The 144,179-nt window shown below is 42.8% G+C and overlaps 4 protein-coding genes and 1 long non-coding RNA gene across 5 annotated transcripts; 2 read left to right on the plus strand and 3 right to left on the minus strand.

The window, feature by feature from the left end:
* Nucleotides 1-22,436: 22,436 nt before the first annotated feature.
* On the minus strand, nt 22,437-28,495 carry ccr6b (chemokine (C-C motif) receptor 6b). Its single transcript, XM_083632675.1, has 2 exons — nt 28,240-28,495; nt 22,437-24,281 (listed from the first exon to the last, which is right to left on the minus strand). The coding sequence occupies exon 2, from the start codon at nt 24,271-24,273 to the stop codon at nt 23,164-23,166; it is 1,110 nt and encodes a 369-aa protein (XP_083488801.1). The 5' UTR covers nt 24,274-24,281; nt 28,240-28,495; the 3' UTR covers nt 22,437-23,163.
* Nucleotides 26,241-81,844, plus strand: crybg1a (crystallin beta-gamma domain containing 1a; the record flags this gene model as incomplete). Its single annotated transcript, XM_083633010.1, has 25 exons — nt 26,241-26,355; nt 26,510-26,583; nt 33,548-33,882; nt 53,448-53,586; nt 58,854-60,220; nt 62,457-63,616; nt 64,174-68,747; nt 69,637-69,675; nt 69,784-69,902; nt 70,259-70,436; nt 70,680-70,819; nt 71,419-71,545; nt 71,752-71,787; nt 73,313-73,461; nt 73,931-74,057; nt 74,233-74,378; nt 75,994-76,120; nt 76,829-76,858; nt 76,965-77,077; nt 77,658-77,790; nt 78,009-78,148; nt 78,627-78,750; nt 78,927-79,085; nt 79,582-79,744; nt 80,262-81,844. The coding sequence occupies 25 exons, from the start codon at nt 26,241-26,243 to the stop codon at nt 80,348-80,350; spliced, it is 9,903 nt and encodes a 3,300-aa protein (XP_083489136.1). The 3' UTR covers nt 80,351-81,844.
* A 1,207-nt stretch (nt 81,845-83,051) lies between these two features.
* rtn4ip1 (reticulon 4 interacting protein 1) lies at nt 83,052-98,615 on the minus strand. The gene is made up of 9 exons (XM_083632526.1): nt 98,050-98,615; nt 96,141-96,292; nt 94,542-94,610; nt 93,899-94,023; nt 93,427-93,475; nt 92,569-92,705; nt 91,684-91,867; nt 84,888-84,980; nt 83,052-83,373 (listed from the first exon to the last, which is right to left on the minus strand). Exons 1-9 carry the CDS (start codon nt 98,333-98,335, stop codon nt 83,245-83,247), a joined length of 1,224 nt encoding a protein of 407 aa, XP_083488652.1. The 5' UTR covers nt 98,336-98,615; the 3' UTR covers nt 83,052-83,244.
* Nucleotides 98,616-98,757: 142 nt separating this feature from the next.
* qrsl1 (glutaminyl-tRNA amidotransferase subunit QRSL1) lies at nt 98,758-111,957 on the plus strand. Its single transcript, XM_083633566.1, has 11 exons — nt 98,758-98,861; nt 99,182-99,341; nt 99,431-99,529; nt 99,625-99,721; nt 103,731-103,892; nt 104,219-104,394; nt 107,590-107,702; nt 109,173-109,365; nt 109,656-109,773; nt 110,222-110,427; nt 110,849-111,957. Exons 1-11 carry the CDS (start codon nt 98,838-98,840, stop codon nt 111,061-111,063), a joined length of 1,563 nt encoding a protein of 520 aa, XP_083489692.1. The 5' UTR covers nt 98,758-98,837; the 3' UTR covers nt 111,064-111,957.
* Nucleotides 111,958-140,558: 28,601 nt separating this feature from the next.
* Nucleotides 140,559-142,164, minus strand: LOC310772848. Its single transcript, XR_014552521.1, has 2 exons — nt 142,031-142,164; nt 140,559-141,395 (listed from the first exon to the last, which is right to left on the minus strand). It is a non-coding gene; the product is annotated as an uncharacterized lncRNA (long non-coding RNA).
* Nucleotides 142,165-144,179: the final 2,015 nt, after the last annotated feature.

Genomic DNA, 144,179 nt, shown 5'->3' on the forward strand with positions numbered 1-144,179 from the left:
CATCGAATTTCCTCCGTTCTGAAAAGTTTTTTCTTTTCCTTTTCTTTGGCCAAATTTTAACGGGCTAAAGTACAGACTGTCTCTGGAGCATTCAAAGATTGTGGAAGAGATAGACTGGCTTGAGAGACTAGTGTCCTCCAGGTAGAGGTGACCTCCAGCCAGGCCTGAGAGTCTGTCCTGGCTCATGGAGGTTGACTTTGGTGCTTAAGGACAGGGGGAGGGGAGTTACATTGCACCATGCAATGTCAATCTCTGTGGTTTTTTGTACCTGCCGAGATTTGAATCCCCCTGTTTTTAAAGGGATAGTTCACATTTTTAAAGTCTAGCCCTATTTGCTACTTACCAATGATGATGCTGATTGGTAGAGTTATTTCTCAACACAATCCATGCTGTTCCTCATAGTAGCTCTGGAAAGTTGAGCAAAAACAAATGCAAGGTCAGTGGGGTCACGCTGCTGTATGTACAAGCTGACTGAAGCTCACTAAAATCTCATCCACAGTCACACAAAGTACATTTCAGTGAGCTTCAGTCAGCTTGTACAAACAGGAGCGTGACCCCATTGACCTTGCATTCGTTTTTGCCCAACTTTCCAGAGCTACTATGAGGAACAGCATGGATTGTGCTGAACAGAGTGATTTAAAGAGAGAGGTGCCAACAGAAGTCCAAAATGCTTGATCGTCACGTGACTCACATAGCTATAGTGTGTGCAGGGGAATAGTTCCAGTAAGTACATTTGAATGCATAATGCTGATAATATACAATTTGATTCTTTAAAGTAAATGTCTTACCTTTTCCAAGTACATCACAAATGGTTAATTCTGCTGCAACTCTACAGCGCTGCTAAATCCATTGGTGTGAATGGAGGTGACGCAATTCTTATATCTCTATGTTTATGGTGCTGAGAAAGAACTAGCAATCAACATCATCATTGGTAAGTAGATAATAAGGCTAGACTTTACAAATGTATTAAGTCAAAACAGACCAAAATATAGTGGGGATGCAATTCTCGCTGGGGATGTAGAATTCGGCATAACAATGGAACATCCAGGCCCGTGTCAGAAAATGAAACATACATGGAGGTTTTGATGATGGATGTGTTTTCTTACTGTTGGCTGACAGGAAACATCTTTTCTTTTTTGCTTAGTTGAGAAGGAAGGCCAGCAATGCATAATAACTCGGAAAATCGGGTAGCAACATTGTCTGAGTTCCGACCCAATTGTTGGAGGGTTTTCATGTGAAATTTCCAAGATTTGTTTTTCCGATATCCAATAGCACATGAATGCACAAGCTCCTTTCCATATTTAGTTTTCCATCCAAAAACGTGTTGCAACAGGACACCAAGAAATGACGAGTTATCAAAGTTCTAAGTGAGGAAGAGCCAGTCTATATTTTTGGCACATAAAGCTCATTCTTCTCTCTCCGTAAACTCTTCTGTTCATAGCCTATGACTCCCTGAAGGCCCATTACTCTGAATACAAGCACATTTTTGCTATATACATATAGTGTACATTTTGACACAGGGTCTCTTTTATACTCGCATACTGCTCTCATTGTTATATACATTGCTTATATGTTTTTTAAATCATTTTTAAAGAATTTTTCACCTTTTTCAGCTGATACTGCTATTGTGCACTGTGAATGCTGGAATCTATACTGCTTTTTCTTTCTTTTTTGCACAGATCTTCGTCCAGAATTTGCAGAAGAAATTACATTAGGCTATTGCAAAAGTAACTGAGAAGCTGGAACACGTGACTCCCTCTTGCCTGATTGCTGTCATGCAGTCCAAAAAGGACTGAGCACCTATTGTGCGCTTGTGACGGGGCTGGACTAGATGTGAAAGGCATATCTGAAAGCTTGTTTCACCTCTTGTAGCTCTCTAATCAAGAGTGCTTGAGAGAGCAGTCAATCACCATTGGTGCAAATTAAAATATGATTGCACGTTGCAGTCCTTTGTGAGACCTGAGAGAAAAGCAAGTAGAAACTAGTTCACACAGAACTACCGGTAGTGACATGACTACAGCGCAGCAGCTGTTATCCATTGATGACTGAGTTGCCATCTCTGCAGTTGGTTGGTTAGCTTATGAAAAATGTAACATTCTTTATAGAAGATGTAAAACTGCCTTTCCATCACCTCTGACTCAGTCATTCATGACTTATTTTTAGTTCCAATAGCCTATGTAAAGTGGCGCACACTGAAATTAACAGAACATTTCGGCACATTTAAGATTTCAAGATTCACTTTAATAGCCACAGTAATAGATTACAAACAAGGAATTTGACTAAGGGCAAGTATGCAGCGCAGCGGTCACAGCAATACAAAGCAATAGGAAGCAATACAGAAAAACATTCACAAAGTATAAAGTGCAAAATATAAACATTTAAAGTGACATATGGTGCGGGGAGAGGTAGGATAATGTCTGTCAGGGGGTGACCCCGTCCCATTACTTTAGCTCCAAACAACATTTAAAAAAGTGGTGTGAATTGTTTTTTTTAAGTCACTTGTTCCCACGGCGCTGGGCCAGCAGGCCCAGGGGTCATGGCAAAGGCAGGATACAGTCACTCAGTCACTCATGGGAGGTGACTCAGGAGTGGCTAGGGGGATGTGGGTGGTGGTGGGGGGGGTAAGGATGGGGAGAAGGCTAGTGTATACAATAGGATAGGAAGGTGGTAGAGAGTTGGAATTCGATGGGTGGGTAAGGGGAGTGGCTAGGGGGATGTGGGTGGTGGTGGTAGTGGGGGGGGGGGGGAATGACGGGGAGAAGGTTAGGGAAAATGGGCTGTATACAGTAGAATAGGAAGGTGGTAGAGAGTTGGGGTTTGATGGGTGGGTAAGGGGAGTGGCTAGGGGGATGTGGGTGGTGGGAGGGGGCGAGGAAAAAGGGGCCATAGTTAGGGATAGGAAGGTGGTAGAGAGTCAGGATTCGAGAGGTGGGTAGGGGGAATGGCTAGGGGGATGTGGGTGGGGGGAGGAGGGGCAAGGACGGGGGTGGGGGGTCTAGGGAAAAGGGGCCGTAGCTAGGGACAGCAAGGTGTTAGAGAGTCAGGATTTGAGGGGTGGTTAGGGTGGAGTGTCCACCTTGCCATAAAGCTTGTCATAGTTTTCTTGTTAAAAAAATATTAATTAGAAATCTTGAAATATCAAAGGTTAAATCTTAAATGCAAATATTAAAGCTACAGTAGGCATTACAGGTCTGACAAAAAAACACACCAATCAGCCTTACATCTCAATCTTAAATCTTAAATCTAAATCTAAATCTAAATCTAAATGTTAAATCTAAATGTTAAAGGAGAATTCCTGTTTTTTTGTACAACCTGGACTTGACAGTATCTAAAGCAGCTCGATATTGGGGGAAATATCTTTCCACTGCAGAAGAAAAACATGACATGACTTGTCAACTCAGTCTTAAAATTGAATGTGTCATGGATACCTGAAAATACAGGCGCTTCCACACACTCCTCAGTCAAGTCCCAACGCTCAAAATCCACTGAGAGGAGAGGATAATGTTTATTAATCTCACTTCAAAAAGGACGACACTCTGGACACTCATAGGCCATTTGTGGCACTGTAATGGCAAAATTAAAGCCATGCGTATTATGCGAAGTATGCCCCATGATTGTGTTATGGTCTTTATGAGTAGAAACATTCAATTTTATTTTATTCATTAGTCCTATGTAAAGGCATTTATGCTTGAAGTAAAAGTGGAATGAGCTGTTGTCACTTTAGTTTAGTCTATCAGTTCTTGTACACATGAGAGATATTCAAACTCAAACCCATATTATGTCTGCTCTGAAGCCAAACAGTGTATATTCTGTCCTCCTCTCGGTGGTTGGCCTTGATAGCCTTCCCAGTTTGTTCCAGGCTGCGATATAACAGAGGTGACAATGGGGTCAGGAGATTAGCAGCAGAGCGGGTACTGTTAGATGGATTGAGAATCTGTGAGTGTGTGTGAGAGAGAGAGGGGTCGAACTTCCGCCCTGGGGCTTGTTAAGGCGCCTTGGACGGTCGCACTGTGCCAAAACTAGAAAAACACATCTCCAGGATATGACATCACTGCCAGGGTCCAGTGGATGGACGGTGAGGCGGTGCCTGCGAAAGGCAACCAATTACACTCCACTCCTGGTTTCACAGGTCATTGCTCGTTAGCCCCATTCCCAATTATAGCATTAAGTGTTCTATTAAGTGCTCTAATCTTCCAGTGTAGCGCAGATGCTCAGTCCACACTAGCTCTCTTCCCCTTCACTTTCCCACAGGGAAATCTGAACCACTCACACATTGAACAGGATACAACAAAACTTGCCTTTGTCAAAGCCCTCACATTTCTCATCCTCACCATGCTATCTCATCCTCACCATGCTATCCACTTAAATGATGTCAAACATACCTGAAAAGTAGCAAACAAATCGCTCCATCAAGGAACAGGGGCTGGCCCAGCCACAAACAGGCAGTGGACATGTTAAAGTGTAAATGTCCTGTTGGCGGGGAAAACATTCTCCTCTAACGTTCTGGGATGTTTTCCTCATCAGGACAAAGGCTGGGAGCCGGGCCAAGTCACACAATTAACCCATGCAGTTGTTCTGCAGCATCTGGTGCAGTTATGTAGGCCAATGTTACAAGGAGATGCCGATTAACATAAGGAGAGGGGAGTAAGATCAGCCAATTTTTACTTATGTTGTCCTCAAGGCAAGGAACAATCAGTCAGAAACACAATGAAAACATCTAGCCTTGATTTAGGGTGTCTCCTATCAATTGAAGTTAGAAGAATGCATTCATAACAAAGGGCCCTGAAAATACGACTTCTAAAAAAAGTGTTCCTGTGGCTTAACTTGCCCCGGGTTAGGGGTAAATTGGGCTTATGGTTTTTTACTTCCTTTACCTCATTTCATATGCACCTCTGCAGAGTTGACCTGTCAATATTTCTGTCTTTTGCAACTGATTCATTTTACACCCTTGACATCAATGACTGCTCTCTCCATCTCTTCAAGGGGTGTTGAGCCACAGTTGGTTTTTCTCTTGTAGGCTTCTGGCATGATGGATTTTCTTACATTTTTAACATACTGTAGCCTATGATAGACTAAAAAGTTGTGTAACACTACATTGAAATAAAAAAAAAATACTTCAGAGACTTAGCCTTTTTTTGTGACCAAGTTTTTATTTTGTTTCTTGACAGTGAATTAAATCATACGCACAAACCCGCCTGCATCATATTCATATGTCCATACATTTAAACACATTGATGTGGGTAGTGATGATATCCAAAACAGAAAGAAGAAACCTAAACTATAGAGGGAATGCACGTGACGTCACGGACGCGACAGTCAGTGCGGGTACGCCCACTCAGCTGCAGTTGAGTGTCAAAACGTCTAAACAAGCCAGGCGGCGCCGCCGGGTCACGGTGTTTAGCGTTCAGCTTCCGCGAGAAAACAACGAAAATGGGAAAGTGCTGTTGTGCCATTGACTGTAAAAATAGATTCAACAAGGCGTCGGAGGTATCTTTTTACAGGCTGCCGAAAGCTAATGAAACGGTCCCGGTCTTCTCTGCAGCTATCCAGGGTTTCAATGAGGGCTCATTCATTCTCTGGCTGTGTTTTACCTGCACAGATATACGCTAACGTTACATGAGTGTCAGTGTTCACTATGAACAAAGCTAGCGTGTGTTAATGACAGCGTATGCTATATTTTTCTTAATAAAAGTTGTAATAAAATAAATATTTACCTCTCCACATACAACCAGAATATCCATTGCTGTCCTCGTTAATTTAATGTCGCCAACAAATCCAGCCTTGAAGTACGACCACGCGTCCAGGCTCTTGTATGCTTTCATGCTTTGGTTTGTGTATTTCCCCGGCGTCGATATTAAGTAGGCTACATATAAATGTCAGGAAACCCTATTCCTGGCCACATGTCTACGTCCATGGACCACTGGTTCTTTGGCAAGCTGTAAGGGTCACATTCGAGTCCAACTGCCTTTAATTTAAGCAGATAATCGTTTATATTAGCCGTGGTTTCGCTACTACCCCTGGCGGAAGCCACGTTTGTTTTGGAAATTTGACACTCAGTGCTGCTCAGTCCGGCTGAGGGGGCGTGTTTGGGAGGGGGCGTGGCGTCGGTGCATTCCCTCTATTATCCCACCCTCCCCTCCCATCCCTACCCCTCCCACTGGATGGGAGAGACTCAACTTAATTTCAGTGCCCTATGGTTGAACCACTGGCTCAATTTACCCCACAGCATTTGGCTCACTTTGCCCTATACAGTAGCTGTCATTTTGGAGAGAGATAAAAAAGTCCCTATATCATAGCAATGGGTTGTTTTCAGGTGATGTCATGTCAAGATGGCGACCGGGGTGAGACCATTGACCATTGGCTTGTTTACAAACCATGATCATACTGTGCGGGCAACCAGCAGCAGGCTACGTCATAGGAAAGTACTAGCAACATTTGACAAGTTGCTGGAAAAGCAGCTTCTCTTCATTCTATATGGATCATCCTATATGTTTTGTAATATTCTGATACCTGCAGTGTAGTGTGGCATCCAACCCTCTTGCATACTCGCTTTTCTCCATTCTCCTGCCCCCCAGCGATGTCATTGGCGTCATCGGAATCACGTAGTTGCAAACAACCTATTCATGCTATTCTTTAGCTAAATTATTCGCATGGTTTTATACATGCATGATGCATATTTTTTAGACATAGATAAATTTGTTTTGACATAACAGTCATTATAGCTGACAGGCTGACATATAAAATATATCAAAAACTTTTTTTATGTTAATAAATATTTGTCACTTCTCCCATGTGCTTCTCTATCACAGCCAGATAGAAATTATGGGTGCTTCCTGAATTTATGGTCACATGACAACAAATGCGCATGGTTGCCTAGACTTACCGACTGGTTCATCTTACCCCACTCTCCCCTACACCATAAACACACGCACGCATGCACACACGCACGCACGCACGCACGCACGCACGCACGCACGCACGCACGCACGCACGCACACACACACACACACACACACACACACACACACACACACACACACACACACACATTGTCAGGAGAACCTCCACACTCTTGTTCAGCAGTAAAACTTCAGAGGGGCTAGGAAAGCTGCAGCAAGACGGTACAGCATGTGTATACAGTAAAAGCCTCCAAGGCCCAGTGTCCTCTGACAGTGTTGGATGAAAGCCTCTTATAGGCCCAGTGTCCTCTGCTCTGACAGTGATGGATGAAAGCCTCCTATAGGCCCAGTGTCCTCTGCTCTGACAGTGATGGATGAAAGCCTCCTATAGGCCCAGTGTCCTCTGCTCTGACAGTGATGGATGAAAGCCTCCTATAGGCCCAGTGTCCTCTGCTCTGACAGTGATGAATGAAAGCCTCCTATGCCCAGTGTCCTCTGCTCTGACAGTGATGGATGAAAGCCTCCTATAGGCCCAGTGTCCTCTGCTCTGACAGTGATGAATGAAAGCCTCCTATAGGCCCAGTGTCCTCTGCTCTGACAGTGATGAATGAAAGCCTCCTATAGGCCCAGTGTCCTCTGCTCTGACAGTGATGGATGAAAGCCTCCTATAGGCCCAGTGTCCTCTGCTCTGACAGTGATGGATCAAAGCCTCCTATAGGCCCAGTGTCCTCTGCTCTGACAGTGATGAATGAAAGCCTCCTATAGGCCCAGTGTCCTCTGCTCTGACAGTGATGAATGAAAGCCTCCTATAGGCCCAGTGTCCTCTGCTCTGACAGTGATGAATGAAAGCCTCCTATAGGCCCAGTGTCCTCTGCTCTGACAGTGATGAATGAAAGCCTCCTATAGGCCCAGTGTCCTCTGCTCTGACAGTGATGGATCAAAGCCTCCTATAGGCCCAGTGTCCTCTGCTCTGACAGTGATGGATCAAAGCCTCCTATAGGCCCAGTGTCCTCTGCTCTGACAGTGATGGATCAGTGTGCTCTGACAGTGATGGATCAAAGCCTCTGAGGCCCAGTGTCCTCTGCTCTGACAGTGATGGATCTTGGGAGATTGACTTACATCTGGGACACATGGAAGCATTCCATAATCAAATACCAGCTGTTTAGTCAGTTGGGGGGGGGGGGGATCCTCGTGGAAGGCGCCAATGAGTAAATCTATCCTCAAAGAAGGCATATTTTTGCGACCTCACATAGTCACTGCGGCGCCAAAGATGGCACCCAGTGCTACCTTGTTTTAGCATGTACCTAATGTGGAGCTGAAGGAGCGCTATCAGGAATGAGCCTGGGGCTAAAAGATCGCTAAATCATCACAGTCAAATGTTCTTTTACAAGGTGTCGTTTTGCTGAAGATAAATGGATGGTCATATATCAACCGATGCGTAATGTGTGAAGGTCACTGGTCCAAATCACTGGACCAGCTGGGCCTGTCCGGGAGAGGAAAGTGAATGAATAACATTCTCTCCTCCCACCGTATCCACCATCGAGGTGAACCTGAGCACTGAACTTAAACTTTAACATTGCCCCCTATTTCTATATGATATTTCAAATATGCTCTTAATAAATCTTTAACAGGATTATCATCATAGGTGACTTTGCATTTAGATAATGCTCAGCTCTAATGGATTTAACATTCTATGGATTTCAGTCAGATTCCACTCATAAACATGCACTTGATCTTGATCTTGATCTAATCTTCACTTGGGGAGTCTTTGGATTATGTTGTTTCAGATCATTATTGTGCCATTATTAAGCTTCTTTTAACTGTTATGGCACGCAGGGTTCTTTTTAAATTTGCATAGTTTTTGTTTCAGGCTAAAGGCAACCATTGGCTCTGTGGCTCCTCTAATTAAAAAAAAAAAAAAGATCACAAATAAACCCAGAGCCTTCTGCATAGGCGGCACCAAGGGTGTGCTTGCTGGGGCTGAAGCACCAGTAGCAAATACAATAGCACCCCCATTAGCCCCAGTAAGAAATTACAACAAAATTTGACATATATATATATATATATATATATATATACATACATACATACATACATATCTATATCTATATCCTTCTCTGTTCTTTTAGTTGTACCTAAATCCACGACAGAGTTATATGGAGGCTTGCAGTTTCTATGGCCCCAGGCTCTGCACACACACAGTCTCTCTCTATATCTGAGGATAGCAGAAGCCATAGACATCTTTAAACATAAGCTCAAAACCAATCTTTTTATTGTTTTGCTTTTTCATAGGAACTGTTATTTTGTTCTTCCATGGCCTTTTTTAGTCTTTGTCTTTTTATAGGCGACATTTGAATGCTATTTATGCTCTTGGCTGGTTCTGTCTCTAATGTGTAGTTGATTGCACTGCATTTGATTGTTGCTGGAAAGGAAATGGCAGGCTCAGCAGTCTGCTGGTGATAAACAGAGGTTAAACCATGGTTAGTAGGTTGAATGTGCAGAGAGGTGAAAGCTGGTTGCACACTCAAAAGTAAAGGTGTCCTTTTTGCTACTCTTTTTTTTGCCTTGTGAAATGTATACCATGTAGAATATTTAAAAGAAAGAACATGTGGAATATGTAAAGGATGTGAATGGAATATGAAAGAAATACGGTGACAGTTAATCTAGACTAGAGGTCTTGCTAATTAAGTGCTTATCTTTGCTCATTTATCTGTGTTGTGACAGCGACTGACCTTTGGTGCGCTCAATATCTATTTTAATTTTTTATTTTTCTAATTTGCCCTTTCCTTATTTTTTCATCAACTTGTGTTTTATGACATTGTGCACAATACATTTGTTTTTCTTCAAAGACAATTGCAGCCACAAGATAGATACCGGTATGTCAGTGAGTGGATAACCAACAGCAATACATTGACGTCTTGTATTACAGAATAATATTCTGTAAAACACCTCCTGGATCTAGCTCTGGCTGGGTCATTACAGGTTACATATTATGTAGCCTGTAAATGACCCAGCCAGAGCTAGAGCCACAGGGTGATACAGTATCTGATGTCATTGGATATTATGAAAAACCTTGTAACTTGTGGAGATAAAATCCCTCTGGATTTACGAGCAGCATCGATCAACCAGTTAAAGTAGAAGGTGAGTTACTCCATCCTTCTTTCTTTTAAATATATCTGGCTGTAAAACATGTGACACATATGTTACAAAAAGTTGAACAAGTGATTTGTGGGTATTCCAGAGGTTCTCTAAGATATTCCAGATAAACTGTTTGAATCTGGTTCTTGTCTTTTGCTCTCTCACTCCTACTGTAGGCTATATAGACTATGTGATGTGATCTGGCAGAAATGCCTTACAAATGACACAAAAGTGATTTGTATTTGAATCCAGCTATGTCTCCATCCCACTGCAATTTTGTAATGTTGATGCAGATGGGAATTGAACATGACAAAATAGAAATATGGATTGATTGATTGATTGATTGATTGATGTGCAGTGTCTAAAATTACAAACTTGAGAGTGAGGAGAGCTTGCGTTGCTGTACTGTACATGCAGCAGAGTCCTTTTCAACAGATTCCTCATACTCCCTCCCCACATTATCCAAGTTCCATTATTTCCTATCTTTTTCAGCCCACCCCATTGTTGCAACCTTTACCGTCTCTATGGCTATTTCACCCACTGTTATGGAGGTGATGCAGGGCCAAGAGGCTCTGGTGGTTCAACTGGCCCTAATGGGAGAATGATGTATTCACTTGTCAATCTGCAAGTAAGCTCTTGACCAGTGGTCCAAAACCTTGGGGGTCACGACCACAAGTGGGGTCGTCTGGAATTATATATGTCTGTGTGTGTGTGTGTGTGTGTGCGCGTGCGTGTGTGAGTTCTGTGTTTAGGTCAGGTTTCTGAGAATAAAGTCAGAATTCTTAAAACAAAGTAACAAAGTTAGAAACGCCAGCAAAAATTCTGCATTCTGATTTTAATGTCAGGATTCTGAGATTGAGAATTGAATTCTGAGATTAACGTCAGAATTCTCAGATTAAAGTCAGAATTCTGTATAAAAAAAGTCAGCAATCTGATTTTAATGTCATTATTCTGAGATTAAAGTCAGAATTCTCAGATTAAAGTCAGAATTCTGTGGAAAAACGTCAGCATAGTGACATAATTGATGTCACTGATGATATTACCGATGTACCGAAATATGAATGTCTGGGGTCCGTAGATTTTTGCTATGTCAAAGTGGGGTCACAAGAAAAAAAGGTTGGGAACCCCTGCGACCAGCTGCTGTTAGAGAATGTTAGTCTACACTGGGCTGACTGCAATGTCACCCAAATAGTAAAAATTAGTAACTAGCAGTTGGTCGATACTTTTTTACATAAATTAAGCGGGAATGGAGAGTATAGTTACCCTGGTAAACCAGCCCATCACGTGAACTTACATTTCATTTGGTTCTGCAAGATGGTCTGGCCCCAAGCTTTCTCCCGTGTATCGCAGTGGGCGGGTGTACTTGCCTTGACAGACAACTCCTTCAGCCAATCAGCGTTGGACCCAGTCAAACCCAAATCCACTCGGGAGAATGGTAAAAACATATTTTCCGCCGAGAAACTCCGCGGTTGCGGCGATACTCCTGTACTTGTTTAATTGTTGTTATTGAGTCTTCTGCAATAACTGCACTTTATGGCTGTTTAGACAAACGCTGACATTACTCCTCGAGGTGGACAGGCATGAGGCGGCCATTACTGTTTTGTTAGTGCACTGCTAGTGGCGTTCCTGATTGGCCTAACCTCGCGTCACCAGGCTCTTCTCGGCGAGAAAGAGCCTGGCTCCCGCCCACAATTGATTTTGTGGGCGGTTCCGGCCTAGAGCCCGCCCTAGACCGGATGGCAGCGTTTCTAGCTCGTCAACTTTCACGTTAACTTGACAATTTGACCCAAGTATCAGAACGGCAAACAACAAAACAAAAGATGGAAGTACCGAAGTTCTTTTAGAAACATTGCGGATTCACAATCTCACATATTTTAAGCCAATACAGAAGCTTTGCATCAGACAATTAATCGAGGGAAGAGACATCAAGCTAACAGCAACACAGATGTTTTTTGGCGCACTGCCTTCCGGTGTTCATTCTGGTTCCGTGGTTTACGCCCCATGACAAAAAGCGGGGTGGAAGGTGCCCAGACTAGATTGGCCAACTTGCGCTGTCAGTCACAGGGCACTGAGCTGATTGGCTCATCCACTTTGCAGCTTCTGCTTAACACCCTCCCAGGCCTTGGGGCCAGACCATCACGCAGAACCAAATGTAATGTGAGTTCAAGTGATGGGCTGGTTTACCAGGCTAGAGTATAGTGTCCAAGTAAAATAATAATAATAATAAAATAACAAAGCTTACTGAGGACATCTAGTGGTAGGAAAAGGAGCAATAGTGATGTTAGGATTCATCATTTGTATGGAGTGGAGAATAGTCTCTTCTCTCTCCCTCTCTCTGTCTCTTTTTCTTTATTCCCCATGTCGATGATCAAAGCTGTTGTATTCCAGGGCTCTGGGCAGTCGTGAACCACAATGGAGCACCATTGATGATTTTCGTACTATGGTTGATGTCAACTTGTTTGGCTGTATCAGGAACTCTATAGACCCTTCTCACGGGGGCCATTTTGTGTCGAAAAGGCAGGGTAAACACAGGTGCAAGCAAAACACAAACGAGTGTTTCAAACTTCCATGATTGGAATTTCATATCAACAAAGAAGAACTCACGCAAAAATCTTAAGGGTCAGGCTGACCCTTAAGATTTTTGCTTAAATGAGGTCTAAATTCTGATTGCTGTACAAAGTCAGTACCCATTTGTTGTCTATGGAGCATCAGAAATTCATACAGTAGGTTTTCTCAAGTTCATAGACATTGACTGAAACTCTCCTAGGGCACAGAAATAACAGTATGAATTGTATTCTATTTTAAAGAAAGTTTAATTTGAATCAGGTAGTATGAACTGTCCTATTTAAGCCATGAACACTGTAAACCCAAATCCATTTCCCTATAGACACCGTTTTCTTACAAAGACATTTCTTCCTTTGCATACATTGAAAAGTAAAAATGTGGAAATTCCCTGAACATCGACTTCTATACGAGTTATTTAAATAGCATTGTTCTATGAAAACTGCCTATGACGGAAAGCCATGCTGTTTCAAATAAATGGCACTGCTTTTCCTGTACAGTACATCACACAAGACTTCACATGTTTTGTCAGGCTAAATCTCTATACAAAGGTGACTGAAGTAGAGCAGATGCTGCAATATACCGGATACTCAAAAAAGAGCCGTCTGTGTAAAAGCCCTTACATCCTTCATATTCCCTATAGTGATTCACTGTGTTGTGCATATCATACATTACAACATTCAGCAGTTTTAAGCAATTAATGTGCAAACGTTTGATGTGAATACCTACAAACTGCTGGAGGCTGCCGAGCTGAATTGAAATTGAGATGAGAGTTGATTATTGGTATGTTAGACAAACAAGTCTGAGTCTCATGTCTGTAGACACAGGTCTGTTTCACTTTCACAAGGTGAACACTTGACAACACTTGAATGTATTGAAAATGTATTTCTTGATAATTTAGGGGAACAGGGAGTCTCTCTCAAGTGATGTATTCCCCAGACTGACTGAACCCCTTGGTGTGGGCCCCATATGAATGCATGTGCAGAAATAATGACATGTGAATGCCTTTTCAAATTGAATGGTAGGTAACAGTGACATTTAGTGGAGACTATGTAAAATTCGGTATAGAAGCTTTCAAGGGTGGAGTGAAAGCGTCAATTCCTGGATTGTACGGTTTTGTTGGTGATTATAAAATTATAAGGGGTTACTACATTTTCAGTTCCAGACAAGTAGTGACAAATCAGCAACCTCATACATCATCTCTGCAACTCAATCTAATGTACGCAATACCACTGAAGGAACAAAGGCCAGAGGGGATTTATCTTCAAAGGCAGGATGTCTGGTACATTTATAGAGACATGACTGTATTCTCCAGGTTTAAAAGACAGCAGTAGGCTACACTGCTTGGTGTTTTAACTCGACCCGTGTCTTGGTCTGTCACCTGTTTTGAGGTGACAGACTGGCAGGCACTCTGTGACCCACATGGCGAGGATATTGATGGGATCACAGAGTGCATTACTGACTACATTAACTTCTGTGTGGATTGCAACATACCCACAAAGGAAATAAAATGTTACCCTAACAACAAGCTGTGGGTAACTAAAGACATAAAGGCCATCCTGAACGCCAAGAAAAGAAAGAAGAAAAGGTGGAGGGGGGGGGGGGGGGGGGCGGGTTGATCGGGCCAATGAATTGAATCTGTTCTTCAATAGATTTGATGCAGCTGGCCCGGGGGCCCCCTCCCCCGACTCTCCTGACTGCAGCATACAAACAGCAGCCCCCACCACACGGCTCTCCCCCCCCTCCCTCTGGCTCTGGCTGATGGCCCTCCAGATGTATCACCTTCCCCTCCCCCTCATCCCCCAGGCTATATGTCACAGGGCAGAGAACTCCCTATTGTTTTGATTTATTTATTTTGGTTTATTTCTATTAGATGTGTCCTTTATTATTACTTTAGATGTGGCATTTATATTACATACTTTTTAATACATTTTGCTTTAATTATTTTGCATGTTTCAATTTGGTTTGGTTTGGATTTGGATTTGGAGTGTATGTGTTTTTGGGAGTTTCTGCCTGGACTGCTGATTGTGCAAACTACAGACACCTGGGGCAGGGGAATGGACACGGGGGAGCCAATGGGCGAGCAGAGCGGGGCAGCATTTCCCCCTTATTAGGAAGATGCAAAGGACTGGAGGGGAGAGCGAGCCACAGCAGACAGAGCCAGCCAGCAGCCGACCGAGGCAGCCACGTCCCCGCCAACAGCCGACCGAGATAGCCACGTCCCGCCACTGTGACCCAGGACCCCGGCCGAGGAGGAGCAAGCAGCCGACACACTATAACCCAGGCCTGATTGCCATTTCTGGACGAGGCTGGAGCCTGGTCCAGGGCAGTGTGAGTAGCTCACGATTGTTATAGTGATTGTCGGTCTAGTCGGGAGTTCCTGAAATAGAACAACAGTTACGTCACTTTGCAAGCACAGTGTTGTAGAAAATTGAAGTTCCATTGGCATTTCCTAATCAATAAGCTATAAGCTATAATTGCATACACATAATTAATGCTATGAGTTATTAGTAATAAGACATCTCACAAATGCATATTTGCATATGCAGAGACACATAACTAGTTTATCAAGGAGGATATTTCTCCCCTTTGCTCTAGCCTTCAGAAACTCAGCATGACAATGACCATGAGATGGGGACGCTTGCTGATAACAGTCTCCCAGTTGGACTGAGCTGACGCACACTCCAAACTATTCACACATTCCTCTCCCCTCCTCTCTCTGTTTCTCTCTGCCTTCCTTGCCTACAGTATAAAGCGTGTGTCAAACTGTGACATCGCTACTGAATATTTGGACTCTGTACATTGATCAGATGGTACATTGAGATTCAGTCTCTCCTATAATGCAGTTTATAGGAGAATGTTATGGCTTTAAATATACTCTTATAAGACAACTTTCTGGCTCCTGGCTTCATTCATTTGGTTTATATTAAGCTGTTATATACTGTATATTATATTGCGGATGAGGAATGGTGAAATTCTATTCTCTATCAGTTGGCGTCACAAACAGGATATCTACGAGAGCGGGTAAGTCTGAATTAATTTCATAATTCATTACTGAGCTGTCGTCTGATATTTAAAAGAATCTGAAATATTTGCATGTTGTGGGTTTATCAAAAGGCTTTTGTGATATGGATCTATAAATACTGTAGGTCCAGCAACGGTCCAAGGAAGCACGACCAAGTTGATGCTTTTGAACAAATTGGTCTTTTCCAGCAACAGGTCCAACGAAGCAGGACTTAGTTGAGGCTTTTAAGAGGACATAACAAGTCCAGCAACAGGTCCAAACGCGGGACCAAGTTGATGCTTTTGTAAGACAAGCAATATGGTTGATATGTTTTTTGAGATTCCCACAATGTGTAACAAACAAAATGTAACAAGCAACCAAAAAGAAGCAGCTATTTCATTGTAAAACAAAACAATTTCTTAAGAAGCCTATTTTAAAGGAGCAAAATTGAATAGGAAGTTTGCAATTAGTGTATTTTAGCCGTATACCCAAAATACAGAATCAATATGTCCCTTGAACAAATTGATCTGTCACCAAGTTTGTAAATTCCAGGAATACCCCAAACACGGACGGAACTGGTCAGCAGGAGAACAACCCCCTCTGTCACCAAGATACCCCACATCGAAAAAAAGGTAAGGTGTTGAAAATTACTTTACACACACACAGACAACGGATCAAAAAGCAAGCCGGATCACAAGTAAGATAAAGAAAACAGTAGCTCTCTCTCTCTCTTAATACAGGATTGTAACACCCTTAGTGCATAGATAATGCAAGACTGAAATATAAAGTGTTTTGAATGTGAATCAATGAGACATTAATATGAATGGGACATTCACAGTAAAATAGTGAAATCAGTGCTTTGCTTAGGCCAGTGGAGTGTTTTTACGAGAGAGAGAGACACGCAACAGAATTGATAAGACAGCGGCTCTGCAACGAGACATGTGTAACCAAAACAAAAAGTGTTTTACATTGACAGGTGTCCTCAGTACAACATGTGATTATAAATGAATCCCTTGAATAGAGATGTTGGTGATAAGTATTCATTTATTGGAAAAATGTTTTATATTAATAATGAATAAGGAATGTAATGGGACCAAAGTCAACTTGTACCCTACAGTATTATTTCCCCCTTACAATGTTTCGGAACATAGCAGGCTGAAAGAATTTGTTTATGTTTCCTTGGAACAGTCAGTCTTCCAACAAGGTTAAGCATCGGCAAAACATTAGCCAAACGAAAACTATTTGGAATGCGACTCCAACCTAGTCTATGGCAACACCTACAGGCATTATTGTGTCAACACACCCTGAAAAAGATTGTGTGTGATGAAGGGTGAATATTCCTGTATGATGTGATCTGAACCTGCAGTGTCTCCCCCAAACAGAAAAATACACATTTATTACCACCATTGGGTGGAGGAAATATTATTATTAAAGTGTGCATACCAACATTTTTTACTTTTTGGTATGATCTACACATAGCAAAATTTACACTTAGCTATGGTGAGATGTTTCAAATGTATCTAGATAAGACAATAGCCTCTGAGGACAGACTACACTGGAGTTTGCGTTTAGAGTATTGTTATTTTGCCTGTCTGGGGAGTCGGGACTGACCAACCCCAAAGCTAGCTCTTAAAGCAGTTTTTTTGGGAACTCATCCAACCCACTCAAGCCAAGTCCACGAATATCTGTAAACTTGGAAGGCAGCCTCCAGGAGCCATCTTGTTTATGAGGTTATTGCAAACAATTATAAAGTAAACAATTGGCTATTTACTCACAGAGTATCCCAAACATTATCTGCCGTACTTATTGAACTAATAACTGGTAATGAAATTATTTTGTCTAAAATACAGACACACAGAGTCAAATAATATTTATAGTTACAGGTTGAATCCGTCACAGAGTAACCTTCACATGAGAACAAGTTAATGTTTATAAATACGGATCTAAGACAGGCCAAACAGCCAGTGTGCCTTAAGTTCAAGAGAAGGTCTACTTGACCTAATTTAGTAAACTAGTAGTTTTGTAGAGGTAACGAAAATTCTTTCTATTTTAAATTTTAAATTAAATTAAGTGTTTTAGAGAGAAACCACTGCGATGGAGTTGGGCTGTTAAATAGTTTTAAACAACAACAATTACAACAACAACACCAGGAACAAGTAAATAAATAAGGCTATAATATTGTTCCTGTTGTGAATACTTTGAAAATATTTTACTTAAAATGAATCCTTTTACAGGAAGGGTTTGAATAAGGTGAAACTGGAAAATTATGTATACATACATAAAAAAAAAAAAAAAAAATTGAAGTTTTTTTACAAAGGTGAAAAGATTTAAGTGTGACTTGGAAACAAGCCAAGTACAGTACAGTGTTCAATGCATCATATATATAATGACATTAATTAGACTGTTTGCATTGAACCATATAGAGTTAACATTAGCTGGCCCGCTCCTATTATAGCCGCAGTGGTGACGTAATATTTGTTATAGTATCACTAAGATTTTTTTCTCTTCCAACAGGCATGGAGATGCTGCAAAATGCTGGAAATGCTGTGATACACTACGATCGAGCTGATATTCTGCGCTGCAATGCACTGCATAATGATCAAAACATTCTGTGTTTTTAAAAATGTTTTCTATGTTTCAAACCCCCCCAGCCCGGCCCACATTAAGTACAGATACAACTTAGCATTTGAATAGTGAACTTAAATTTTGTTATTATTTTGTTATAGTTGATAAACATAACAATTGGGTGGATTGTTGTAGAAAATTGAAGTTCCATTGGCATTTCCTAATCAATAAGCTATAAGCTATAATTGCATACACATAATTAATGCTATGAGTTATTAGTAATAAGACATCTCACAAATGCATATTTGCATATGCAGAGACACATAACTAGTTTATCAAGGAGGATATTTCTCCCCTTTGCTCTAGCCTTCAGAAACTCAGCATGACAATGACCATGAGACGGGGACGCTTGCTGATAACAGTCTCCCAGTTGGACTGAGCTGACGCACACTCCAAACTATTCACACATTCCTCTCCCCTCCTCTCTCTGTTTCTCTCTGCCTTCCTTGCCTACAGTATAAAGCGTGTGTCAAACTGTGACATCGCTACTGAATATTTGGACTCTGTACATTGATCAGATGGTACATTGAGATTCAGTCTCTCCTATAATGCAGTTTATAGGAGAATGTTATGGCTTTAAATATACTCTTATAAGACAACTTTCTGGCTCCTGGCTTCATTCATTTGGTTTATATTAAGCTGTTATATATATTATATTGCGGATGAGGAATGGTGAAATTCTATTCTCTATCACACAGTATTATAGCGCTACTGCTGTAGGACCGCGACAACACGTACTCGCCAGCCTTTTGTCTTATAGACGCCACCTCCGAGGGAGTGGACGGCGGAGCCGAGACAGGACGGAGCCAGAGCGCTGTGTGAAGGACTGCCTGAACGTTGGTGCGGCGCTGTTGGGCGGCTGGCTGGGACCATCGAACACACGGGACTCTATCGGGACTTTTTAGTTGTACATTTTTATCTGTTTTTATTCCCTGTATTTTAGTTGGCTTTTGAAGCCCTTAACCCCATTTTTACCCCTCGTTTGAAATGCCCCGGTTTTAATATATATTGTAGAAAATAAAAGGCATTTGTTTTGGGTACAGCTGTTTCCGTCTCTGTCCTTGGGTCTAGTTACACTGCTCTCCCTTGTATATAAAGAACCTACCTGGTACATTTGGGTCCACCTTTTATAGAGTTCCTAGGCTCTATCCAAACAAACCTAGGTGGCGTTGTCAGGCAAGCACCACTAAGGATATACCCCGTCACCCAGAGACGAGGCTACACCCCCCCCCCCCCCAAAGGGCTTCAGAGCTGATGATGCCAGCCCCCCCACCCCCCACCCACGCTGACCATCACAGCGGACCAGGTGAGGAATCAGCTTATGAGGCTACACACTAGGAAAGCAGCTGGCCCGGATGGCGTCAGCCCCATGGTGCTCAAAGCCTGTGCCCCCCAGCTGTGTGATGTGCTACAGCTGATCTTCAACAAGAGCCTGAGTCTCCAAAGGGTCCCCGTGATGTGGAAATTGTCCTGTATCATTCCTGTACCTAAAAAGCCAAGACCCAGTGGCTCCAACGACTACAGGCCGGTAGCGTTGACGTCCCACATCATGAAGACCCTGGAGAAACTCGTCCTGGAGCAGCTCAGGCCTATGGTCAAACCATCCCTTGACCCCCTCCAGTTCGCCTACCAGCCCCGACTGGGAGTGGAGGACGCTGTCATCTACCTGACCAACTGCGCCTATGCCCACCTTGACAACCCAGCCAGCACTGTGAGAGTCATGTTCTTCGACTTCTCCAGTGCTTTCAACACCATCAGGCCGGCTCTACTGGGTGAGAAGCTGACGGCGATGCGGGTGGATGCCCCCCTGGTGGCCTGGATTGTGGACTACCTGTCTGGCAGACCACAGTATGTGCGCCTGCAGAACTGTGTGTCAGATAGAGTGGTCAGCAATACGGGAGCACCACAGGGGATGGTCTTCTCTCCCTTCTTCTTCACCATCTACACCACGGACTTCACCTACCAGACAGAGTCTTGCCACCTTCAGAAGTTCTCTGACGACTCTGCGATAGTGGGATGTATCAAAGATGGCGACGACGATGAGTATCGGGATGTGGTGGCCAACTTTGTCACATGGTGTGAGCAGAACCACCTGCAGCTCAGCGTGTCAATGACAAAGGAGCTGGTGGTGGACCTGAGGAGGGTCAAGGCTCCGGTGACCCCTGTTTCAATCCACGGGGTCAGTGTCGACATAGTGGAGGATTACAAGTACCTTGGAGTGTACATTGACAATAAACTAGACTGGGCTAATAACTCTGATGCACTCTACAAGAAGGGGCAAAGCCGTCTCTACTTTCTGAGATGGCTGAGGTCCTTCAACGTCTGCCGGACCATGCTGAGGATGTTCTATGAGTCGGTAGTGGCTAGTGCCTTCCTGTATGCTAGATTCAAGATTCAAGATTCAAGATTCAATACTTTATTGCCATGTCAACAGAGTTGATTGGAATTTGTTTCAGTGCAGCTCTAAAGAACAGACATAAAAACAGACATAACAAATCACAGATTCAGACACAAAAGCTATTGTGTGCTGGGGCAGCAGGCTCAAGGCAGCGAATGCCAACAGACTCAACAAACTGATCCGTAAGGCCAGGGACATTGTGGGGCTGGATCTGGGCTCTCTGACTGCGGTGTCAGAGAAGAGAACGTTGTCCAGGGCCTGGACTCCAGGCTATGCTCCATCATGAGCAATGACTCGCACCCACTCCACGGCGTGCTAGTCAAACACAGGAGTACGTTCAGTGAGAGACTGATTCCACCTAGATACAATACGGAGAGGCACAGGAAATCATTCCTGCCTGTGGCCATTGGCCTATTTAATGCCTCTCTTAAAAGAGCACCTCGGAGACGCTCAGTCTCCCTGAGACTGAGCCAGCCGATAGGTTAACTGTGCCTGGCTGAGCCACGTGTAACGTATAGGGCAAGCCGACTTAATATAAGTCCAGTGTGCAATAATGATAATGTATAGTACTTACTCTTCTATCGCATTTACTACTGTTATTCTATGCTATGTTGTGTTCTTATTCTGCTTATTTTGCTTAATATCGCATTTACTACTGTTTATTTTATGCTATGTGTGTTCTGTGAGCGAGCTACTGTAACTTGTCCCAATTTCCCCCCGGGGATCATTAAAGTCTTTCTGATTCTGATTCTGATTCTTATTCTGATATTCTTTCAGTTGAAGGTACCTGCTTGGCCACAATAACCTGGACTAACAAGTACTGGGCCTATTACCTTGTTTTGTAATTTGAATAACAACCGCATTTAGACCAAAAAAATCTAATTTGAGGGGATCATCAGCTTTAAGCTAACGCTCATCTTCGATAATGCTATGGCCACATCTGTTTTTCCCAAGGCGCTGGCGGCAGGCCAGGCCGGGGGGTCAGAAGATGCCACCAAAGAAAGGACACTCAGTAAGTTACTCACTCACTCACTCACTCACTCACTCACCCATGGACGTTTTAGTGAAGGGGTTGGGTCTATGGAATAGGGGCCGTAGGGATAGGTAGGTCGTAGAGTCAGTACGAGGGGTGGGTAGAGGGAGGGGCCAGGTGGATGTGGGCGGTAGGAGGTCCGGAAAGGGGACTAGGGCAGAGTGATTTAAAGAGACAGTGGCGACAACGAAAGTCCAAAATGCTTGATAGTCACATGACTGTAGCTAACAGTATAGTGTGTGGGGGAATACTTTCAGGAAGTACGTTTGAATGCATAAAATAAAGCTGATAATATACAATTTGATTCTTTAAACGTCTTTCAAAGTACATTACAAACGGTCCATTCTGCTGCAGCTACAGCATGCCTTAATCCAGAACCTTACTTCCGGGAACTATTGTGAGGTAAAAAAAAAAAGAAAGAAAAAAATAATGAAAAAAAATGTCCATTGGAGTGAATGGAGTTTACACAACTCTTATATCTCTCTGGCTCTGGGCTAGGGTGGAGGTTTTCAAAGAGGCTCAGTTAATGGAAGTGAAGGGTAGGATTAGGAACATTTAGGAACATTTTCCATGTTGAAAACAATTAGCCATGTTGTTGAAGTAGCCCCAAAACATTACCTAAAGTGCTATAAGGCTGAATGGCCACACCACTGGGCTTCAAGGTATTTGCACTTGTTAAAGAAAACACACACACACACACACACACACACACACACACACACACACACACACACTAGAAATCACAATCAATGTTTATTTCGACAGAATTCACATAACATACTTGTAAGAATAATACAAACTGAAAGAGAAAATACAAAACATGGATGAAAACATGTCCTCGTGGTTGGAAAAAGGAAAGCGTAAGAAAACAACCTATATTCCTATAGCCATTTCTTTGTTTTTCAATGAAGATAGACAGCTTTTAGAAACAAAGCAGGCTGCCCCGACCCAGCACAACACATGGAGCAATACAACTTAGAAGCAAACGATCCTTCAATAGCCTTGTCAATATGCAGCCTGCTGTTTTTTCCTCTTTTTTTATATTGACACAGTATCATGCTTCCTCATGTTTCTCCGAAGCGAGAAATGATACCTATTGCTAGATATTGACATTGTCCTACATTTGTGTAGAGAAACCAACTAATTTCTTCATGCCAAATCATTTGCCATAAACAGTCAGTCAACCGAGAAGAGAAAAGGTATCTGGCTTGTTTTTGTTTGTTTGTTTGTTTGTTTGTTTGTTTGTTGTATTTATTATTTCGTTTTTATTTTTTTGTTTTGTGTGTGTAACTCCTTAAATTTTAGTCTGAGTACATTTAAAATTATCTGCTTTTTACTTTTACTTAGGTACCATTAGGTAGCTAACAAGTAGCAAATCTTGAATAGGACATATTGGTACTTTTTCCTACCCTTGATTATTTGGGCATGGGAAAGAACAAAATTAGAGGTTAGTGAGTCACCAGCATTGCCCATCTATCCTCTTTGAGGGATTTGTAAAAGTGTGTCAGGCACTGAATGAGGACATGTTGTTGCTGGAACCATCCACAGGGCTGAGGGCTGAGATGTAAACCTCAGACGTCCTGCGTGACAAGCGACCAGAGTAGATGTACTTTTTGCTCAGGCACCACAGGTCCAGAAAAATTTGCTTGAAGTGATTCCTGAACTTCACCCCGATGAAGGCGTAGAGAATGGGGTTGAGGCAGCAATGGAGGTAAGCAACGGTCTTGGTAATGGCCAGAACTTGGAGTTTCATCTTCTCTGCCTCACAGCCCCTCTCCTTAAACAGGGAAAGAGTGCGTTTCAGCAGAGCCACATTGTAGGGCAGGTGGCAAACGATGAAGACCACGACCACCGCCAAGACCACACGGACCGCCTTGTGCCGCTGGCTGCTCTGCGTTCTCAGCAAGGTGCAGATGATGCTGGAGTAGCAGAACACCATCACGGCAAGAGGAAGGAGGAAGCCCATGGCCACTTGAAGGCTGGGTACCAGCACCTTCATTAGCTTCGCTGTCTCCTCGTGACTGAAAGACATCTGACACTTCACAGTCACAGTCTGGTTCTCCAGGTTATTGTCCTCAAAGCGTTCAGCGTAGATGACCGTAGGGAGGGATAAAGCCGCCGCCAACACCCAGATAGCCGAGCAGATAAGGCGGCTGTAGATCAAGGTGTTGGAGCGCGTGCCAAAGGAGCGTCTGGCCTGGACTATGGCGATGTAGCGGTCACCGCTGATGCAGGCTAGCAGGAGCATGCCACAGTAGAGGTTGATGCTGTAGGCCCCTTGGAGCATCTTGCAAGCCACAATGCCCATGGCCCAGTTGTGCTGCTCATTGTATATGATGAGCGGCAGGGCCACCACAAAGAGCAGGTCTGCCAGAGCCACGTTGAAGAGATAGACGTCTGTCATCGTCTTGGTTCTCTTATAGAATATGTAGGTGACAATCACAAGCACGTTACCGATCAGGCCAAAAGTGCAGATGATGGAGTGGATGTAAGTTTGCGTGATGATTTCCATAGGCTCAGGGTCAAAGTTGCAAGGTTCTGCCACCTCATCTGGTTCCATTGATGAGCTATAATAGTCTGAGTCGTAGTCTGACTCTGGAATCGGCGTAGTCATGTTCAAATCTGGAGGAGAAAAAGACGACCCTTAACACAGAATAGTAGACATTTGCAATGATCAACAGTCCCGCGGAAACTGGAATAATGTCAAACAATTTCAAAGGGAGTTGGTACAAAGAAATGCATTTTTATAGGTCGTGACACAAAAACTAAACCGTTTGATCTTATCACCAAAACATGCATTCTGCATGGACTGGCTGCCACGCAGGTTTTCACTACTTTTTGTCTGCAAAGCAAAAAGGCTCTATAAGTTCCTTTGGTTGTGACTGACCCACTTTCAGTCCTATTAGACAAGTGAAGGCAGGCATAGGTGGGATGTCGGTGGTTTTGCTTTGTTTGTTTGATCCCTGGAGCTGATAAGATACTTGGGAAACAAGTAGCCTATTTTGTGACACGGTCACAAAATGACCAAGATAAAAAGAGATTTAAAAAATAATAATCTCATGCATATTGATATGTTTCTCTGCCTGAAAATTTTGGGGAAAAATACATTTCTGATTTCTGATTCATGAATATGGCTACATTAGCATGCGAGGAACGTGCTGCATGTGTCGACCAACGTTTGATTGATTTCAGGACTAAATAACATTTTATTGTTTTGGCAACACAAGATTTTGATATCTCTTGTGTGTTTGAGGTAGTTTCACTTCTCATCATTCAGTAATGAAGGATGCAGGAAGAGCTCTATAACATCACACCCTTCACTGAGGGAAGTATTAGGTTTTGTACATATAATGTAGAGAAAATACTTAAGTGGATGTGGGGCACAAACTATGCTGTGATAAAAACACATTTAGAGAAGTACAGTAATTGTGTGGTGGCCTGCAGAAACCCTTCACAGGTCGCTGCTGCACATTGTTGGTAATGAGCCAAAGAAGGATGAAAATGATCTTGGCAGGTATTTTGAGATTTTGAGTGATTTGGTTACTTTCATATCCATAGTACATCATGGTGAATAATTATTTTCATAAAACAAAAGGGAAATTATTTTTATGGTTTTGGTGGAATGCCACTGTAGAAAATACAACGTTGTGGAATATTTAAAGCCATTTTTCTCATGTTTTACTTTTAGACACATAACAGATTCAAATACTCTTTATAACTTTTGAGCTATCTCAGTCATTCAAAAAAGGTTATACATGTATATAGGGGAGTTTCTAATCCATAGAAATATCAAAAAATGAAAACGTCAAATTCCCACCATGTGAAGAGTTTTTGCAGGCCACCAACAATTGTTCAGATATTGTAGCACTGTCAATGCTGTGTTCCCGCTGAGTCTTGGTGACTCTGTTGTCTGTTTTTGTTTGAAAAAGGTCGGTGACCGAAACGTCGCAGAATAAATTCCTATTTGCAATTTTGGATGGTGTGCGGGACTGCCTTCTTTACGACTCTGTTGTCTGTGAAACTAGTCAATCCACTCAGAATGCTACAAAAAAAGTTTACAGTTGTTGTTATTATTATTATTATTAGCCTTTTGTTGTTGTTGTTGTTGTTGTTGTTGTTGTTGTTGTTGTTTTATTTTTTGTGGGTAAGGGTCTGAATACATCATCACAATATTTCATCATGTTACATACCGTAATTGTTTTTTGTTCAAGAAATCAGTTCAAGCAGGTTCATCCGAGATGCAGCTGATTTGATTTCACCTTATATACTCATATAATCAATCTGTCTATTAGAGAAGGTCATGTCCCCCATGATTTCAAACAAGCCAGGGTAATCCCCCTTCATAAAAAAGGAAGTAAACTAGAACCAGGAAATTATCGCCCAGTCTCAATTCTCTCTTCCATATCTAAGTTAATGGAAAGAGTCATTTTTGAACAAATTGACAGTTACCTTGCATCTCGGGAGCTCCTGTTTAAATTTCAGTCTGGATTCAGAAAATCACATTCAACTGACACCTGTTTGCTTTTTCTAACCGATCACATCAGAAAGGAAGTAGACTCTGGTAAATACTGTGGTATGGTCATGCTGGACCTTCAAAAAGCTTTTGACACCGTTAACCATGATGTTCTACTGTGTAAGCTCGGGGCCCTGGGCTTCAACAGCACTTCCCTCAACTGGGTTAGGTCCTACCTGGAGGGTAGGGAGCAGGTGGTGGACATAAATGGAACGCTGTCCTGTCCCCTCCCCCTGACGTGTGGGGTCCCCCAGGGAAGTATTTTAGGGCCTTTATTCTTTTTAATTTATATACGATATGCAATCGGCCTGTGATTGCAACCTGTTCCTTTTCGCAGACGACTCCGCCCTCCTGTTCTCTCACAAGGACAGGGGGGAGATCGAAAGGAAATTGAGCAGTGAGCTTCACAGTGTTAGTGTGTGGCTCTCGGACAACAAATTATCACTTCATCTGGGGAAAACGGAGTCTATTTTATTTGGGTCAAATTTTAATTTAAAAAAGTCCCCCGGGTTTAAAATTATGGTGGGTGACGTAGCTGTTAACACCAAGGAGGAGATTACGTACCTTGGCTGCATTTTAGATAACAAACTCTCTGGAGAGAGCATGGCCTCAAAAGTAATTTCCAAAGTAAATCAAAAAACCAAATTCTTAGCCAGAATTTCATCCTTCATAGACAAGAGCGCCCTTGAAACCTTGGCAAATGCTCTGATTCAATGTCATTTTGACTATGCTTGCTCCTCCTGGTTCACGGCAATCACCATAAAACTTAAAAACAGGCTTCAGACCTCTCAGAATAAATTAATACGGTTTATTCTGAAACTGCATCCCAGAGACCATCTCCTCCCCTCTCACTTCCTTAGCCTTAGGTGGCTCAGAGTGGAGGAGAGGGTTTCCCAGATCAAACTGTGCATGGTTTTCAGGATTTTTAAATGGGAGGCTCCTCGCTACCTCTCTGACTACCGTACTTCTGTAAAGTCAGTGATGTACATGGCTACTCCACAAGAGGAAGCACCTCCAACATTGTTCCCCCCAAATTTAAATCTTTAAAGGGTAAATGTACCTTCTCTTACTCAGCAGCTATTTTATGGAACAAACTCCCTGAGTGTATAAAGACCCTTAATTCCAGGTTCTCTTTTAAGCTTGCCTTGAAAAAATGGCTGGTTGGCTCCCAAATGGGTTCCTAACCTTTTATTTTCTTTTGTCTCTTGTATGCTCGCAGTTTTTAAACCCCAGGTAGGTCTTTGATTTATTATATGAGCTGGTCTCTTTTTTTATTTATTGATTGGTGCATTTTTTGTTGTTATTTAAATAACCATTCAGTCAATGACTAATCAGTCATTGAGTGTATGGTTGTGTTGTAAAATGTTTTCATTGTTTGTGTTTGTTGCCCGCGCACACACACGCTCATAACTGCACACATATTCACTCCACTTGTCCCATACAAAGGACCACAATGGAAACAAGCCCTTGGGCTTTATTGTGTTTTATTCCTTTTGATCAATTTTTTGTTGTATTGTCTTGCACAATTCTGCTCTTATTGAATCAATAAAGTTATCAATCAATCAATCAAATTCTGACCCTGTTTGAGTAGCTCATCCCCAAGTACCTATACAGTCACATACGTTTGTCATCACAGGTAAGACAGTGTTACGGTAAATGTAGAAAAAGGGGAAACGTTTCAAGTTTTTCCACATTTACAATAACAGCAGCATCCACACCAACACAAACATATACACCTGCACCCCTCTCTCTCTCTCTCTCTCTCTCTCTCTCACACACACACACACACACACACACACACACACACACACACACACACACACACACACACACACACACACACACACACACACACACACACACACACGGATGGATGTTATATACCAGACAACTGATCCATCAGGATGCCACAATTGTACAAATTGATTATACTGTGCACTCTGTGTCAAAACAACATGATCATTCATCACCAGACTAGACAAATGCATTTATAAACAGTGGTTTTGCAAGGTTTACCACATTCTACCAAATTATTTCTAGAGGCATCAAAATACATTGTGCACTTACCAATGAGTAATCCAGCACAGAATTCCGAAATTGAACTGCTTACGAAGGACTTTATGTTCAGAGCATACCTTCAGAATGACATGCGTCACTCAAATAATGGTTTCTTTATCCCCTGTGGTCATCTGACAAAGTCTTACAAAGTCTTACAAGTAAAAAAGGAACTGCCAAATATTAGTATATCGGCCAGGTGCTCAGTTGCTGCCAAGCTGCTGTACTGAATGTACACTGGGACAACTACTGAAAACACACACACACACACACACACACACACACACACACATACACTTTCACAGGCTCTGCTGCTGTCTAGTACGCTGTGTAAATGCTGCTTCCTCCTCCATATCTCTGCATCTACTGCCCACCTGTTTACAGAACAACCTTGATGGTGATGTATGATGTTTCAGTGGGACATTCCCTGATTTACCTATTCAAATAACATCATAGCCTTCTTTTGTTATACTTTTTCACCCGTATACTGCGGTTGCTGTTACCACAGTGCCAGTGGATACCATCTTTTTTTCTTTCATGAATTTGTTTTGAACCATGTTTGAACTAGAAAAACATGATTCATTGAGTTTGCAATGAAATGATGAAGTCGCTTGTTATCAAGTCAAGTTTATTTGGATAGCCTTTAATCACAGTTACAATCTCAAAGGCTTTCAAAATGTCTGTTTTGTCGGCATTGAAGAGCAAGAAAATACAACTGAGAAAATACAACCCCCACAAGCCCCCCATGGCGCCGGGCCTGGTGTGAAAGGGTGAGTGAGGAATTCATTGTAAAGGAGTTGAGTAGTCGATAGACTAGAAAAGCCCTATAAATATTCCACAGTCCCTTTACCATACAGTAGGTGGAGAACAACAGTGGGCACAGAACAGAACCTTGTATACCATTGTCCACATTACATATTCTGAGGTCTTATGGTTCTAAAAGACACAATGTGTACTTTCTTGTAGGTAGGACCTAAACCACAAAAGCACCAATCCAGGATTGGTGCTTTTGTGGTTTGGCAATCCTCGAATACCAATATAGTTTTCATAACAATTTAAGGGTATATTATGGTTGAACGTATTGCTCAAAATCAATAGCTAGCAGGAGATCATTGACCACTTTTGTGAAGTTTGATTAATTACTGAAAGATTGCTTGGACCACATTTGCTAGTTGCAATCTCCTCAAGATTACATCACAGAAAGGTTATTCAAGATTCAAGATTCAAGATTCAAGATTTTTATTGTCACTCCGTAGCACAAGTATCACGTGTGAAATTCTTGTGCTGTAGGCTCCGTTACAACATAGTGCAAAAAATAAAAGATATATAAATAAAAAACAAGAAGCAACAAGCAATAGAGCAGTAAGACACGCCACAGACAGTGGCGTATTCACTGCCCATAGTGCAAATGGCATGAACATACTTTAAACATAATAACATTCTGTTAGGTGCAAATAGCGTATACCTAATTAAACATACTATTGAACATTAGTCATACATAATGGTAGCATCTACAGTGCGGTACAGTACGGCTACTACACTATTTGTATATGTTAAGGAGTCTCGTGGCCTGTGAGAAGAAACTGTCCCTCAAGCGATTTGTGCGTGCTCTTGGGACCCTGTTTCTCCTCCCTGAGGGTAGCAGGGAGAACAGACTGTTGTGGGGGTGGTTTGTGTCTTTGATGATCTTCAGGGACCTCCTGAGGCACCGCTGGTTGTACAGATCTTGCAGTTCTGGCAGCTCACATCCTGTTACGTGCTGGGCCGCGCGCCTCACCCTTCTTAGCGCCCTGCGGTCCATGGTGGTGGAGTTCCCGTACCAGGTGGTGAAGCAGCCAGTCAGCAGGCTTTCAATGGTGCCTCTGTAGAAGTCCCTGAAGATTTTTGGCCTTAGCCCGAATTTCTTCAGGTGCCTGAGTCCGTGTAGTCGCTGTTGGGCCTTTTTGACAACAGTGGCGGTGTGGTTGGCCTATGTCAGGTCCTGGTGGATATTGACTCCCAGGTACTTGAAGCTGTCCACCCTTTCCACCACTGTGCCGTTGATGGTGATTGGGGGGTGTGCGCCGCCCCCCCCCCCCCCCCTTCTGTAGTCTACAATGACCTCCTTTGTCTTGGAGACGTTCAGAGAGAGGTGGTTGTCCTGGCACCATTGTTCCAGGGCCTCCACCTCCTTTCTGCAGGCTGTCTCGTCGCTCCTGAGCCCTTTTCCCACATGCGCTTTGTACCGCAAAATGACCGGTACGTGGTCTAATGCCTGCATGTGAGAAAGGCGCCGTGCCGGTATAAGCGCGACCCCGTCGTCCCCGACATTTCACCAGTTTCGACCCAGTCAGAAGACCGGTATGCTCTTAAGGAGACGCAAGTGGAAACGGTTCCAGTCATTTTCCGCGACAGCGGTCCTTCAATCATGGGCGAGGAGTAGCCTACACACGTTGCTTAATGTTCCAGCGGGCATAATCTAATCATTCGCGCACATTAAAGCAAACTGGCGAAATGATCTTGTGATAGCCTAATAAGAGCAGTATGTCAGCTTGCTGATTTCCGAAGGCAACCCCGGACACATCAAACAAAGCCAGTCTGTAAAAAGTGCTTCAACGCAACGCAGGTGAACGGATAAACATCGAACCAGCAACTATTTGTTCTCTCAGACACGGATCCCAACTTCTTCAAAGTGCATCAACTAATCATTAAGTAGTATTAAGAAGTATTTTGCTTACGTTGCCGACAGCGAAGGCAAGCCCGGACACATCAAATGAAGCCAGTCTGTAAAAAGTGCTTCAACGCGATGCAGGTGAACAGATAAACAAGCAAACTTATTTCACCATTCAGAGTTTTGCCGACACGTCACTCCCCCACTCGCTCTGCAGTGCCGCCCCCCCCCCCCCCCCCCCCCACATACAGGCAATTTCGCTGATAGATTCCCACATGCGCGAGCCGAAGTGTGAAGGGAAATGTCCGATATTGACTTACAGGTAATTTTCCGGTACGCATGTGGGAAAAGGGCTCTGGAGATCCGCCCCACGACCGCTGTGTCGTCTGGAAACTTCACGATGGTGTTCGAAGTTTGAGTCGCCACGCAGTCGTGGGTGTAGAGGTCATACCAGAAGGGGCTGGAGACGCACCCCTGTGGCGCTCCTATGCTGATGGTCAGTGGGGAGGAGGTGAGGTTGCCCACTTTCACCACCTGGCGGCGGTCTGTTAGAAAGTCCAGGATCCAGTCACACATCGCTTTGCTTAGTCCCAGATCCTTGAGTTGCAGCCACAGTGAGCAGTTAACTCAATATTTTGTTCATCAAAATATATCAATAATTTATTTTCATTGATAATAAGGCATACCTCAACAAACCACTCACTGTCAGTTATACATTGGAGAATCTCGACCATGGAACATTTTCTTTCGCATTGCCAATGAATTGACATTTCTCAAAAAAATTCAAATATAGGCTATAGGCTTATGACCTATCTGATGAAAGTTTGATCTCCCCCCCACACACACAAGCCCATTCCCCCCTCCCTCCCTCCCTCCCTCTCTCGCTGTCCCGCTTTCTCTCTCTCTCTGTCTCTGTCTCCCGCCCCAATTTTGTTCTTGTATACATTAAATTTTAAAGTTTTTTGTGATCAACTTTTTATCTAATTTCTCTATAGACCGGGGTTCAGACATTTTACAGTACAGTGACTTTTTATTTCACATTATCTTAAAGAGAAACACTATTTGATTTCGTTTTTGTTGTAAAGAAAGATGAAAGAAAGAAGCATCATAATTTAAAATCATCAGAACTGGGGAATCAGACAAAGGTGTATTCATTTTAACCTTTGTTGGGTTTTTTATTTAGTTTGTTGATCTACTGTAAAACAATCTGCTATTTCTCTCTGTTCTTTCATTATTATTGTCATAATAGACTAATTTATTTTTGTATATTCCCTGTGGCAGTGGTTAATGTGGCCTCAACATTTTTCACCAACAACCCAAGAAAAGCAATGAAAATGTGACTTCTGCTGTCTTACAGTAATACTGCTGAAGAGTTTCTAATTGTTATCATGATTGCAAGTCAACAGTAGTTCAGACTGTCTTTCCTCAAATGACCAGCAGATGGAGCAATTACTCCAGTAGCCTAGATGCAGCAATGGAGACTCCATTTGGACATGTCAACTTGATAGTTGTGGACTTTGAGACTGAAAGACAGCGTAAGCACACCAACACCAACATATAGATCTACTGTAGCTAAGTTGTGTTTGTTTTTTGTTTTTCAAATCATCATTAGCAGGGATGTGGTGGTGGTTAAACTCTCAATCAGCTTAGACACCTGATTAGTTGACAACACTTTACACAACTTATTGGACATAAATAAATCTTAATATACATCTTATGTCTCAAATGGGACAAAAGCTGTATTAAATGGGAATCTACTATAAGGTGTATAAGTCCTTTAATTACAAGAGTCCTTACTGCAAGCAGAGCAGCACAGGGTGTAGGAACAGAAACGTTTAGTAAAAAAAAAAACAATGGAACATAATCCTCAACATAGCATAGTAACTAATTGCCATTAGGCATTTATGTCTTGTTACCTTTAACTTACAGACAAGCAGACAGATACACACACACACACACACACACACACACACACACACACACACACACACACACACACACACACACACACACACACACACACACACACACACACACACACACACACACACACACACACAGGAGAATGTACACAATACAGTGTGCTGAGTGCTGACAGGTGGAGGCAGCTGAGGTCTGTAGGTCCCATGTGAGGCTGAAAATGGAAGATGTTTTTGTAAAACAGCATTATATTAAAATAGGCATTATATTAATAGCCATATAGGCCTATGTGGTAAAAGAATAATCTCAGAATAACCACAATAACACACAATAATAGTTTGTTTTATTATTATTAATAATAATAATAATAATAATAATAATAATAATAATAATAATAATCCCCAAAAAAGTAAAATAATCTTTTCACATGTGACCCTAATCCTCATCCGTATTCTGTAGCATTTACTACTATCATACAGATTCCACCTTGACTGCATTTTTTGTTTCATTTTATCTCATTATTTTGAAGGTTAAAGACCGGAAGTTGAGTTGTTTACACTAGCTAGCTTGACACTGGTGCACCTTGTTGCCTCACCTGGTGGAGCAAGTCAGCGAAGACTAGCTGCAACCCGCTCTGCAGGTTATCCGTGTCACCGTGTGAATCACTCCCACAGCAGCTTATAAGTAGGACGACTTTCCTCATGGTGTCATTTCCCTATTTCTTTAAGAATTGTTTGTTTTTACCATTAGGCCACCATGAGCAAGTCCAGCACGCTGAAAGTCAAAAACCTCTTTAAAGTCAAGTCCCCGGACAAGGAGAACAAGCCGAAGCGGTCACAGAGAGATGGGGCAGCGAGCAGCCCCACTGACAAGACGGCCACCTTACCGGCGAGCCTCGGTGCCCTCGGCCCAGCCCAGGAGCACGCCGCATTGCCCGGGGATGCTTTGCCATCTTCCCCGAAAGAGAAGAAAGGGAAGCGGCTGCTGTCCTCCTTCAGGCTGAAAAGGAAGAAGTCCAAGCGCAAAGATGGAGCCCCGCTGGACTTCCACGAGACGGGTGAACTGGACAGCTTCAACAGCCTCAGGTAAGATGCTATATTTAGCCTAAAAGTGCAACATGTTTTTGTTTTTTGTTTTTTTGAGTGTTTGGGCTCAGGCCAGTGTCTTACATGTTTATTAACCCACAGAGCTTACCGTTCCAACATAAAAACAACGTCAATGGCTACACAAACACACTAAAAGTCCATATAAGATTATTGAAAAAACAGTATTGTTATTTTTGTTCAAATAGACAGATAGATAACTTAGATAGATATGGAGATAGATAGATAGATAGATAGATAGATAGATAGATAGATAGATAGATAGATAGATAGATAGATAGATAACTGTTATTAGATTATACGACTGATTGAGGTTTGTTGATTAGCCTACATGTTTATATTGGAGATAGGGTGACACCAGTGTAAAGAGTGCAACCTCTGATCAAAACATCCTTATACATTCCCTCATATTTGTAGTGATACAGTAGTGAGGCTATTCCTCATTTTGCTCAGGACCCTCTGGACCATCCCCAACGACCCCCCATGGTCCCCGAACCCCACTTTGGGAATTAATGTAGACTATTCTTCACAAGCTGATGACTGGAGGAAAGCACTGAAGACTGATAGACTGTATTGAGTGCTGTGATTGAGCAAACAGCACTGGTGGAGTGACTGTTTCCCCTCTGGCACTTTGTGAAAACCTGTGTTCTTGCTGAGCTAGTTTAGTCATGCTGCCGTACAGACAGACAGACAGACAGACAGACAGACAGACAGACAGACAGACAGAGACATGATAATGTGTTACATGCATGAATCAGGAGGCAGTTTGTAGAGGAAGGCGTGGAATAGGACTGTTCTCACTGTTCATATAGGCTACTGTCGATCGGATTCAGGATTTAGAGCGTGAGAGATTGTTATTTGTTATTTTTACAGTTGAGATATTGGTTTTGGATACTATCCATATCTTATATGCAAATTCAAATTGACAGTTTGAACCCTAGGCCATCTGGGAAAATGTGATGGGAATGGGAAATGAATGAGAAATGCTATCTGCACTCTGAACAGCACCTGTTGAGGTGCCTTGAACGAGATTCCCTCCACCCCACACACACCGCTCGCTCATCCCGCTCAGTGGCCAAGAGGACAAGACTGTGCTTGTGCTGGGCAGCTCCATAGGTGTGAATGTAAACTGAAGCCATGTGAATTAATGTAGCTGAAAAAGGATATGAATGGGAAACCAACCTTCCCAGGATAAATTAAATGTAAAAAAAACAAAAACAAAACTAACCTCCAGTGGTCACAATGACGACTGAGAAATCTTTAGTTCTTTGAACTGGTTGAACTGACAGATGCTTTTAGTTTAGTGTCATGACCAGTCCCCAACACAGCCCCTCTCTTTTTGAGGCCGATGCAGAAATTGCATTCTCTCAAATGGCCAGTGGGGGGCGCAGCTTGTGTAGCACTCCCGGGAACATCCATTCAACTCTATGGGAAACGAGCCAACTTCTCTCTCGGTCTATGTCTTAAATAAACACTTTACAAATGAGTTTATGGTCTGAAAAAACAATTTAAAGTATTTTTCATGCTCTAATGCGCTCCGTTTTCCAAATTATAGCCCCATTTCGAGGAAAATTGACGACAAACATCGGATAAGAACAGTAATACTTCCGACCGGTAGAGGCAGCAATGTGCCGCAAGGCATCAGATAGCAAGTAATAGTTGAGCAAATTATCAGAAATATAGCGTTACTTTATGATATTTTAATAATGTTAGTAGACACACGTAACGATATAGTACATATATACATCTAACGTCCATAACATGGCGGACCATTTAACGTTATCTATACCATTAGATAAAGCCTTAAGCCTTCTCTGTATTCAGACCATTCAGACCATTGGATTCAGCCCAGAAACCGGAGTACGTTATAACGTTATAAATATAGTCACGTTATAAACAACTAACCAACGCTGGGGGTCCGTATGGAAACAGTGTTACTCGAAATGGTTAAAAGTTAAATAAATTTGGTCATTCAGTGCCGTTTTACTGCAATGTAAAGTAAGTAGCGTTAGCCGCTACTATTAGCCAAAGTAGCTGACTACCCATAATGCATTACGGCGATAACAGAGACAGGGCAAATTCGGAAACTCCCCCGGCAGCCGCATTAATTCATTCAACCAATCAAACGAAATCAAACAATATCCGGAAGTGAGCTTCATTTTGCTGTGTCAAAGTCAATGAGCTCCGTTGGTCCATTATATATATGTCAATGGTCATGACCCATGCATATATGCATTTACAGTCATACCATTTTGTTTTCCAACACTGTGTTAGGTTAGAATGAACTGCCTCTACAGCATGACTCGGTGGTTCTCGACGTGGGGTGCGGAAACCAACAGGAGGGTTCCTGGGGTCCCCAGCAAATGGATGAATTGTTAAACTTCACCAAATACAGTGGACTCCTCTTATAGTGATCACCTTGGGACGGGTTAAATTGATCACTATAAGCGGATGATCATTATAACAGATTTCTTTATTTTTCTTTATTTTTCATGTAGATTACCATCTAATTAGACTCAGCCCTCAGTCTTAATCCGTTTCACTCCTGTAAGACTGAGAATATTACTATTTAAATCTTTGCATAACGTTAGGTGGCGCTGTTGGAAGCCTTGCATCGGAGAACCAATCATGAGTGTTGTGGGCGGGCCTGCTTTCTGGGGGCAGTTCTCATGCAGAACCGGTGTCTCGCAAAACATCGTCGCATTTGCGGAGAAACATATTAATCACTTAGAAACAAACATAACCTGTTAATAGGACGTGTTTCATCCGGCCCCGGCGGCTAGAGGTCTTTCCCCCAGCGATAAACCAGACTCCCGAGTCTAACGTTACAGAGCCTGCTGCTGATGACTTCACAGTAGCAAGCGAACCACTTCCGGGTAGGAAAAATTATTGTAAAATAAACCACAGCTATAAATTTTGTTTGGAGCATATCAGCTTCATGCTCTGTGTTAGGACTATGATAAATGGCATTGCTGCTACCAAATAAAATTCTAATAATAAATGTAGGCGTGTCTGCTGCCGGCGGTTCTCGCCGGGCTCGGCGACACAGTTTCTGACAGTGAAATTCCCAGACGTTTGGTGGCGCAGCTCACCAAACGTCTGGGAGCCGAGACTACCATCTAATTAACAATTGTACAGTATATGTATTGCATGCATTATAGTACATATAAAGTAAATGAATGTTATTGACTTTAAAAATCCATACAGTAATCCATACAGTAAATTAGGCCTCCAGGCCTCCGCCGCCATCTCTCCACAGACAGAGATGCTGCGATCTCTCCATACAGACAGACATGCCCCGAGTATTGCTGCTGTATCTCATTGGCTCATTTTTGGCAGTTTGTAAATAAAATAATAATAAAATTACTGTAGTTTTAAACATTTTTTCCATTATTTTCAGGTGGGACAAGGCCCAAAATGATCACTGTAAGCAGAGTATTGATCACTATAAGCGAATTAATTAAACAGCATAGGAATGATTCGGGACCAAGCTTTTTGATCAATATAACTATAACTATAACTATAACCGTGATCACTATAAGCGGGTTCCACTGTATTTCATTTATGAGTTAACACAATTAGAGAATGTAGAAGAATGTAGAATGTAGTTTCACAGTTATCCCTACAATACACATAGTCATGGAATTCTGGATGAAATCATATCTAAAAATAAACACATTCTCAGATTTGGGTCCTAGATCTCATCAAATGGGGGCTGTAATGTGGACTAAATTACGGGTATGAAAAAGGTTATGAAAATGGTTTATGCTATGATGATGTAACGTTAATGTGTTATGTTAGCGTAACCTATATTGACACTTGACAGATCACATGCCTTGGTGACATGAGCAAAGCAAGCCTTACATAACATTTGACTGCCCAGAATGATGAAAAACCTGCCGTGCAGGTCAGAGCAGACACATTTCGTAGTTCGGTCCAAATAGACTAGACTAATCAACTTAACAAATTTGTGTCTGATCGCTGACGCTGACCTACATCTGTCACAGCAGAGAGACCTGTGACACTACACACTTCTCTAAAAACATAATGATAACGTTAGACACACACACACAGGCCGTCCCCACAGGCCGTCTGTGTAAATAAGAATTTGTTCTTAATGACTTGCCTGTCTAAATAAAGGTTAAATAAAATAAAATAAACACACACACACGCACGCACGCACGCACGCACACACACACACACACACACACACACACACACACACACACACACACACACACTCAAGCACGCTCATTATCATAGATATGCACATCAGGCAGATGTTCTCACTTACTTTCTCACTGCCTTATTCACTCACTCGCTCGCTCATTCACACAATCAGCAAACTGCATCATCACCAACACAAGGAGGAGGAGGGGGAGAGAAGAAGATACCAGTGCCACTGCTGAGATTAGTTTGTCAGACGTCAGGCCTGAAACAGATTACCATATGTTTAGTAAACATATATTATTTACCTAAATTACTTTCTGTATACATTTGTTTCAACATTTGTGAGGTGTCCCATCTCCCACTGAAGGTCTATCATGTCTGATTGACCAAGTAAAGGGAAGAAGTCATCTGAGTCACATGCGACTGATGTACCTTGAAGCCTTTGATTTGCTGGTATCTCATAATCCAATGACTGCGTTTACATGGACTTGAGTATCCCGGTTACTTGTTTGCGGATGTAAACATCATATCCCGGTTTCAGAAACCTGGATAAGCCCTTATCCCGGTTTTGAGAAAGCCGGTTATGCTAGCTGGAGTACTCCGAAAGAACCCGGGATACTGCTACATGTATACACCTTATCCTGCTTTCTGACCGCAGCAGACTACCTGCGCAGGCGCGGCTTCAGCCAGCCACAAGTCTCACTTCTGGAGCGATGAGGAAATGGAGTTTTGGCGAGTTTTGTCTTTCGGTGATGAAAGAATTAAATGCTTGGCAGCTTAGATAGGAGAAAGCATCGAAATGCTGCCCTATTCAAGTCTGTAGTATACAGACTACAGGACGAAGGTGTTGTGACTCAAATGAAAGCAAAAGCCGCGCGCTGCGCACAAACGGGGACAGACCACCATGAAGACGGAATCCAAGGGAATCCCACGTCTTGGCCCAAAAAAGGTGAACGACGTCACGTCACACGCACCCAATATAAGCAAAAAAATAATAAAATAATAATAATAATAATGACCCCGGTTTGTATTGTAACGATCACAGGCGCCTGCGCAAATAGCATGCAGTGATCAGTAACCGGGATACTAGTACTGATCATGTATACAGGGATATGAGTAACCTGTTTTCTCTCTCTTCCATGTAAACGCCATATCCCGAATATGATCAAAACCAGGATAAGCCTCATAACCGGGATACTCAAGTCCATGTAAACGCAGTCATATTAGTAGTACTCTATTAAGATTTGTTTATCACATTTCCTTGATTTCATGCCCCTGCCAAAATTTAAATGATTCACTCATTTGAATATCGATTTTGTGTGAATGAGCCAAAGCAAGTTTGGGATTGATTGTGGTTGGATAGTTGAGGTGTGTCGAGGTTATTAGAAGGCTGCACTGTTATTTTGGCTAAGGTTAGTTACGTAGTTATTTTTAATAACACATAAACCTGCCAAGCTTGTTTAGGGGATTAATAAAATAGACAAAACAAGAATGCATGCTCAACAGCAGAAAGATCTGTCTATGGAAGCATAACTTATTTTGTTTACACAGGAAGTGAGTGACGTTAGCCAGGCAGCTCAAGTTTGTGTGCTGTTGATTTGTAATGGACTTCACTAATGATGAAAATATGGATTTTGTTTTAAGAAGCTTTGGGCCATATCTTACGGCCAAGTGCAAGGGCAAATCTTTGCTAGTTTCTAGCACTTAAAATCTCAATGTTTTCTTTTAATTACCACTGCGTTGCTGAAACATGTCCTTTGATGTACTGATCCAGTGGTCATTAAAAGAAAAAGGGGAGATTTTGTGTGCAAAGCTTTGCACTTGCACTTAGCCGTAGGATATGGCCCATTGACCGCCTACGACTACTTACTACTTAGTACTTAGCAGCACATTGTATGCTAAAGTGTTATCATGTGCACTGGTCAGAGATATCTAGTGGAGACAGAACAGAGAGGGGCCGTCCATCTCCTTAGATATTGAGTAAGTAGACCAATATGGCTCAAGCTCGTACTGTAGGCTCAGCCTACAATAGAAAAACAGTGCCACTCTTAAAGGGATACACCACTTTTTTTTAAGTTTAGCTCATTTGCCACATCCCCCCCACATAATCAAGATACACCATGCATTACCGGCACTGTCCGCTCAGTTTACAGTGAGCTACAGTCGTGAAGTTAGTAATTATCGCCATAGAATGGAGGCTAATGGTACAACTGTTAAAAATCTGCCAAAACACACATCTCACTGCACCAAAATACGGGTACTCGCCACACGATGAAATATTAATCCAAAATGCACATAATTGGTCTTTTTGGAAGGAAAAACTTACTCCCCCCCCACCCATTTTCTCCCCAATTAAGCTATTATTAAGCTAAGCTATCCTGGTCGTTGCTCCACCCCCTCTGCCGATCTGGGGAGGTTGTAGATGAGCACATGCTTCCTCCGTTACATGTGCACTCGCCAGCTGCTTCTTTTCACCCTGACAGTGAGGAGTTTCACCGGCAGGACGCAGTGAATGGGAGGATCACGCAATTCCCCACCCCCTGAACAGGTGCCCCGACCGCCCAGAGGAGGCGCTAGTGCAGCGACCAGGACACATACCCTTAATCTGGCTTCCCACTCGCAGACACGGCCAGTTAGTGCCTGTATGGACACCCGACCAAGCTGGAGGCAACACGGGGCTCGAACCTGCGACCCTCGTGTTGGTAAGCAGGGAATCTACTGCTGCACTCCCCGGACGCCCACTTAACTTCATACTTATTTCTATTTCAATTTTTGACCAAATGTCAGTTTGTAAGCGATGTTGTCCAGCAATGTGTTGATGCTCTTTGAGATTTAATGTGTTCTTGGCCTTTGGACGTTTTTATCGATGCATTTCAAGAAAAGCTTATAAGATTCTGAATGAATACTTCAAGCCATAAACCCCTGTGTCTGGTCTAAAAGACCCGCTGAGTCAGTTTACACAGGGAGAAGCAAACATCCACACCTGGACCGCTGTAATGGTATCTGTGTTATCATAACACAGATACTCTACCTACACACTGCATATCTTATCATTAAGTGAAAAGGCGAATTTGCAAGATCACTGTCTCAGGTATGATTGCTTTCTGTCTTTACACATTGGCAGAAGGCCTGCGACTTGCAGGAATTTGAGCAATATGCTACTTGGAAACCTGCATACAGACATACAGAGGGAGGGAGTAGGGAAACTAGGACAGCCTGTTCAAATTCACTGATAGCAAGAAAAAGTATCCACTTAGATCAAAGGTTCACTGTGTGAGTTTGTGTGTGAGGACAGGACACATGCTTGGGCCTAGCTGCAGAACATGGCTGTTTTGTTGGGTTCCCCTGTGTTTCATTTTGTTTGCATACTGTTTGAATCATTTTGTTTTGAGATTGATTAGTTAGATCTAGATAGGATCATTCTCTGTAAAGTCATTTGAGACAGGCATAGTGATGAAGTGCTACACTGTAAATATACTTGACCTGACTTGACTGCAGCAATGTTAAATCTGTAACTGTTTTCATTTCATGTGACATTTTTGAACCAAAGTAGCATGTAAGCTATAACAAACGGAGCGGTAACTAAGTTTAGGCACTGCTCCAAAGAAAGATAGCTTTTTTTCCTCCACACTCAGCCCTAACTGACAGATAGTCACACCCTTCAGCTCTTGTGATATCCAGACGATCCCTAAGGTGAGGGTGTGGAGGCCAAAATGAAAACAAATGTGGTCTCCCTTTACGACGCACCGAATTAAGGATTCTTAGTGCAATAACTGATACCTGGGTTTAATTCTGACTGATTAACACGTGCTTATGAATATGATGTTTGTGACTCATTTCCTTGTGGTACAATAGGTGTGTACTAATATCCATGTTTCACAAGCATGGGTAACGCCTTGGTTGCAGACTATCTACCATACATAATTTTCCAAGGGAGATTTCTTTCTTTTTTGTTTTTGATGAGGTTTAATCCATGTGTGACCAGCCAAGTTTAAAGACTACTATGCTTACTGTATGCTCATGCAACTTTAATAGTTCTAACTTTCTTATATTTTTCATTATATTTCTTTACACACTTTACACACTATGACAATATGACAGCACAATACATCCTCACACAAACCAAAGAAAAGGAACAAAAATATAAATAGAATAACTAAAAATATACAAACAAGCAAATAGAACTACAGTTTTAACTTTTTTTTCTCAGTAGCCTACAATTAGGCCTGGTTATTTTATTACGTATGCATACTATGCAAATTGATTTATTCTGGGTTGATTTTGTTTAAGTTGCTAATATCAACCAGCAAATTCATAGAGATTCCTTTCCAGGGTGTATATGCATATGAGGACGTCCGGTACATGACGTTAATGGGAAACATTTCAAGTGGAAATTGTTATTGAGGGTGTGTTCACTACCACGCATCTTTGGAGTGGTTTCTTTGAACTTTGAGGGTTTACTCTTTTGGAAGGTGAGAACAATGACATTCAACCTCGGGTGATAAGATAAGATAAGGTAAGGTAAGATAAGATAAGATAAGATAAGATAAGATAAGGTAAGGTAAGGTAAGATAAGATAAGATAAGGTAAGATAAGATAAGGTAAGATCAGATAAGATAAGGTAAGATACGATAAGATAAGATAAGATAAGATAAGATAAGATAAGGTAAGGTAAGGTAAGATCAGATAAGGTAAGGTAAGATAAGGTAAGATAAGATAAGGTAAGGTAAGATACGATAAGATAAGGTAAGATAAGATAAGGTAAGGTAAGATAAGGTACGATACGGTAAGGTAAGGTAAGGTAAGGTAAGGTAAGGTATAGTCTCGTTTTCCACACGTTTGGTGAGCGGCGCCAACAGCGCCACCTAACCACCAAACGTCTGGGAATTTACTGTTCCAAATCTGGTTCAGAGCCCGGCGAGAACGGCCGGCAGCAGACACGCCTACATTTATTATTAGAATTTTATTTGGTAGCGGCAATGCAATGTTTCATAGTTCCAATATAGAGCAAGACGTAAACAAAAGATGTTTACGCAGATTTTCAGGAGGCTGATCCGTAGCGTTTGTGGATTTCTCCCTCACGAGAGAGCCAGGCTGGGGTGCTAAAACCCATCCCATACCGGATGCCGTCTCTCCGACCGTCAACTGTCTCTCCAGCTTGTCACCAAACTATACTTGGTTGTCACCTAGTCTATTCCCAAGTGTCACTGGCCAGGGGGAGCCAGGAGTTTCGGTTCAAGTATACATACTACTGCATGCGCTGGGACGCGTCATCAGTGATGTTAACTGGGGTCGTGGGGTGTTTCGGGTCTGTCAACATCATACACCCTCGCCCAGTAGACCCAGCCGAGGCCGATTACGACCCCGACCCACGTCCCAGAAGCAGCCGCTCACGGATCAGCCTTCCTGTAGATACAGTACATACACACAGAGAAGTGACATGGTGTGGATTATAGGCGTAGAAGGGATGCTGCTGCTGTTCCTTCCTAGACCAAACCTGTACAAATTGTACATGGACACACACTAAATGTTACATGAATAATACATATTTATTCGTTTGCTGTTCGTCAAGTTGCAACACATCTCCTTTCCCAAAAAGAAATCTTTGGCCATGCTCCAGCTCATCTCCCTACCTGTTTCCTGCTCTCAATGAGTCATTCTGTAGGAATGCACTTAACTAGCAAAGCTTTGACAAGCTAGCGCTTTGGTGCAGATCAACAGATGATTCACTGTTCAGGCTATGGCAACCAAAACAGCAACATTGGCCAAGTCTGTAAGCTTTAGGCAACAGGCAATTCCCCACCTATTTCTGGGACACATGTATTGTCTTTCTAAATTGGGCAATGATAACAGGGGGAAATAAGGGCCGACTGTCTGCTTTTTTTACCAACCTGTGTAGAGCAGATTTTTGGTGTAAACAAGGCATGTGCTGTCGGCAGGATTGGGAGAGAAAACAAAAAGCTGACGCTCACTTGTAGCATGTCGCTCCAGGGAATAGGTTGTGATTTGTGAAGAGCGCAGGTTTGAACTGTGGAGGAGAACTTGTTCTGAAGCCTGCATGCTCATCAGAAATGCTGTGGGGACGGATGCAGTCGCTTCTTCCCACAGGGAGCGGGGGAGCTGAGTAGTAGGGTGTACCATACCACCGGCGGGGATGCTGTAACAACATGAGGTTTGATTATTCAAACAATACAAACACAAATCATTGGTGCAGTGTCTTGCATCTGTGGTTCTGTACATCCAAAAGATGATTGTTTTTCTGTTGTGATTTATTACCACATATACAACCATTTATTACCAATACTTAACCAACATACCAAACAAAGCGTCTATGGCCCAGTGATTGACGGCTGCACTAAAACACAATCTTATAGGTCTCCTCCCTCCTGCTTGTTTCCAGTTCTGACAGATCTGGCTTTCAGGCCATATGATTTAGCTTCACTGCATGACCTAACACGGCCCGATGCCTTCAAGGCCTCTGCTACAGTAGCTTTTCAATAACATGATATGAGTTTGGTGTTTACAGTAGGATAACGTTCACAGTGACTTAGATAATGAAACTCCAAAAGATAGGTGTCAATTCATCTTACTGGGTTGGGTGGGGGGGCGTCTGGGAAAATGTTTTGACTTCCGCAACCAAAGACGCCATTTTGGGATTAAACTGGTTTGTTATCGAAAAAGATGGCAACTTTGACTATCTGGCAGTTCTTTGGACCCAAGACAACTTTCTGCATTTGTGAAAGAGTTGCTTTAATGTGTGAATAGTACTACTCACAACACAGATACAGGATTGTATTTATTGCGTAATATACCGGTAGTTCTTATATCTAACAGCTGCGACAGCGCAGCTGTGACAGAGTTGGCTGGCATTGTTTTTACATGTGTGTGTGGGTGTGTGTGGGTGTGTGTGGGTGTGCCCCTGGCCCACATTAGTTTTAAGTTGCGGCTGCTGTGATCGCATCGCAAGATCACCTCTAGTTTGTACTGTATTGAGTAAAACCATGTCAATTAGGCTACTGTTACTACATTAAGATAAAACTTGTAAACCTTAATTTTGAAGAGAGTATGCAAAATAAATCTGTCCTTTCATTGTCCCGTACGAAATTGCTTATACATTCACTCATATTTCAAATACACTCAATCCGCAATCACTGACTGATCCAAGGGTGGAATGACATCACTGCTGGCAGGGGGGAAACATGTTAACTATTTGCTTGTTAGACATTGCTTGCATGCTGCTATTTGGTGAACTGGAACAAATTAATGTTACCTGAACAGTTGGACCAGTCTTTTAAAAGTGTTCAGTCCACTGACCTAGCTGGATTCCAATAATAATCAGTATTTTGACATGTGGCTCCTGTATGTGTAACTGTATGTAGACACTACAGTGTGGCCTGCCAGCCTCTATTCCCATTTGGTGAGATTCTGCTACTACTTCTACAACCCTGCCCTGAGTCAACAACAACTCCTACTACAGTACTACTACAGTGTATATTGTCGCTTCTCACAAGCGTATTGGTTATGTTTTACTACCATCCAGGCGAAGCTGATGTCTTCATATCTTACTTTCAGTGTTTGCCCTATATGCTTTCAGCAGCGGTGGCCCCCCACTGCTGAAATATGCCCTCCGCTGCAGAATTACACTGTAAAAAAAACCTATATGAATATTATAGGATTACTATAGGAATACTGTAGATCCCTATTGTCAAATACAATTGTATTGACATTATTTCCTACTAGACAGGACAGGACTAGGCAGGGCGCGCTTTGAAAGCAAAATACACTTTTTGTGCTTCATCCCCGATAATACAACTCCATGCTAGTGGAAACACTGGTTTGGTGTGTGGGTCTGTGGGCTGGTACTGATGAAGGCTAGATTACCCATCATAAATTATGACCTTGCATAAGCAATTGACATTTTAACTTGGGAATGAGCGAAAGAGTGGTAGTTGAGTTTTGTTCAGTATGTACAGTATGTGTGTGCATGTGTGCAAGCATGCACTTTTTGTGCATGTAGACTTGTTACCTGCCATGACAGCATTCGTTGGCTGGTATTGTTTTCACCATGTGAGTCTGTGTGTGTCTGTGCTGTGGACAGATTTTACAAACTTGATAGGGTCAAAACCGTGCAAGATACAGTGACGAAACTTTACAGGTGTGCAGGTGACATCAAAATAAAGGCCAAGTTCAAAAATTGCCCGAGCAAGGGGGTCAGCCCCCCCACCCACCACGGGCGCACGCACGCACGCACGCACACACACACACACACACACACACACACACCCACACACACACACACTTTACGCCCCTGGCCCACATCAGTTTTAATGTAAGTCACGGGTGTCACAGCTGTGATCCCATCACAAGTCTCTGGTTGGTTTTTCATTTGTTGGTTTAGTGATTGTTGCATGGCTGTATCCTGCTGGCTCCAGAACGCGCTGAGTTTGTTTGATTTAGTTATTATTGCATCATGAGCTGTATCCTGCTGGCTCCATAACGCTCTGAGTTAGTTTGATCTATTGTTTGACCAAGTCTTTCAAGCCATGCATGTTTGGTGGTTTTGATATCTGTATGCCTTTACTCTGTGGAAAAGGGGATTTCCACAACTAGCTAGTACATCACTCTGTCTGCAGCTGTTGAATAATGTTATCATGCATGTGCATGTGCAGGTGTGTCTATGTATATGTGTGTGTACTTGTGTTCGCATGTTGTATGCATGTCATGCATGTCCAATCTCTTCATGTACGCCATCGTTGTTTTCATGGTGAATACATGTTGGTGTGTTACGGCCAGGCGTGTTACGGCCAGGCGTGCACCATTGCACACGGTCTGAGAGTGGAGACCGCAGGGTGTTACAGTAACTCCAGCATAAAACAGCTCACAGGCTCTCAAACACAGGCATTACACTCAAGGTGAGGGTAGGGCAGCATACACAGAAGAAGCAAAGCAAACATGACTTAGCGTTTGTCCTGAAATGCACATCTTATTGCATGTGTGTGTGTGCAGATATCAAACACATATTTGCACACAACACACACAAGCAACACACACGCCTGTTTTCTCACACAAGCTGATGTGCAGAGAAACGTTGCATGGGTGCACACACACACACACACACACACACACACACACACACACACACACACACACACACACACACACAAACACACCCCAAGAATTTTGAAAAGGAGTGGTACAGTCCAATTGGGACTATGCAAACACTGTGGGCTGACTCAAGTTTTTCCCTGTTAAAGAAAGCTCTCATTGTCAAAGGATTTTGCTGAGTATTAGTATGTCATTATTATTGCAACACACTGAGTGCAGAAGCCAGCTTTGGGAAGAAATATGCTCTGCTCTTCATTGTGCTCTTCAAACTTCTCCACTCGCTTTGCAATTCTATTAGAAAATGGTTAATACAGATGGCAAGAATGAATAATGCATTTTGCATTTGTAAGAAATTACTATGTTTGCACACACTCTGTAGACTTGTTTTAGATATGCAGAAGAACACGTAGGAAAACATGTCAATCTTCTCTCATCCTGTCACCATATTGCATTCCATTTCCTGCACAAATCCATCTTGTCCATCTTGACAGTGGCATTAACATGAGACAAAGAAATGGATGGACAGAGGAGTGAGAGGGGGAGAGGGAAGATACATGTTGCTATTGATTTTCTCCTTCCAAAGTCAACATGTCAGGATTATGAGCTGCCATCAGCTAACATCAACCCTTGTACTTGTGGTGGTTGTGGTGACATCATAGCTGCCTCTCTACCCCAGGGTGATTGCAACAATGGCACTCTGTATCGCACTCCATCAATTCCAGCATCAGGCAAGTTGGAGCACATACGCTCGCTTGGCTCTATAGAGCATTTCACTGGAATTCTGTTGCTAGGAGACACTTTGGACTCTAGTTTCTTTTCTTACAGCTATTGTAGTAGCAAACACTCCAACAGGAAATAAGTTAGGGTCCATTTAGAATGTTTCTGTTGTCAAGTTGAAATGGTCTATAAGTGCAGTTCTTTATGTCGTTTGGGAGTCGTTTTTGAAAAGATTCAATATTATCCACAGTTGAAACATGGCAGAAAATGCATTGAAGCATTCACAAACATGATGGGGTTTTTTCCACCCCATCCATCGTATATTGAGTTATTAATGGCCAGATGTATTTCCACATGCAAGCTCTGAGCTGTGGTCCAAGTGGAAGTGTAGTGGCTGCATCCTACTGGTTGATCCAGCCCCACCCAGCATCTGGCAAACATTCGGCCCCACAGTAGTTTTTCCAGGCACTCCCAAATGCCCAGTGGCTTTTACAAAGAACAGCCTGCTTTGGATCTGTCGTGTGTAGCTACAGCCCATTTATGCACCATCATTATTAGCATTTCACATCATTGCATTGCTTCGTTTTATTAGTGCATTTGAGTACAGTTGGCTCATGTTAGTCTTCAGCACTGCTGTTTTTGGCAAGAACATGGGCCCAACCTTTTTTTTTACTTACGCAACATCGATATACTTTTTCCTAATATATTGTGACGGCCATAGACAGCAAGTCTCTACTTAGGCCGCAATGTGCCTCAGCTTATTGACTGACTGGCAGTTTTCCTTGACCCTGGAGTTAGCTTGCCCAGGCTGGAGTTAGCTTGCCCAGGCTGGAGTTAGCCCAGCAAAGCCAGTCACATTCTGCTGCTCCCAGTGCTCTGATGGTGTGCTGCACTCAAATCCAGTGCCCTTCTAAACTGTGCTCCCCGACTTTTCCTTATATTAAAACAATCTTCCATCAACAGCCACCAGTGAGTCATAATGCCCCTCTTAACACCCAACAGCGGATGAGATCAGTTGTTGAATCCCATCCATCCCTTGTTCCAGGTTCTGCAGTAGCTCCAGGTTTCCCTAGCTGCCTGATGAAATCTATTTGTTTTGTTTATCTCTGTGTTCCTGCGCAGTGAGTGATGTCTCTATATTAATATCCTACAGTGACTTGGCAGTTGGCACCGACATGTTGCCAAGCTGTGGCAACATGGCTGAGGCGCTGAAGTGGATTTAGCTCATGGAGGTTTTGATGGGGCGTTGTGTGTGCCGCTAAACTAATTTCAGGTTACTGTAACTAAGTCAACCAATGAGATTATTTATGTTTGCAGAGCAGCTCTCTGCCTCTGAGAAACACTTGCCTAGCTCCTCTCTGCATGAGGAGGCGTATGTTATGCTGCTGTGTTGCCATTCAGAGTGACAGGAGCCAGGTGTATGTTATGCTGCTGTGTTGCCATTCAAAGTGACAGGAGCCAGGTGTATGTTATGCTGCTGTGTTGCCATAGAGAGGCAAGGTGACCGCCTACTTCCTGCTAGTCTCAGTGCCAGCCGCAGATGATATCTACTCCGTCGCTGGAAGCTTGATGACGTCGACACTCGACGGTGGGTCTGACCACGTGAGACTAACTTCCTGCTTCAGTACTGTACCAGATATTTTCATCCGCCATTTATTTTCCCATAGACATTTCGTAAAATGCTTATAAAAATTGTTTTACTTGTTCAAACCAAACGGTTCAGATATATTTAGAAACAGGAGAGACCACATAACATTTCACTCAGACCAAAATGTAATTTGTTTCCCGATGTTTTTTTGTTTTTTTTAGTTTTGGTCCGAGTGAAATGTTCTATGGTCTCTCCCGATTCTAAATATAGTTGAACCGTTTGGTTTGAGGAAGTAAAAAAAAAAGTATAAGCATTTTACGAAATGTCTATGGGAAAAGAAATGGCGGATACAAATCTCTGGTACAGTGCTGAAGCAGGAAGTAGGCAGTCACTTAGCCTCTCTATTCAGAGTGACAGAAGACCTCCTCTCTGCATGAGGTGTATGTTCTGCTGCTGACAGAGGAGCCAAATGAATCAACGTGCTCCTGTCATTAATGTTGGTGGGGAGCTGCTTAAAGGGCCCCTCCAGTCAGCTTTCCTACCTGTGTAACCCATGGTATTCTATGAAGACATTCTAATATATATTTGTATAGTCGGACGTCATCTGATTTGCGCCAAAGAACTTACATTGATAAGAACCCAAGGCTAATTGTTTGTTCCACTGTAACATCATGGCTGCAGCGGTGTTGGCAAAAAAGCAGAACAGCTTTGTCTCTTGCCTTCAATATGTTCTTTGTCTGCGCTACAACAGAAGTGACTGGAAACAGTATGGCCGCCCTGTACCTCCGTAAAAACGTTGTGTTGAAGATATTGCTATAGCTTGTTTGCAACCACGTGACTCCGATGACGCCGATGACTTACGCTGGAGGGTAGCTCTCCAGAGCTACTATGGAGAATGAAGGAAAGCGAGTATGCAAGAGTGTTTGATGCCACTCCACGCTGCAGGTATCAACAGAAGATTGCAAAAACATATAGGATATGATGAGAGGTGGAAATGGGGGGGGACACCAGGGAACGGAGTTCCCAGAGTAAACGTTGAGAGGGACGGCGAGAACGAGAGGGGGAACAGCATTCCTCCTCAGGTTCCCCTTAAAAAATATCTTGCAATGCAGTGGAGAGCAGAGCAGTGGGCAGCATGGAATGAGCAGAGAATGTGTATAATATATTTGGAAGCTGAATAAGCAGTATCAATGTCAATGTGTCATCAAGTCTGTTATGAATAAAATCAAGGGGAAATAATGAGTAGATCTCAAGATTTTGAATTAAATCGGACAGACAATCCGTCTCTCGTTGTGAAACAATTTCTCCCAACTGGCATGTGTTGGATGGTAAAGAGTAACATTATGATGATCATCAATTAGACCGCTTCATGTCTGCATCTTTGGAACATGGTAAAAACTAAATTGTTTTGTGCATTTCATCATTCACTGCGCGCCGCGCGTATGCGCCCATGTGCACGATGAACATGCAGGCGCAGGGAGGGAGAGAGAGAGAGAGACCGATTGAGCGAGTGAAGAAAAAGTAATGTTTTGCTATCAACCACAATGATTAATGCACTAATGTACCCGTACCTGAGGATCGGAGGAAAACAACCACAACATGATTATCAGGCACTTGCCCCGTGAAGATTTTACTTGCATTTTGCACCGCCCACCCACATGGCATGGCACGTGTGTTAAAGGGCACGTGCAACATATCCTGTATATATTTAAAAAAAATACCGTTTAACTGATAGTATTATTAATCGGTTAATGGTTATCAGTTGACATCCAGCAATATCAGGCTATTTTGGCACAATTGTTGAGTGTTTATGGGATCAAATAACAATCATGATCCCATAGGCATCCAGGAATTGAGCAAGGGGGTGCCTTTTTCCAAGCTTTTTATGGGGGGAGGCCCACAGTCTCAGACTTTGAAAACCCCTGCCATAGACCTTATCAATAGTTTTATATCACTGTTTCCCCCCCATTTATGTGCATGCATGTTTGTTTTATTTTTTAGTTAACTTTAACTCTGAATTTGTATTATTTACAATTTGCCAAGCTTTACAAAGCAAAGCATAGGCTGCTCCACAAGGCCAGGTCCAAGGTAGACAGAAGGCAGGTGGAGGGAAATACATTTTCTAGAGAACAAATTATAAGAAAACAGAATGTGCTAATAGATAAAAGTGTACCAATCAACAAATCATATTTTATTTATCAATCTTTATTACAGTAGTTAATTTGTATCATGTTTAATTAGTTCTTCTTAAGAGTAAGATCAGAATGATAAGCCTGTTTTAGCAAACAGCAACCTAAACACGGGGGAAGAATCATAATATTAGGTCAGGCGTGGTTTATCCCCTTACACAAGGAATGTCAATATTGTAGAACATGTGATAGGATTCTAGACAGACACTGTTTGCAAGCCCAGCATAACTCTGGGGAATGGGCACACTTCCTAATCAACACCATCCAAGGACAGTCCCATATATCCAACTCTGACTTCATCCCATGTGTTGTTGGAGGATCCTTATCACAGCTATACTCTCTTCTACACCCACTCTTTACTGTATTCTTAGTATAACAGAATAATTCAACATGTAGTAAGTCTCTCTTTTATCCCCTGTGTCTGTTCTTACCAAACACCTGGTCCTACTAGTACAGTAGCTTGTACACGCTTCATAAACATATCAGTCATTTGTCTAGGTCAATACAATAGTCAATCATTAACAATGCAGCCTGACTTCAAAGTCTAGAAACACTCTAAGGAGACCAAATTACGCATAACAATAATTATTTTTGTGACTCATTACAGAACTCTGCCTAGTGCCTACTCAGTCAGCAATGCATCACTGGAAAAGTGATCTACCACTGCCATCTTGTGGGTAAAACACAGTACTGCAAAGTCTCATGTCTTGGTTTAGTGATTGGGGTTAGGGGGCCAAATGGGGCCAATGTATTGCCAGAATGCGACAAAACTAAAACAAATTAAGTAACTTTCCTCATTGCAATTTATACTCTGTGTTGATGATTTCCAGTGGACTTGGTGCCCAAAATGCCCTTTTGCCTACCCGACCCATCCCACAATGCAACATGCATGCAGAGTTGTTGCACTGACGAAAGTGAGTGCTGAAACCTGGCTGGTTATGTTGCATAATATGCATTATCACAATGCCGATATCAAATGGAGAGGATGCCATGTTTCTGGACTAGATCCCTTTGTTGTGAATATACACACTGAACCTGCGGCTGTGTGTCATGTGACTTCACTCACTACAGTACAACATTCCACAAAATTTAATGTAGTGCACAATTAGTTAGTTGTTGGTAGAAAGCTGTCTGCCATTCTGCTATAGGTTGGGTGTGTGATTTAATGGTTGGAGTCAGCTGAATAACTTTTGGCTGCAGTGAGGGAAAGAAAGAAAAAACGTCCCTCCCGGAAATAGATGGGCCTCCTGATGTCGCACACGTGTCCCAGAATGCTCGCTGGCACTCTAACTGAGCGGCACGTAGGCGTTACTCATGGTTTTGCTGCTGCGGGGGTGAATGCTCTCTGACCAGCATTTTCTCCCTCCCCTGGTTGTTTTTAACCCACTGAAAACAAAGAGTGGAACAGTGTTAATGCACCTAAGAACAGCTAGAGATGTCGGTGCACCTAGGAACAATAACACCACACCCAGCCTCACACTGGAGCAGGACACGTTTGGGTTTTGAGGCTTTAATTTCTATTTTGCTTATGAGAACATGACAGAACGATGTCAGTTTCATGTACTTACTTTGTTAGTTAGTTAACTAAATAAAAAAAAAAGTATTTTCCAAGAGATGTCCTTAAAGGTTTTGGTGCAGGTTTATTTGTTATGAGCAGTTTGGATATTGCATAACATAATAATAACATAACATTGAGATGGGAAACAAAGGCTGATGACATAACCACCCCCCTTCCCCTTCTCTTCTCCCTCTTTCTGTTTCCTGCCTCTCTCCACCAGGAGCTATGACCAGATGAGTGTGTCCACGGAGTGCAGTTTACAGACACAGTCGGAATGGGACATTCATGACTCCGACTCTGTGAGCAGCTTGGACATGGCTCAGCCAAACAGCCCCACCTCGCCCTCAAAATCACTCAAGGTCAGTCTTCTTCACACACAAAAGTGTGTTTTTGGTTTTTGCATTAGCGTTGGGAAGGTTTCACTCAAAATGTGAGCTGTTATCGATTACTACCTGCTTACTGTATCATTGCAGTAGTAGTAGTGTAGTTTCACAATCTATATGCAGTTGAACAATTGATTGCAATTTACATACTTGTGAATTGAATAGTGTTGTTGTTATTGCCAACAAACATCACAGATTGTTTTAATTAATTTTAAATGCCTTGTTAGGCTATATATTTTTAAAATGTCTGCGTATAATTGTGGTTGTTTTTTATGGTAACTAGAAAGGTTTCCAGCATCTACTTCTTTTAATCAGATTGCTGATTGCTTGAAATAGCTTTTAAGGATGATTATTAGTTTTTATTATTATTTTTTAATCGAAATCAAGCAATGAATTAATACAAAGTCCATCTGAAAGGTGTCCTCTCCATGGTTAATAGCAAAAATAAAAGGGACAATTAATACATTTAATCAGTTAGTGGTACCTTCTAATCTTGTGGCTCTTATTTTCTCCCCAATTGTACTTGGCCAATTTTTCCCTCTGCTGCACCCTCTGCCGATCTGGGGAGAGCCGTAGACTAGCACCATGCTTCCTACAACACATGCGCAGTTGCCAGCCGCTTCTTTTCACCTGACAGTGGGGAACTTCACCGGCAGGTTGTAGCATGTGGGATGATCATGCTATTCCCACCAGTTCCCTTCTGCCCCGAACAGGCAATAATGGTAAATGGTAAATGGCCTGCATTTATATAACGCTTTTATCCAAAGCGCTTTACAATCAGTAGATAGTCTACATTCACCCATTCATACACCAATGGCGGCAGGCTGCCACGCAGGGTGCCTACACACCATCGGGAGCAAGGAGGGTTAAGTGTCTTGCCCAAGGACACAACGACAGCAGCTGGGAGGGAGCGGGGATCGAACCGCCAACCCTTGCGTCATTGGCCGACCCGCTCTACCTCCTGAGCTAAAGCCGCCCCAATACATGTGAACTTTATGTCTCCCCCACGCCTAAAGATTTTCAAATCCTTGAAGATGATAAAAATCTTGAGAGTCCACACACCTCACGACAGAGATAACCGATTTTTTAACATTTCAATCTTTGAACGCACACACAATCGCTACCGTTCAGACACAACCCCACACACTTGACGATTACGCTGAAGATTGTCACCTCGGAGGACTTGGGATCTCGCAGAAACTTGAGTGATTAAACGTGACTTCAGAGCAGAGAATTGTGGCCTATTACTGCCCCGCTGCCCCCCGAATCACATGCCGAAAATATGGACTCGTTAAAAGTGCGTCAGAATGCATGGGCAACTTCGCAGTGAGACTTGTGCGTTATGGAGTGGAGAAAAGTGTTAAATGTGCAGAGATGTCGTGTTGTGGAGTGTGTATGGAGAGCCATGTGCGTGTTTTTGGTGCCAATTCTGTTCCTTTCTGCTACTTTATGCACCCTATCTCTCTCTGCAGCCTGCAGACTTTTGCAGCACTACTGTGGAGCACACGTCATGCCCAGCCCAATGTTGCTATTTTACCATTTTCTGTGAGACTGTGGTCGTCATGCCCCATTTCTCCCCACTCCCCCCGCCCGCTCCGGTTGGTGACGCTTCCCCATCAGCTTGCTCTCATTGGCTCTCTGCTCAAGATTCCATCGCCTGTCGAGTTGTGAATATCAAACATGTTTGATATGCCCGATTCACAATCAGGAAGAGCCCGACACGTCAACAGCAGTCTTTGAACCCCACACACACAAAGGATAATTTGGGCAGATTGTCGGTCCCGACGAGGCTCAAATCGGGAGCACCCCCGAGATAGTCAGGAGGGGGGAATCTTGGCCACAATCGGGCAAATTCTTGTCAGGGAGGCAGTTAAAGCATTCACCGCCCGCCTTCCAATGATCGCATTAACAGAATATTTTCTGTCTTTTACAGATTATTTTTTTACAATGACAGAAAAATCTGAAGGCTGTCTGTCATTTTAACACAGGTAATAATAGATTATGACAGAAGTTTTATGACCCTGTCTGTCAAAATGCACAGACAAGAAGAAAGTCGCACTCTCTGCCCCTTTCACATTTCACATGAGTTGAGAAGAGCAGCCTTGTTTTTAGCTTGACCACCATGTATTTTGAATTTGTCCAATGGGGTTGGACAGGGTTTTATATGAGCTCACGGATGGTAGAATTGTCTCAACCCATGTGATGCTTCAATAGAAGTGGAAACATGGAAGTCACCAAAATAGGAAGTATGAGGTTTCCACATGACAACAGTAATGCGTTGTATTTAGTATTTAATGCTCTTTCCTAGTTAGCAATGAGAGAACCACTAGACTCTACCTGTACTAGTAGTAAAACTTTGGAAACTTTGGGTGCTGTCACTGGGTGCTACACCTACTTTCCAGATCATTCTATGTGGAGCTGCACACCTGTGAACCATTTCAAGCTGTTCTCTCTCATTTCTGCCTGTAGGGGACAGTGGTGAGTGCACATTGATACAGACTAAACTGTAATACATAAATAACAGATTTCAGGACTGAGATTCAGTGGTCTTCCCCTTTAAGATAAGATGACACACATATCATGTGGATGATTTAATGAGGGTAATTATCCTATGGGATCTAATTGTCCCTAGGCTGTTTTCCATAGTCCCAAACTCGTCAAACCGGCTCTGCTTGGTATTAGTGTCGGAGTTGGAAATAACAATCACCTTTCATATTTGTTATGAAAAATTATGAAATTTCAGGAATCAGGCACATCATAGTTAGAGTGTATACCAATGAGTTCAACTTTTATCTTTCATAATGAGAGACTGAGAGATGAAAAAGCATAGCCCCTTTTTGTTTACTCATTCTGAAAGCTCCAGTTCCCCACAGCACACTATTTGATTATAATTAACATGATTTTGTGTACGAGTTTGTGCTCTTGTCGGCACGGTGGCTCAGTGGTTAGCGCTGCTGCCTCACAGCAAGATGGTCCCAGCTTCGATCCCCAGGCCGTCCCAGGTCCTTTCTGTGTGGAGTTTGCATGTTCTCCCCGTTCTCCCGTTCACCCCTAATAACATCTAGGCTTGTGGACCCCATGAAGAATAGCTGCTGCTAATGGTGATCCTAATAAACTTAAATTTGTGTGTGAGACTTCGTCCTGTGATCTTTGTTATCATCTGAGGCTGACAGATAAGGAAGTGGACCTTAATGCACACAGATATGGTACTGTATCTCCACCTACCTGACAATGTCACCTGTTGGTAGTACTAAGGAAATGCTTAGTAGTGGATAGCTTGTGCTAGTAGCTTCATGATCACAAGTACGGTAGCTAGTCGTTCCAGGTTGTAACATCTACTGGACACAAGAAATATAGTTTATGCTTTCATGTCTGTCATTTTATCACTGTCGGATTGTGGCTGAATCAAAACATCTCGGAGGTATGACACTTTTGACGATAGATCAACATATAAACAACAGTGGATCAAGCCTGTTTTTACCCGTTTCTGCTGTGTTCATTGAGTAGGGTTCTTGCATTTCTGTCTGTTTAGAAATGAACTGGAAAACCCAACCACACGCTGTGTCTTTACCTGTTGTTTGCTCAGTGAAATTATGTGGCTGTTGGAAAACAAATGACAAAGGAATGTGTTGAAACAGGATTTTGTGGTGAAAGAATGGGCTGTTTGCAAAGTGTTTTGTGTAGGGAAGCTGACATACTTGTGTTTTACTGGCAGAATACCTGGGAATCGCGCTTCCTTCAGCGATTGTGGATAAAGATAAACCCGATTGAACGCATTGGTCAAACAGTACTGATCTTACTCTTATAGTAATGTATCATGGCAATACCTTTGGCTCCTTTTATTGTATTGTTCAAACATGAATGATTCGTTTATTGCTCTTATCTGACAAAAGCTGTATCACTCCTACCTAGGGGCACTGTAGATAATAAAAGCCTATTTATTTGCTCAGGTTTAGTGTGAGGAAGGGTGGGGTTTTCTCTGTGGCAGGTCGATCCACGCCCTCACTATGTCTCTGGATGGTGAATTCATGTGGGTTGGTTGCCATGCGAAGGCTCTTTCACAATATTTTTTTCCAGCTGTGATGCAAATGGGAGTCATGCCCTCCAGTTAGACACTTTGTTCAGAAGCCGGGCCACTTAACACTAGACACACACACACACACACAAGCCGGGCCACTAGACACACACACATACACACACAAGTAGATGCAGACGACGCTGCCTGTCTGTTTGTGAGAGGATTGACTGTTCGTTTGTTCGCAAGTAGAGTAGGACACCAGTGTTTCACGCTTTCAATGTTAAGAGCAGTTTTCGCAATCCTCTAGTTTAAAGGTCAATCTACAAAGCGTAAACATCCACTTCTTTCACTTACTATTTTTTGCGGTCTATGATCAATTGGATGTAGCTCTCCAAAGGAATTCAACAAGTCAAAATGGTATGTACTTGTGTTTTTATAGTTCTTCTGTGACTACAGACACGCACGGTTTGTTAGGTGTGTTACGTGCAGCCATGTTTTCCTTTTATTCTTTCTGTCAAGTCAAGTGTATTGTTTTCCTATTGGGTGACTGCTTCCCTGCTGTCTGGGATGTTGAGTTTAAAGTTTCCAGTCCCATTCCAAACTGCGGTTAAATTTGACTGGTTAATACTGTAGATTATTATTATTAACTTGTTTGACCGTACAAGCAGAAAGACAAGTATTTTCAAACTACTGTTTAACATTGTACACCGCTCCAACATTTAGTAATACTATACTGTGTATACAGTGTTTATTCGTTTGCCACCTGGACCCCTGGACCAAGTCTTTCCTGTTGGCCTTCATTTCCGTCTGCTGATGTGAATACCTGTGGTATGACTCTTGAGCTGGGCATCACTGAAACATTATGAGCCTGTCTGATTCTCAAGGAAACTGCCTATATAGGTGGCATTTCTAGGTAGGAAGTTGTAATTAGGCTCTCTGAAACCAGTTTGACTTTCTTGACATGCATAGATATCTTTTAAATTGACAAAATGTACATGTGGACCTCATGGCACAATTCAAACAGGATCAGAAAAAGTATCGTCTCTCGCCGCTCACCACCATTCATATTTTTTCAGACCCTGGTACGCTGAGAGAGGCTGGAAGTGACGTCCACTTTAGCTTTCTATTGCACCAGATGTTTGGTCTATGTTTGACTTGACTGCCAAAAGCAGTGCCATCTACTCTCCACACCTGAATATTTATCTTTCTGTCTGTCCTCTTTCAGAGCTCGGATGAGAAGAAAGGAATGTTTGATCGTATCAGCAGCTTCTTCAATAGCAAGAGAAAGAGGAGCCAGAGCAGGCTGTCAGACGCTTCCAACAATGGAAGTTCCCCGGCCTCCCCACTGTCTCCGCGTTCTCCCCAAGCCCAAGAGGAAGACCGGCTGAAGACTCCAACTCCTTCCCGAAAAGACAGCGAGGCAACCAGGCCGGAGGTGCCCAAGCATGGTATCAGCCCCACTCCCAGTGGCACAAGCCTGTTGACAGATGAAGGAGTGCTTCCGTTCGACAATGACAGCAGCGGCCGAAGCAGCGTGAGGGAGGTGCAGGTGTGTAGGGTGAGCACAGCCAGTGGTGAGAGGAATTCTGGGAATGTGACTCCCACCCCTTCTGACGTGGCAGTTTCCGCATATCCGGATGCTGAATCGGAACCCGGCTTAACAGAATCGGTGGTGGTGGAGGTAAGCAAGAGGCTGAAGGTCCATCTGGAAGAGACCATGAAGAACACAGAGGGGTCGAGTGGGGGCGTTACAGTGGACCCCACCACCGTGCGCTCATTGGAAATCCAATATGTTATATCCAAGACATCCGAGGCCCCCAAGTCACCTAACCTAACCTCCATAAGCTTTGAGTCCAAAAAGACCTCTCTAAAAAGTGGAGGGACGTTGGGAGTAACTTTAGACACCAGTTCTCGTTCGTCCACCTCAGATCGCATCAAGCTTCCACCGGACGCTGAAGACTCTCTAGACATGGAGAGGAGAAACCAAGGAGCTCAGAGATCCACCAGTGGCCCATCTGGGGAAACCGCACCCACAGCAGGGAGCCCCTCACCTGAGAGAGCCGAAGCACCCAGGAGCGCTTCTCCTGTCCAGCTCCACAAAGCCATATGGGTGGAAACACACCTGGGAGAGGAGGAGGAGAGGGAGGGGGATAATCACAGGGATGTAATGAAAGGGAGGGAGGAGGGCTTCAGAGCGGACTCGCCTCCCGTGCTGGCCATACCCGTCACAGTGATTCCCGTGGAGGACTCGTTTACTCAGGGCGCTCCAGACAGCCCCTCTACCCCCTCACAGACTTTGGCGTCCAGTGGCCAGGAGCCAGAGTCGGCCGTTTCCTTGACACCCGCCTCAGGGGAGTTCCAAACAAACTGGAGCCAGCCGGAGCAGCCTGACACAGACTCAAATAAGAGTCGTGTTCAGGACAGCCAAGAAATTCGTGTAACACGCAAGACTGTGAAACTGCCTTCGAAGCACAGCATTTCTGCCCAGAAGCCAAGTTCGGACGTGAGCGAGCAAGCGGAGAGAAATCCGGAGAGAGAAGAGTTCAGCACAGATTTGACTTCAAAGGGTGCTGAAACAACGGAGGTGAAATTGTGAGTATCTGTCTTTTTAAATTTTCTGTGGTTATTGTGTAACAGCCACTTTGATCCCAAGAGAAAGACAGACAGAGAGAGAGAGAGAGAGAGAGAGAGAGAGAGAGGCCTGGATGCAACCTGAGCTCTGAGTTCCCATTCCCCATTGTATCAGAGGAGAACAATACAGGCTGAAACTGCTTGGAGTCACTGAAATATTCATAGCACATTCAATTATACAGCACCAATGACAAAAGTATGCACCGTAGGTTACACTTAGTAAAATTCCTTCATGGTCAATCATTTCATTAGCACATAATACAGTAGATCATAAATCAATCAAGTCATACCGTAACTTTGTAACTGCCGTGATTATTTTTCTTTCAATTTCAACTCAAATCAAGGTCACCCTTGCTGTGTTTACATGGTGTCTTTTCATAGCCTGAATGAGTTAGTCATTACAGAAATGGACAGGTGACTGCTGCCTGCACACCTTGTTTGACTTTAGGACAGGCAGCGTTATTTGTATACATAGCACATACAGTATCATACACTAGGGCAGTGGTTCCCAACCTTTTCCAACTCAGGGCCCACTTTTATGTCTCAAAAATGTTCGCGGCCCACCTCCGACCCCATAAATACAAAGGCCATATAATGCGTTCTCAGAGCACTTTTTTATTGAAAATTGAACATAAAGGACTGAACTGAATACAGGAGAAACATGTTGGAAGCTCCACAGTCACTAACACAGCACCTGTAACATGTTGCAACACCTTCAGTATTACAGTTTTCAAGGAGCTGTCCACACACACACACACATACACACACACGCGCACACACACACACACACACACACACACACACACACACACACACACACACACACACACACACACACCAATCATTCAAGGAGCTGTCCATCAGCACCACACAGATGTCAGAAATGACAAGCAAGGGGCTGTCTGTAACAGGCTAATTAACAAATGATTAATAAATAACGGTATCCTTCAACAATGGAAAAATGCATTCTCATAACAATTTGACATCCAATATCAGATCCAAACAAAATCCAAATATCAGAAGAAAGCCCATTAAATCGATAGGGTTACAAATAAACACAAACCCAATATAAAGATGATGTAAAGATGAAACTTCAATTCAAGCAAAAGCAATAACATCAAAGAAACAAAAATCATACTTTTTCAAGTATGATTTTTCAAAATCTTTCAAAAAAAATTGATTTTTTTTTTTTTTTTTTTTTTTTTTCAAAAATCATACTTTTTTGGAAATGATTTGGCGGCCCACTTGCAATACCTTCGCGGCCCACCAGGGGGCCGCGGCCCACAGGTTGGGAATCACTGCACTAGGGCAATTCACTCTGCTTTACAGAGTCCTAAAAATAGAGTAAAGGCAAAAGATTTACAATTAAAATTTGCAAACATACAAGAGATACAAAAGATAAAAGTCTTAAAAAGTAAACTAGTGCAGTTCAAATCAATAAATAGGAATATCTTCAGAACGTTTGAAACATGAAAGTGTATGAGTAAGTAATGTTTCTCTACACTGTAGAGTGTACAGTGACTGTAGTATGCTGTACTGCAGTCTATTAAAATAGCTAAGATAACTGCAGGCCATGTATATACCTGTAAAATGCCAAGAATCTCTTTGGACAGTAGGCTTGAGTTATAGCTCCATAACTACTGCAGGGTATTGCTTTTGCATAGCTGACGTTTTTGGCTGAGGACAGAGTTTAACTGTAAATGGCTGTAAACACTTTGCGATCTCAGGAAAGTAATGAAGGCATAAAGAAGAATTTGTTCCCATTTGAATTTTATTTGGTAATAGCTACAACAGCTTGACTTTTCATGGTAACAGTTAGCCACTTTTAAAATTGAAACTCTGTCTTTGTGAGCTGTATTTCAAGGTTTTTAGATTACAAATGGAGCCAATTACTTCTGGGCTGATGGCTAAAAACGGTACGTAGGGGTTTTACAATGCATTAAAAACCACTGGCCTTATCCTTCAGACTTTCACGTAAGTGTGAATGTGAAAGATTTACTTGCCTAGATGTTTTTGTTGCGACAGGTGATGGTTATTTTAAACATTTACTTCAGGTATGCCATACTGAAATGTGGTTACACTAAAGATCTTTCTGGTAACGTTTGCAATAACTGAATGATTGTAATGCCATTAAAGTTAATTATTATTTATCTGTCCCCATCCCACTCTCACTTTCTCTCTCTCTCTCTCTCCTCAGACCACCAAGCCTCGAAAACATCAATGCAGTGGCCAACGAAGCCAAACATGGGCCTATCACAACAACAGATGATATTACAGACTCTGACACAAACACTTGTGTGCCTTTAGCTAAGCGAATTTCACCAAAGACCGACCCAGAGGCCTCCGACCTCCATGACACATCTGCAACCTCAGACATGCACAGACCAAAGCCACAGGCTGGGGGGTCAGGGATGAGGACCCAAGGGGCTAACCAGGTTACACCTCCTAAACGAGGGGTTAAAGCAGTAGCAGAGATTAGGCTAACCACAGCAAGTACAGCAAAGAGCCTGTCTTCAACAGTTGGGAGCAAGGCCAAAAATGTCACCGCGAAGGCAAAGGGTTCCATAGAGAGCACGAAAGTGGGGGCTTCCGGTGATTTCCAATCACAAAAGGAAGATAAGGATGAAAAAACAATTTCTGTCTTACCCACGTTAAAAGACCAGGCCACTCCAAGTAGCACCAGCGGTCCTTCAGTCACAACCAGCTCTAAGTCTAGAATCCCCAAAAAATCAACATCTGGTTCGGACGTGAAATCACCAGTGACACCAGATAAACCCTCAGTGGCTGATGTCGCTGGGTCAATGGTCAGTTCCAAACCACAGAGACCCGCTAAACCTAAAGACATGTTACTGAAATATGCAGCTGTTACAACCAAAGTTGGCAAGCAATCTAGTTTTGAGGAAGGTAAAGGTGAAAAAGTTCCATCAGGGGAAATTTCCCCCACAAAAGCACCATCCAGGACAATAACGAAGCTCACCAAAGAAAAGTCTGTTGAGGACTCTGTGAAACTTGTAAATGGACTGGAGAAAAGCCATGAGGAGAGGAGCATTAATGTGACTCCACCAACTGACAGGGACAACGCGGACGTGAAGAAACGGGGACAGGCACATGTGGAGAGCAATGTGTCCGTGACACCAAAGAGCAAGCTACCCATTTCATCTCCTACAAGGAAGAAGAATGATGAAATACCTCAAATAAGTGGCACCGATGATAAAAAGATTACAGTCGGTGAGACAGAACCAGGTATCAGCAGTATGACTTCCATGACAGCCAGTCCAGATCTGCAGGAAATTACAAGTCCAGAGGAGAGCCTTGCTGGTGAGATTCAACCTCTCGACCTGGAAAGTCCTGAAAAGGGTAAGACAGCACAGTTATGTGTGCTAAAGAATCCATCAGAAAACCGATAATATGTTATTTATGTGATCCTGTTCAGTCTTAATTACTGATGGGGTTGTTTTCAGTCCCTAGACTCTCTTGACAATGTCATGAGAAAACTCATCGGGCTCCTTTGTTGACAGTGAATTAAACAACTTGAAATAACAACTACTGTACATAGAGTCAGTTTACATTGTGAGAAATGTGTCTTCATTTTGTCGTTACACACACACACACACACACACACACACACACACACACACACACACACACACACACACACTCACACACACACACACACACACACACACACACACACACACACACACACACACACACACACACACACACACACACACACACACACACACACACACACACACACACACACACACACACACACACACACACACACACTTATTTTCCTATGGTCTCCAGCAACAAATGTTTTGTTGTAGTAATTGAATGGTCAAAGATAATAGGAATAACTTCCAGCTTATGTGTTGTCATTTTATTTTGTTTTGTTTTGTTACCAACAGGAAGTAAGCTACCTACAATCATGCCCAAACATCTCTACAAAAGGAGCATTAGCCAGGAGGAGTGCGACACACCCGCCTCCTGTCCCTCTCCACCCACCAAGCGAGAGAAAGCTGGCTCGCTGAGACTTAGAAAACAGAGTGACACCCTATCTGCCACCAGTAAACAGAGTGACACCCTATCTGCCACCAGTAAACAAAGCACAAAAAGTCCTTTGAGGGATACAAGTGACTCGTCCTCTTCTATGAGCAAGCTCCCTATGCGGCATCAGAAAACCCCTATCAAATTTAATTCCAGAAAACTTCAAGATTCCCCGACCAGGAATTCCACAACCACATCCATATCTAAACAATCTCTGCTGGAGGCCTCCAAAACAGAGACAGCTGTCAAAGTGTCTGAAAATACTGTGGCGGTAGACACTGAGCCACAAGACCCTGTGAAGGATAAGACCACTAGTGATAGATCTATCACCTTGTTTGGTTCTAAGTCTGTTCATAGCGATATATTACTGGTCAGCTCAGCAGTGGAAGAAAAACAAATTACGAAAATAGATGACCAGTCCAGTAGCTGTGAAATCAAGACAGACAAACTGCCAGCGATAGAGACAAGTGAATTAGTGAAGAATGTAACCAGTCCTACTGCTGAAGACATTTCCAAAATTCAAACAATACAAGGTGATGAGGCAGTTATTATAACAAACTCTCAGGTGAAAGCTACACCAGTAACGGTGCCTCGCAGTCAAGTTGTAAAAACTATTGGAGCTGAATTACCAGTCACTGAAGCAAGTGTTGCTGAGACAAATAGTCAAGGAAGAGGGCATCAGACCAACGTTCAGACAATATCTGAGTCTCCACCTGACAATGCACCTCACGTTGAAAGTGACATCACTACACAGGAACCACAAACAATATTACAGCCAGAATATTCTCAAGTCAAAGTAAATGACAAACCCATTTCAGAAATAAGCCAGCCAATAAGTAACATAAACCTGGATTCAATCCAGGAGAAAAGCCTTTCAGAGCCAAACCGTATTGTGTTAGCCCGGGGCATTATACCTTCTCATCAGGATTTAATGGGTACGGCTAAACCTGTGGTGACTGACAACATTCACTGTGACGTCAAGACCCACTCTAATCAGAGAAGTGTTGTGCCCAGTAATGCCTCCCTGAAAGCAGCAGATGAGGTCATATCAAAACAAGACGAGATTAGCCAAAGTAATCTGCCTGCCGAATTACAGGAATTAAGAGAACAGGATACTGATGGGAAAACTTCAGCTACAGTCACACCACCCACTGTGGTGTCAGTTGATGCTAACCTGGCAAAGGCAGAACAGCCAACTTTAACTGATCTAGCGGAAAAGACGAATGGATTATCTGAGGTTGGAACCATGGATACAGTTCTTCAAAATGGTAGTTTGTCAGTGAAAACCAGTGAGGAACAGAGGGAAGGCAAAGAGGAAATTGACAGGAAAACAGAACAGGCCTCGGATATGCAAACAGAGACTGTGATTGTTCAGAAATCTGCTGAGAACGTTGAGAAACAGCTGGACAAAGAGCCTCTTTTGGTCAGACAGAATTTGGCAGAAGAACTTAAGAAACTGGAGACAGGCACAACACAAGATGAAAAGCTGATTGAAGCAGCAGTGGAAAGCACTGACTCAAAGACTAGTTGCGAAGAGGAGCTCAAGTCCATAATCATCAAAGATGAAGTAGAGAAAGACATAACAAAACGAGAGAAACCTTCAGCAGAGGCAAAGCACCTTCAGCCTGATTCAGAACAGGAACCAAAGAAAGTAGGCACACAAGCTCCAGAAGAGAAGCGGAGAGAGGCAGCGCAAGCAGAAATATTACGTGTAATGCCTGAACATGCAGTCTCTGTGGTCGATACCAAAAAGGAACCTACGATCTTTGCAGAGATTGGACATAAAGACACAAAGCAAGAGGATCAGCAGATGAAGACATCAATGAACACTAGAGAGGAACCCAAACAAACTCTCACAAAAGATGAGAAGGTGAATGACAGTGTGGCAAAACAAGAGGACAAATACAATGGCCTTTTAAAGGAGAGCCTCATTTCACAGATAGAGTCAACTCAAGAAGCAAAAGCTGGACACACTAAAGCTCAGAATGATGAAGGTGCCAAAGAAGAGACTGAGACAAAGCAGTCATCGATAACGAGTTTGGTGAATGTGACTACAATGGAGAAAAGTGACTTTGAAGTTCCCACCAAAAAGTCTGTAAGTATTAAACATCAAGATGAGAAAGAAGTTACGAAGGCAGAGTCAACAGATTCCAAAAGTCCAAATACTAACTTGGTACAGGAACCAGAGACCATAGGCACAAAAGCACCAGAACAGAAGACGAGAGAGAAAGAACAAGCAGAAAAATTGGGTGTAGTCCCTGATGCAGTCACTGTAGTGGATACAAAAAAGGAATATAAGATCTTTTTGAAAGAATATGCAGAGAGTGGAGATAAAGAGACAAAGCAAGCAGAACAGCAGATAAATACATCAACTGACAATGCAATTAGCACCAAAAACGAGCCCAAGTCTATAATTAGTAAAGACGAAAATGAGAAGGAGGTTACAAAGCCAGAAAAAAACACTGATCAATCAACACAATCCAAAAGTCCAAATTCTACCTTGGTACAGGAACCAGAGACCGTACGCACAAAAGCTCCAGAAGAGAAGAGGAGCGAGAAAGAACAAGCAGAAAATGTTAGCGTACTCCTTGATGCAGTCACTGTAGTGGATACAAAAAAGGAATATAAGATCTTTTTGAAAGAATATGTAGAGAGTGGAGATAAAGAGACAAAGCAAGCGGATCAGCAGATAAATACATCAACTGACAAAAATGAGCTTAAGTCTGTAATTACTAAAGAGCAAAATGAGAAGGAGGTCACAAAGCCAGAGAAAAACACTGATCAATCAACACAAACCAAAAGTCCAAATTCTAACTCAGAACCAGAGACAGTAGGCACAAAAGCTCTGGAGGAGCATGGAAAATACACCAAATTATCTGAAAAATCAAGTGTTGACACACCTGAAAATGCAGTGACTATGATTGATGTGAAGAAGGAACATAAGATCCTCATCAAAGAAGAAGAGACAAAGCAAGAAGATCAGCAGATCAAGGCATCAGAGATAGACACCAAACAGGCATCAAAATCAATTGTTATAAAAGATGCAATGAGGAAGGAAAAAGGTTCAGAACAAGAGAGCGTATTTCACAAGACAGACTCAAAACAAAAGCCAAAAGTCATTAGTCAGAAGAGGAACGAAGATAGTGGAGAAGAGAGGAAAACAAATGAGTCATCAGCAGGGACTGTTGCTACAAAAAGAGGCTCAAAAGAAGAACCGCAGTCTCCAAGAGAAAAGAATATCCTGATCCTCAGCGATGTACCAAAGCCTTCAAAGACGGCACCCAATGTCGGGTTGTCTCTTCCTGCTTCAGTGAAACCATCTACTCCACCTCAGACTCTCCCGCTGAAGAGCGAATCTCCATCTAGCTGGTTAGACGTGGAACATGGTCCGAAACATCCTCAGAAGAAGGAGCACAAAAGAAGACCAAGTGCCACAGCCAGTGAGGATGAAACCCTTGAGTCTGATGATGACTTTGACAATTTCGTCAATAGCATTAAAGAGGGTGGCATTCCTTTCTCACTCCCTCCAAAGAAGCACGGTCATCTGAAAACCCCGTCCCCACCTTTTGCCTTGCCCGCCATCAAGGAGGACCGTTTTGAGAAAACATTTAACCCAGAAGAATTCCTGTTTGGTTTGAGGAAAAATGAGAGTGTTTTTAGGGAGCCTTCACCAGCTATGATGTTAAAACAACAGGCTGCTGAGAGGGAAGGAAAGAGCTTAGCAAAACGTGCAGGTACAGAAAAAGGTTTCCCTTCCAAAGTCAAAGAGGAGGCAAAAATTGAAGCTGGAAAGGAAGAAGTACAAAACAACACAGAAGAGCCTGGGAAGCTCACATCACGGCTAGGAAGGATGTCAATCCTCTCTAGCCTAATGAATTCGCCTAGGTCCTCCAGGAAGGCCAAAGAGGAAACAGCCACTAGGTCCTCCAGGAAGGCCAAAGAGGAAACAGCCCCACTTGGCATGCTTCCATCCAGTCAACAACAAGACCTCCCTTCCCTTGGGAAAGAGGGAATTGTTCATCGACCTCTGCCTGGCTTAGGGACAGAGGCGGGTGTGAACATTATGGATCCAGGCCCACTTGTGGGTGTGAGTGCAGCTAGTGGCTCAGCGAGTGACAGCCCCTCCTCTCCTCCTCCCCTTCCCTCGTTCTCAGAGATAAAGCTGCCGGATCACTTCGAAAAATATCTCAAGAAGGACAAAGGTGCATCTGAAGCGTCCCAGGGTCCCACACAGACTAGCAGCCCTAAGCTGAATCCCACACAGACGACCAGCTCTAAGCTGAATTCTAAGGGAGGCACTGCTATGGACCAGGCTCTGACTGCACGACTCCCTCAAATTGAGATGGGCACGAAGGTGGGCCCTGCTGGACTACCTCCCTCCAGTATCTGTATCCAGCAGATCTCTGGGAATGGACTTCCTACTTCTAAACCTAAGGTAGGTGTTTGAATGTTTTAAAGAAAGCCTCCAGTATTTTATTTCATTGTGTGCTTTGAGTGTAATTTTACCATAACAATCAACTATATAAATGATAGAGAAATGAATGCCCTAAGCCACAGTGATTGGAGCCCCTCCCTGCCACAAGGGCCTCTCATATTACCTCACCACAGTGTTCACTGTTGAAAAAAGAGAAAGAATTGCTGAATGGGCTGGGTTTGACCTCCAAGGACTTTTGAACAAGGAGAGGCATTGCAGAATTCTACACCCTTTTCAAAGTGCTGATAGCTCATTGTTATTTCCATGGGGATTTGTCTCTTACTTGAACAGAAGTGTTTTTTTCCTGCGTGATGTTGTTGGAACAAAGCCAGGAATCATTTTCAAGTGAGGACAGGTGACAGGAGAATGTCGTCAGCCTAGAAAACGTACAGAAATTCCTGTCAGAATGAGCTCATCTGTTCTGTTACATGTCAGGATTAGAATCAACATGCAACAGGTCTATGCAATGGGCATACTGTATCCCCCTAACAGGCGCCCAGACCAAACAGAGGAGGCGCTAGTGCAGCAACCAGGACGCATACCCCTTAATCCGGCTTCCCATCCGCAGACACGGCCAATTGTGCCTGTATGGACCCCCGACCAAGCCGAAGGGAACACGGGGGTTCGAACCTGCGACCCTCATGTTGGTAGGCAGGGAATCTACAGCTGCACTGTATTTGTGTTTAGATAAGCACAAGGAAGATGCAGTAATACTTCCTCCACAGCAAGCAGTGTGTTCATTCATTGCTCTCAAGCTAACAAACAAGTTAATCATTCTACAGGTCTGAAACCTTTCAGATTAATTTGCCCCACAAAATTAAGATAATTGAAATGTTACATTTCCTCACAGATACCGGAAGTAAGAGGGTTCCACAAGAGGCCTGGAAAGGTATGGTTAAATGGTTAAATGATTTTTACGCCCGATTGCAGAAATGTGATCACAATAATAAAATGTTGCTGCCACATATTGTACTGACATATCTACTTCCTGGTTCAGATATTCATACATGAGCATGCTCAGTTTGGAGGGGAGGCCTTTGAGGTACACCATGATGTAGAGGATGCCACCACGATGAAGCTGTCACCTGTCATCTCAGTCAGAGTCAACAGAGGATGGTAAGGGTCTGCTTGCCAGTCTGGTGTTGATTTTTGAATTTTTTTCTCATAAACATTTAAAGCCTAGTTTTTTAGGTATGTATGATTGAGTGAGTGGGGGAAAGGGAGACATTTTTCAAAGAGCTCTGTTTTGGTGTTTGATTTTGGTTTTAACATGCACCTCAATGTTATTGATAGGTTGAAACATTTAATCAAATAAATAACATCAAACCAACACTCTGCTGTATAGCCCTACCTCATTCATATACGTTTGCTGTCCTAGGCTGTGTTTGATGTGCATATTTTGCTACCATAATTCAATTCAAATAATTATAAATAGATTGTGTGATGTAATGCTGTTTCCCTCTTTTCAATAGCTGGGTCATATATGAAAAGCCTGGGTTCCAGGGGCGTACCATTGCTCTGGAGGAGGGTCCTACACAGCAGTTAGTGAATATGTGGGCAGAGGAGGGAACCCCCACTACACTCGACCAGATGGGTCAGGCCATTCCAACAGCACCCATGGTCATAGGGTCGCTTCGATTGGCAGTTAGGGTGAGTCATTTATTAATTAATTTCTTCAATATTATTGATCTATAGTTCCATCATATTACATCCATATTGTTATTGTTCTGTCCTGTCCTGTAATTATTTTCTCAATCGATTTCAATCCACCTACATTTCCACAAAAGTCTTCCGTCCATGTACTGTAGGTCTTGGTGTATGTCTTGGTTTCACGTTATTCCTACAAAGAACTATAAATCCTCATACAACGAATGTTGATTCTGTGATTTCTAGGACTACAGTGTACCTTGTATTGACCTGTTTGCTGAGGTGAATGGGCTGGGAAGGCGGTCATCTTACTGCAACGATACCCTAGAGATTGGCTCCTATGCAATCCCACAGACCACTGGCTCAATCAAGGTCTGCTCTGGAGTGTAAGTTCTGCTACCAAATGTTCTTTTATGTCACTCATTTCAAGTGTGCAAAGTAGTATTTTGCATATTGCCACTTTTGCTGACAATGCACACAGCACCACAGCAGTGCACAGTGCCAGAGATGCAAACAGTATGGAAAGTGTACGTGCAGGGTCTGTGTGCAGCATCTGTTTGTCTATGGAGGAATGCAGGCTGCATGTTAGAGCTTGCGTTATTATTACCATAATGTTAACTGCTGCTGATTATTGATGGTTAGTACTTAGATTGTTACGATTGGCTCATGGTGTAAAGAGCGAAAGTAATTAGTGCCTTCATTTTATTTTATAATAAGATAGCGATAGCTTTTGTATTCCCAAGCTGATGTGAATAGATAATTCATTGAATGGTCATTACTCCCTCTGGTGCTCTAACCATAATTTATAGTTTTGAAAATGAGTGTTGAGGACAACCCCTCTCTCTCTCTCACACACACACACACACACACACACACACACACACACACACACACACACACACACACACACACACACACACACTCACTCACTCACTCACTCACTCACTCACTCACTCACCCTTCCCCCCCCCCTCTCTATCTCCAGCTGGCTGGTGTACAGTGATCCTGGGTTTGGGGGGTTCGTAGCTGTGTTGGAGGTGGGGGAGTATCCCTGTCCACAGGCCTGGGGTTTCCCTGAGCCCTACATTGGGTCTCTCAGAGCCCTGCGAATGGTACAGTGCATACATAATAATAAGCGTCTATTAATAAGCATAATAAGCGTCTGACCTACTTGAAGAATATTAGCAATCAACTATCAAATCAAATTTAGGACATATGTTTTTATGGTAGTGATACATAGGCTTAAACTGAATTGTCTTGGCTGTCTCTCTCTCTCTCTCTCTCTCTCTCTCGCTCTCTTTCTCTCTCTTCATAACAGGGACCAATAAAGGTGGAGCACCCCAATGAAGTTAAGGTAAGTGTTGAATTACAATACCATCTATGTATATCTGTTGTTAATACAAAACACACACATCCAAGGTTAAATATGGATGCTCTTACTCGATTCTACAATAAAAAATACCAGTCTTATAACGTTTCAACACAAATTCCTGTATGTCACATTTATCAAGATGCAGGATTTGATATAAAAAAAACTTGTAGAAATCTGGCTCAGGCGTCAGATGGGAAGACGGCAACATGAGAGAGGAAATGTCATATTAAGGGTATCACAGATGTTTTATTGAATTTGGCCGACAACGCCTTCTGAAGCCTCAACCCCTATGACAGGAGCGGGACGAAGACATATTTATCTGTGATGAATTGATGCTGTTGATGGATGGGCTCTAATTCCCACAGGGTTGTGAAACATTGTTAATGCATGTGTATTGGCTGGCTGGTGGGAAACTGTACAGGCCCTGGGCAGAGAACTGTCACATGGCACAGGCCCTGGGCAGAGAACTGTCACATGGCACCAGCAGGTGCTCTGTCTCCATGTTGAAATGAGTACTCAGAATTTGGAATTTGGAGTCAGTTTACTTTATCAGTAGAAATTCAGAGATTTAAAGTGGCGCCTTCAGTGAATATTATTATTATTATTATTTTTTAATGTTCTCAGGTTTTAACAGTTTGGTTTTATTTTGTATTTATGGATATAAGAATAGTAACAAAAAAGATGACGTGACAAATGGTAAAATGGCACAATCAATAAAGCCAGATGAAATAAAGAGCCAAAATCAAAATGCAGTCACAGAGAAAATGTATTCACACCAAAAGGAAAAACAACATCAAATAAGCAGACTCATTGGTCAATCTTATATTAAAAGTGTTACATGTGACATTTTAACATTAATATTAATCACTGTATTTTTTGTTGAAAAAACTAAAAATACAGTGATGCGCTATGAGGCGCGCTGATTACCAAACTACAGTATGTAAATTAACGTGAGATTGAAAGACGGGGTAGGGCCCGACAAGCTCCTTGCTTCCCCCTATCCCCTTTTCGGGCACTTGGACACTAAAGTCTGCAGTAGCAGATCTGAATGTTTAGAAGGACTTGGTGTCTTACAAACTTGCACTTTACCGACCAAAGGGATTGTATTCTCCTTGTTTGTTCTGCTTGTTACATGTCAGTCACCAAAAATAAAAACGAACTGAACTGAACTGAACTGAACTGAACTGAATATATCATTACCATGTTAACACACACACACTGCATTTACATTGTGTATGCTTTACAGCACAAAGGGAGATTGCTTTATGGCACAAAAGAGGAAGAGGGCGCTGTTTTTCCAGTTAGAAATATTTCCAACCGTCGTCTCCTGTACGCTGTCTGCTCACAGCCTACAGTCAGTCTGTACTGTTAGACGTGTGTTGAAGCCCATTGACTGACAGGTGTGAGATGAGTTTCATTGGGATCTGGGGAATGGATGACTTCCTACCTGGAAACAAGCATGGTCCAAAACACACATTCTCAAGAGACTCCTTCCTCTCTCATTCAGGCTTTAGTTTTTGAGAAGCCCAACTTTGACGGCGAGTGCATGGAGGTGGAGGGTGATGTGTACAGCTTGAGAGAGGAGGAAGAAACCCAGGGGGATGTTGGGAAGAATACATTGTCTACAGTTGGCTCTCTCAAGATACTTGGTGGCCTGTAAGTATCTCTGATTTAATGGAAATAATCACTAGCCACCTGTCAATTTCAGATGGGAATGATGCATTTGTCTCCACTACCAGCAGGCAAATATATATATATATTTTTTTTACAGCTTCTGTTGTCAAATTAGCTACTAGAATAGTGACATTTTGGAATGCACCACCCACTGTGACAATTGGATGTTATTGGATGCAGTTACTTCCTCATCCTGCTGATTATGGTTCAAGAAAATTGCCAAATCGATGCTAGACTAACAGCAATCAAGCAATTGTACAGCAATCATTATGAAGTCTGAATTGCTCATATGTGTAAGAAATTTGTAATGCCTTGCAACTAGCTAGTAAATGGTTATGTTTTTCTATTGATAGTGAATTAAATAAAGAGAGAAATTTTGCCATGCCAGTGGAATTTCATCTACTCTACAGTGTTTTTTCATATACTGTATCTGTGTATTTTGTCCTTGTAGCTGGGTGGGCTATGAGGAGGAGGACTTTGAGGGCCAGCAGTACGTCCTGGAGGAGGGCGAGTATCCTCACTGCAGTGACTGGAGTGGCTACTGGGACGGACTCCGGTCACTTCGTCCCATACGCACAGTAAGTATCATCAAATGTTTTCCTTGGATTGTCTGTTGATGCTGTTTATATCTCTGCTCATGCTAACTACCCAGTTCTGTACATTAATCTATTTGAAAAAGTCAGTTTCCAATTCATGTTTTTACAAGAAGTGTGATTTCAATTCACTTTTTGGCTGTGTCATTATGCTCCCCAGGACTTCCTGACCCCCAGTGTGAAGCTGTTCAGTGAGCAGGACTTCGGGGAGCGGGGTGTCAACGTCGACCTGCTGGGTCCCGTTCTCAACATGGAAGACACTGGCTTCGGTGCCAAGACCCAGTCTGTCAGTGTCCTGGGTGGAGTGTAAGTCATACCTATCTGGCTTCTGTTATTATAACCAAGTAGAAATCTTGCGTGCTGCTCGCGCTCGATTGAGGCTTGCTAGCTGCCCTGCAGCTCGCCCGTTACGTGGGCTTGCATACGCTATGTGGTCTCACCCACAGCTCGGCTGCTGCGTGGCCTCACCTGCTCTATTGGCATGCGCAGCGCACAATTGCTCAACTTCGCATCACTGATAACATCACAATTGCTCGAGTGACCATCACTGATCACATCATGGAGTGCTCGAGTGACATCACTCAGCATACAATTGCTCAACTTCGCATGTCATAGACATTGTGACATTGGGCCTCTTGTGACAATTGCTCGAGTGACCATCACTGATGACATCATCCAATGTGGAACAAAAATTGAAACAGAGACCCAGAGCCCACTTCTTCCCTTTTATATAGATGATGATGATAACCCACATCATGACCAACACTAAATATGACCATGTGTTTAGGGTTGCAGAGTAGATCATTGGCAATTGAGGAGTTTTTAGTTTCTTATTGGGAAGGTGGAGGATTTGGAGGCATTTGTTTTCCACGTCTGTGCTCAGAGGAAATAGCTGTCAGTCAGCATGTGCTGTGCTTCCCTTAATAATTTTTTGGGGCGTGTGCTTCTCATCACACCTTGTAGACATGACTAAGTGTTTCTTTGAAGCCTCGTAGACATGTGCACAGGCACACACACCCAGCCCCAGAGCACACAAATGTGACAAGTCTTTTGGCTGTTACCTAAGTATAGAAAAAAACAACATCCCTCTCTGGAGGCCTAGGATTCTTATCGATGCGTTCAAAGTTAATCCTTAACTACTGTTACTGTCAAATGTATACATTAAATGCCTTTGAGATGTTTCAGCAAAGAAAGGTGAGGCGACTATAGAACACAGAATACACACAGTAAGCAGTAAATCCAGTTTTGAAAACCCACAACTGACAATCCTCTCCCCATATAGTTTGTGAGAATGTTGCCTTCAGGTATGCTATTACATCAGCTCTAAAGCCCTGTGAATATTTGCCCATTGTTCATATCTTTGGAAAGTTTAAATATGTTTAAAACCATTTTTCTAAGTCAGTGGATCCTCCAAAATAAAGCCTTCGTACTAATTACACATGGCAGAGCATAAGGTTTTGTCTATCAGCCAACTGCACGTTTAAGCTACGCAGCAAGTTTGTTCAACCTTTATCCTAGCCGGGGTAAACCCAGCCTTCAACGTGATGTCACAGGCTATGTAGCACATAGAGGTCACGTGGAGGCTGGGTTTACCCAGGCTACCTTTATCCCACCTTTGCATAATACTCTGATGTTTACTCTACATCTACTCACCTGCTAAATTGCTTTACTGCATTTCAGAGGTACAGACTTCCTGTTTGGTTAGCGATAGGATAGAGTTAGAGCCAGTGATTTGGTGCGAGAAGAACCAGCGGCTACACACAACGATATGGCACATATTCTGATCATGAAGTTATAGTATAACCTTTATCTTTTGTTATTTTATGTAAAACAAATCTGGTTTCCGATAAATTCCGATAAATAAATCTGTCACCGTCAGTTTCCCAGTTTGCGTGGCAACATGTGGTTTGTGTGTTGGCAGGTGGGTGGCGTTTGAGAAACCCGGGTTCAGCGGAGAGCTGTACGTCCTGGAGAAAGGCCTGTACGCAAGCCCAGAGGACTGGGGAGCCCACAACCTCAAGATCTCATCCATACAGCCTGTCGTCTACGTAAGGAATTCTCAAGATCAGTAGGAACAGCTAATGATAGGATTCAGCCAACACAAGTTTTTCAAGGACAAGGCCAAAGTAGTACATTTCTTCAACTTTCACAATTTTCATGCCCCCAAAAAAATCCAAGTACTGTATTCAGTGTTTGTCAAAGAATTTGGAAATCTGTATACCATTATAATAATGATAATACACATTCATACATACACAATGTTGGATTCAAATAAATTCAGGTTAAAGGTGCAGTGTGTCGTTTTTGGTGGCATCTAGTGGTGAGGTTGCAGATTGCAACCAACTGAATACAATTATATAGAATCCAACATGGCAGCCTCTGTGGAGGGAGAGACCCATTCCTATATAGATATAAAGGGCTAATTGTAAGGTAAGCAAAACACAACAAATCTTATTTTCATGGGATTATACTCTTTATAATATACTAATATTTTTGATTATATTACATTTCTGCCAAATCCAAATTCCGCCAAAAAACTACACATTGCACCTTTAAGGCCGTCCCATAGGCAAAGAGTGTAATATTGAGCAGTGATACAATAAATATGCAATTGAAGAAAACCGGTCTAACCCCAGATCAAGACAAGTAGGAACCAGTATATTAGAACCAGACATATTGAGACACAAATTGAAACAAATAGTGTCTGTTGCAAGGAGGTTGGTTTTTGTTCTAACACCTCCATATCTGTTCTACAGGACGCACTGACAGAATCAAGCAAGTTCAAGGTGAGTCTGGACAGTCATCAATTAATTTCACTTTCTCCTCAACCCTCTGCCATGCTGGTGGTGTGTTGTCCCTGGGTCAGTAAGGCTGTGTTGATGTGTGTTATAGGTGCAGCTGTTCTCTGAGCCAGACTTCCAGGGAAAGCTGCTGGTCCTGGATGACAGTGCAGCCGCTCTGGATGACGACTTCCTGCCGAGGTCCTGCAGGGTTCTGGCTGGCAGGTAGGCTGCGCTAGTCAAACATGGCCGTGAAATATCAGTGACATTCTAGTAGCAAATATTAGTGACTATTATTATTAATATTAATACTATTATATAAGTACTGTAGTACTTATATGTAAAAGCAGAATTTACAAAGTGCTTTGCAAGAAGGCATAACGACAATAGTAAAATATGTAATGGGGATCAAAAATAGGGGAAAGTAAGTTGAAAGACAAATATATTAATATTTTTATATAAAACAAAAAAACGCTGTTATCATGTGAAAACCATAACTCCATGCTGCTGAATGAGTTGAGGAAATTGTATGACTCATTGTGCTCATAACACCCACTCAAAACAGCTGAAAACAAACCTGTTATTCTTAGTTCCTGATATTTTGGAGATGCGAGGGTCATCACCCGACATTGATGAATTAAGAAACAAACAAATTACATAAAAGCAAGTCTATAAAAGTTTTAAGGAGTGATTTAAATTATGATACTGAACTATTGGCAAGACAGGTATCAGTATTAAATCCGTGTGTGTGTGTGTGTGTGTGTGTGTGTGTGCACGTGCGTGCGTGCGTGTGTGTGTGTGTCAGCTGGGTGGCGTATGAAGGAGGCCAGTTCACAGAGAACATGTATGTGTTGGAGGAGGGAGAATACCCACACACAGAGGCTATGGGCTTCCTATCCCCAGACTCTACCATCCGCTCCATACAGACCGCTGGACATGTGAGTTGTGTGTGTGTGTGTGTGTGTGTGTGTGTGTGTGTGTGTGTGTGTGTGTGTGTGTGTGTGTGTGTGTGTGTGTGTGTGTGTCTGACACTATATAAACAGGCATAAATAACATTATAACTTTGATTATTAAAAAACAATATACCTGAATATTGGTTGCATGTATGTTGGCTAACACACAATAATAGTGTAAATCCCCTCTCTCTCTTCTGTAGGAGTTCTCTCTGCCCTCCATCGTCCTGTTCAGTAAAGTAGGCTGCAGGGGCCGCAGGGTGGTGCTGACGACCGGCGCCATCAGTTTAGCACAGGCAGGCATGGATGCACACATACGCTCCCTGGTGGTGGATGGTGGAATGTATGTATACAATTTCTTCAGGTTAATTTAAGCATAAACATTGAGTAAATATTTGCATTGTATGATCTAATATTAAAAGGATTTTGAATTTCACCTCAGCAAATTTTCCACACTCTAACCTTTCCCTAAACTCTTCACTGCCACTGTGTTGAGAGCATGCAAAGGGACAGTGGGAAAGCATTGAATGTCTCTATATACCCACATAGGGTTAAACAGGGATGCATTACCTTGAATGCATGAAATTCTACCAGCCTAGCTGGTAGAATTGGACATGTTCTCATTAAGTACCATTAACATGTCAAAGTGATGTGAGGAACCCACTGAGTGTTGAAACAAACTGTATAAATCAAGTCTTAACTTCAAATATTAAGCCCATATGTATATAGAATATAGAATATACATTTGTCTTGGATTTCCCTCCATTACATTTTCATATGTAAACTGAGCAACAGAGTGTGATTGGTTGTCTTCTGTCCAGGTGGGTGTTGTATGAGGGTGGCAACTACCGCGGTCGACAGATACTGCTGCAGCCCAGCGAAGTGGGCGATTGGTGCAAGTTCAGCAGCTGGCAGCGAATAGGATCCCTGCGCCCATTACTTCAGGTATGAAAGGAGGGGTATGGTATGGGCTGATATGAACTGCAAATAAACTACTTTACTTGTGTCGTTTTCATTCTGAGACTTAATGTCGTGACGTTGGGTGTTACCAATCATAATGATGTATTTTGGTGAGCTTAATCAAATCAAACTAAGTGGTTCTGCACGATTCCCCCCAACAGAGGCAGATGTACTTCCGTCTACGGAGCAAGGAGACGGGCCTTGTGATGTCCCTGACCGGCACCCTGGATGAAATCAAGCTGATGAGGATTCAGGTCGTGGAGGAGAGCGGGGGGATGGAGCAGGTCTGGCTCTATAAGGACGGGCAGCTTACCTGCAAGGTACCTGACTATACCACCTCCACTCTCAACTAAAGCACTGCTTACAGGACAGCTCACTCTATACCACCTCCACTCTCAACTAAAGCACTGCTTACAGGACAGCTCACTGTATCTCCTCATGCTCATCTGTGGGTGGTTCATTGTTTACCAGAAAGGATGTGATGACAGCAACATTCAAAACAGGAAATAATAGGGAAGTGGGAACTGTAATCCCTATTGGAAAATGAATAGGATGACAGATCGCTCTGTGGATGGTTCTTTATAAAAGTTCAGTTTGAGCTGATTGTAAACCAACTACAGTACAGTGTTGAAATGTGTGTTTATGCACTGTCATCATATTTAGAAGCATTCTTTGTTCCAGCGTTCATTCTGATATCAGTTTTCAAAGCAGAGTTTTTTCCTAAGCCATAATATCCTGTTATGATTGTTTTTCTCCTCATTTGAGTTGATGTGTGAAATGCTTGTCAAAACATCTGTACCTCCTCCATGTCTCCAGCTGGTGGAGGACTGCTGCCTTCAGACTACGGGCAGTGTGCTGATGGCAGGCAGCAGGCTCTGTGTCTCCCCAGAGCGAGGCAAGGATGACCAGCTGTGGAGCGTCACGCCAGATGGCCTGGTGCACTGCCACCTCAAGCCTGATCTGGTCCTGGAGATCAAAGGTCGCATATCTTTGGCTTATCTCATCTGCTTTTCAGTTGTAATCCAATGGCTCCACCTCCTGGTCTACTAAAGAAGTGCGGTTGTATATTGCTGGGGAATATCTGGATCCAGTGCTTGACAAATTAGGATGCACTCGTGGGGAAAAGTGCTCGTTTCACCACATTTTTGTGCTAATTATTTGAACTTTGTTTCCATAAGAACCAGCTGCTTTTTTCAGCAAACAGTACATGCATACAATTCTAAAAACACTTCGCAGAAACTCCCACAATGCAGACAACGTACTATACATTTTTCTAACGGTGCTTGCTCCATACTTAGCCTAGTCGTTTTAGAAAAAATTCAACTGCCTCTTCTTCAGCCATAAAGAAGTGGTCCACATCATGCAGTTTACTTTTCATGTAAAAATCTGCGGAATAGTGTGAATGCATCAGAACCAGATTTAATTATGTCTTGACTGTCTCATGGTGTGCAATAAGGAAGAAGAAAATAATTACTGTTTTTATGGTCTTTTCCCAGGTGGTCAACAATATGACAAGAACCAGGTGATCCTCAACACATTTGATGAGAGGAAACTAAACCAAAAGTGGACATTGGAGATTCTGTAATGGGTCTCAACTCTCTAGACAAACTCTGCCATGGGTCTCAGAGCCCTCTGATGCAGCTTTACCAGGGGACTGAGCTCTCTACTGTAGCTCTGCTAGAAGACTGAGCTCTCTATACTGCAGCTCTGCCAGGGGACTAAGCTCTCTAATGTAGCTCTGCCAGGGGACTGAACCGTCTGCTGCAGCTCCACCAGGGGACTGAGCTCCATGCAGCTCTATTGTGGAACCCACATACAGAGTTTTCATGCTAATATAGTTCCATAATGTGATATTTTGGTTCATTTATGTTGAGGGTGAGTGTTGCCAAAGGAACTATTAACCAAAATTAAATAACATAGTGTTGATGCAGGTGAGATGTCGAAATCCAGGCATAGCGAACCTTACAGTAGTATTGTCTCTTTTCTTGAATGAATGTAGAAATGTTAGGACAGTTGTTTTGTTTACCTCCAGGGTTCCTACGGAGGTTGAAAAAGTATTAAAAATTAATTTGATCATTTCCTGGTTTTGAATAGTTTGGGAATTTGAAGAACTGTCTGGAAACGTATCGAAAATGTTGTGGTTCATGTCTGATATACACATAATTATAGCTTTTATGTTGTAGACCCACTTTGAGTCCACAGGTTTTTGTTGATGTGAAGGATAATGTTCAGATAGAGGGATGCTCATATTACCCAGCTACTGTCAGCATGCATTATATCAAATACCCACCAAAAGCAAATCCAGTCAAAAACATGGGGTCTGCCTGGAAATATATGGACATTTTAAATGGAAAGTGTGTAGGAACCCTGCCAATCATCTCACATATTCTGATATTTGCCGCTGTGAAGAAGAATTTTCATCTGTACAGTGATATGACCTAGTTAGCAGCGGCAAGATGTATATCTGCATAAATCATACTAAACACCAGACAAAATCTTCAAAACAAATCAAGGTCTGGAAAAAGTATGCAATTTATTAATTGAAAAATGTGTAGGAAACCTGTACCTCACAGTATGCCAAAGAATCCATGTACCCCTCCCCCTGTCTTCACTGCACTTACTGAGAACTCCGCCCTGTGTTGATGCTGCATCCATCTCTCCTCCTTTATGGTACTTTTCTTCTACATGTCTGTTTTCTGATCATACTTTCACATCATCAGCTGTGTTGAAAAAAGTCAATATATTCTGTCTATCGATAGCAGTAAATGTAATATGAAGTTCCATGGACCTAGACACTCCAAAGACATTTTAGGCAAAGATGTTTTCCTTTTGTAATTACTGTAGATCCACAATGACCTATTGTAAAGTTTTGATATCTCTAGGTTTTTACATAAACTGTAGTTTACAGCAGTAGGTTGCACATAAGCATCAGGTTTATTACGTTTAAGATTAGATCAATTTCAAGATCTGCAGTAATGATGCTTACCACTGTTTTGAATTGACTGTAAAATATGTGAATGTTCCAAGAGAAAGCTGTTACATTATGAAAAAATAAATAAAGATGCAATTTTCTTTCATGCATTGTTTTTGGAGAGTTGAAATGTCATTGCTTTCTTGACATGTTAATGTACAGTAGCTATAAAACTCAGACAAAATCCCAAATTATTTATTGGATTTATACTGAAGGCCGGGTTACAACTCTGATCTTCTGGCCACAGCTCAAAATATGTTTAGTAATGTAATGATGTACACTACATTTATGTTAATGTAATGTACATCTATATTAATATAGTGCTTCACTGTTCACTGTTGCTTTTCAAAGACACTTTACAAACGCAGGATAAAACAACTTTAAAATAAGATAAAATGGATTGGAGAATAAAAGATTATAGGTCAGAAGCAACAGTGAAAAGGTGGGTTTTGAAGGCCTTTTTGGAAAGATGACATATGAGCATGAAAGACAATGACAGGTGAAAGCAATCATGGAAGCGCTATGATGTTCATCACTTTAACATTGTTCCCCATGGTCTGAAAAAGTCAACGTCAACATGGTGGAGAGGCAGAAAAACAGGAGGCTAGCTTCGCTCATAACAGCTATTTCATAGAAGTTGAATTCACTTGCACACATTGTAGACTACTCACAATGGGATGAAAATAGGAAAGAATGTAATTTCTTCTTTATCAAAGTTTTCACAACATAACCTCTCTGCTCCGCGGCTCAGTAAACTGTCTGCGCACTTCTCATTTGAATGTTTGTTTAAAGTCACTTGGTGTCCTGTTTAAGCTTGAAGGTCCAAACACCACCCAGCTGGGAAACTAGAGGCCATCTCATGAAGCAACACACCTATTACTTACACACAATAACAGCACGGTTGTATCTGTTATTTGGCTTTACCCACTTAGTCATTATATCCACATTACTAATGATTTATCAAAAATCTCATTGTGTAAATATTTTGTGAAAGCACCAATTAGTCATCCCTACAATAGCTATATCAATATCGAGGTATTTGGTCAAAAATATTGTGATATTTGATTTTGAACGTTAAGATTAAGTTTTCAAATTTTGAATGTTATGACACATTTCAATTTAAACGGTAATGTTTATTATTTTAATTCTCACACACACACACACACACACACACACACATTTCTATTTTTTAATTACCATTTTCTGGAAATGGAAAGTTCTATTTTATGATATGCCAGAAATACGGCTTTTCGATATTCTGACATTGACATAAAATATAGATATAAAACAGACATTTCTTGCCAAAATAGGTGCATTTAAACTGAAGGCCGAGTGACAAATCTGATCTTCTGGCCAGATTGGTTAGCTTGGCAATTGACTCTCTTCTCAGAAAAAGTCTTTATTTTCATGGATAATGCAGACAGACAGGCACACAGTTATAATAATTTACATTCTGCACACCGGCATGATCTCATAGGATGTCAGTAATTGTATGAGGGACGTCAGTGCTAGGAGTCATCTCCGTCTCTTCGGCTGATCTGGACCACAGTCTTCCCTCGGGCGTGACCCCCCTCCAGCTTCTGGAAGGCCTGGGGAACCTGGGAGAAGGAGAACTGCTCCTCCACCACAGCCCGGATCTGGGGATGATACGGAAAAGATGAGGTCACAGGATTTGTTGATGCAGAACGCTTCTGTCTCCCCAACTTTCACAAATGACAAATTTAGTGAGGGAAGCCACGCTTGGTAGATGTGATTTCCTTCAGTGTTTCACAGTTGTATGTGAACCTTCTTCGATACAGAATTCTCCAAAATGAAGGTGGAGTGTGCATTTGTGAACCAAACAACAATTTTCCAAGGTAGCTGCTTTCCAAACTGTCTAGTTTTTCTAGATGATACTTGGACTACAAACTACAGGATCACCAATATTTATTTATTTTATATCAAGTTTTTTCTCCCCAATTGTACTTGGCCAATTCCCCCTGCTGTCCCGGTCATTGATCCACCTCCTCTGCCGATCTGGGGAGAGCCATAGACTAGCACATACTTCCTCCGATACATGTGCAGTCGCCAGCCGCTTCTTTTCACCTGACAGTGACAGCGAGGAGTTTCACGGGCAGGATGTAACGCATGGGAGGATCACACTATAGAGAGGCAAAGTGAACGTCACTTCCTGCTTCAGCACTGTACCAGAGATGTTCTTCCGCAATTTATTTTCCCATAGACATTTCGTAAAATGATTAGAAAAACAGTTTTACTTGGTCAAACCAAACGGTTCGGCTATATTTAGAATCGGGAGAGACAATAGAACATTTCACTCACTTAAAAAAACAACATCGAAAAAATATTTTCTTTAAACCCGCATTTTTTTACGTTTTGGTCCGAGTGAAATGTTAAAGTTGCTATTTTTATAAGCATTTTACGGAATGTGTATGGGAAAATAAATGGCGGATGAAAATCTCTGGTACAGTGCTGAAGCAGGAAGTGACGTTCCACTTTGGCTCTCTATTCCCCCAGTTCCCCTGCCCCCGAACAGGCGTTCATTTCTATGAACCTATTAAAGGTGCAGCTGAGTTGGAGGGAGTGAGTGTGAGGATATCAAACATATTGAGGAAACAACTCTTCTGTTCCCTGCACTAAAGAGCGTTACCGGAGGTATTTTGTGCCCACTGCAATTAGCACACCGTATATAATAAGTCACGTACATGCAGGGAGAGCAGACTCCTCCTTTCACTCCCTCTCCCTCTCTCCTCCACACCCCTCCCATAGATACGCTGGTGAACCCTCATTTCATCATTGCTGTTGCACAATCTGTATGTCACTTTTAATGATGTTGCACAATGTCCATTTTGGCCACATAGAACATGTGTGCTTACAGGTGCAATTTCTTATCTTATTTTATTTAACTTTATTGTAGATAGGGTAACTTAAATGCTGTGCTTTTTTTTTTTTACATGTTTCTGACATGGTTTCTATGTCTGACATATTTTTGACATTGGCTTTTTCTTTTCTCTTGTGTGTTTTTACTGAGATGTACTGACATTGGCTTCTGCTGTAACACAAGAATTTCCCCCAGGGGATTAATAAAGTACACTATCTATCGAACGATCGCCATGTAAAACAGTGATGCAAAATCAGAACAGGTGTACCCTACCTGTCCTGCATCCACCATTTCCCTTATGTCGTCCAGTGCGGGGCCATTAGGTGCGAAGAAGCCCCAGCGGTAGTGAACTCCCTTAGTCAGGTGCTGGAAGAAACCAGATGAGACAACAGGTAACTTTACTTCAACTTGATCTCATTTGTCTTGTGCGTACCGGTAAGCTGGAAAAATAAAACATGAAGCAATAGATTGAGTGGCAGTTTTCTAGCCACACCAAGAAACCATGTGACCATAAATATTAAAAGAATTCTAAATACATATCTAGCAAGCCAACATGAACCATACACATTGCCTTAATTCTTTTCTAATTAATTACTTTCCTTAAACAGTATGGCACACTGACTGGCACTGGACTACCCAATAATACCACCACACATCCATCCACCAATGGTAACCCAAAACTGACTCAACGTCAAACGCTGGGATTCCCTGGCCTCAAGCGCTACTGTCCCACACACTGTACATTCATTTTGCTTTTTACATAATTAGATGTTCCAGTTCCTCAATGTAGGCCTCGATCGAAAGAAAGAGCTCAAGTGACGCAGCCCACTTTCGCACTCTGTCCCCATTCAGCCTGGGTGGGATTCCCGTGAAGCCGCTACAAAAGGAAAAATGACTTTTCTCCATCTTTTGTTGTGTTTGTGTTTGTTTGTGTGTTTGTGTGTTTGTGTGTGTGTGTGTGTGTGTGTGTGTGTGTGTGTGTGTGTGTGTGTGTGTGTGTGTATGTTGCCTTCAGGCCCATTTGGAAATGAGGACGCTTTGACTACTGAACCAGTTGTCGGCGCTCTAGTTTTCCTTTTAGTTTCAAACACGTGTGTGTGTGTGTGTGTGTGTGTGTGTGTGTGTGTGTGTGTGTGTGTGTGTGTGTGTGAAAGCTGGAGGTGTGTATCGCCGCTTCCTGTCTATGAACCCACAACGGTACATTCATTTCCTATTGTTTCCTGCTTTCACATTGACAGTATTCTGCTGTGCATGTGACGTTATGTCTGCATTTACTGAACATTACACTCCATGGCCCGTACACACAGAAGCAAGAAATATGGCGCTCATCTTGGGCCAAAACACTGACACAGTCAGTGTTAATTACACCAGCCAGTGCTTATTTACTGTATGTTCGCACCTAACACTGTAGATATATACTCATATTAACTCTATGAGTGAGCAAACACATTTCCAATCAACACTTGTCGTAAACTCAAATGAATGGCCACTGAAAGAAAAAAAAACAATTACTAACAATGGATAATTGAGCGGGGTCAAAGCAACCAAGCCGATAAGTGTGAATCTTTGCTGAGTCAGTCGGACTCACTGGATATCTCCAATTTATCTGAATGGAGAGACAGTATTGTCCTTTGCTATCACTCATACGGTCTCTCCAGTGTATCTGATTGGAGAGACCCTATGAGTGCTAGCAGAGGAGAATGGCGTTGTAACCTGGAGCCTCCCAGTGGGAGAGCGCCTCTCCCTTTCTTACTGACTTGACTGTACCTCAGTCTCTGCAGCACAAGCTCTGACCGTAGGGAAAAACACAACAATCAGCTGAGCGCTCCACTCAATTCAATGGTGTCTGCTTTGTTGTCTCAGCACCTGGAGGCGTGGTGTGTGTGTGTGTGTGTGTGTGTGTGTGTTAGTTCTTGGGTGCGGGACCGGGTGTATGTAGGCCATTCAGGTGTCCATTGTGTGTGTGTGTGTGTGTGTGTGTGTGTGTGTGTGTGTGTGTGTGTGTGTGTGTGTGTGTGTGTGTGTGCTGGAAAGAAGGCGCCATGAAGGCATCGCAGCAGATGACACAGTATCCTCTCGGGTTACACTTGGAAAGAGGAGATTTGTGCAGGAGCTGCTAGTGACTGAGTATGACACCGTACACGGATGGTTGCTAAATCCTGTATTAAATGATATGTACAGTATGGAAAACAATTAACAGCCAACGCAAGATCTGCATACTTCTACACCATCACTCTCTCTTTCAACCCAAACCCAAAGCCCTCAGTGCAAAGCCCTCGTTACAGACACCTCACTCTGCATTTAGTAGAGGGGGGGACACAATAGGCCAAGTGTATCTGGGGCTGTCCCGCGCCATTGGAACCCTCCATCCACACTCCTTTTCTTCAGTTTCTATTTCGTGAGTACTTCTAGTTGAGCTTTACTTGGAAAACTCATCAAAAGAGCCACTGAGTGACCATTTCTTTGGAAATTCTTACGAAAGTCACAATTAAAGGAAATATGATTTTTTTTCCACCTGGTTGGTTTAAAAGCCCAATTTATGGTTTGTCATGCAACACTTTTGAAACTGTCTCTCGGCAGATATCAGATCAGTTTTTCTGATCTGATTCTGATCTCATATCTGTCGAGAGGCAGTTTCAAAAGTGTCGCACGAAGAACCATGAATTGGACTTAAATTCTCGACATCGTACCGTACACCCATGTCAACATGTTATATAAAATATGTAAAAAAAAAGAAAAAGAAAAGAAAACATTACTTTTTCACTTAATGGAAAATCAATCACGTTTCTAGCAAATTACTTCAGCCAGTAGGCGCAACACGGTACGTCGGTGTAATTTTGGGCGTTCGCCCCCGAAAACCCTTTCCTCTTCTAATGTAAAACAACATGGGCCGGGTGGCTGGAAGTGATTCATTGAATAATCCCTAATATGTGACAGTTCTGTGTGATGCACAGAGCAAGTCTGAACTTTCAAACAACAGTCCTTCCTCGAGTTGTTTCCGCCACCAAGATCCTGATTTAACCAGAAATTCACCAAATTATGGAGGCAAGACGTCATCCAATTGCCATTTCCTTGTGACTCACAATACACATGATGCAGAAATGCATCTGAAATCATTTGCAAAGTAAAATAATGTTTATGTCACTTCCCCCTATGTTATAGAATAGAAATTGACAGCCAAAAGGTAAACAGCAAACCACTTGAAGAAAACCACTTGTGATCAAAAGATGGAGCCAGGAGTCAGAAGCCGTCTTAAATTAAGTATTTAACACAGATCTTGGCCAAGAGATGCACTCTTGTATATTCACGAATGGATACACAGGCTTACATCCAATGAACAGAAAGTCAAACATACTTATAGGCTAGGACACACCTCAGATTACATCTGTCTTGATGCCCTTCGTGGACATTTTTTGTGAAATCGGTTGTGCAATAGTCAATTTTGGTGAGTTATTCCTATATGCAATTCAGTTATGTGCTGTTGGACTGTTTATTTCCAAATAACCTAGCATGAACAACAGTAATGATATCAAGAAAATCCTTCTGATTATTATCATGATATTGATTTCAACCAGATCATCCAGCCCAATTTTTGGTAGTAGGCTATACAGCCCGCTGGACAAAAATGCACCAGCTGCCCCTGGATACGGTAACTCTGACTACAAACTATAACCGCCAGTCAAGAAAGACTTTGCAAGGTAGCTACTGTATGCTTAACAAACAACATAATTGGTAGAATGATGTAAGTAAGGAGATTTGCTTATTGCGCACTTCCTTCGGCATCTGCGAGAGAGCAGGAGAGAGAGAGCAGAGGGGAGGAGAAAGAGAGAGGGGAGCGCACCGCACGTTTGAATGGGGCTCAGTCTACTGAACATAATGGAATTCCATTGACTTTTAATTGCGTTTCATTGACTTTATCATGGGCCATTCACTGTACTATGTAAACAGCGGTGTTCTGAGCAGCGCTCTGAGAACACCTCGACCCGAGCGGGGAGTGCGCTCCCGGTTTGCGGAGCTCTGCCTCGCGCTGCCTTCCTGGAGTATGTCATAAGCTTAAGGAGCAGATGCAGTTTTTTTCCCGTGCGCATATCTCTCCCTCCGCTTTGTCTCTCTCCCCCTCGCTCTCTCCTTCCCTCTCTCTCAAATTTAGCTAGAAGCCAAGGTATGGCGGCTGCCATAGCTTGCCATACTGTATTGATGCCCTTGGTATGTACAATAACTATGTGTAACTTAAATTAAAATGTGTATGAATATATTAACTAGTGATTGTCCAAATAAAGGCTAATGTGATTAAAATTTTCCCTATCACCCTAGATGCAATGAATCAGTACATTATTACACCACAATATGTGCATTTTGTAATCAACTTGGTCAACAAGACTCTGATGAAACTGTTTTACAGTGCCTTTATTGAGTCTGTAATCTCTTTTTCCATCATCTGCTGGTATGGAAACCTTTGCATTAAGGACAAGAACTCCCTCGGGAGGATTGTGAGAGTTGCTTCAAAAATAGCCGGGGTAAATTTTAGTAGCTGGATCACATCTTTAGCAAGTAGGTGCTTAAGAAGGCTATGTCCATTCGTATGGACGAGACACATCCTCTCAGCTCAGAGTACATGCTGCTCCCATCTGGCCTTCGTCTAAATGTCCTCTTGACCACAAAAAACAGGTATAAGTTCTCCTTCGTGCCTGTTTCCATCAAGGCCTTAAATGCTGCCGAGAGGAGGAGATAATGCACTATGTCATGGCTCTATTGCATTATGTTATTGCTGCTATTTGTTTATGCTGGCCGACCAGCTTTTGTTTCCTCATGGTCATAAAGTATGCACTGTTTTTAGGTATGCCTTTTGTTTCCTCATGGTTCTTAAGTATGCACTTTTTTGAGGTATGTATTGTTGCTGCTATCTATTTTACTTACCTATGCTGACTTTGACAGCCCTTGACTTATATTTATAATTCCTTTATTTTTATCATTCTTAATGTATGTGTCTTGCAGATTGATGCTGCTGCCTGTTTTAATTGAATGGTGTTCACTTAGTTCACTTGCTGTAAACTGCTGCTCATGCCTCCATGTTGTGTTTATGTTTTATATGTGATACTGTATGAATTTTACATCTGCTGCACACAAATTGCCCTTCGGGGACAAATAATAAATTGGAGTTGAACTTGAAATGAAGCCTAGATATTTGCTTTTGAGCTTAACACGAAACCAAAAAGGAAGGTGAGGTGAAAGTTTTTTGTCCACTTGAACACCTTGAAGTCAGTCAGTTACATACTGTGGATTCTGTGGTCGAGAGTTGATACTGAGAACAGAGATGCACAGATGTGACACACACACACACACACGCACGCACACACACACACACACACACACACACACACACACACACACACGCGCAGGCACACACACATACACACACGCACACGCACGCACTCACACGCACTCACACACACACACACACACACACACACACACACACACACACACACACACACACACACGCACACACACACACACACACACGCACGCACCACAAATGCACTGCACCAACCAGAGATGTGCAGCAGTCACTGTGGTCACATTGACAGGATGTCTTCTCTCTTCCCCACCTCCCACCCACCAGCCACTCACACCATCACCACCCGACGCAACATAAAAACCCTCTCAGCTACCTCGCTCTCTTCTGCTGTCCTCTCCTCGCTTCCCTCAGCCGAGCAGTTCTCTCTCCTGTCCACTGAGGAGGCCTCCACTACTCTTCTATCCTCTCTTTCCTCCTCTCTAGACTCTCTGCTCACTCAGCACTAAACCTGTTCGATCCTCCCCACGCGCTCATTGGCTGTCTGAATCTCTGCAAACTCATAGAACAGAGCTGCCTTCGACGCAGCTGAGAGGAAATGGAGAAAATGGCAGCGCCCTGACGATCTCGCCTGCCTACCACCTCTTCCTTCCAAGCCTACCAAGACTTTCTTCTTCATCTCTGAAATGCAGTCTTCTGCCTCCAACCCCAGCAAACTGTATTACACCTTCTCCTCCTTCCTCAACCCTCCCCCCCTTCACTCTCTGCTGATGATTCTGTCACTTACTTTGCTAATACCCTTTACATGCTTGTGTGTCAAAGAAAGCGCTGGCCAAATTCGCCGAGGGGTGCGCCGCGGCTGGCAAGCCTGTCGGCGCAGCTGGCGTGCAGCTCCTCGAAAATGTGACTCGACGCAGCTGACACGAACAGCCAAGTATAATAATGTAGATGGGAGATAACGGGAGAGAGTGAAGGCTATTACCAAGTATATGCACTACATTCTCTCCTTGGGCTAACTTTTAGTCATTGAAATCCTAGTGAAACACACAATTTACTCATTTTGCTGGGGACTCCCCTATGACCCCTCGTCAAGCTGACGGTCGAGTATATAGGACTAGCTGCCGCCAGCAAGGCTCCAAGTCAAGTATCTTTTCAGCTTAAGAAGGTGGATGACATCCTCCAGCCACTAACAACAGTACTCCTGACTCCAAACCTGCTTCTCTGCCCCCGGGCTCGCTTCCTTCTCTCCCCTCTCCCCTGAAGATGTCTTGTTTAGGGGTGTGAATCTTTGGGTATCTCACGATTCAATTTACATTTTGATTCCTGGGGACACGTTTTGATTCTCGATCCAGTACATAGGGGGATTTCAGGATCTACTCCAGTCCGCTGTGTGCTCACTTGGTAGATGATATGAGCAGGCTGTGTTATTATTTTTTTATGTCTTTGACTGCTTAGATTGGCTATTTGGCTTGTAACCGTATTTGCCCCCCCCCCCACTGCTCGGCCATTGGCTACTCTGCTGGGCCATTGAAAAAAAAACATATCGGTTGACCACTAATATAATAACTGCATATTCATGCATACTGAATCCAATCAAAATGTTGCATTATAAGCAGTGTGATCAATTCTATAATATGTGATCAACCTGCTTCATAGTTACCCATCATATAATCCAGGTGGATGACACTGCCATTGGTCATTATCAGATTTTTTATATCAGCCTAGCACATCAGCAAACCAACCCTGCACATCATTCTATCTCTCCGTGGTTACCTTGAGGGCCTTGGTCGCAACGGTGACAGCGGTCTGCAGCATGCCGTCAGCGATGCCCAGCAAGTCGGTGTTCTGCAGGAATGGAGTTACAAGCGTGATGTACTTGGCACCGCTCCAGGGCCTCAGCAGACCCAGCGCCCACTGCTCTGTGGCCCCGCCCACATTATCCAGGATAAGGTCAAACCTTGTGACGAAGGGGCGGGGGGGGGGGGGGGGGGGGGGGCGCACGGTGGTGACAGAGAGGGATTGGAAGCGAAGGACGAGTGTGGGCAGTCAATATGACAGAAGTGAGCAGACAGAAAGTTGGGTGTGAATACATTCATTAGAAAGGCTTATGGGCTCGGTTTTCCCACACTAATGAGCAGACTACAGCTATTGGGTTTCCCAGTCATTGATACACACACCAACTCCGATCCAACACCTACCAGAATGAAAAATGAGTAGAGGTGTGTGAGAGAGAGAGAGAGAGAGAGAGAGAGAGAGAGAGATACCCCTTTCAGACTGGGGTCCAACCGGGGTTTTTGAAAGGCTTAACCCACGTTGCCCGTCTCGGCTTGGCGACCCACCTAGAGATGTGGCTCGGACAAGGGTTGATTTCAGTGTGATTGGCAGCAGCCGGGTTGCTAACAACTGGGTCGGGACAACCAAATGGTTGGAGGCTAAAGGAAATGCTGCTGGTATAGCATTTCAACTAGTGCCTCTGTCACTTGTCGCACCAGCACACAGTTGACACAGCAACCCCAAACAAACAGGCAATGTTGCTGCACACAGGTGACACACCAACCCATAGACGGTATATGGACGTAGCTAGCGTGACGTCACTGACTTGACTGACTTGGTGTAAATTGACAAAAGAGTGTGTGTGTGTGTGTGTGTTTCACTCACTTCTCCAGCACACTGAGTGGCACCTCAACAGGTCCAGTAGTGTAGTCCACCACATGGTCCGCCCCCAGTCCCCTTACCAGCCACTCGGCATTCTGGGAGCAGGTCACAGTCACATGGGCCCCCCACGCCTTCAGCATCTAGTCAATATAATATTGTCATGTAAATAAATTACATGACAATTAGACATTTTCTCTTCAATTATCACTGCATTTAATTTTATTTTAAATTTTATTTGAGTAAATCCTGTATCACCATGGCTACAGAACATGACATAAATGTTCCTTCCTACCTGTATCAACATTAGTAGAAGGAATGAATATTCTAAAATTTTAAATAAATTGACTTTTCTTGATGCCCTTGACTTGAAATGACTTCTGAACTTTTTGCAATTGGTTCAATTTCAATTTTATATAATAAATACAAAAAAATATAATAAAATAAAAACTAAAATATAATTTGTTTGGGTTTTTGCAGGATGAGGGAACTCATCCATTGCTTTAGGCAAGTGTCCATAGCATTTATCACTGAGATCAAATGCATCTGTGTAATGCGAGCTATTCAGGTCACCTAATAAGGTGTGGTGGAACACTTTGAAAGCCCAGGTCATGAGGGTGTATTAAATAGAACCCAGCACGTTTTATGGAGCAGAATTTATACACCAATTGTTCATCTGGTGCTTTGTGTTCTCCATTATCTAAACACTGCTGTTGTTTCTTATATGACCACTAGGTGCATCATGCTCTTATACAAGTGGGAATAGCTTATTTATTAATTTGTATTGTGACAATTTAACTCCTCTACCTTGACCATCATCATCATCATCATCATCATCATCCTCCTCCTCATCATCATCAGTACCTGTATAGAGAATGTTCCCACTCCTCCGGCTCCTCCAAGGATCAAAATCCTGAGGAAGAGGAACATAAAAAGACATGTAAATGCACCAAAAAAACGTATCCATTTGGTCATCTACAGTATTGTCAGTGTGAATCTCCCTCCTATTGAGGGTGATTCACACTGACAATACTGTAGATGACCAAATGGATACGTTTGTTGGCCTGAATCTCCCTCAATAGGATTAATTTCAGTTCAAATCGGGGCTGCTTCGGCGTATAAAGACGGATTCTGAGTCGCTGCCAGGAGGCCGGAGAATGTCCTCCAAGTGCTCATTAGCAGCCGGGCCAGCAGAGGCTCAGCCCAGAGGGGAGCTCAGAGGGACAATGTGTTAGATCAAAGACAGGGAGCTTCTTTGGAATGGATGGGGACGAGTAACAAGGGGACACAAGGGGGCCTCATATTGTGCAGCAGTGTAAAATCGCTGCTCCCTCACCGTTTCTTGGCACAGTTGTCCTTAGTGACCCCACCCGTGTTGACCAGCGCCGACCAGGCAGTGGCCGCCACGTAAGGGACGGCCGCCGCCTCCGTGTGACTCAGTGACTTCGGTTTACGGGACACCTGTTGTCGACACAATTATAATAGTAGCGGTTAATAATAATAGCAGCGCCACCCCCGCCGCCCGCCCCCAAAACTCTCACACAAAAGCAAACACACCTCTCACTGTGTGCAGCCGGCCGAGTCATTGTGAAAAAGTGGCCCGGTGCCAGCTCCATGCTGTGCTCGCTGTATGCCCGCCCAATTACTCCAGATTATACAGATCCATGTAAAATGGCCATAATAATGAATTGGTTTTTCATTAACGCGCTTCAGTGGGTAGCAGCACACTGCCAAGCTAGACCTGCAGCAGGTTTCCCTTAGAACTAACCTAGGAACAACCATGATAGGCTGAAACTGACATGCTTTACTTCTGCTTGTATCCAAATTGCTGACTTTCACAGACAAGGAAATGGGATGAAATTACACTTTTGCACACAGATAAGAGCTAACCTAACTAGTTAAATAATAAAACAAGCAATAACAACATTAGTCATAACTTAAGGCAGAAATGCACTATAAGGGTTCCACAGCAACAGTACCTCATTGGCACTCAACACCACAAACTCTGCCAAGCTGCCCTGTTTCCATGGTGGGATAGCAGCCCACACCTGAGGGAGGCAAACAATAACAGAAAATTCATTAACTAAAGAAACACTTGATCCACTCAGAAAAGGGGCAGAGGGCACATATTGATGCTTCATTCATAATGTTATTAGCCTCCCTCTCCATACAGTAGGTTTATATTGTTATCATACAATGGGATTGTATTTCACTGTACAGTAATGCATCTGCCCTTCGCCCCAAAAGCAGCGGAGTTACGCAAACCCGGTACAATGAGTCGCTCTACATTTCAGCGCTGCTTAGATGAGTCAAAAGAGAAAGCAGGTAACATCCTTCTGCTTTTCTGAGTATGAGTATTGCATAAGACTTCATGATGGGCCTGTCATGAAATCATATGTCACTCTCATACTCTGAATAAAGGCCCAGTTGGCCTTCATCAAAACGCGCACACACGCGCACGCACACACACACACTCACTCACTCACTCACACACACACTCACTCACTCACTCACTCACTCACTCACTCACTCACACACACACACACACACACACACACACACACACACACACACACACAAAATAGAACATTTCACTGGGACAACAACAACAAAAGCATGGAGAATCTCACTCCCTAGGTCCCACGGGGAACCCGGAAGAGGGCGTGACTTAGGCACTCTATTGTGGTAAACTTGGACAAAAACTAACATTGACATAAAAATTTAAATAAAAACTGACACTGCTTTGGTTACTTGTAAAACTAACGAAATAAATAATTAATATACATGAAATGTACATTTATTTTCCCCTATGTTTTATTCATCTTTTGGCTTATGCGCAAAAAACAAGATAATTAATTTTGGGCAGAGAATTAAGTGGTCACAAGTTTAAGAGCATTTAAAAATGAATGTAAATACAGTTTACAGTTTCTTTTAAGTTTAAAGTTATTTATGCTGCAAACATATGCAAAACACCGTCCTGTTCTGAACTTCTATCATTATACTTTCAAAAATACATCTACCAAAAATACTAAAGCTAATACTGAAACTGAATGAAAACTAAACTAAAACTAAACTACAACTGCAATAACTACAACTGTACAATACCAAACCCCACACTGAAAACGATCTCAAATTAAACTGACATTCATTGAAAAAAATAACTTTCAAAATGAATGAAACGAACAAAAAAAATCCAAACTATGAAAACCCTGGTGCAATAGATATACAACACATACAAATACACATACACTAAGCATCCACTTTGATAGGAACAACATTGGCCTCCAAGGCAGCTGATTTTTGCACGGCACTTTCATGCTGCACAGCCATATTGATGGCACTGATTTGGTTTGCTTGGACAAGTCACGCCATTCTCATCACTGGGGGGGGGGGTTTCGCCCACTGCTTCTGCGGGTGGATGTTTTGTGTTTACTGCACGCTGTCTGCATGCTACACACTCAAACTTTATTCATAGCTGAGCTGACTCACTGTCTGGGGGTGCAGGCTGCTGGAGTGCCTAATAAAGTGGATACCGAGTGTAGGCACACACGTCTCCACTCTTTCCCCCCTCCATTTACCTCATCCCCCTCTTTGAAGTATTTCACATCCAGGCCGCATTCCATGATGACCCCGGACACGTCCCTCCCCAAGATCAGAGGGAACTCGCTGCCCGTCTGCTTGATATTCAGAGGGTCTCTCTTCATGGACAGCGTGGCAGCACCATAACCACCTGCGTAGGTGAGATGAGCAAAAGAGTGAGAGGAGAGATGCAGATAGATACAGAGATGATGCAACTGTACTGTAGGCTATATTGAAATTGGTAATTTTGTATTTACACCTGATATAAGATGAGATCTAGCTAATGAAATTTGTGTTTTGATGCGCTGGCTGTTAGAGAGAACAGACTGCCTGATTCATTTTGACATAACATCAAACCACAGTGCAGTGGAAAATTATAGACCTTCAACATCAAACAAATGTATTTTATTTTGTTTAAGCTGGGCTATCATATCAAACTTGATGTGACCAACGGCTTTTTTAGCTTTCCATAAGCTAAAGAAAATCTGGGGAGCCTCGGAAAATTCAGTGTTGTACTTACTATGTATAATAAATCAAAAATTATGTGGTGGCCTGCAGAAACCCTTCACAGGTTGCTGCTGCACATTGTTGGTAATGAGCCAAAGAAGGTTGAAAATTAGTTTTGTAGGTATTTTGAGATTTTTAGTGATTTGGTTACTTTCATCTCCGTAGTGCATCATGGTGAATAATTATTTTCATAAAACAAAGGAGGAAGTATTTATTTGTATGGGTTTGGTGCAATGCCAGTGTAGAAAATACAATGTTGTGGAATGTTTAAAACCATTTTTCTCACATTTTACTTTTAGACACATAACATTAAAATACTCTACTTTTGATCTGAGAGAGCTATCTCACTCATTCAAAATGTTATAGAGGAGTTTCTAATTTATGGAAATGTAAAACAATGAAAATCTCAAATTCCCTCCATGTAAAAGGTTTTTGCAGACCACCACACAATTATGTATAATAAATCACAATAATTATGGCGGGGGTGGGGGGGGTAGTTATTTTCATTTTTTGGCCAGTGATAATATACTATACAAGGAGCCAGTAAAACTCTGATCTACTGGCCAAGTGGGCCAGTGAGGAAAGAAATGTTACGTTGAACACTGCCTGGAGACTGAGAGCCTTGGTTCTAACCCAAAGTTGGGTTACATGTTTAAGTAAGTAAAGTGACCATTTGTTCTATTCATTGACATTAACTACTCATGAACTAGCGAAAGAAAAAAAGAAGAAAAAATATTTTTAAGGAAGTAATCATTACTTACTGGTTCGTTAACATGGTAACTAATGGTCAGTTCTTAAGTAACTACCATTAAGGATTACTACCTATTAACTATTCATGAACTAATCATTAACTATTCATGAACTAATGGTTCGTTCTTGACTCGTTCCTCAGTAACTACCCAGTTTTTGTGTTACAGTATTGTAAAGTGTTACCCATTATCATATAATAATCCTATAATAAGAAGTATCTGTGTGTGAGTGAGCAGAAATTGTGTTTGGCCACAGCTATGCCATTTCACATGTGATCGCGCTGAATATTTCAGGAAGTGTAAAGAACACCCCTGCAGGAGGTGACCTAATGGAGTCGGCTTTTTTATTAGGTAAATGGGGTCAACTAAATGGGCAAAAATGGCTAAAATTACTGACTAAAATGAGTGAACATAAGTGAACACAGGTTCAGCACCATGAACAGCTCCATTCGTTAGCTGCTGACGGAAGACACCTGAGTAGTGGACACACCTGAGCAGAGTTGGAATCAGACAGAAAGTGAACTATGAAAACCCTCTGGGGAGAGAGAGGAGCTGCGCATGCCAACTCTGTGAGCGAGGCCTGACTAAATATTAAATGGCCAGTCACACAGGGACGGGTATTCTGCTAGTCTGGCAAGATGACGTCACTCACCTCTCATACTGACATCGATGGGGTTCAGTCCTGCTGCGTGCACTTTGACAATCACCTCATTGGGGTAGTGGATGATGGGGAAGCTGGCGTTTTTAGTGAACCGCAAGACGTCATTGCCTCCATATTTATCGATGACCCAAGCTGGCATAACAGTCATGCGACTGTGGGTGGTGCTGAGCGGTCTTGTCTGGCTGTCATGCCTCGAAACTGCAGTGTTTACACTAGGTGCTTTACTGAGATAAGACAACCACCGGCTGCACACTACCCGTCTCAGAGAACTCATCATTCAACTCTCCAAAGACTTACAGTAACAACACCTGTCAAATAAAATGCTGTGCCTGGACATCAGTAGTCATGCCTTTTGCACTTGTTTTAAGCAGGGCAATCTGAACTGCACAGCCAGTAACGTTAGTGCAAGTCATATATGCCTACTGTATAAATCACGATTTATGACAAGTGAATATTAACATTTTCATCTCATGCTAACAGATCTACCGGTCCGATACTCATCTCGATGCACTGATTCCAAGTCATTTCAAACACATGTCCATTTAGCTCTGTCTGTTGTCCTCTCCTCTATCTCCTCCAGCATGCCGCTTCCGTGTGTGACGCTGCGGCCGGTGCGCCTCCTCCAATCAGAGCGCTGTTTTCTCAATAGCTATCCAATCACTTCACGCGGTGTTCGGCGTGGGCTGAGCCAAACAAACATGGCAGCCCACTAGTGATCTACACACTGCACGAAGGTTGCTGTCAGTTTTTAGAAAGGTTGTCACCGACATATCGTCAATATGCTCAGCCTGACAATAAGGGAGGTTAGTACGACACTTGCTTGTTTTACGACCTTGTTTTTTCAACGTTTTTGTTTTACTTAATACGTTAACGCTAGCGTTAGGTGTTTCATATTATAGCCAGGTTGCTAACTTAGCTAGCGTTAATTGTTATTTTCCCTTACACTTGTCTGGTTGTCTTTCCTTCAGTATAGCGTTATAGTCAGGGAAACGGTGCAACGTTAGTTGATGGAAAATAGTAGAAAATATGAGTATGATGTCTGAATGAGAAAGTGCAAGACTCAGAGTCCCTTGCAGAAACAATGCAATGGCGTAACTTCATGTGTTGTATCACGCCTCCCCAGGTGTCTTTGGCACTGAGGGAGGGAAGGATCTCACCCACAGAGCTGTGCAGAAAATGTCTGAACCGCATCAAGAAGACTCAGCACCTAAACGCTTACATCACCGTGACAGAAGAACTGGCGCTAAAGCAGGCACAGGAGGCAGAGAACAGGCTGCTGCAAGGTGTGGGGATGTGTTGTAGTGTGGCTATGTGTGTTTCCCCCTGTTTTGTGTAAAGTCTATTGGTGCTAACTGTGATGTTTTCTTCTCAGGTGCGCCCAAAGGCCCTCTAGACGGAATCCCCTTTGCTGTCAAGGACAACTTCTGCACCAAGAATATCAAGACCACATGTGCTTCCAGGATGCTCCAAGGTCAGCAAAATATACCATGTCTCATATTTCCCTCCATATGCTGTATCTATACCATTAGAACTGACGATGGCAATGTTCCCTTACTATTACTACAGACTACAAACCAACATACAATGCTACAGTGGTCCAGAAGCTCTGTGACCAGGGGGCTGTTCTCATGGGGAAGACCAACATGGATGAGTTTGCTATGGGGTAAGGGCATCAGTATAGCCACTTTCAGACATTAACTCTGGATTTTGTCCATTGAATCAGGTCTGGACATTCCCCGCCCGTTCAGACCACTGAGATATATGAATGGAGAGAGTGTCCCTATCTCCTCCCTGTATGGTCTATTGAAGCCAAAATCCTGCCAGATCAGTGAACCAGAGTCTGCGCAGTAGCTCCGTTGATTTAGAACCTCTGTGGGCTCCCCGCCCCTCTGATGAACTTTCTTATGTAGAGCTGCTGTTTCTAGAATGCGCACAGTGCGTTGTGTATTTATATACAGTCTAGCTCTGTAAATATGGCAGTTGTAATATTTTTTGTCTCACCAAAAGTAACCAGGAAGATTCCCAATATGAGATCAGTTTATCAAAATGACGCCTGTACAAAAATATGATTTTGGTTGTCGGAGATTTTAGACCTCCGGGCTGCTGTGCTCTCAGCGCTCTCAGCCCAGACCGGAAGTGTAGGCAGGCATGCTCCTCTCGGCCACACTGGGGAAATTATCCGATGCACTGCTGTGTTGATTAAGCTAGCCTAATGTTTCCGTGGCATTTTGATTAACTTTATGATTTAATTCCTTTTGGAGCAAATGTTGGTTTTACAAATCTAACCTTGACGCTTTACGCTACGTTGTTTACTGGTATAGTGTGGGTAGGGCAGCCTGTAACATTCCATTTAATATAGCTCAGTGGTAACGTTAGCCTAGCTGCCTAGTCTCGTCTCTGTTAACTATATCCTTACAACAGCTAAGAAAGGAGCTTGTGAAGAACGAATATCCCCACAGTCAAAGCATTTCTCTGAGATATCCATATAAAAACGTTTGTTGCTTTAATACCAAAAATAAAACCTCTGTTTATGTGACGCTAACGGCTACCCAAGCACCATGGCTGGTGCTTGCGTACTAGGCCCCATCTTACCGGGACGGGAGTTAACGTTATAAAACACATTTCCTGGCAGTTGGACAACCTGGTAAGTTCTGAAAATATGTGTATATTATTGTGTTATTCCAGCTATCGTTATCGGTTGTTAAGTTATAGTAATATTAAGCCGATAAATAATGAAAAACAGCCGACTAGCGAAAGCGGCTAATGCTATTGCTATGTTAAAAACGCTGGAGTAACTTATAAAACACACATATTTTTGGAACTTACTTCAGTCCCCAACCAACGTTAATTCCTCGCGCACCTTTCTCAAAACAATGTTCTTTTTATTGAAGTCCATTGGTATGTCTGGTAGCCAGCACAGCCACCCTGACCTCCAGGGAGCTACTACCCGTGCTAAGAGCCTCTGTCCTGGCCCACACACCCAGCAGAGCCACCCAGACCTCCAGGCAGCATTGAAAGCACAAAGCAGCACTGTGTCCTGTCTATGTCAAACTAACGCTAGTTCTATAATGTGAAGAGCCTGTCCAGCCAATGACGGCTTGAGACTGGCTGCCACAGCTGTCAATCATCCATTTTTATCCCTTTTTATATGTCAAATAACTACTTAAAAACAAACTGATCAGAAAAATGACCACTTGCACAGGCATTAGCATGATAATGACTATCTAAAAGTATACAAACCACCTTTGGAAAATAATTATCTGACGTTTACTGTGAATATTTTGGTTGTGATTTTCCCATCCACTAACATGGGGAGGCGGGCCTTGTGACCTATACTGGATTCAGTCGTCAGGGCGGCGATCTGACATGCAGCGGCTTCACTAAACGGGACCTCAAGTGGCGTCCATCTTTATTTATGTCGATGGTTCAGACAAGAGGCAGTGTTGTTTTCACAAATGAGGAAATCCTCTGGTGTAAAGTAGAGAGTGGGAGGGGAGGTGGGGTATGACGTAGTGTGCTGCAGGAATCACAGTGTTTATGCAAGAGAGAATTTTAATTAGATTTTTATGCCTCCGCCGCCGGCGATAGCCAGGCCGGAGGCATTATGAATCCGGGTTGTCCGTACGATGTTCGTTAACGCGATATCTGAGGAACACCTTGATGGAATTTCATCAAATTTGCCTTAAACATCCACTTCGGCTCAAAGATGATCTGATTAGATTTTGGTGGTCACAAAGGTCAAGGTCACTGTGATCTCTCGAACGCCATTTTCAAGCTTGTTAACGCGATATCTGAGGAACGCCTTGACGGAATTTCATCAAATTTGCCTTAAACATCCACTTGGACTCAAGGATGAACTGATTTGATTTTGGTGGTCAAAGGTCAAGGTCACTGTGACCTCTCGACCGCCATTTTCAAGCTTGTTAACGCGATATCTGAGGAACGCTTTGACGGAATTTCATCATATTTGCCTTAAACATCCAGTTGGACTCAAGGATGAACTGATTAGATTTTGGTGGTCAAAGGCCAAGGTCACTGTGACCTCTCGAACACCATTTTCAAGCTTGTTAGCGCAACATCTCAGGAATGCCTTGACGCAATTTCATCAAATTTGCCTCAAACATCACCTTAGACTCAAGAAGGAACTGATTAGATTTTGGTGGTCAAAGGCCAAGGTCACTGTGACCTCTCGAACGCCATTTTCAAGCTTGTTAGCGCAACATCTCAGGAATGCCTTGACGCAATTTCATCAAATTTGCCTCAAACATCGCCTTAGACTCAAGCAGGAACTGATTAGATTTTGGTGGTCAAAGGCCAAGGTCACTGTGACCTCTCGAACGCCATTTTCAAGCTTGTTAACGCGATATCTCAGGAATGACTTGACGGAATTTCATCAAATTTGCCTCAAACATCGACTTGGACTCAAGGATGAACTGATTCCATTTTGGTGATCAAAGGTCAAAGGTCAAGGTCACTGTGACCTCTCGAATGCCATTTTCAAGCTTATTAACACGATATCTCAGGAATGTCTTGATGGAATTTCTTCGAATTTGCCTCAAACGTCCACTTGTACTCAAGGATGAACTGATTACATTTTGGTGGTCAAAGTTCAAGGTCACTGTGACCTCACACACCCAATTTCCATGCTCTGTAACGCAACATCTCAGGAGCGCCTTGACGGAATTTCTTCCAATTTGCCTCAAATGGCGATTTGGACTCAAGAATGAACTAATGGCGGAGGCATAAGTCCGCGTTGCGGTCGTTCTAGTTCAATGTAGAATACATCAGAGATATATTTCAGAAAGAAATTCTTCACTCCATGAATAATCATTCAACTAATTATTCTGGCAATAACCTGGGGTGGGGATCTGCCAAAATGTGAGCGCCTGTTTGCACATTGCCCAAAAATCATCTGTCAAATAGTGATCGCGCTAACTTTAAACGCTGGAAAATGCGATTTTACAAGTGACATTCACTCATGTCCGACCAGTTTTCAATTTATTTCTCTCAATTTATTTCTCTCAAAATGTATCTCTCGAATATATAGCCTTATGCAGCACTATCATCATCTTCTTGTTGCATTTTCACAATTCAAACAGGGAGACGGAGGAAAATAAATGATTCAACTTTTACTGGTTTAATCACCAATTTGGCTCTCTTCCAAATAATCCAGCCACATAACTACGTCCATTCATGAAATGAAATAGCACAGGCACATTAATGGTTTGTAAAAGTGCCAAACAATATAACAGAAGTAATCCCAGCATCATCAACAACACACCCACTTGCTCGCTGTGGACATACTGCTGTAGTATTCAAACATGCGCTGCTCTGCGAGTCACATGGACATAGTACTAGCTAGGGGCTTGGATGGTTAAAATCTGTTTGTGCGGGCACACGCTCACAATGGACAATTGTGTTCATACATACAGCCCATACGAGTAATGTCTGGAATGGATGTCTTCAGGAGTTCACTGCATGTCTGAAAACGGCTTATGAATATCACAATAGCTCTCAAAGTGCTTTTGCTTGCAGAAAGTTGAGTCCTGCAAACCTACACCTCTTTCAGACTCATACAGCATTTGTTTTGTTAACAGTCATCCAGTAAGTTCCAAATCTAAATTGTAAGTTGGTTTATAAAGCTGTTATTCTTATGTTTCTGTTATCCCCAGTGCTGGCAGTACTGATGGGGCCTTCGGTCCGGTGAGGAACCCCTGGAGCTACGCTGCTCCCTACAGAGAGCAGAGGAGGACGGAGCCAGACTCAGATTGGGTCGTCACTGGAGGAAGTTCAGGAGGAAGTGCTGCGGCCGTGGCCTCACTCACCAGCTTCCTGTGCGTGAGACGGGGTCAGATCTAAAATATGTTGCAAAGAAATATAATTAAAAAAATCTTTATTTTTTGATAGATTGGAGTCGAAAATGTATTTGTAAATGGAAAACAAATGCATTTTGATTTGCTTTAGTTGCATAGGACATGTTTTGATACCCCCCAAGTGATACGAGAGCACTATATATAGTACGGTATATATATTTTACAGGCTAGCTAGCATAATTAAATAATTAAATGTTGCAGTAGCACAAGTCATAATATGTTAGTGTTACAAATCAGGAAAGGTCATCCATGTCCTAATTGAAACCCCCTTGGTGTCTTCCTGGCAGGGCTTTGGGTTCGGACACGGGCGGTTCTACCCGTAACCCAGGGGCGCTGTGCGGTGTTGTAGCGCTGAAGCCCACCTACGGCCTGGTGTCCCGGCACGGCCTCATCCCCCTGGTCAACTCCATGGACGTGCCAGGCATCATGACCCGGAATGTCAGTGATGCTGCCACTGTCTTGGGTAGGAAACTGGCAGGTTCTCATTTTCATTGTCTAATTTCTAAGCTAGGTTTCTACATAGCACAAGGTGTAGTGACACAAAATAACATGCATGCAAGTCAGTTCCACTTAAGGACTGTTCGTTATTTAGAATGAGGGTCACTGGAGGGATTTAGAGTCCTCCGAAATAAAAAGCTATAACCCTCCCTCTGACCAAGATATATTTTTCTTTCGCCCTTCCCAAGTGATTGAAAAAAGATGATTGACCCCCCAACAAACAATATTATTTTCGTTGGCAAAACAATGTTCAGTGTCAATAAAATCATAGGCAGCACGAGGGCATCACGCATGGGACAAAATTAGGCAAAGCACATAAACAGCTTGACTTGGACTATGATATAATAAGGCCACATCTTGCCATGAAATAGAATATTAAATTAGGATGCATATTAAGCTCAAAATTATTACAATTATTGCCGGTGTGGCCAAATTGAGATATAGAATACCGTAAATTCCGGACTATAAGGCGCACCGGTATATAAGCCGCAGCACCAAAATTGACTGTTTTTTTCTTATATAAGCCGCACCGGTCTATAAGCCGCGGGTGTTTTGATGTTTAATTACCATATGAAAGGGTTCGTGCACAGAGAGGAATGTCGGGAAAGAGATGGCTGTTTGGGGAAGCTCCCATTTATTAACATTTCAACAAAACAAAACAAAAGTCAGGTCACTAATCCCCAGACAAAATCACACAACAATAGGCTATATGTGCAGCAAACGGCTGTAACCAGAGAAGTCAAGTCACTAATCCTCGTCTTCCTCTTCTTCCTGCGTACTGAAACCACCAAAGTCCTCATCTTCAGTGTCGGAAACGAACAGGTTCAGGGTGGCTTCGTCAACCACTCTCCTCTCTCCTTCATTGTCACTCAAAACCAACGAACTCCTCTTCGTCACTGTCGGCATCGAACAGCCTCTGAAGCCTCTGACGGCCCTCAGCGCCAGCTGTGGCGGCGTCATCCTCTTCATCCCGCAGCAGTCCAGCATTTTGGAACCCGTTGGTGATTGTGGATGTTTTCACACTCCTATAATATTCCGTGATCTTCCTTTGTGTGAATTCGCCGAAGTTTGTGATTTTCTCCTGGTAGTCGGGAGGGAGTTGTTCAGTAGTTCTCGCCCGGACGGACAGTCCCTTTCGTCTCATGAATCGGAAGCACCAAGATGGCCCACCTCTGAAATGTTCAATTTTCATTTCGGTGGCGACTGTTTTGGCCTTCAGTCGGATCTGCACCGTGGAAACGCCTCGGCCGTCTGCTCTCTGGGTCAACACCCAATCTTCAAGGGAATCTTCAAGTTCGGGCCATCTGCTTTTATGACCTCTGAAGGACTTTTTGGTCTTCTTGCACTGAGACAGTTCCTCCTGCTGCACCGTCCAACGCCTCACCATTGACTCATCGATGCCCAGGTTATGCGCTGCTGCTCTGTTTCCCTCTTTTAATGCGAGATTGACTGCTTTCAACTTGAAAGCTGCGTCGTGTGAATTTCTGCGTACCTTCCCCATGGTAAGTGAGAGTGTTGCTTCTACTGCTCGTCTTGTTGTGAATATTCCTTGATCTTCCTTTGTGTGAATTCGCCGAAGTTTGTGATTTTCTCCTGGTAGTCGGGGGAGGGAGTTGTTGGCCGAGTGGCCGTTTGCTTACCATAATTACCATATGTAAGTGGTCACGCACAGAGGGGATTGTCGGGAAAGAGATGGCTGTTTGAGGAAGCTCCCATTTACCGTATTACCGTAACATTTCAACAAAACAACATAACACAACACCACCGTTGTTTATTTTTACAGTGCACACAGTGTCCGCGGTGTGGTGAAAAGAGGGCAAGAGAGGAAATTAAAACAGAAGTGGATTTATAGTTAGAAAGAGTGCTAAAAAAGAGAGATTTTATTTGTATTTTTTTTTTTTTCTGAAAAAATCCATAGATAAGCCGCACCGTTATATAAGCCGCAGGGGCCAAAAAACGGGAAAAAAGCCGCGGCTTATAGTCCGGAATTTACGGTAAGTAGAATAAAGTAGAATAAAAAACCTCTATTTCGATCAAGGCAGCCAGTGCACTCCATGCACTGTATCCACAACAAAACCTCTCCAACTCAGATTTTTTCATTTGTTTTGTTTTTGTCTCTAGATAATCCCGTAGATTCTGGTTTACAACATGCTTTCTCTAACTTGGCCCAGTTGTCGTGGCGTCGTTATTGGCCGCTGGTAGGCTACAGATCCGTTCTATAACACACAGAATACTGTCTTATTGCAAAGTTGCCGACTGGAATGTATTCTGACACACTGTCGAGCGTTACAGCAATATACACGTTCATATTTTCAGCTTGGAGCATGCAATTCGGGGGCTGTAACAGAGATAAAGGCCACTGGATCAGGTGAGCTGAACTTGATGCTCAGCTGCATAATTATGCGCCGGAGGAGACCCACGGCTTCAATGTGCAGATGAAATATCAAAATTGCCAATTGATTTGATACTGTCGCCATTGCCAAATGACCTATCCACTGCAGATTCAACAGGCGTTTCTGCACTCCTCCAGTTTCCCCCTGACATAATATATTCAGGTGTTTGTTTTTCTTTCTTGGAAATTTAAGAGAAGCTCAGTCATCAAGACTTTTTTCTGTACATTGACCTGTGACGAGCATTAATTAGACAAACCCAACATGCTTACCTCATGCATCAAAACTGACAATATGAGGGTATTAACAATGATATGTTTTGATAGCCAGTCTTTATTATAAATTAATTTAGGGTGCCTTGCCCCCGCAGGACGCACCGATCGTTTCTCCCCCTCTCTCACCCAGCTGTCACTTGTACAGTATGCTACTGGCTGGCTTTGTCTCTTTTCTTTTTTCCATGAGAAACGATACATCAGGTCATACCAAAAAGTTTGGCCAGGAGGGGTGTTGTTGGCTGTAGTTGCTACGTTCCGAAAAGCAAAAATAAATAAATTGATAAAATAAAATAAATATATATTGATCCATTCAAATGTGTATGACCCTCCTCTGGACTGGAATGAATAACAGTGTACCAGTGTCCCTGAGACTAAATTTTAAAAAGCATCACCCTCCCCTATTTCCCTCCAGTGACCCCTTCCATAAATAACGAATGGTCCCTTAGACAATGGTTCTGTGGATTTTACCTGGGAGTTTGTTTATGTGTCACACAGGCATCCTCCAAGGCCCAGATGTTAGAGATTCAACAACAGTCCCTAGTCCTTCATCACCTCCAGAGCTGCCTGAAGACTTTGATATCAAAAACATCTGTCTAGGCATTCCTAAGGTGAGCTCAGGTCGGGTGTATATTAAATCATTATTTCCCATCTATTAGCACTAGGGGTGTCACAATATATCGTCCCACGAAATTTCGCGATAGTAAAACGTCACGATATGTATCGTTGAGATGAAATCTCATATCGTGAAAAAAAAAAAAAATTTTTTTTTTTTTTCAAAAGTAGACAAAGAAACGTCTTTGTTTGTTGAAGTTCAATGTGTGGAAAGTAGTTCAGTTGAACAAGTCTCTGAAGAGACACATGAGAAGTTATACAGGAGAGAAACCATTCAATTGAGTTTCTGGCAAAACTGTTTACTTGACAGGAAAAACTGAAGATGCATAAAAAATAGACTAAGAAAAGTCTTGTTGTTTGAGTTTGAAGAAAAACTGAAGATGCATAATGAGAATTTATACTGCTGAGAAACCTTTTAGTTCAAAGTAAATCTAAGTGACGGTGTAACTCATTCTATTTCAAGATAAGCCTTATCTCCAATCTCATGTTTTTTCTAGTTGTTATTGTAATAACAATTTCCCACAACAGCATGTTTTGTATTTGTGCATTTCAAATAAAATACTACTTTTCCAGTCATATATTGTCATTATTCAAGTTTAAAAAAATATTGTTAAAATCGTATCGTATCGTATCGTTATCGTGAACCCAGTATCGTGATACGTATCGTATCGTGAACTGAGTGTATCGTGACACCCCTAATTAGCACACATTGGATACCTTATTCTCTGCCAGTCTGGCAGACTATATTTTTTCACAGACCACAAGCATTTCATACATTAGATTTGGGATTTGGTGAAGATTATTTTCAACATGGCAGTACTGTAACTTATATTTGTGATTACTAAATCAAAAGATAAATTAAATACATACTAAAGGATGACAGAGAATATCCAAACAGAGGTGCATGATGCAAAAAAGAAAAGAGTAAAAGGGTACAATAACAAAAAAGTGATAGGGTCCATTTGTGTGCTAAATATCCAATATGCCTGAATGTTTCCTTTCTACTTTTCACTATCTGATAAAACAGAAACACATTCCGTTCATAAAGCTGCTTGTCTGATCTCTCTATGGGTATCAGGAGTAGGGCTGTGAATCTTTACTGGCCTCACGATTCGATTCGATTACGATTCAGAGGGCTACGATTCGATTCGATTACGATTATCGATGCATCTCGATGCATCTTAAATCGATGCATCACTTTTTTCCGCAATACATGATTTATTTTTTCTCACTTTCTTTTTTCTCACTGTGTGGCTACTTTTAAAATAAAAGTGCATTTGGAATTGCATTGTATTATGATCCATAATTAAAATAAACAACTGCATGTACTTCCATTATATTTGATTTGATTATTAAAAAAAAAAAAAATTATAATCGATTTTTGACATTTGTGAATCGATGCAGAATCGTGCACGTCCGCATCGCGATGCATCTTATAATCGATTATTTTTGACACCCCTAATCAGGAGTACCACGCCCCGGGCCTGTCCCAGGAGACGCTGGCCCAGTGGAGTCGCGTTGCGGACATGTTTGAGAGGGCGGGGGCGCGGGTGGAGCAGGTGTCCCTCCCCCACACCCAGCACTCCATTGTCTGCTACCACGTCCTGTGCCATGCTGAGGTGGCCTCCAACATGGCCCGATTTGACGGCCTACAGTACGGTAAGGACCAGTGTGTGTTAAAGGTGCTGCGTGTACAGTAGCTGTTTACATTGTGTGTTACTAGGTCAGAATCTGCACGGAATCTGCTGGATTGCTTTACGACACAGAAGGATATTGCTTTATGGCATGAACAGGAAGAGGGTGCTAGTCTACCAGTGCGAAAGGAGCTAAAGCTTTTAGAGCTTCTTGCAATTGCACATTGCATAATGAGTGAAAGACAAATGGCGGGGAATGGGAGGCGAAGACAATGATGCTGAAGACCTTGTTTACTTTTGTCCCATCCCTGCCAGGCCACCGTAGCGAGGTGGACAGCTCGACAGAGGCCATGTATGCCTCCACCCGTCACGAGGGCTTCAACGACGTGGTGAGAGGGCGGATCCTGTCTGGGAACTACTTCCTGCTCAGACAGTAAGATCCTTCTCACGCTTTCACACGATCTGTCGCCAAATTCAAAGCACTTAATAGTTGAGAGCTTGAGTGTCTCTTTATTGCTTTGACCTTTTGTCTGCCATCAGTCAGATCTCTATTTTCGTGGGAGTATGACAAAGAGGAGAGGGAGAGGTGTGCGTGTTTATACTGTAATAGAGTGCCAGTCACACCCTCTTCCGGGTTCGGCATGGGACCTAAGGGATTTCATTCCCCATTCGTTTTCCCATAGACGTTTCTAAAAATCTTTTCGAGTTTTACTTGGTCAAGGTCAAACCAAGCGATTCAGCTATATTCAGAATCAGAGACCATCTCAGACCTAAAAAAAAGAAAAAAGGTTTGGTCAGAGTGAAATGTTCTATGGTCTCTGATTCTGAAAATACATTTGTATGGCGGGGGTTGAATAAGCTGTTGACACTCGTTTCCCCAGGAACTACCAGCACTACTTCTTGAAAGCGCAGCAGGTTCGCCGGCTGATCGCGGACGATTTTGAGCGCGTTTTCCAGTCGGGTGTGGACATGCTACTGACACCCACCACTCTGGCCGACGCGGCGCGCTACGCTGACTTCACTCAGGAAGACAACCGAACGCGCAGCGCCCAGGAAGACATCTTCACCCAGCCTGTCAACATGGCAGGTACAGAGAGACAGTTGTATTATGCATGCATGTAGAGGATGTGAACGGATGCACTCACACTACACATGTACACACACACACACACTCTTATCAGTTATTTTCCCCTCATCCTACCACAATGGCACACTGAACTAACGTCATCATGAGGTTAAATAGAGAATTAGTGTTTCTGAGCAAAGGCAGTTTTTTAAAAGTTATGATCACTTTGTAAGGTAGGAAAATTCCTACCTTGGTCAAGCATTGTAATTTCAGATCAGATCAACACATGTGATCCATAATGGAGGGTGTTTGAGTTTGAGGGCAGCTAAAGTTTCACCCACCTTTTATCGCTCTCCAAACTAACCTTTAAATAACCTCAAATTCCTTGAACTCTCTTTCAACCCTCCCCCCCTTTTTTTTTCCTTCTTCTTTGTTGCCGCAGGTCTCCCTGCTATTTCTGTGCCAACCGCTTTATCAAGCCGGGGCCTTCCCATTGGCCTACAGCTTATTGGCCCCACCCTCAAAGACAGGAAGTTGCTTGCTGTAGCCCAATGGGTGGAGCGGAGGGTTGGATTTCCCTCCATCAGTGACCATGGAGACTCAGACGAGAGGAGTGACACAGGTGTGACCAAAAGAGAGCAGACTTCAGCTGTGTGAAGAGCAGAGCCCTATGGGCTAAAGTAACTATTGACCAGTGTTGGGCAAGTTACTTGCAAAATGTAATATACTACATATTACTAGTTACGTTCATTTGAAAGTAATAAGTAACTTTACAATATTACTGTCTGTGTAGAGTAACTCGTTACTTATTACACTACTTTTGCATTACTTTCACCAAAACAACAGCAGCAGCAGAATGACATCGCCGCTCCGGAACTATCCTGAAAAAGAATTTCAACCGCCTTGAAGTCAGTGTAAACAATCCAAAATTCTAAATGTTATTCTTTTCCTTTGTTATTGTCATCTATAGTGGTTATATGCATAAAAACACAGTTTGATTAGGAAATGATTGTATCTTCATTTAAATATGTGCTTTGATTTAAAAACAAATAACTCAATTTGTAACTTCAGTTACTTGACAAAGTAACTGGTATAATATTACTGAAATCCTATAAGTAATAAGTTATATTACTTAGTTACTGCTAAAAGTAATATATTACATGTAATATGTTACTTTTGTAATGAGTTACCCCCAACACTGCTATTGACACAGTCACTAAACAACACAGCCACTTATGATGCAGTCATGATGGACATGTATTGCCTTTAAAATGCCTTTTCTGGAGTCAAGCAGTCATCACTGCCTGCTTTCCTGATGGTTTGAAACAGTGACCACAATCCACAAAATGGCATGTGCTACTGTGTTTGTGACTCTATTGTGATGTCATTAAATAAATTCAAGTCGGATAGATTATCTTGACAGAGTGATATTATTATTTATTTATTTTAGCAAATGTTCACGTTCAGAGTTCAGATGTTTTGGAGAGGAGGGAGGGTTATCTTTGCTCTGTCTTATCAGTTTCTGTGTAGCCTTGACCCTGCTCTACACACACACACACACCACTGAACACCTGATGTCTGCCTAAATGGGCTGTTGTTATGGAAAAATGGTCTTTCTTGAAATAAAGGACTCAACAAACAAGTTGTCTAAGTTTCTTTAGTTATCAAAGAATGCAGGAAATCCAGTTGATTCAAAACAACACATTGTCAGTGTGTGGAGAGACAGCTCTCATCTTCAAGCACAAAATCAGTTTTTATACATGAGTAAAGGGAGCAGGAAACACACAGGAAGCACATCTTATTTGGGCATAATAACAATCAACAGTTGGTAAATGTCAGAGTGATTCATATACATGTTTAGAACACGGCTCTCTTGAATACTCGATTCTGATTGGTCAATCAACAAGATTCACCGGTCATTATTTCTCGACAACCGACCGCTGCTCTGCCACACCTGGATTAATCAGTTGATAAGAGCATTTTGTCTGCAGACACTACTAATTAGGCCAACCAGTTGCAGCTGTGGTGTCTTGTGTGCCAATTACAAATGAAACCGCTTTGTCGTTGAAAACGCTATTAAAAAATCTATTTGAATAATTATTTTTGTCAGATTACTGAAATAATTTAGTTGTAGGCCGTGTTCTAAGCGGGATAATGTATAGTGAGCCGGTGATTACTGGAAATAATGACCTTCAGGTGAATGATTAAGCCCTCCGCTGCGCGTCGGGCTCAATCAATCACCTGGCGGTCATTATTTTGCCAGTAATCACCGGCTCACAATACATTATCCCTTACATGACTGTCTACTGAACTTTGCTAATAAGGAATCAATCCCTGTCTGACATGAATACAAGTGGAAGTTCAATGCTAGGCCAGAAGCCCCAACTATACGGTTTCCTGTTTTCAGTAATGACAGTTACAGAGGAACAGAATACTTTCACTTTATGTCAAACAACAGGTCACAAATCATTATGTAACAATAATAATAAATAATGCAGTATAATTAAACAGAACTTTAACGAGCTACACATGTATGATTAAATCTCTCACAAATTTACTTCTTGAATGAAAATGAAAAATACTCTTGAGACTCTGGAACTCTTGGTGCTGCAGTGGGTGCTTTCAAATGTTTTTTTATGAATGGGTTTTCTAGTTGTTTTTTCAGTCATTCAGCAGGAGTTGGTGCTCTATTTCGTAGCGCCTAGCAGTGTAATATGATACATGAATAGGTGATGTGAGACTTACAGTCTGTGAGTTGAGGAGAGGTTTTCCCCTAGTTTTCAGTCTCATGATCTAGATTTTCCACCACTACGACCTCTGGTAGCTGGAAAAAAGTATATAGAATATGCCATACACGTTCACATGTAGTTTCATGAGGTACCCAGGAGAGGGTTGTGAATATGTACCAAACTAAGGCACAAACTGCTGGTATGCATTGTCCATAATATCAGATCCCAAGTCAGCTTGCTCTCCCCAAGCTTGGAGGGGGGCATGCAGCAAATCTGATCTAAAACAAATCCAATTCTGCTGAAGATTGAGTATTAAAGTACTAAATACTACATGCAGATGTTATAAAATGTTAAATGCATATCTTTGTGTGTGTGTGTGTGTGTGTGTGTGTGTGTGTGTGTGTGTGTGTGTGTGTGCGTGCGTGCGTGCGTGTTGTGTGTGTGTGTGTAAAACTCAATTTCCGGGTAGCTGCTTTGCATGACTCAAACACAAACTCTAAAAACATATCGGTAACGCTTTAGCATACAGCCTGCAAATAAGCATGTAGTTATAGTATAACTACGGGGTACAAGGAGTGAAGTATGATGAGGGTTCTCATCATACCTATCACATAGAGAACAGTGCGTCAGCATAAATGGTATCAAGTCTGCTTACCACACTTGCTCTGTTGGTGTCCCCCAGGGGTCAATATTAGGTCCAATCCTGTTTTCTCTATTCATAAACAACTTACCTGATGTATGTAAAAATGTACATGCACAGATGTATGCAGATGACGCGGTTCTACTAACCCATGGTAAAAGCTATGCAGAGGTGTCAAAAACTCTAACTGATGCAATGAGTAGCGTCCAGGACTGGCTCACAGACTCATGTCTACTCCTGAACGCCAAAAAGACCGTCTGCATGGCTTTTTCCAAAAGATCTGTGGTTTTAGAGTCATCGAATGTGTTCCTGGGCGGGGAGGAACTTGAACTGGTGTCTGAGTTCAAATACCTCGGGGTAATGTTAGACTCTACCCTAACTTTCAAAAAACATGTAAAAAAGGTTGCTAACACAATTAAGTTCAACCTTCAAAACTTTAAACAAATCAGACCTTATCTGACAGTAGGGGCCGCCAAATCTTATCTCCAATGTATGATACTATCACATATTGAGTACTGCTTCACAAACTGGTCTTGCACAGGAGTAACGATCCTCAAACCCATTGAACAGTTATATAAAAGTGCACTGAAGGTTTTTGACAGAAAACCCTACTCATATCACCACTGTAACATCCTCAGTAAGTATCATTTTCTAAGTTTTGTCAACTTTAAAGTTTTTAAACAGGTTGGTATTGTCTATAAGACCTTACATGGACTTTGCCCGCCCCCCCTGAGGGAATTCATAAAACGGAAGCCTGACACAGGACTCAACACTCGGGCTTTCGCCAGAGGGGACTGTGTAGTACCACACCGGACAACTGCCTTCGGCAAAAACACCCTCTCAGTCCAGGGCTGCCAAATCTGGAATTCGCTACCTCAAACTATAAGAAACTGTCTGTCATTCCCATCTCTCAAACACAACGTAAAAAAAATGGATTTTAAATAGCCAAATCTGCGACCATGTGTAAATTGTACTGTAGTGCTCTTGTTTTGCTTGCTCTGTTATGCTTCTTGTTTTTGTTTTGTCTTGTCTTATTAACCTAGTTTAGTTCACTTTGGTTTACTTTAGTTTCTGATCCGTTTTGGTTTTGTTATTGCTCATGTTGTTTTTTGTATTGTTCTGTTTAGTTCTGTCCTGGTGCTGCCTCTGTCGTTTTTCTGTCTCTCTGTGGGGACTACGGATGTAATTTAGCATTCTTGCTAACTCCGGCTTATTTACGTTGCCTTGTGTAATGTTCATGAATATGCACTGTCCCGTCCAAATAAACAAATAAAGTAAAGTAAAGTAATTTAGACTTTAACTAGAGGGTAACAAGATCTGTACTTATAGTATAACTACGGGGTACCACACTGTAGTTATAGTATAACTACGGGGTACAAGGAGTGTAGTTATAGGATAACTACGGGGTACAAGGAGTGTAGTTATAGTACCTAGTTCCTCATTACGCGGCTTGCGAGACGCTGGCGGTTCTCGAAGCTTTAGTTGGCGGCTCTAAGAAATTGCAATATATATATATATATATATATATTTATTTATTTTTTAGATTTTTTTTAAAAGATTTCCCCCCCCCCTGCTCTCCCCAAAATTTCAATAAACCTTTATGGCATATTATTACAATACAACAATACTGGTGTTGACAGTAATAGAAGGTGCCAAATCATTCAAAACAATAAGCATTTTGCTTTTAGGAATATTGTGCCAGCGTGCAGCGCTGTTCCAAAACATGTCAACGTGTGTCGTTGCCTGGGAAACGCACATCCCATAATACAACTGTTCGCATTGCATCCCATAATAGTATGATGATACTTTGGATGCCATTGCGAACATAGATGTGAACAGGTTAGCTAAAACTTCAGCGTCGCCAGCGACGGGCCCCCACCGTTGCGGTCGGGGTACGTTTCGAAATCCCTCCAGGCCTGAAAGATTTTCTAGGGGAAACTGGTATATATATATGTGTGTGTGTGTGTGTGTGGGGGGGGGGGGGGGGGGGGGGAACAATAAAACAAAAAAATGGTAGGCAGATGTGCTTGGTTGGGGTGGCTTTTGGTGTTTTGCGGTAAAAGTGGCTCTCCTATTGACTTTGTCCTGCCAGTGCGGCTCTCATCGAAGAAATAGTGAGGATCACTGTTATAGTATAACTACGGGGTACAAGGAGTATAGTTATAGTATAACTACGGGGTACAAGGAGTGAATTTAAACTTTAACTAGACGGTACCAAGATCTGTAGTTATAGTATAACTACGGGGTACAAGGAGTGTAGTTATAGTATAACTACGGGTTACAAGGAGTGAATTAGACTTTAACCCCGCAAAACCCGGATCTATTTCTACTTGGAGAAAAAAAATCAACCTTTCAGATGGTGTTGTAGGAGTACTTTGGAGAAGAAAATATAGTGTTTAAAAAAAACGTTTTTGTAAGGTTTTATGGAAATGTTGTAATATTACAACGTTGGGTCGATCGGGTAGCAGAATTTCCTATAGGCCATTTTTTCTCATTGTCAGAATAACATGGCAAATGTATATATACTTCACTAAAACAACTTAAGGGTTCATTTATATAGTTATGGGTTATTATTTGGCCTCAGAACAGTATAAATTATGAATAATATTTGGCCTCAGAACAGTATACATTATCAATAATAACATCAATGTAAGCCATATTTTTAAGAATTGTGATTTTATTAAAAGAACAACAAAATGAAAAACAATACATACAATAAATGTACTAAAGAAACCTAATTACAATATACACTGGTCACACAATACTGTCTGGCCAACTCCAGTTAGAGGTGGACCAGAAAAATCTGTATTAGGGCTGATGAAATTATTTTTCTGCGACTGATATCTTTCATGGGGCTTGGCGTGTTTGGCCGGTTGGGGCGGCTGAATGCATGTAAGTACAGTGTGGTACCCCGTAATTAGCCTATAAGTACAGAATTGGTCCCCTGCTTCAGAATACAGCCCGCGACCCCTTAGTTACCCTGTAAGTACAGTGTGTGGTACCCCGTATTTATACTATTAGTACAGATCTTGTTACCCTCTAGTTACAGTCTAAATTCACTCCTTGTACCCCGTAGTTATACTATAACTACAGTGTGGTACCCCGTAGTTATACTATAAGTACAGATCTTGTTACCCTATAGTTACAGTCTAAATTCACTCCTTATACCCCGTAGTTACTACACTTCTTGTACCCCGTAGTTATACTATAACTACACTCCTTGTACCCCGTAGTTAGTACCCCGTAGTTATACTATAACTACACTCCTTGTACCCCGTAGTTATACTCTTAACTACACTCCTTGTACCCGTAGTTATACTATAACTACACTCCTTGTACCCCGTAGTTATACTATAACTACACTCCTTGTACCCCGTAGTTATACTATAACTACAGATCTTGTTACCCTCTAGTTAAAGTTTAAATTCACTCCTTGTACCCCGTAGTTATACTATTACTACACTTCTTGTACCCCGTAGTTATACTATAACTACACTCCTTGTACCCCGTAGTTATACTATAACTACACTCCTTGTACCCCGTAGTTATACTCTAACTACACTCCTTGTACCCCGTAGTTATACTCTAACTACACTCCCTGTACCCCGTAGTTATACTATAACTACACTCCTTGTACCCCGTAGTTATACTATAACTACATGCTTATTTGCGGGCTGTATTCTAAAGCGTTACCAACATACAGTATCTCCAGCTGACACTTCTTCTGAGATACTGTACTAAGATTGACAGCATAAAGTGCTGCAATCAACTCAAGTGAAATTAGTCCACTCAGGCAATTAGGGCATTGGACACAAGCCGAAACAGAGGTCTTGAACTGTGTGCTTGCAGAGCCCACAATGACCCCTGCTCTCCACTGACTCCAGCTCAGCCTAAACCTGACAGAGCCCACAATGACCCCTGCTCTCCACTGACTCCAGCTCAGCCTAAACCTGACAGAGCCCACAATGACCCCTGCTCTCCACTGACTCCAGCTCAGCCTAAACCTGACAGAGCCCACAATGACCCCTGCTCTCCACTGACTCCAGCTCAGCCTAAACCTGACAGAGCCCACAATGACCCCTGCTCTCCACTGACTCCAGCTCAGCCTAAACCTGACAGAGCCCACAATGACCCCTGCTCTCCACTGACTCCAGCTCAGCCTAAACCTGACAGAGCCCACAATGACCCCTGCTCTCCACTGACTCCAGCTCAGCCTAAACCTGACAGAGCCCACAATGACCCCTGCTCTCCACTGACTCCAGCTCAGCCTAAACCTGACAGAGCCCACAATGACCCCTGCTCTCCACTGACTCCAGCTCAGCCTAAACCTGACCCAGGGATTCTGCCCTTGCTCTGGACCAGATCTCTCTCACGCTACCCGCCGTGATGATTCAGCGCTTTCCAAAAAACGGAACTCAAATATTTTACACGCAGGAACGTGTATTTTATATGATGTTTGCATTAATGTGGTATGTTTGTGCGATAGGCAGCTGGGTCATTCGTCCTTGCCTGTGCTGTGCCACTACGCATGGGTATGTGGATTAAATGATAATGCAGGGTATAATGATGATAAGATGGGGATGGATGGATGGAACTTGGATGAATTGATACTGACCCTTGCTGTAAGTTTCAGCAGATGCTTGGCTGGCCGCCCACTGAAACTGCTGCTGATAAGAAGACAAATGAGCGAGTGTAGTGGAGATGGCTATCTGCTTCCTGCAGCTCACTGCTCTTCCTCTTTGCTTTTCATGCCACAAAACAACTCGCCTCAATATCTCTATCTATACAAATGCATATATTTGCATTGAATTATAACATAATTTACCTACATTTAATGAATAATCTATTGATTTCCACTGAACAAAGAAAGTAAAAATGACTGCATCAGCCATACTTTAAACAACACTGGTCCAGTTTTAATATCCATATGGAAAATGACACTGAGTTCTTCGGCAATGTTTCTCTAGTAGTGTATTGCTATCAAAGGACATAAGCAGCCAAAAACAGTGATAATACATTAACATTTTATTTGGCATTTCACACAAAGGTGGGAAATGCCTTTGTACCTGGGAATTAATTTTGTTGATTAAATAAGGTGCATGTTGTAGCTTCTGGAGAATCCTTTGCTGATATTCAAGAACGTGGTCTATCAATTTGAAAGCATGATTTATTGATTTCACGTTCCGTTCTGATTTTGTAAGGCTTTCCCTCAAACGCCCTTGCCCTCAAATAGCCGCCGCTTAGATTTGCTCTGCTTGTGCTCAAACTCGGTGCTTGCACTCAAAAATATTGTTGCTTGGACATATTTCCTGCCCTCGCAGTCAAACTGCTTCTGTGCACTTGTGAAACTTCTGTTCTTGGACTTCTTCCCTACGCTCGGATTTTGTTGTTGTTGCAAAAACCCTGTCAAAATGTTGCATGTGGGTGTGGGTGACTCCCTCACAGCGTAGTAATAATGCAGTCTTGTCCATAAGAGCCATAAGCCATAAGACTCCATTATTACTACGCTGAGGGAGTATGACTTCTTCTTTTTGTGGCGGTGGTGTTTTTAGAGATGAGAAGGAGGTTCTCAGTGGTGCCGGTTGATAACTAAACATAATCAAATGCCTGTTAGGGGTGCTGTATTTGGCTTGGAAGTTGCTGGAATGACACGCATTACTTTCACTTCTAACCCCTGTTGAGTACCAGACATCAAAATACTCTTTCCATGGCCTGGGCGAGCCTTTTTTGAGTGAATGGGTGCAGTTTTTACTGAGTAACCAACATGCCTGGACCTGGTAATATCATGCCAGATTCATAACATAGTATGTAGTAGTAGTAGTAGTAGTATATACACGATGTCAGTGATTTGCTTCTGATTTCAGCAAAAATCTTGTTTTGCATCTCTTCAAACAAGGCGAAGTAGAGAACGTGGAGAGTGCCATCTATCTTGGGCTTACAGGGTTTTGCATCCAGCTAATACCGTGGCAGGCCCAATTATAGGACCCAGCTAAGAGAAACTAATTCATTTTAATAAGGTTTATCCTGCCCATGACAAAGGGTTATAGGCTGAGGTCATTCTTGATGGGTTACAAGAAGGGAGGAACAGTTAGCCTGTATCAACCATAGCCATAGCCATCTGCAAATGAAATGCAACAAATGTGCCGTTCAATGAATCAGTATGCCATGTTAATGAGGAGTCACACATAGCCCTCATACATCACACATACACCTCTCTAATAGCCCTCATACATCACACATACACCTCTCTAATGAGTCACACATAGCCCTCATACATCACACATACACCTCTCTAATGAGTCACACATAGCCCTCATACATCACACATACACCTCTGATGAGTCACACATAGCCCTCATACATCACACATACACCTCTGATGAGTCACACATAGCCCTCATACATCACACATACACCTCTCTGATGAGTCACACATAGCCCTCATACATCACACATACACCTCTCTGATGAGTCACACATACATCACACATACACCTCTCTGATGAGTCACACATAGCCCTCATACATCACACATACACCTCTCTAATGAGTCACACATAGCCCTCATACATCACACATACACCTCTCTGATGAGTCACACATAGCCCTCATACATCACACATACACCTCTCTAATGAGTCACACATAGCCCTCATACATCACACATACAGTACACCTCTCTGATGAGTCACACATAGCCCTCATACATCACACATACACCTCTCTAATGAGTCACACATAGCCCTCATACACCTCTCTGATGAGTCACACATAGTCCTCATACATCACACATACACCTCTGATGAGTCACACATAGCCCGCATACATCACACATACACCTCTCTAATGAGTCACACATACACCTCTGATGAGTCACACATAGCCCTCATACATCACACATACACCTCTCTGATGAGTCACACATACATCACACATACACCTCACATTGATTGCCTTTCTGTTTTCCCTTTTTATCCATTTGTGCAAATAAATAAACATAAGTCACTTCTGCTAGTAAATAAGAACCCTATTCTGTAACACTTTACAATAAGGCACACCAAATGTAGAATAGGGAACTAATGAGGAAGGAATGAGGAACTAACTTAGCTCGGTCAGGATCATTTTAGTGGCTCTCATGTGTCTTTTTGAACATTGTATTGGGGAAATATACAGACAGCTTTAACTACTGTAAAATTGTATATGACCTCACTCTCAGCCAACATTGATCACAGCCTCTTGTTCATTCTCTAATGGAGACCCCTCTTCCTCACACACAGAGAGCCTATGCTAGGCTCTTGTTGCCTTTGACATTTTCTGTCCCGGATGAATGCCCGGATGTGTGGATTTGCATTGTATCCCCCTCTTTTATCCTCTTCCCTCCCTCCCTCCTGCCCAGGCTCTTTCCATCGCTCTCATTTGATCCTGACCCCTATGTTCGTTTTGCAAATGCTCACCCAGGCACGAGCCGCCGACATGCAAATGAAATCTCAGCAAAGCGAGGACTCCTCTGCATGCAGTGGTTCCTCCTGTGATGTCAGCAAAGCGAGGACTCCTCTGCATGCAGTGGTCCCCAACCTTAGGGTCGCAACCCTAAGTGGAGTCACATGGAATTCAAATAGGGTCGACTGAAATTTCAAAATAATAATAATAATAATAATGATAATCAATGGGCCATAGCCTCAATCACCATTGTGTTAACCTACTATGAAAAAGACTGTGATTGGTGGGATAGTTAGATTTCAAAGATGTTGGTTGAGGAAAATGGTTTGTGGATCAGAGAGCCTCTGACTGGTGTGCACATTAAAACACAAGGATCCAAGGGCCGTTTAACCATTTAATTTGTAGTAGTTTCGGCGTAGGTTGATTGGATGGATGATTTCTGTACAATAATAAACAACAAAGTATTAGTACATTGATGTGCCCACCAGAACTAACTAAAAATAACAAAAGGAATATAAGCTTACATTTGTTATGCATCCACTAAATTAAGGTCAAAATAAGTTTCACACCGGTTGGTGTGTGGCTCCACTGGTCGGACAGGGCCTGTTCATAGGCAAGATAAACATAACTCAGATGCATGACATCAGGTAAAGAAATCAAACCTAACATAAAAAGGTACACAGTTAACATAAAAAGGTACATAGTTGTCTACTTACTGGTGGGCATCACCTTGCAGGTTCGAGTCTAACACAGTGATGCAAACATTTGTTGGTCGGTTTGGTGCTGCACAATGGTGGCAGGCCAGCTCTCAACTGGGAGTGAAACTGACTGAGGTTTTAAAGGGAGTGTGCAGGGTGATTAGGTAATTGTGAGCAGCTGGGTGAGGTGCAAGAGGAACAGGTGAGGGAGTGATGCATTATGGTAAATGAAGTCCAGAAATCAAGCTTGGGATTTTTAACAGCCGCCCCTTCAAATATGGAGTATTTGAATTAAGTGGAATACCAAGCTGGTTTGGTCAGGTGACAGTTCCTAGTAGGCTGCCCCATGGAGGTAATGGGCAGCATGGGCATTCAAGGGGCAGGGATCTGGACGGCCTGGGGCTGGGTAACATGGGAGGTCTAAGGCTGGGCACCACAGCGGTTTAACAATGGGGCTGGGGAACATGGGAGGTCTGGGCACCACAGCAGGTTTAACATTAGGACTTGGTAACCTGGGAGGTCTAAGGCTGGGTAACATGGGAGGTCTAAGGCTGGGTAACATGGGAGGTCTAAGGCTGGGCACCACAGCCGGTTTAACAATAGGACTTGGTAACCTGGGAGGTCTAAGGCTGGGTAACATGGGAGGTCTAAGGCTGGGCACCACAGCCGGTTTAACAATAGGACTTGGTAACCTGGGAGGTCTAAGGCTGGGTAACATGGGAGGTCTAAGGCTGGGTAACATGGGAGGTCTAAGGCTGGGCACCACAGCGGTTTAACATTAGGGCTGGGGAACATGGGATGTCTAGGGCTGGGCACCACAGGAGGTTTAACACCAGGACTTGGTAACCTGGGAGGTCTAAGGCTGGGCAACATGGGAGGTCTAAGGCTGGGCACCACAGCGGTTTAACATCAGGGCTGGGGAACATGGGAGGTCTAGGGCTGGGCACCACAGCAGGTTTAACATTAGGACTTGGTAACCTGGGAGGTCTAAGGCTGGGTAACATGGGAGGTCTAAGGCTGGGCACCACAGCGGTTTAACATTAGGACTTGGTAACCTGGGAGGTCTAAGGCTGGGCACCACAGCAGGTTTAACATTAGGACTTGGTAACCTGGGAGGTCTAAGGCTGGGTAACATGGGAGGTCTAAGGCTGGGTACCACAGCGGTTTAACATTAGGGCTGGGGAACATGGGAGGTCTAGGGCTGGGCACCACAGCAGGTTTAACATTAGGACTTGGTAACCTGGGAGGTCTAAGGCTGGGTAACATGGGAGGTCTAAGGCTGGGCACCACAGCGGTTTAACATTAGGGCTGGGGAACATGGGAGGTCTAGGGATGGGCACCACAGGAGGTTTAACACTAGGACTTGGTAACCTGGGAGGTCTAAGGCTGGGCAACATGGGAGGTCTAAGGCTGGGCACCACAGCGGTTTAGGGCTGGGGAACATGGGAGGTCTAGGGCTGGGCACCACAGCAGGTTTAACATTAGGACTTGGTAACCTGGGAGGTCTAAGGCTGGGTAACATGGGAGGTCTAAGGCTGGGCACCACAGCGGTTTAACATTAGGACTTGGTAACCTGGGAGGTCTAAGGCTGGGCACCACAGCAGGTTTAACATTAGGACTTGGTAACCTGGGAGGTCTAAGGCTGGGTAACATGGGAGGTCTAAGGCTGGGCACCACAGCCGTTTAACATTAGGACTTGGTAACCTGGGAGGTCTAAGGCTGGGTACCACAGCAGGTTTAAACTAAGGCTGAGCACCACAGGAGGTTTAAGGCTGGGTGCCACAGCAGGTTTAACAATAGGGCTGGGGAACATGGGAGGTTTAAGGCTGGGTGCCACAGCAGGTTGGACCTTGGAGAGCTGGCCTGGTTCTGGAATTTGGTGTGGTAGTCCTGGAGGTATGGTGGTGGCCTCCTCTCTCTGCTTGTCTTATGCCTGCATCCGAGCTGTAGTTCGGCCCTTGGATCCATATCCAGTCAGAGGCTCAATCCGGCTGTTCGAAGGACCATGAAAAAGACTGTGATTGGTGGGATAGTTAGATTTCAAAGATGTTGGTTGAGGAAAATGGTTTGTGGATCAGAGAGCCTCTGACTGGTGTGCACATTAAAACACAAGGATCCAAGGGCCGTTTAACCATTTAATTTGTAGTAGTTTCGGCGTAGGTTGATTGGATGGATGATTTCTGTACAATAATAAACAACAAAGTATTAGTACATTGATGTGCCCACCAGAACTAACTAAAAATAACAAAAGGAATATAAGCTTACATTTGTTATGCATCCACTAAATTAAGGTCAAAATAAGTTTCACACCGGTTGGTGTGTGGCTCCACTGGTCGGACAGGGCCTGTTCATAGGCAAGATAAACATAACTCAGATGCATGACATCAGGTAAAGAAATCAAACCTAACATAAAAAGGTACACAGTTAACATAAAAAGGTACATAGTTGTCTACTTACTGGTGGGCATCACCTTGCAGGTTCGAGTCTAACACAGTGATGCAAACATTTGTTGGTCGGTTTGGTGCTGCACAATGGTGGCAGGCCAGCTCTCAACTGGGAGTGAAACTGACTGAGGTTTTAAAGGGAGTGTGCAGGGTGATTAGGTAATTGTGAGCAGCTGGGTGAGGTGCAAGAGGAACAGGTGAGGGAGTGATGCATTATGGTAAATGAAGTCCAGAAATCAAGCTTGGGATTTTTAACATACTATGAGATAGATAGTGACTTTTATTTTTATATTTTTTATTTTTTTTAGATGAAAATCTTTTGAGATAACTTTAAATCAGGATTCTGAGAATGAAGTCAGAATTCTGAAAATAAAGTTAGAATTCTGAGTTTAATGTCAGAATTCTGAAAAAAGAAGTCACAATTCTGAGATTAAAGTCAGAATTCTCAGATTAAAGTCACAATTCGGAGGGGGAAAAAGAAGCATACTGTTACATGTGACATCACTGACTATGTCACTGATGATGTCACTGCATGATGATATCGATGGTGTACCGGAATTTGAATGTCTCGGCTCCATAGATTTTTGTGATGTCAAAGTCGGGCTCACAAGCCAAAAAAGGTTGGGAACCGAACCCCTGACATAAGGCCTTGTCTCTCTCACTCACACTCTCTCTCTCACACACACACACACACACACACACACACACACACACACACACACACACACACACACACACACACACACACACACACACACACACACACACACACACACACACACACACACACTCACTCAGAGGAACAAATGCCAGTGTCTGGTTGACACTCACAAACACACATCCCTCAACCACCTTCTTAATACTCTGGTCTCTCTGTCCCTTTCACATTGAATCCCAGGGACTGTTCAGATATCCAGTGAGGCTGAGTCTGTACTACAGTGATACTCAACTTGCAGATGCGGTCCGCGATAGGGTGCAGAGTGGCCCCCTGACCATTTTCTAATTCACAATGAAAACAAACGTTAAAGTTTGACTGAGGTCCTGCCAGTGTAGGAATTTAGCCAGGGCAAGGGCAAAAATGCCCCCAAAAAATCTCAGAATGCTCCTAAAAGCCGTGATCAAGGGGCAAACAATGCCACCAAGATTTGGATAATTTTATTTACATTCAAATAATTTAATTTCCATTTCCATCTCTAACACACAGTTTTCTAGCAATAAAGCCTGGGAAAAAAGAGATGAAAACAAAAATGTATCCACCGCAGGGTACCTACGCTACCAGCCGCATATTTGAGCTAAGAACGCCTACGAGAGAGCACAACAGCCAATGACAGCTCAGCGATTAGCAAATCACTCTATACTTGTAGCTTACGTGTGGAGTGATACTGTAGATAACAAGAAAGTGTATCAAGCTTGGTCCAGCACTACTGATGACATATAAAAATGGTATCATAGGTGAATTTTGAGATGACAGAGTGCAGAAGGCTCAAACTCAGAGATTCTGATAGGCTAAATCCAAGTACTTTCAAGGACCTCTTTATAAATCCAAGCATTTTTAAGTCCTTGATTATTTTTTCTTAAATCCAAGCACTTTCAAGTACTTTCCAGACTCGTGGCAACCCTGAAATTTATGCAGTAATTACTTTTTTTAAGTTCCCCTGAAATGTTGTAAATGCCCCCATTTTCTTAGACAGTGGGGCAAAGTTTGGCCCCCAAAATATTTTTCTAATTTCCTACACTGGGTCCTGCTGAATTGTCAAATTGTAGCCACCTGCTCACCGCCCAGGCACTTATATGTACTTAACTAAATTAACCTAACTAACTATCCTGTGTGCGCACAATTGTCAGACTAAACTCTGACGACCCAAAAACCTACAGTCTGCTACAGATAAATTAATATTAATGTTTGTTTATTAACTGGCCCCTGGCCTCCTATACTATATTCATGCAATAATAGGGACACAAAGCTATTTGGTTGCTACAGACTCTCCTTCACAGCATAGGCTATTAATGATATGTTCTAGTTATTGGGCTTGTGTCACATTAGTTTTAGCATGCTATCAATTATGGACTGGGAAATAATAAATAGCAATTCATTTTCTAGTGTCTATCTAGTGTCGCAGGGGAACATTTGTCATAAAAGATTTATGTAAACTGTAGCCTATTCAGTTTATTTGCGGTGGATGTCAACAATAGGTAGATCGCTAGTGCAAAGCATTGTATACACAAGTCTTCCTACATCAGTGCCTTCTACTGAATACCTGCTATGTAACAAGCACACTTCTCTAAAGTGGACATACCGCTAGCTACCTCGTACAGGCTTGAGTAGCTCTGGACTTGACACAGCATTCCATAATAGAGGACTTTCAAGGTAAAGTAACCTCCTTGAAATAACACATTCTCTGGCAGCCTCCGCTCATGGGCAACAGTTGCTTAAACACGTGTTTAAAAAAGTAGACTAGATTTCTGTGTTGTTTTTGACTGGAAACTGAATATAGTAGCAGCTATTGATTGCTTTGCTAAATTATCCTGCTGGCTTAACTAACAAAGCCACACACAAAATCAGCAGTTTGTGCAGGTTCACTGTGCTGACTCCTCTCAAGCTACATCTCAAGAGTGTTTTGGAGTAGAGAGAGACTACAACCTAGCTTGTTTTTGGAAACAAATGTACATTAACAGACTTTTATGAAATTTCTAAATTGACCAACATCCACAACGTCTTTGTTATCTCCTATTTATTCTCTAGCCCTACTGAACACACATAGTAGGCTATATCATACATAAAAAGTGTTGTCTACAGAAATAATATCACACCTCATATGAATGTAGGCTAAGAGGGAACAGTGTTGTGTATATTCAATGACTCATATTTTAACTTGTCTGTATGTTTCTGTCTCTGTACTACTGTATAATGTCAATGTGTTTTTTGGGTCTCTGTTATCGATTGTGTTTTTCCTGTTTGTCTGTAGCTAACTGTGTCTGAGTAAACTATGCACCAACTGTGGAAAGAATTTCCTCTCTGAGGACAATAAACTATCTATCTATCTATATTTTGAGCTAATTCGTAGGCTAAGAATCATAATTAGAATAACTTTTATTGCCACAATATGCAGGGCCGCCCAGAGAGATGGCAGTGCCCCTGGAAGGGTCCAGCCACTATGCCCCCCCCCTCCCCCGCACGCGCTTTACTCATATCAACGCTGCAGCTTTCGGAGCTGACTGAAAAAAGTTTGTTAACAGATTATTATTTGGGTCTAAAGCCCTTGCCTGCTCCCGCTTTTTTTTTGCCTTGCGATTTTGGCATCCTGACTTTTGTTTTGCTCCTGGCATTTTGCTATCACCGGTCTTGTTTTGTTTGCTATCGCCTGTCTGTGTTGTGTGTTACACCATAAATGGTCCCTCTAGCTGCTGCTGCCCCAAGCAAAATGGTCCGCCCCAAGCCTGCCTTGTTCTTCTTCTTCTTCTTTTGGCTTTCCGGCAGACTAGATGCCTTGCGGCACATTGCTGCCTCTCACTGCACTGGTCGGATGGGGGATTACATCAGAATGGCACTATTTTCCACAGGAGCCCTCCTGCCCAAGCATGCCTTGTTACTGCTGCTGTGTTTTGTGTATTTGTTCGACTCCTTGCAAAAATAAATTAGTTGCCGCATTTTCAGGATGGGAGATATATTTTAGTGTTAGAAAAAAAAATGCCTGGCTCCAGCGCCCCCCCTAGTGGCGACGCCCCTGGAAGCTTACCCCTTTACCCCCCCTTATGGGCGGACCTGACAATATGCAAGATTACATATGAGGAATTTGTCTGAGTGTAAGTATGCAGCGTAGTGGTCAAATCAATATTCAGGGATAAAAGAAAATTAGGAAAATATCTAAAGACAAAATCACAACATTGCAAGTGCAGTCAAATACAATATACACAAATAGGAGGACCGTTAAGTAGGCATTAAATATGAATTTCCAGTACAAGTTAAATAGGCATTAAATAGGAATTTGTGGGAGGGGTCGGTTTGTTGGTGTACCAGGAGAAGTATGGAGAGAGGAAACCACTGGCTCTCAGCACATACTTTGACCACAGGAAAGCAGAGAGATAGAGAGCAATGGTCTCCGTCAATACAAACAAATGTTATCTCTGGTGAGTTTGAGCTTTGAGGTGGGGAGTTTGCATAGCAAATAGCATAACACAATGTCTTTCCTGGTCCAGTGGAAAAAACAGGCAAGGGTGGTACCTTCAAGGGGAAGTGTGTGTGTGTGTGTGTGTGTGTGTGTGTGTGTGTGTGTGTGTGTGTGTGTGTGTGTGTGTGTGTGTGTGTGTGTGTGTGTGTGTGTGTGTGTGTGTGTGTGTGTGTGTGTGTGTGTGCGTGTGTGTGTGTGTGCGTGTGCGCGCGCGTGTGAGATAGGTTGTTTTGTCTGTGTGTGTGTGTGTCTCTCCAAAGCAGAATACCGCAGCTGGCACCAGATCCTTGTACGCACAAGATTTATCGACCAATGGTGTAACTTCATCACTCAGTCAGTGACAGACATTCGTGGGTGGCCCCACTGTTGCGGTCCAGCCAAAAATATCAACTTTCGGGACTGTAGGGCCTCCATAGTTTACCATCCTTTCCATTGATAAACTTCTGGTTGCATATTAACACGTTCACTGCCAACGACGAGTTGAGTCGTCAAACACAATCCAGCGGTTCACTGCCAACGACGAGTTGAGTTGTCAAAAAAATCGATTTGTTTTTTTTGACGGGGGGACGTTGATCTAACCCTTTTACGTCTCCTACACCAGAATTGGAGGTATTGAATGTGTATAATCTATTTTACCGACCCACTGAGTGGCGACATGTCTCTCCACAGTAGAAAGAGGCGACCCAAAACTGGAGGGAAAAGCGCGAGGAAGCTGTTCTCATACTGTAAAATTGATGGCGAAAACGCTTTCACTTTCGCGCTGATGCACAGCGGTGGCAACGGTGGGGGGTTCCAAGAATAGATTGGATGCACACTTTGAAACACGCAGCATAAATATGACCAGAATCGCATCAAAGCTCTCAACCAAAACTCCACGAAACGAGCGAGTCCACCCAGACTTCCTCAAACAGCGGCCGCGCAAACAGGCAGCAGCCAGGCAGCAGCAACTTCGTTGTGACACGCCCGCTGGAGAGCCAGGGAGGCAGGAGGAGAACACACATGGAGGGAGGAGTTGGAAGCAGAGGGGGGTTTCCTGCTGTTATGGAGGAAATTACTGTTCAAAACTATTGTTTAGATGTCTGACTCTTACTGATGCCAAAAATGAATGGTTAAAGTGACTGTTCTATCGAATTTCACAAAAAGCCGTTTATCTCTGAATAATTTTTCTGACGCTGAAACCATGCTGTATTCAACTGCTAATGCTTACATAACTACTAACTCTACAAACTAACTCTTTTAGACAGAGAAAGCACACATTCTATTAGTTCTTTTGAGATATTGTGTGTTCACAAAATCTTAGCAGAAAAGAATCCTCGGGTCTTGAAAGATGAGCCAGAATCCTCAAAAAAACCCTCTGGCAGAAGCTAACTACAGTAAAAAAAAAACATCTGGCAGTGAATGTGTTAAGCTCAACATCATTTAAATGTCTCCAATAGCTCAAGCTGAAACATCACTATGCTACGCGACATGCATTATTTGTTTGTGGATTGAAATGTTTCTAACCGTTTTCATTTTACCTCAAGCAATAGAAACTCAATACCAATAGAACATGACCAACAATGGGTTACAAAAGCAGCCTTATAATAAAATAATTTAAAAAGTTGTTTACCTACAACTCAATAGATTCCTAACCTCAAATGATCTCCTAGATAAACTCCAATCAGGCTTTCGCCCCCATCACAGCACAGAAACTGCGCTTACTAAAGTCATAAATGACATCAGAATGAACACAGACTCAGGCAAAAATTTGATTCTAGTGCTACTGGATCTTAGCGCTGCATTTGACACTGTTGACCACTCAATTTTATTGGACAGACTGGAAAACTGGGTTGGGCTATCGGGTACGGTCCTCCAGTGGTTCAAGTCCTATCTTCAAGACAGGAAGTACTTCATCTCCATTGGCAATTACACATCTGACCTAACTAGGATGACTTGTGGGGTGCCTCAAGGATCCATTATGGGGCCCGTTATCTTCAACCTTTATATGCTCCCTCTAGGCCTAATTATGCAAAAAAACAAAGTAGCCTATCATAACTATGCAGACGACACTCAGTTGTATATAACTCTTTCCTCAGCTGACTATGCCCCCATAGAATCATTGTGCCAGTGCATTGATCAAATAAATAACTGGATGTGCCAGAATTTCCTACAGCTAAACAAAGACAAAACTGAGGTGATCGTCTTTGGCCCCAAAGAACAAAGGCTTAAAATCACTGTACGCCTTGAGTCTCTATCCCTGAAGCCTAAGGATCAAGTCAAAAATCTTGGAGTTATTATTGATTCCGATCTCAACTTTAACTCCCACATTAAGTCAATTAGAAAATCTGCTTTTTATCATCTTAAAAATATAGCAAGAATTAGGGGATACATGTCCAGACAGGATCTAGAAAGACTAATTCACACCTTCATTTATAGTAGGTTAGACTACTGCAATAGCCTTTTTTCTGGTCTCTCCAAAAAAGAACTTAGGCAACTTCAACTCATTCAGAATGCTGCTGCTAGAGTTCTAACGAAGACTAAGAAAGCTGATCATATCACTCCAGTTCTTAAGTCCTTACACTGGTTGCCAGTGTGTCAGAGAATAGATTTTAAAATACTGTTATTAGTCTATAAATCACTTAATGGCCTAGGCCCAAAATACATAGCTGAATTGCTCCCACGCTACGAACCGTCTAGAACTCTTAGGTCAACAGGGTCCAGCTTATTAACTGTCCCTAGGATCAAATCAAATAATGGGAAGGCTGCATTTACCCACTATGCTTCTGCTAGCTGGAACAAATTGCCTGAAGACCTCAGATCTGCCCCAACCTTACTTACTTTTAAAAATAGACTGAAGACTTTTATGTTACCGTCGCTTTTAACTGCTGACAGCTACTATGCAAACCCAATGAGTCCTCTATAAGTTTTAGCTCTTTCTGCAACTGCTGCGCCTGTTGCTTATTGCACTTTTTATACTCTTTTTTTAAAGTTCCATTTTATTTCTTCTTTTCGTTTATTTTCCTGTCAACCTTTTTATGTGCTTAATGAAGTTGCTTAATGCACTTTTTATACTCTTTTTTTAAAGTTTTGTTGTGATGCTTTTAAATGTCCATTTTACTCTCTTCTTTTCTTTTCTTTTCCTGTCAACCATTTTATGTGAAGCACTTTGAATTGCCTCTGTGTATGAAATGTGCTATACAAATAAACTTGACTTGACTTGACTTGACTTAATAATGCTGTGACCAATCACCTGTCCCCTTGGCCTGCGAATATTATTAATTTACATCCCGGTGACAATGGCCATAGCACAATCGGGGTTTTAATTTAGAATCATGAAAATCATAATGCCAAAGTAAACATTAATAATGATTGAGAGCCATTCCATTGTGAGTGTTCTCTTTATTTCTCTGTGAAAAGCTATACATTTTATATGTTTTTACATGCGTAAGTGGTTGGGTCTATATGGAAAAATGATTTTCCTCAGTATAATAACCTTGTGTAAATTTGAGATCATCCTTGCGTAAATTTAAAATGGATTAGATCCTCGCTCAATATTCATACTTAAAACATCAATTTCTAGCTTTGCGTGCACATTTCTAGGTCACGTCCTCATACAGTATATTGCGTGCTCATACAGTATATCTAGCATGCTTCGTGCACTCCGCACTCAACTGCGCATGTGCGGAACCCCTCCGCCTTATTATGGTAGTGAGATTCCATAAACCCAAATTTGTTTTATTATTTATTTGAGGACAATGTACATTACTGTAAATGCGCCAGTGTTAGCCAGATGGCTAATTTTCAACTGTTGTGCTTTGGAACTCCAGTTAGAAATGCCAGTGCCTCACACACAGGAGTATTAACCCTAACATACATGTCTTTGATGGTGGGAGGAAACTCACATGAACATGGGGAGAACATGCAAACTCCACACAGAAAGGACCTGAGACGGCCCGGGGTTCGAACCCAGGACCTTGCAGCAGCAGCGCTAACCACTGAGCCACCGTGCTCTACCAGTTGAAGAATTGGGACACCGCACATTGAACAAACATACCATCACCCAGCTACTGCTTTTGTTTACCAAGTCATTTCCACCCTGAAATTCACTGTCTGCGCTTTTGACACAAAGGCCGAGAGCTGAGATTTAAGCATGAGTTTTACATGGAAATGCTTCAAGGCCATTTGTTTTCATTGAAATGTGTGACTTGACTGTACAATAGCCAAACTGTGCAAGTGCTATGACTAATGTGTGTGACTAATTCAGCATAGTCCCCATCTAATTTCCATGTCCCAGTGAGCGATATCTGTGTGGTCACTGTGTGGTCAACTGAGTTAAAGCCTTTCCCACATGGATCCAAACCTCTAGCCCTGCATGCAAAGGAGGCTGCGCCGCAGCAGACTGCAAAATGTGAATGTTTTATTGTTGTATTTATGTGTCTTATAAAAGAGTGCATGACACTTAAAAAATTAATCAATGTAAACAGGGGAATGGTAGCTGGGTTATCACTGCCATCCACTCTTGTGTGAAGGAAGTAGGCTGACAATGCACCATTATCTCCTTTTCATATAGTCTGTGCACAGTGTATTCTGAATACAATGTAGTGAACTGAGTAGGCTATACACTACATATTCTGGCATGAAGTAACAATGACTGGTGACTTGCAGATGGTTGCCTGTGACAACTGGCCAGCCGGGCAACCAGATGACATTAAGGGCTGGCTTCTGTTCCTCATTCTCATTCTTGCTGCCATTTTGTGTTTAATACAGATGATAGATGAAAATAAGCCTGGCAGATGTGAATTCAGCGCATGTTCTAATTGTGGAAAACGGACGAAAAATGAACGTTGAAGGAGACTCGAGGCACAAATTAGGAGGAGAATTTGAGGATTTATTGAGCATTTGACAATTAGCCTGATAAAGCCATACTCACTGAACTCACAAAGTACACAGGCCAATCAGGGACCACTGCCTCGTAGTTGACCAGCCAACCAGAGACGCAGTTGGCAAAACAGTATGGCAGCCCCCGAAACAACGAGCAGTAATGTTAACGTTAGTGAACACAGCCATAAGTGAAATAGACTTTACTTTTACTTTACTTTATTGATATTTAGCAGACGCCTTTATCCAAAGCGACATACAACCGGGTTATAACACAGTACAGCAATAAGAAAAATAAATAACAGTTTTAGCGAACAAATGTATAAACAGCAATTTAAATTAAAACATATTTACAGACAATAGAGCATAGGACAATAGAGCGTAGGAGCTAGAGAGGGTTTACAGCGGGGCAACATGAAGTCTGAAAAGATGGGTTTTTAACTGTTTTTTGAAAATGGGTAGTGATTCGGCCATTCTTATTGAAGAGGGGAGCTCATTCCACCATTTTGGTGCAAGATGGGGAAAAGGTCGTGATCGGGAGCTGTTAAAACCACGTGGGGGGGAGGGGCAAGGCGTCCTGAGCTAGTGGAGGGTCGGAGTGCGCGGTGAGGGATCTGGAAACTGACCATGGGTTGTACTGTAGGTATGGTGGGGCTGTGAGGTGAACTGCTGAGTAGGCCAGAACAAGTGTTTTGAATTTGATCCGTGCAGTGATGGGAAGCCAGTGAAGTTCATGGAACACAAGGCGGGCTGCAGCATTTTGAATAAGTTGGAGTGGTTGTATGACAGAAACAGGGAGACCGGCCAGTAGAACATTGCAGTAGTCCAGACGTGACAGGATTAGTGACTGAGTGAGAAGTTGAGCTGCTTGTCTGGAAAGGAACGGGCGGATTTTGCGAATGTTGAAAAGGGCGAATCTGCAGGACCGGGCTATTGCTGCGATGTGTGTAGTGAAGGACAGTTGGTTGTCAAGAGTGACTCCCAGGTTTCTGGCTGTTTGTGAGGGAAAGACAGTAGTGTTGTTGAAGGAGATGGAGAGGTCGGTTACAGGACAGTCTTTGCCAGGGTAAAGGAGAAGCTCGGTTTTTGCTAAGTTGAGTTTGAGGTGGTGGTTGGACATCCAAGTGCCAATGTCTGTGAGGCAAGCCGAGATCCGTGATTGAACTTGAGTGTCAGAGGGGGGGAAGGAAAGGAACAGCTGGGTGTCGTCTGCATATGAGTGGTATGAAAAACCATGGGATGTGATGACGTGGTGGAGTGAAGTCATGTAGAGAAGGAAGAGAAAAGGACCAAGGACAGAACCCTGAGGGACACCCGTGGAAAGAGTGCAGGGGGTTGAAAGGGATCCTCTCCAGGAGACCTGATAGGAGCGGTGGGAGAGATAGGAAGAGAACCAAGAGAGTGCAGAGCCAGTGATACCCAGGTCGGAGAGAGTAGCGAGGAGAATTTGGTGGTTGACGTGTCGAATGCAGCAGATAAGTCGAGAAGAATGAGAACTGAGGAGAGGGAGGCAGCTTTGGCGGAAAGAAGAGCCTGAGTGACTCAATAACAACAATTAAACAAGAACAAGAATATGCACCAGCAGAGTTTCTCGGCGGAAAATACATTTTCGCCATTCCTCTGAGTGGATTGGGTGATACTGATTGGTTGGCTGAAGGGATTGTCTGTCAAGGCAAGTACCCCCGCCCACTGAAATTGCTGCGGGCGGGCTGGAGGCCAGACTGATCTGCAGAACCAAACAGAATGTGAGTTCACGTTAACAAGTATGGTTTGTTTTACGAGGCTATTTGACAACACCACTAAGCCCAACCAAGACTAGGAAGCAGAGTGGCAGGTGGGCATAGTGCTCTCTCAAATCAACCAAAATGCTGCGACAGCATTTGGTGCTCATTTTGTTCAATTTCTTTCCAGATTTGAGACATTTAAATATAATAATAATCATCATTTTCATATTGCCATACTTGGTAACCGTTCTATGGCGTCAGGCGAAGCACAACCCTTAGGTGTGGTATAATGAGCATATTCCACAGCCTGTCGTGATCTATTGCTTAAATATATATCATAGTGGTTATACCTGAAAGGTCAAGTTCAAGACCATTGTGTTCTGGCAAAGCAACACACTACCCCTATCGTCACTCACTGTGAGTCACTCTGCATTGGAGCATCAGCTAAAGGAGCAAAATGTCATTCATAATATCAAAAGAGAATGAAAAGAGCATTAAGAAGTTTCATCTGATGACTCACAGATGCACTTTTGTTTCCTCTGGATCACTCAAAGCTCTGTTAGCCTGCGTCCAAAGGGAATAGTTTCATGCACTTCCTCCTGTCCATTCTCGAGTTCCTTATTGGTACAGGATGTACCACAGTAATAGTTCCTTATTGGTACAGGATGTACCACAGTAATAGGCATATCAGAATGCCCCAGAGGCCGTGCTGCGTGCCACCAAGTCCCGCTCAGTGTTGGCACAATAGGCGAGAGAGGAAGCTTTTTAGGGAAGATTGCGGTTGGGTCGATACAGTAACGTTTAAAACACAATGCCATCATAATTGGTGTGAAGGCGAACATCATAAATATGCTGCTAATGCGGTCATAAAAACAGATCTGTACGCACGATGCATTGAAGTCACTGTGGACTCTCTCCCTGTGGGCTGATGCTTGGGTCTGGGTGTTTGTCGTGAGTATGTTGGTTTCAACAGGGAGAGATGTCGTTGCTTTGAAATGAAAGAAAGCCAACAGGGAGTTTAGTTTCTCGCTTGGCCCCCTGTCCTTTTCCGTACTGCTAAGCTCTCAGCAGGCTTTGAAATTAGAGCTCTCTTTCTCTCTCTCTCTCTCTCTCTCTCTCTCTGTGTGACACACACACACACACACACACACACAGTGGTTGGATAATGAGCTTACTACTCAAACACCCTCTACCCTTATTTCTATAGAATAGAATAGATTAGAATATAATTCTTTATATAGCCAAGGTTGCACATACAAGGAGGAAATTGAATTGGTGTGGTTGGTGCACAAGTTACATAATGAAAACATGATAAGTTCGAAGAAATTTAGAAGATATAAACAAATAAGCTATAAAAAATATAAAAAGATTCAAAGATATTACAGATATAAAGGTATAAACGGTATTAACAACCAAGTGTGGTATTAAAATTACAATACAACAGCCCTGTGTGTGTGTGTGTGTGTTTTCTATCTCTCTCTCTCTCTCTCTCTCTCTCTCAGTCCAACAGGTGGCTGATAGAATTAATCCCAGTTTCAGCCCTGAAAACCAAAGGGCAAGATACGGCACACAGTCCCGACTGAGAGCACATCTGATATAAACTCGTACCCCGGGGCGATATTTTCATATTTCCAATGTGCTTTTGATATTTCTTCACCAGGAAACACTAAAGCCACTGCCTCTGAATTTGCAAATCAAACAACGCTGAAAGAATGTGAAATATACAGGAGGAAAATAAAGATAAAGAGATAAATACAATAAAGATAAGAGTATGCAAACATAGTAGTCTTAGTCTGTACTGCAACTGTGGCTTCCATAAATAATACATAACATTGAATTTAGAGCAGACTCATTGCAGTTGTACAAAGTCAAAGTTCAAATCCACAGAAACCAAATTTAATAAAGTTACTTAAATGCATGACTCAATCTATGGCCAACTTGTTGTGGGTGGCTTTAATTGACTAATGGCATCAATGAACATATTTATTTCCTGAGGATAGAGTTCGAATTTCACAGCGTTCCCTCGGCATCGTCCAAATTGTAATATGGATACGGGCCCAGCTCCAAAAAAAGTGTAAATGCAACCCTAGTCTCGCCCGTGGAGGACAAGAAAACAAAAAACAAAAACCACCAAGACATCAGTTCCTGCAAGCAGTCTGGTGCTAAGCAACATGCCGGGAAGCCACAGAGATGGTGAAAAGATATCTGTTTCCAGTGCATGATAGTCTTTGACTTATTGATGAGCAACAAACTCCAGGCCATTATTTTAGACACCAGGGAGATGCAGCGGAAGAGAAGGCTAAGTCAGTGTTGTGGCAGCATAAAAGCAAGTGCCTGTGTATGAGAATATTGTGGCAGACAGTGGGAAAGCACTTTAGTGAGTTTGGCTGCGCGTCAAAGCTCTTCTCACAGGCTTTGATGAGAGTTTCGGCTGTTTTTTGGTTGGAATGCAGCCTCCTATACTTCAGTGACTTGCACAGCTCAGCGGTGAGAGCTGCAGTGTCCTTCACGGTCACCTCTCCAACCCCCTACCTTTCCTCCCACCCCCTCTCTCCCTCCCTCCCTCCCTCCCTCCCTCCCTTCCTTCCCTTCCTCTCCTCTCTCTTTTATTTGTTCCCAAATAATCCCCATACCACATGCTTCCCCCTCACCTCACCCCACCCACACCCTCTTACAACCCCCACCTCCACTTCGGTTTCTCCTTACATTTCAGGTGGGATGGGGAGGAGATGGGTGGAGTGGCTTGGAAGGAGAGTAGGGGGGGTATTGGCTTGAGCGGCCACACTCCGGTGGCCGACTAAAAGGAGAACCCTTCTTGCCGCTCGCCCGAGTCCACTCCACCGCTGTTAAAGTTTCATAGCTACTAGCAGGTCAAGCCTGTTTAGCTTTAGATTATATGGAGTATGTGGTGGCAGAGCGGTTGGAAAGAGGCTGAGGGAACCAAAGTCGTGGGAAGACGATGCCGATGGTCCTCTGCCAAAAGCAACAAAAAGTGACTTTGTTGAGGTAGAGGGAGGTATGTGGAGATGAGGTGAGGGCAACACAGATGCAGAGAGGCAGGCAGGACAGACTCAGGATGGAGGTGGAGCAAAGGCCCTGAGACAGATAAGACTAGCCGGACAATGAACCTATTGTCATGTGATCGGGGCGGGATGCGATTCCCACACAGATCAAGAGTGCACAAGTGTTTGCACGGGTGTGTGTGTGTGCGTGCGTGCGTGCGTGTGTGTGTGTGTGTGCGTGCGTGAGGGGGGTGGGTGGCTGGGGGTAATGTTGGGTGTTGGGAGGGGGGTTGAGGCAGCAACAGGTGAATTCCCCCATTCAGCCTCATATAGGGCCCTGCTGCTGGCAGAGCCCCAGGGCCAGCAAGGGAATCGCGGGTCACCGGCTTCTGAATTATTCACTGGCTCTTAATTATTGAAGTGTTTTTATTTTGTCCATTACTCACACCCTCCTCGCACGGAGTGAGAAAACAAACATGTGAGCTGGTTAGGTGTTTGCATTTTAAAGTCAACTTTATTATTTGCTGAGTTGATAACAGATGACATAGACCAGTGATACTCAACCTGAGGCTCTAGAGCCACATGCGGCTCCTTTATGGGTAGTTGTGGCTCTTTTAAGTCCAACTTAAAATAAATAAATAAAAATCTAAAAAGGGCCCACCCCCCCTTTTACACAGAGAATGTAAAGGTTTGGTTCAACTTAAAGACATTTTTAGGCAGATTGTTTCTCTGTTGTACAAATCAATGACTATGGGAAAATATAAACTATGAAGGCTTGTTGAAAGGAAATGGTAATTTCTACAAAATGGGCTTTGTTAAGTTCTATTGCTTGAACTGATTAGCTTTTGGAGGCCATCAGATGACCGATGGTGCTATCTCTTCAATGGGCTGATTGCATACCTGTAGAAAAAATGCCTAAAAGCCTTTTTGGTGTGAAATACCTACTGGAGTACCGCAGGGATGACATTTTTGTAGGCTTAACCAGAAATCGCCGCCATGTTGATTCTTAGGGGGGAAAGGCTATGGGATTTTAGAATGGGGATTTTGTTAAATGCATGAAATAAGGCACGTGGATAACACAAAGCTTATGGGAGTGGAAATTTGTGTTCAGCAGGATAATCTTGTACAAATAAAAATAGAGCATGCATATACACTCTTCAGTAAGCAGGTGCAGGACAAACAAATGAGCAACAGGTTAAAAAAGTAATAAGAGTCTGCACACTTCTGATGAAGGTCGTCATGACTGAAACGTAAACCATACAATAAATCTACTGGGAGCAAGTCTCTACGCAGTGTGCGGACATACTCTACCAGCACGATAATCTTCACAAACGAGGTCCACTTTAATGACTTAACGTTTTCTGAAATAGTGTTAATAACTAATTTACACTTAAAGTCAAAAGTGGTCCACAGTTATGAAGATTATCCTACTGAACACAAATGTCCAGTCCCATAAACATTTAACCAGACATTTCATGCAAATTTAACCAAAATCCCCATACTGAAAGCCCATTCACTTTTTCCCTTACGAACTGAAATGCTAGGCTACTTCATTCCTGCGGTACTCTGACTGCACAGCTCCATGAGATGGTGGCACTGGGTTGGGAAGATTGTGAGTTCAGGGGTTCAGATGCTTTCATGGTTCCATTCAAAAGTTTAGAAAACTGGACATTTGTGCACAGTCAAGCTGCAACACCAGAAAATTTGCACTTGAAGGTTCTTGATAACTTCTTTGGCAATATGTACCCGTATATCATCCAACATAGGCATAATATATAGTCATGTTCCTGTTAACTTATGCCCCCTTCTCATTCTCAGAAGATTAAAACACAGGCTCTCAAATCATTAACTCAACTTATTCAAATATTTGGGAGGGCTCATCTTCTAAAACTTTACTACCGTACTGCACCCGGAAGCCACAACAGCTTGATGGAAAACGGGGATGCAAATGAACAGAAATGCGAAGTTCTGCATGAACCACAGCTCCAGTTTGCTCTCACTTTTAAACGAAATTTAAGATTAACTTCAGTTGAGCCAAATAATCCCAGGTGCAAATGATACAGCCATTAAATTGACCACTTTCAAAGAGTGGCCCAGTCTACAGTGTATGACTTGTTTCTCACCCAACTACCTACAACCATTAACCTACAGTATTGGGTCAAATTTTTCCAGGGCAGTAGGTTTACTTCAGTGAGAGAACCTCAAACCCATGAGGTTAATTTATTGATTAGTTTAACCACAACATTGCCTGCCAAAGGTAACCAGATCAGGGTGTTCTGATGGCCTGAAATCAAAACCAAGCAAAGCCAAAGAATTTGCTGGTGAAAAGGAGTTACAGTAACCATTAGCAGATTGCCTCTACTAAAGGGAATCGTGAGGTTCCCCAGTGGCCTGAGCCATGCATGTTGTGGGATCAAGAGCCAAACAACTGAATCCTGGGTTCATTTTTTATTGTCAAGTTTAAATTGCCACATATACATTCAAATCTTTAATGAACTTAACACAATAAAAATCTAAAAGAATAGTCACATTTACAGTAATCACACGGATATGTCGTAAACTGGTGATACAAAACTTCTAATCTTGTTACATCACTTTTCGACCTATCCTATCCAGCATCTGCATAAAGTATCCAGCTCGTTGATTTAAAACGCAGTGAGCAGGACATGCGCCACAGAAGCATTCTTTCCCCATAAAAAACGCCTCAACAGTCCCCCCCCACCCCGTCGATTTCCGGGGCACGGGGCAAAAATACTTCCAACAGAAGTTAAAGTCCAGAACGAGCCCCTGCAGAGAACAGCGGGACATAACTAGCCAAGAGCAAGGCGCGTCCGCGGTGGCACACTGTGTGCGTAACGGGGAGCCAATCCTCCGGTGAACTTGAGGCTACGGGAGAGCCCGCTCCATTGAAAACCGATCCCCGTTGACGTCCACAAGTGAAAACCCTCTGTAAACCCACCCAAAAACAAAAGTCCCCGGGTTATGCGTGCAGAGGAGTGCATTTTGGAGAATTGCTCTTGGAATAATGTTTTGTCCCCAGTGCAGACACCGGTTGGTACAGTCTTGGCGGTGTGCGTGTTCCGTGCCGAGAGCCTCCATCCGGTTATCAGAAACGGCCGTGCAAGAGACAGGCGGCTAGCGCCACCGGCAGCAGCGTGAAGGTGTCGGACCTCACCGACACGCTCTCTCCCTTGATGGTGGAGTTACCGGTGTAGTTGGAGGGCATCGTTGTCATCATGGTGTAGTTCATTGTGTAGTTGTTAGGTGCCATGGTGACGTTCTGTGCCTGAAACACATAGCCACAGTTAGCATCAAGGTCAGGTGACATATCCAGGTGAAAATAAAATACTTCCCATCAATTTGCGTAAGGGCATAAATTCAGATGAAGATGAACGCAGATAAAAACATCTGACAAGTAAAAAAAAAAAAATCCCTCTCGAAACAGTTTGTTAGAGATGAGTTATCTGCAAGGCAAATTTACGCCTCAAACAACCCATTTGAAATCCTAGGAGTAGCCCAACAAAGCTATCAGGCTCGCCAAATAAAAATAAAAATAATTAACAATGGTGACTTCAGGTATATAGTTCAGTAGTTTTAAAAATGACCAGTAGGCCTATAGCTGACTACAGAGAATGTAGTCTCATCCGGGCAGCCTATGGAAGATTGCTGCGAGACCACAGTCGCCTACGGCCTCTAATTAACTAGCTAATTATGAGCAGCTGTGACTAGAGCCTGACACGATGGTTTGACGCCGGATAATCCAAAACCACTCAACTTAATTCATCCTGTAAAGTAGAAAAATTTCAACCTAGCAATTATCCTTTCTGCGCATAGTCCAAACCCAAACTCGCATATTTATCCCATTTACTGAAATATGAAAGGAAACAGCCTAATCAAATGGGGAACAAATAAGTGGCTTACCTGTGAGACATGCACAGCGAGCAGCAGAACTCCAATGTAAGCAGTAAACATCTTATTCATTTTTGCGTCGCTTTTCACCTCAAGAGTCTGGACAAAATCTAGACTGGCTGCTCCGCTTGGCTCCTGTGTCCTCCTGAAAGTAATATGAGTGAATGAAAGGAGAGCTGCTGATGGGGGTTTTTATAGGCTACCCACCGCGAAGTGACGTCCCCAGATGCACCCCCTGTTACCTGTGCTCCCTTCAGGTGCCGTCTGGAATATTGGAATAGCCAAATGGTTGAGCAAATGCGAATGAGTTGATTAACACGGTGGTAGATAGGCCTAGAGCTTTTTCACAGCAGCTATTTTGACATTTTGTCATAGCATGGCGTAAATGGTTTCAGTCCATTTAGGTGTTCTAGTTCCGGGGCTCTGGTAGCCTACTGTGCATCCTGTCATTGGAATGACAATGGAACACCTGGAATCGAGCCATCCTACACCTGTGTTTAACCTGCTATGGCATGTCAAAGTATCTGCTGCTGTGGTCTACCGGGTCGGTCAGGTGTGAGTGACGTCTGGGGGGGGGCTTGGGGGTATTTTATAACAAATCTCTGATGATGATGATCGGAGTATAGGGATCTTACGAGGAGCACCTGAAGGTAGCATTCCTTCACAGTTCACATCTTTGTGGAAACCTACCACGTCCCACTACTTTTTAGCTAGGTTTCGTTTGTCTTCTCTTTGATGTGTGGTGGAGACTGCTTGCTTGTTGATTCTGCCTGTGCCGATTTGATTTGTTCAAAATCAACATATTATGTAGCCTATGATTTCTCTACTCGGAGTAGGCTATAGGATCTTACGAGGAGCACATGAAGGTAGCAATCCTTCACACCTTTGTGGAAACCTACCACGTCCCACTTACTTTTTTCCAGAGGTATCCACTTACATTAAGCACCTTCACAGGTGCTCGCTCTCTCTCTCTCTCTCTCTCTATCTCTCTCTCTCTCTCTCTCTCTCTCTCTCTCTCACTCACACACACACACACACACACACACACACACACACACACACACACACACACACACACACACACACACACACACACACACACACACTACATGACTACAGTAACATACAAGCATAGTCATGTTAAATAAATAGGCTACTAAACTCCCCTATCCCTCCCAAAGCTGGAGGGAGGGCCCTAGAAACACTGCAAACACCCCACAGATCCCGACAAAGAATGCCACTTCATTTGAGACAACAGCCGTCAAAGGAATGATCGTTTGTACAGGGTCCATTTTGTATGATTTATACAGGAAATGAATGCTTCTTTTCATTGTCATCAAGACCTTTATTTGTATTACCCATTTGTTTCAAACATAAATGCATTATGATAAAAAATGTAATGTGGGGGGAAAAGTAAAGCGAATAAACTGACTGTAAATGAGGGTCAGTGAATGAAACACATAAAGCTGGAACAATTGAACCCGGACCAAGTTACGTTCTTAAGGAAAATGTGTTGGGCTTGTTACTCAAAAAATATAATATATTACTTGTTACTCATTACTTTTTTCAAAATTAATATTCTTACTCATCACTCCATGCCAACAGTAATTCATACAACTCGTTATATTACTTTTCCATTACACCCCACAATTTTGGGGTAATTGCATCCTTTCATATCAAAATTCAGATTTTGCATGTGTGAAGAATATATGCCTAATCACCAACAATTGCAAATGCATTCTATCAATACGCAATGTACATGGTGGCATAACAAGTTTGTGTCACAAATAGCACCGTAACATTAACCTGAGTGAGTGCTGGAGAAAGCAATGCAGTAACATGAAGTTACTTGGATTAGTAACTGTAATATTATTACTGTTTTGGAAATTGTAATCCGTTACACTACTCGTTACTGGGGAAAAGTAATTAAGTAATATATTACTGCCCAACACTGATAGTGAGTGACAGATTCAATTTTTACAATTATTTTACCTGCTATAAGAAACAGGCTATAATAGAAATGTCTAGAAAGAGTACTAACAACTCTATAACTCAGCAAAGTCCAATTAGCCTACAGTGTGAATTCACAATGAATGAGTATACTGAATTAAACCAGTCGATTGTACAATCGAATTAAATATAAAATCGATTGTACATTGCT

This window comes from Poromitra crassiceps (assembly GCF_964638095.1).
Source record: "Poromitra crassiceps genome assembly, chromosome: 3".
In the NCBI taxonomy this organism is placed as follows: domain Eukaryota; kingdom Metazoa; phylum Chordata; class Actinopteri; order Beryciformes; family Melamphaidae; genus Poromitra; species Poromitra crassiceps.

What these genes read in the sequence shown, in the direction of transcription:
- ccr6b (XM_083632675.1), bottom strand. Translation starts at nt 24,273, where the DNA reads ATGACTACGCCGATTCCAGAGTCAGACTACGACTCAGACTATTATAGC.
- rtn4ip1 (XM_083632526.1), bottom strand. Translation starts at nt 98,335, where the DNA reads ATGATGAGTTCTCTGAGACGGGTAGTGTGCAGCCGGTGGTTGTCTTAT. An exon ending in TTGCGACCAAGGCCCTCAAG is followed by an intron (nt 84,981 to 91,683) that starts GTAACCACGGAG and finishes GGTTTCTTCCAG; the next exon opens with CACCTGACTAAGGGAGTTCA. An exon ending in AAATGGTGGATGCAGGACAG is followed by an intron (nt 83,374 to 84,887) that starts GTAGGGTACACC and finishes TATCATCCCCAG; the next exon opens with ATCCGGGCTGTGGTGGAGGA.
- qrsl1 (XM_083633566.1), top strand. Translation starts at nt 98,838, where the DNA reads ATGCTCAGCCTGACAATAAGGGAG. An exon ending in TGATGCTGCCACTGTCTTGG is followed by an intron (nt 104,395 to 107,589) that starts GTAGGAAACTGG and finishes TGTGTCACACAG; the next exon opens with GCATCCTCCAAGGCCCAGAT. An exon ending in CCAGCCTGTCAACATGGCAG is followed by an intron (nt 110,428 to 110,848) that starts GTACAGAGAGAC and finishes TTGTTGCCGCAG; the next exon opens with GTCTCCCTGCTATTTCTGTG.